Raw genomic sequence first — 121,252 nt, forward strand, 5'->3', positions numbered from 1 at the left:
TCTCCTACCACTTTTCTTCTTTGCCCTTTCACACCTCCCACCACCACCCCCCACACACAAAATATTTATACATATATATATAATTTATAAATTATAATTTATTACACATACACACACACAAACTCGTGTCTCCTTCCAGCTTCATTATTTCTTTTGAAACATTTAAGTCTACCCAGACTCAAAACTTGGGAGTTATCGGCTACTTTTCTTTCTGTTCACATAACACTCAGAAATTTTAGTTTGTTCTCATCCATTTGCCATTTCACTACTTGGAATAATAATAGTGTAATCTCTAACTTTAGAGATTTATTATATACCCACTATTTCAGATCTTTCATTTCATGCCAACCCCCAGGGGCCATTTTACTAGAAATATTTTTTGTATTGTATGCTTTCTGTGTAATAAAGAATCTGGCAAATATAACAAACTTTTCTGGGTGATTCGGGATCTTCATTATGCATAGTTATTCTAGTACTTTGCTATTGCTGTGTTGTAGTTAGTGTACAAATTGCACTCAAAGTTTGCTTTTCTTATGCTTTATTTCAAATATGCCAGTGTTTGGTGAACAAATCCTAGTTTACCTTACACTTGTCACGATCCCTTAGATTTCAATAACTATTTCCTCTCAGACTTAGTTAATCTTTTGAGATAGAAGCATCTAACCCATGCACAGGACTTCTGAGGTCCCTAGCACTCTATCCTAAGATGATACAGAGGATCTAGCACTTTGAACCCCAGAAATCCAGAGCAGCCTAAAACCTACCAATGCTCTAATTTAGACACACCCTGTGATGTGAAGGTCAATACCGCTTGGAATCAGACAGAGCTGAACTCCCTCTCAATAAGTTCTGAAGGAAGCAGAGCCTAGCTTTGGCAAAAAGCTCCAATTCAGGATCTAAAACTGGAAAGATGAGTAATAGAAGATAGCAACCACTATAAAGAATTATTATAGATTTCTAAATACAAAAAAAAAAAAATCCTGCCCAGAAAGAAGGAATAACTCTACAGCAGTTGCAAGCAGGGACTCAAAGGCAGGGAAAATAGATTTTTCTCCAAAGATAATTGAAAGAAATGAAACAAGAAAATTTTTCAATAAAATAAAGGATTAGAGGAAAGGATTGGAGAAAGAATAAGTAGCTTAGAACAGAAAATAGTAAACCCTATCCATGTCAGAGACTCCTGAAAATTAGGAAACAACTAAATAAAAATTAATGACTCAATGAGACAACAACCAAATCAAAATATTAGAGAGAAAGAAAAAAAGATATATCTACTATCAAAAAAACAACCTAGAAAACAGGTCAAGCAGAAATAATTTGAGAATTATCAGACTTCCTGAAAACCATGATTTTAAGAAACCTGGAGGACACTGTGTTTTGAGGACTCATTACTGAAAACTAGACAAAACTATTGAATCAAAAATCAAAGTGAAAATAGAAAGAATCCCAAGAATGTCATAACGAACCCAGAATTTCCAGGTCAAAGATAAACTACCGTAATCAGTCAAAAAGAAAGAATTCAAATACCGAGGAACTACAATGAAAATCACACAAAACATAGCAGCCCCTACTGTTAATGAGAGAAGATCTTGCCATACGGTATTTCAGAAAGTAATAAGCTTACAGCCAAAGAGTATCTTACTCTGCAAAGCCTGAATATAATCCTACAGGGGAAAGTGAATCTTAATTGAATAGAGAACTTGGAATCGGTTCTGCTCTGATGGTATACAAGAAGAAAAGAGGGCAATAGTAAGTATAGTATAGGAGAAAAAAGAGGGGAAACATTATTTATTACAACTGTGGTACACTAAAGTAAGAGTATACAAACATGAAGGGAGGTTTGGGGAGATCAAGCATTAGGTGAACCTCATTGTAAACTGAATTAAACAAAGGAGGGCTGAACATAGGTAGCCAAGCACAAGCACATGTACTCCTGCAAGCACACACACACACATACACAGAGTTAGATGTTTGAAATACATCAAATTCAACAGGGAAAGAGACCAGATAGGGTAGAGATTTGAAGAGAAATGATAATACAAAGATAGGAATGGTTGAAAGCAAAATAAACTTCACTTTCACAGAGACATTAAAGGGGGGAGAAACAATTTTTTTTAACTAGAAATTTAAAAGGATCCCTGTCAATTGGTCATCTGCTCAATGACTTTTGGTGTGTGAATATAAAGGTCAGCCAATTATATATACCTTTGTACCCTCTGTGATATTTGAGCCCTCCTCCCTGACACTGTCATCAGCCTGGGCAGGCCCTCAACTCACACCTAGACTACTGGCTCTTCTGCCTGCCACAAATATCTCTGCACACCAATGCATCCTCCATTCAGATACCCAAGTGATTTTCCTAAACTCCAATGGCTTATTATTACCTCCAAAATCAAATATAAAACCTCTAGCTTTCAGGGGCGGCTAGGTGGCGCAGTAAATAGAGCACCAGCCCTGGAGTTAGGAGGACCTGAGTTCAAATCCAGTCTCAGACACTTAACACAAAACTAGCCATGTGACCTTGGGCAAGTAACTTAACCCCAGTTGCCCTACCTTCCCCCCTCCAAAAAAAGCAAAAAGAAAAGAAAAAATAAGTCATGCAGTAAAACTAACAAATCAACCAACTGGGTATATGCAGTAGTTCACACCTATCCACCTCTTTGGGGTTCAGGTGAGAACAAAAAAGGCAGTGAACTACATTTTTTCCATCTTTTCTCCAGGGTCAAGCTTGATTATCAATCATTACATAGCATTCAGTTTCATTTTTGTGTAATTTACATTTATATTACTGTAGACATTTTGCGTACTTATTTTCCTAGTTCTCCTTACTCTTTTGGGGGGAGGGAGAGAGCAAGGCAATCGAGGGCTTAGTTCAGGGATGGGAAACCTCTGGTCTCAAGGCCCATTTTTTCTGTGAAGTTTGAATTCAGTCAAAGGGCTACACTTGAGGACCTAGAGGGCCACATGCAGCCTCAAGGCCCCTGGTTCCCCTGGCTTAGTTACATCAGCATAATTTATACAGTGGGGACTTACAAAGGGCAGTAGATTGAAAGGGAAGGTCTACATCTGGCCAAACTATATATTGGTCAGTCAGCACTAGGAATTTGCATACTAACCAAAGAGGAGAGTGGAGCAGGTGCTACCACTCCCACAGGCTACTGTGCTTATTCTGTTGGTAACAATTGGTCGGCAATTGGTGAAGTTGAGGAAAATGACTTCTTCTCCACAATGTCTTCTCCCCTCAGTGATGGCTGTAGGTGCTGACCTGGAAGCAAGTCTGGTGGTTTGGGGAACAGTGCTATTCCCGAGACTCTTGAGTTCAGGGTCCTGAGCTGTCTCCCATCAGGATCGGAGGAGGAAGATATAGTGATAATGATGGTAGTAATTTGACTTGCCTAGAACATCCTGACATCTGTCTCTCTTCCTCAGGGTATCTTGGTACTTCAGCTAAGCTGGCTTTCCTCCTTGCCCACTGGTTGTCAATTGGTGAGGGATTTGTTGGGTTTCATAATCACTTTTGTGACCAATTAATTAGCTTCTAGACTGTTTCTTTACATACCAGAGCCACTTCTCCCAGTACACCATACTGTTTTGGAGCTCTGAATCTTGCTAGGTAGGATGAAAAATATCTCAACTGTACTTCATTTTGTCAATTTTGTATTTTAGCAATGATTCAAACATCCAGGATGTTATAGAGGAATACTCAAGAATTAATGCTAATGCCTAAAATATTATTCTGAGCTAATAATGCTTTCTATTGACTGTTCTCTTATTCCTTAGGGACATTCCAGCTATATTACACACCTTGACTGGTCCCCAGACAACAAATATATAATGTCCAACTCAGGAGACTATGAGATATTGTACTGTAAGTATAAATGAAGATTTGTATTTCATGTGTGTGTATACGCATAGTATATGCATACATATACATGTTTATATATATGTATGCATATACACACACATATACACTATAAGGGATAAGATTTGTCTTCTAGGGATGGTAATTAACAGATCAAATGAAATTAGAATTATGAAGTAAATGTTTGCTGACCACCAAAAACTAACACATCCTATGCACCTTTGAACCAATAATACTATTCTGAGCATTTATGGCTTTAACATTTCCTTCTGGGGCTAGAGAAGAGTATAATTGATGGAAGTTTGTATTTGAGTGGTGGGAATGAAGAGAAAGAAAATATCCTCAATAGGAAATAATATACAATTCTGTAAAAAATAATTAAAAGTAAATATTTCCTGTACTTTCTTTGCTTTTCTTTTGTTGTTTTAATGTTGAGTATATGAATTATAAATGCAAGTATAAATAGCAAATTTCAAAAAAGAGTTCCTATTTCTGAATTCAAAGGGGACATACCAAGTGGCTGCAAACTAATCCGGAATCGTTCTGACTGTAAAGACATTGACTGGACAACTTATACTTGTGTATTAGGCTTCCAAGTCTTTGGTAAGAAACATTTTACCTTATGTAATGAGACCTTTCAAAAAGAAAAAATATCACTTAGCTAAGTCTTATAGAATGAAAAATATGCATGAGTATATTTACACTGTCAGTATTAATGCTAGAAGTTAGTAGTTGAAATTCATGGAAATTAGATGAGATGGATTTAAAAGAATGGTGTATTTGTTCCCTGTATATTGTTGTACAATGTTCTCCCCAGTAAATGTGAAAGGAAAAAGATAATTTAAGAGGTGATACTGTCCACAGAGTATACTTGGACAAGAAGAAAAAATAAATGAGGAAGTTGGGAACCTAGTAGCAGATATAATGTAAGATTTAGATTATCCAAATACTTATTGAACCACTTTCCCTCAAAAACACAGAAATTAATTTTTGACCCTATGATGATAATTTCATCCTTCAAAAGATAAATGTTGAATATTCTCATACCTGGTAATACACTACATATTCCAGTGATTCTGAACCATGTAGGTTATCTAAACCCCATTCCTTTTCCCCTACCACCGAATGACTTATTCCCATTCCCCTCAACTCTTCCACCCCAAATTTCCAACCAGACCTCAACCCTTCCACTGTGCCCTCTGGAATGTTTGTTCCATAGGCAACAAACTTTCTTCCATCCTGAATCTTTTCCTCTCCCACTCCTTCCATCTTCTAGCCATCATTGAAATTTGACTTCCTCTCACCTCCACCTGTCTCTGCAACAGCCCATTCTCCCTGGCCACCCTTTTGAGTACTGGCTGCATCTTTATTCATTCCCCTCAGTTCACTGTTGAAATGGGAGAGTTGGAATATACCTTGCTCCCCATTGCCACTTCCAGGTTCCCCCGCTGTCTCCATTGATCAGAAAGAAACCTCAACTCTGTACACACCATGACCTCCAAACCTTGACCCCTTCAGTTCTCTCCCTGGCTCTAGACTGTTAACCTTTTTTTTTAATTGTTAACTCATTGGGTACCAGAATCAAGATCCAAAATGACTTATAGGCTAGAACATTGGACAAAATCTAGGATAATGAAATTTTAAAAGGTTTTATGTCTCAGACTGGAGATCAAAAAATAGATTTAACAAATATAAGATGGGGGAATTATAGATGTATTTGTTTGCTTGGTGTCCTCCATATTTCTTCCCCCTGGGTTTTTGTGACCTTCTAGCTCTCATCATTCCTACCTATCAGACTAGTTTTTCTCAATCTCTTTTTCTGGATCATTATTCATGTGCCATTTCCTAAGCAAGTGTACCCAAGAACAAAGTCTTCTTTCTTGGTGATCTTGTCAGGTAGATAGATTCATTCATCGTCTCTTAATCTAGATGATTCCCAGTTCTATACATTCAACCCAATTGTTTTCTGTGAGTTTTAGTCTCATATCTCCAGCTGCCCATTGGATGTCTCCAGCTGGATGCCCTGTAGTCAGCTTGAAGTCAACATGTCCAAAATAGAACTCAGCATCTTCCCCCTTAACTCAATTTCTTTTCTAGACTTTTCTATTTCTGTGGTGGGAACCTTCATTCTTCAGTCACTCACTTTTGCAAATCCAACATCATCCTTAACTTTTCCCTTTCCTCGTCTCCCATATCTAATTGGTTGCCAAGTCTTGTTGATTCTTCCATTACAACATTTTTCATATCCATCCTTTTTCTCTCTACTCAGCCACAATCCTAGTTCAGATTCTCATTACTTCTCAAATGAACTATGCAACAAACTCCAAACTTCCAGTTTCTCCAATCCATCTTCCATGCAGCTGCCAGAATTATCTTCCTACAGCACAAGAACCCTATTGCTTCTAGAATGAAACACATAAAGCCCTTCACACCCTCTACATTTTGACCAAACTGACTTGTTTCCCAAACTCAACATTCTTTCTCCTGCCTCTAGCCAAGTCTTTGCACAGACTGTCCCCCACATATAAAATGCCCTCTCTCATCTCTGCTTCTTAGAATCCTTGACTTCCTTGATTGTTCAACCTTTCTAATCCCCTTAGTTATTTTCTCTTCCTCCTCAATCATGTATGTACGTTTCTGTTTAGAGATTGTTAGACATAAGCATACATATATGAGTAGAATGTAAGTTCTCTGAGAGCAGGAACAAATTTTCCTTTTTTTCTTGGTATCTTCAGAACCTAGCTCAGTCCTTGCACTTAATACTGTAAACACCTCCTAAATGATCCGGAAAAAAATTCTTGGGAATCTTAATGGATTACAAGTTCATTATGATTCATCCATGTGATGTGGCAGCCATTGAAGCTGAATGCAATTTTAGGTTACATTACTAGGGAATCAATGGTTCTTCTGTACTTTGCCCTGGCCTGACTACATCTTGAGTATTATGTTCAGTTCTGAGCATCACATTTTAGGAAAGACATTGATAAACAAGTGTTCAGGGTGACCAGGATGGTTAATAGCATCAAAATCACTTCATATCATTCAGTGAGTCAACATATATTTATTAGGTCTTTACTATGTGCCAGGAGCTAAGGTTGTTTGACCTAGAGAAGGCCAGTTTGGGAAGGTTGTAAATACTAATCTTGAGGTAATAGAAGGACAATTTTGTTGAGAAGAGATTATACTTGTTCTTGGTTCTAGAGGGCAAAAAACAAGGAGTAGTGAGTAAAAGTTGCAGAGAGACAGATTTTGGCTTAATATGAGGAAAATTTCCAGAAACAACACTTCCAGTTACTCTTTAGAAATGGAATGAGTTCCCAGAAGCTGTAGTAGGTACCTCCTCTAATATTAGAGTTCCGTAAACAGAGACTACTTGTTCATTGTATTTTTGCAAGCATCATTGTTCAGGTATGGATTATAAAGCAGGCATCTGACGTCCCTCCCAATGTGACACTGCAGTTCTGATTTTATTAAACAATGAACAGTGTTCATTTCCTAAGCTTCTCTAGTCCTTTCTTGTCTCTTCCAATGTGCTTATGACATTTGACCCCCATGACTCCCTCCATACTGGAGGTATCCTTTGATACCTCCAGTATCAAATATAAATTCTCTGGTTTATCATTATTATACATCATTCATTTTCATTGTATCAAACAGTGTGGTGCCACAGAATTAATAAATGAAACAGCTAGGTGGTATAGTGAGTGTATTTTGGCCACCAGATGACACTGCCCTTTGACACTGCCCTGTGTGAGCTACATCAGAATGCAAAGCTTTTCCCCAAGGCTGCAGTCTCCTTCCCTGCTCACCAGATGGCGCCCCACCACGCTTTAATAACCTGATTCACTCACCCTTGGAAGTATGAGAGAATGGGCATTTGTTAAGCCCTGATTATGTGCCAGGCACTGGCCTAAGTATCTGGAATACAAGTGGAATTATATTCTAATGAAGGAGGAACACCTACCTACCCGGATAAGGACCAGGTGAGGGCTGTTTTGTTCAGTTAGGTCCCAAGGGTGATACATGGAATGATAAGGCAGTCTTTCCAGAATAGTCATGCTGATTGGATTAAAATTCCCAGAGCTAGTCAGTCATTCAGTAAACATTTATTAACATCAGCTGTGTACCAAGCACTGCTTAAGCTCTGGGGATACAAGTACAGAAAAGGAAAACATTCTCTGACCTTAGGGAGCTTACAATCTAATGGGAGAAAGCACCATCCAACAGGAAGCTAAACAATGTTGGGGAGAAGTAGCAGCACAGCCCCCCTCAAATGGAATTCTAGATGATGCTCTCCACTCCACCATCCAGCTGGAGGAGCCTCAGGGCAGAAGGTACTGGCAAGATACCAGAGCCAATGTGCTCTTGCAGGATGAAGAATTTTCATGGGCATGCCGGAGAAATCCAAACAAGGGCAGCCACAAAGGATGCCAAAGTGCTAGGAGTGGAAAGGACAGGGAGAAGTAATTGTTCAGTGACCTGGTGTGAAGATGGCCAGGGAGCAGCAAGGTAGATAGATGTGGGTCAGGCTAGATGTGGTGAACTCTCACCAGTGAGAATACCAGGGCTAGAGAGCCAGCCAAGCTGAAAGTGGAAGATAGAGTTCAGGAGCCCAAAAAACAGAAATCCTCTCATTTCTACTCTGAGCCCCAATTTCCTGCATTTGGAATTTCCCTGTATTCACAGATTACTTCTCTCATTTGCTTTTTTTCCTTAATGGCCAGATGATTTATTGAAGCAGCAGAGTAACTATTAAATGCAAACAAACTATAAAGAGCTTTCAAACAACAAACTTAGGTTTTCTGCAGGAGGATTGACTCCGCTTTCCCCATATCTCCTCCCAGCCCAGAGAAGATAAAGAAAATGCAAAGGAGGGTATCAAGTTTTGTTCCCTCAGCAACCAGTCTGAGGAAAAAGATGGGAGGGCTAAAATACTGGCATTGGCTTCAGCTGTGGTGCCTGGCACAGCCAGTGCAGAATCTGATGTGATCAGCTCTGGGCAGCCCTCCACACTTCTCTAGCTTTTTATTCATTCTATTCTGCTCCATAGTAAAGCTGGTGGGCCATTACTTCTTTCTAGGTACTCAGAGAGAAAACCCAAAATGTATTTCTTTTTTCATAAAACCTGCAAATCTTGCACTGAGAAATCTCTTGCAAGGAATTAAAAATCAAAAGATGTTGAGAATATTTTTGCACTTAAATCCTACCTTTTTCATGGCCTCACTGATCTGTTAATCATTTCAACTGTCAGCTTCCTAGAGGCATTAGAAATGCCTGTTCCAAAGTCATAGAACACAACAGCTGAACTTAAGAAAATTTTGAGTGGGAGGAACTGATAGAGCTGATACTTTATTTAAGAAATTTGAGGTGTTCTCTTTAACCTTTAACCAGTACTTCACAGAAATTAAAGATTTAAAAGCAATTTGTTAGCACCATCTACTGGTTACTGTTTATGATTTTACTTGTAGTTTTCTCAACTTTGATGACAACCAAATTTAGGATCATGGGATGTCGAACAAGAAGAGACTTTAGAGATCCTTTAATGGTTTCATTGCCTTCCCTTTCCATCATATCTTATGAACCTTTGTTCTATTGTGAACAAACCATCTTTCATATTAGATTTCTGCCTCTTATTCTCTTTACTTGCAGTAAAGATTTAGCCTGACATGGAAAAACAAGCATATTATTGCATTGTTGGTGAAGGCAAGAATTGACCCAGCCAATCTGGAAACAAATTTATAACTATGACCCAAAAGTCATACCCTTTGACCCAGAGATAGCACTACTAATAGCCAATACTTCAGAAAGATCAGCAAAAGAAGAAATGGATCCATAGCTACAAAATATAGCCCTCTTTTTTTGTTATACCTAAGAATTAGGAACTGAGGAGTGTCTGGCAATTTGGGAATGGCTGAACAAATTACATTGTTTGAATGTAATGGTATATTATTGGGAAATAAGAAAAGAAAGAGAAGGTTGCAGAGAAACCTGGGAATACTTGTTATGAACTGGTACAGAGTAAAGCAGTTAGAAGAAGGAGAATAATTTAGACAGTGACATCAACACTGTAAAGGCAAACAACTCTAAAAGACTCTTAAGAACTCTGAATCAGTTTGATGATGATCTCAGAAGACCTGCAATCAAGCAAGCTTCTCATCTCTCAGAAGGGGTGGATTCAAGATGCAAAATAACATGGCTGGTGGATGACCATGTTTTTGCTTGATTATACATTTTTGTTACAAAGGCTTTGTTTTTCTTTTCTTTCTTTTTTTTTCATTCGGGGAGAAGGAGAAGGAAAGGGGAATTGGGGGATAGGGAAGTCAAAAGAAAACAAGAAAGAAAAGAGGGTCAATAAAGTATTTTTTGAGAACAGAAGGGCAAAAAGAATCACAGAACAGACCAGATTTGAAAGTTACACATTGAATTTATTATATGTGTTAAGAGAAAAGCAAATACTACGTAATAGACACTTGCATTTTCATTTTTTAAAATCCTCTTTTTCACTTGCAAAGATGACAAAATGAGAACTAGGGATAAGATTGGGAGGGGCTGGAGAGCCACATTGGTGGAGCCATGAATCATTGCATTTTGGAAAGCAGTTTGGAATGCAAACAAAGTGACTAAAATGCTCCCATACACTTTGTCCCAGAGAGTCCTAAAAGTCCCCATGTGTACTGTGATATTTATCACTGCACTTTTTGTGACATCAGAGAATTGGAAACAGAATAGATGCCCCTCAGTTGTGGAGTGGCTAAACGTGAATAGAATGGAATATTACTGTTGTATAAAAATGTGTGAATGTGACTAACACAAACATGGGAGAATCTGTATGAACTAAGGTAGAGTGAAGAAAAACATATACACATTAACCACAACAATGTAAACAGAACAACCACAAAAATCAAAAGTGTTGCAAATTTTAAAAATGAACACGGCTCTGAAGAAGATATTGAGACAACATTTACCTCTCTACAGGGGAAGGAGGTCCACAAGTGTACATGGCACATAGTTTCAGACTTTTTATTGATCAGTTGTGCTAATTTCCCTTTTTTTTTTCCTTTAAAAAATGTTATTTGTTTTTATGGGATGTCTCTCTGGAAGGGAGAAATACTGAGGAAAATTATGGTAATGTTAAAAACAAAAGACATCAATAAAAACTTATTTTGTGGTCCTATATGTGTCTGTCTGTCTATTTAGTCTTTGTTAGGTTCAGATTTTTCAAATAGATTTTAATAGATAACTTGGCATCATAGATTAAGATCAAAAAGATCTAGATTGAAGTCTCCTCAGGTGCACAGTGGTTGTATAGACAAGTCATAACCTCTCAACTTGCAGAACATTTATTGATCTTCATTGGTAGAAGGCATTTTTCTCTCTAGAATTCTCTATACCAGTGAAATCATAGGTTCAGATCCTCTTCCCCCCCAGAAAAAAAAATAGAATAGTCCATGCCCTCAAGTTTATATCCTACCCTTATATCACCCTATCCAGATACTAGCAGGTCATTCTTCTTTCTTGAGGATTTCAATACCTGTTGCTCAGTCTCCTTTATCCTATACCCTACCTTTCTGCTTTGGTGCTTCAGTTTACATATTGCTATGCCCTCAAATTTCCTTCTCAATTCATCAACTTCCTTACTCTCTGCAACTTCATTCCACCTCTGCCACACCCAGGATTTTCCAACCCTTGATCTCATCACCCAGCACACATGTACACACAAAAAAAAAAATACACATGATCTACATCTACAGTCAATAAGTGAAATTCCTATCTGACTATACAAAACATGTTTTCCTTCCATTTTTCTCTGTGCCTCATATTTCCTAACCATATTTTTTGTCCTTCAACTAGCTATTCCATACCTTCCTGCTTCTCCAGGCTCTCATTACTCCCACTCCTTTTCCTCTGTCTTGACCCTGTAGCTGACTGGTTTACCTTTACAACTGACCTTTCTCTTTGAATCCCTTATACTCTTACCTTACCTCAGCTCATTTATTTTTAAAAATTATTTTAAAATGTTAATACTTTTTTTAAAAAAATTTTAAACCACTGTTGGATTATTTTCATAATCTACCTATTCCTGTTTTTGTGTTAACACACCTAGAGGATGTCACTTTATCATCCTGCAAATTTATGCTATGTAATGACCTCTGTGGTGCCTTGAAGCTCTAGGACTGTGATTCTGTGATACTGACAGGGCCATCACTTATGCAAATTAATATTTTGGTCTCCCGTAAGTGACTTATCAAATTCCCTATGGTATCTGTTCTAAACTGTCTGTACCACACCACCCCCTCCATACTCCCTATCCCCAATTCTAAACCTCAAGTCTCTGAGGTATCAAAACCCATTCTTTCATATGTTCCATTCTGATGAAAAAGTGTCCTTTCTCCCTTAAAAACCCAATACTTCTATTGTCCCCTTCTATCTCCTTTGGGAGCTTATCTAGTCATTTAGTCATTCCCTCTCTGTCCCTATTGTTTAGTCTCCTGTATCCTTCCCTCTCTGTTTTTCCCCTACCCATCTTCCTAACTTTCCTGTTTCTTCAAGAGCACCTCCATTCTTCAGGTTACCCAGATTTATAACCTAGAAGTTAGCCTTAAACCCCTCTCTTCTCTCACTACCACCCCACATCTTATCAGCTCCCAGGGCTTCAACTATGTATTTCAATGACTCCCAGAACTGTATACACATTCAGCCCCTACAGTTGCCTACCAGACAAATAGGTCCTTAGAAATCCCACACTTAGCATCTTTGCCCGTCTACCTAATTTCCCTGTTTTTTCAAGTACCACCTTTCTTAAAGTCAGTTATTCTTAACCCCTCGTTATCACTACCAGCCCATATCTAATCATCTGCTGTTTTGCCAGTTCTACCTCCACAATACCTTTATCTGCTCACATGATCACCACCCTGATTCAGGCCCTTATTGTCATTATTGAAACAACTTCCTAAATCATCTCCTTACGTCTGACCTGTCTGATTTATTTTTTTCACATTGCTGTCAAATTAATAATACTAAAATGGTGTTCCCCTGTTCAAAAAGCTTAAGTGATTCCCTATTGGTTCAAAGACAAAGTACGGTTCTCCTCTCTTTGGCCTTTGACAGTCTGGTTCCAGTTTACCATTCTAGGCTGATGACTTATTGCTCCTTTCATACATTCTGTATCCTAGCTATACCGGCCTATTTGATGTTCCTGCTTCACAACAGTCTCTTCTGTGTATACTTTTGCACAAGTCAATCCTCGTGCCTAGTAATCCTCTCACTTCTCTCCTTCACCTTTTAGGAACTTTAGGTCCCCTCATGACTTACTCAAGTTCTACCTTCTAAATAAGAAAAGACCTTTCCTGATTCTCCCAGTTAATTCTTCTCCAACCCTGAAATTACTTAGTATTTATTTTATGTAGATTTCCTTTTTTCTTGTGTATATATGTTGTTTTTCCTTTGAGAATATAAATTTCTTGAGAGCAGGGATTGTTTTCATTTTTCTCTTTATATCACTGTCACATAGCACAATACCTATAGTACTATGGCAGATAATTAGTGAATGTATATTGTCCTGAATTAAGGGACTTGTCCAAAGTCACATGATTAACAAGTGGCAGAACTGTGATTTTTGAACCCTCTATCTTCTAGCTCCAGACTCAGTCAGGCAGACTGGCTGGCTGACTCATCCCTTGTGCGCCGCTGCCACCACCCCCCAAAAAAAATTAGTATTATTTTATCATCCTTTTTATGTAATTTAATATTTGGCTGCCAACCCATATTCTTCAGAAATTTTCTTATCAGCTAGGTATTCAGACTTAATCATTTGTTAAATTCTCATTTTATATTCAAAGCCAAAATAAAAAATACGTTATATCTATATGATCCTTCACTAAAACCCCAGTATGTAATTGTGGCAGGAGTCACCTTGAGTTCTCTAATTCTATGCCAGTGAGCCTAAGTTCAAGCAGATCCTTATAAAGCTGGAAAGATTTAGAGCCCTGTTGGCTGAGGACCAGCTTAGATACATTTAGAATTCATTCTGTTGGCTCCAGCATGGTAAATTTTAGCCACAAAATTCCCAAAAACCTTACCTAGGTTGTAAAGCGCTACAGCTCATATCAATGAACGAGTAATTGCACAACTGTCACAAAATCTTGAAGCCTTAAAGCATACCACAAAATAATACAGTATATTATTCACACTAACATTTCCATATGCATTTTTCCATGTTGTAAGGAGTCTGGCCAGAAGGATCGGATGGAACAGATATCAATGCTCTAGTGAGATCCCATAACCGAAAAGTGATAGCAGTCGCTGATGACTTTTGCAAGGTCCATCTTTTTCAGTATCCCTGTTCCAAGCCAAAGGTAAGTTCAATTTCTGTGTAAGCAGGTCTTAAAGGAGGCAACTTGGCCACTTGTTTGAGTACATTTCTGTATGTTTTACATGATTGAACGTGTAAAACCTTTGTCAGATTGCCATCTTGGAGAGGGAAGAGAGGAGGGAGGAAGGGAAAAAATTTTGGAACTTGGAATCGTATAAAAAGTGAACGTTTGGGGCAGCCAGGTAGCACAGCGAGTAAGAGCACTGGCTCCAGTGTTGAGAAGACCTGGAGATCAAATCCCGGGCTCAGACACTTAGCACCCACCCAGAAACACCTGATCGTGTAATCTTGAGCAAGTTACTTAACCCCAATTGCTTAGGGGCGGCCAGGTGGCTCAGTGAGTAAGAGCACTGGCTCCAGTGTCGGGATGACCTGGATCAAATCCGGGCTCAGATACTCAGCACCACACCCAGAAATAACTGGCCGTGTAACCTTGAGCAAGTTACTTAACTCCAATTGCTTTAAAAAAAAAAAGTGAACGTTGAAAATTGTCTTTATATGTAGTTGGAAAAAATAAAGTTTTACTTGCTTTTTTTTTTGAAGAGTACATTTTTAGTGATAGGAAGGCCACTTACATTCTACTAGGATACTGAAAGAGACACCAGCTTTACCTGGGTCTTCCTCTGGACAACCACAAAAGGATGCCCCTTGTTCCTTCTTCCTTCCTCACCTTCTTGCTGCCTAAAAAAAAAGGGCATCCTCAGAGAGTAGGCAGCAAAAGAAACAGCTAGGACTTCCTTTTTTTAGGTGTTGGCAGAAGCCTCTTAATAATCAGGAGGTTTTTGTAGGTTTTTTGGTTTGGCTTGATTTATTTTGGTGATTTTAAGCTTCTCAGATTTCTTAAGAATATAGTAATTAGAAATTTTTTAAAGATAAAGAGTCAATCATGTTTTGTCATCTATAATCATAAGTATTACTGCCCTAGGGAGTTTATAATCTGTTATTCAGATAAGACAGTCCCTTGGGCATGTTTTTTCCCTTTTGAGACTGAAATAATGGACATTACCATCCTTTCCTCCAACTTTTCTCCCATCCTGCCCAGTTATTAGAAAAGAGATTTTATGTCTCACCAGCTTTATTTCTCTCCGATCTGATGAGTGGTGATTGTGATGGGAGTTATCATTTTACATAAGCTAGATTTCTTCCTGTAGTTAATCATTGTTACAGTAAGCAGACATATAAAAACTGGTTTAATTTTTCTATCTGTCTTATTTATTTCAAATAGGCACCAAGTCACAAGTACAGTGGCCACAGCAGCCATGTTACTAATGTCAGCTTCACTCATAATGACAACCACTTAATTTCAACTGGTGGAAAAGACATGAGTATCATTCAGTGGAGAGTTGTGGAGAAGTTATCTTTGCCTCAGAATGAAACTCTAGTAGATAATGCTATAACCAAAGCACCCATTTCTACCAATGAGAATGTCCTACTACCAAATACTCCCACCCCACCTCCTTCCTCCCAGCCCTTCAGTGATGCTGCTGAAAATGAAAGAATGAGTGATTCTTCAACACCCCTTGAGAATGATGTAGAACAGGCCGAGGAACGGAGTGAGGGGCAGAGTGAAGGCAGTGGTGAATACCTGGGGGAGCCTAGTTATGAAGAGCCTTCCAATGAGACCAGGGAAGAGCAGAGTGAATCACCTGTTCCTGAGGACCAGCAGAATTCACCAGTTTCCTAACACTTATGCTTCAGATGATTTCTTTTTCCATCTGATGTATGTTTTGCAACAAGGAGAGAATTGAGCTAACAGGAAGGGGATATGTGGAGAATTACATCACTCCAGATGTTGGTTTCCATGTGGTCTGCTTTCTTCAGTAGTCTTACCTTTTATCTCCCGAACGGAGCTGACCTTCAGCTTGGTGTTTGTTGAAAACTGGCCAAAGTTAGCAGTAGGAAAAGACTGAAACATTCATTGTTTCAGAGATTGTTATGTGTGGAAGTGGCACAATGTAAATACTGGGGGGAAAATGGCAATTATGATGATCTGAAATAAATCACCTTTTTATCTGAAAGTGTTTTCTGCAGGAACTTCCAGAAAAAAACAAAAGCACTGTTAAATATATCCATAAATATACAATGTGCTGTTGTTTCAAGTGTAGCAAGAAAAGAACAGAAAGTGAGCTCTTCATTGAGCTGTCCTTTCCTCCAACCCCATCCCATTATGTGGAAGAAAAAGGGGACTAAAAAATTGGGGGCGATTACAGTAATGCCATGTGCAAGTAACACTGCCTTCTTGATTAACAAATATGCAATTTTTCTTGTACTACCAATAGATTCCAGATATATTTGCATTCTCTTTTTTTCTAAGGAAAGTTATAGCAAGGAATAGATATGTCATTCCCTGCACCTATCTGCTTAAATGTAAAATATTGCCTACATAATTGAAGGCCTACATCTACATAATGATCAGATTCAGTGGTTATCAAAAACAACGGATTCTTCTCTTGACCTAAATAGTTTTCCAGAGTATCCAGCGTTTATATGAATAGGAAGGACTTTATACCTACCTATAAAACTAAACTTTGGTAGTTCTCTAGCTCAACTCAGCTAGGGAAAGATATGCAGTAAATTTTAAATTATGAAATTGGTGCTTGGGATTCTTTTTTTTTTTTTTTTACAATTATAACTTCTTAGAGTGAAACTAAGCATCAGTAAATTGTAAATTCTTCTTATGGCCTTATTAACAGTCGTGATTTTGGTGTAGGACAGATTTTCAGATTTGCCATAAATGGCGATTTCCTCTGTTCAGAGATGTGATAAGCTTCTTGGCCATTTGTGGCATATCATGGCATTTATTGTTATGCATTTGAAAATTTGTTGTTGTTTTTTTTAAGTTTTGTCATACACCTATGTTGTCCCTACATATGTTTCCTACTTTTAAAAAATTTACTGACAAGTATTCATTTCTTACGTATTTGTTTATACTTTGATTATATAAAATCTTTGTTATTGTTTTTTACTTGCTGCATCGTTCAGATATTTTTCAGTAGGATCATGTTTAAAAACTTTGGATGAGTTAAGAAGTCTTAAATGTTCAAGCGTTTACGTGATTGTGCCATTCCAAAGTGCATCAAAACTGTCATTCCCTTCTAGTATCTTCTCAGGAGTAATGCTGCAGATCAGGTATCTAGTCATCATTTGGTAATATAAAAACTCCAGTGGCCTCCAAAAGGACATTTACAACATACATGCACACATGAACACATCTACATGTGCTGTATGTGACTGTGTGTGAGTGTGAACACAGGCACTTATTCTGTGTATCTGCATAGATCTCTATATATGTAGGTAAACACATTGAAATACTCTGTATCAACAGATATACATATGTTTATGTGTGTATATGTGTATCTCCTTTTGTTTACATCTGTTCAAAAAACCTCAAAGTAGTTCTCTTCAAAAGAAGAGATAGAGAGTCCAAGCAACCCATATGTTTTCTAATATGTTCTGTACATAGTTATCAGAGAGCACCAGTATTGGACTCAGACGTTTGCCAATTAGTAATGATGATTAAAAACTATCAGGTCAGCATGTGATATAATTCCCTACAAGGAATATACTGTAAGATGAGTGAGTAGTGCTAAAAAGGAAAAGCATATCATAAAGCTTGTGGGGTGCAGAACTCTCGTGGTAAACAGGGAGATTCATTTGGAAGCATCTGTCACCTTGTGGGGTTGCCATGTATGATGAAAATTATAATTGTGATATTCTGGTGTGGTAGTTAAGAAAACACTACTAATAAGCAGAAAACCTTACAACTTTCAATTGCTGGCAACTACTGTTTAATGGATAATGAAATCTGTGATAATGGATGAAAATGGGTGGGATTATGAAACTGTAGATGTTTTTTTAGAAAACTTGTGAATGAAATCTGAATCAGAGTGTTTCATGTGAAGATGTTTGAGCCATTTCTATCATGCATTCCTGTCTCATGGCAGAAATTTTTGAAGATAAATAAAATAATCAAAATAATGTGTTGCCTTTGACTACCTAAGGATGTTAACAAATATTAATTTAGTTAGAAATTGTTGTGCCAAGTAAATTTTAAGCAGCTAACCTCCGCTGCTGCTGCAGCAGCTAAGAACAGTGGCATGTTGCAGAGGAAAAAAGTCAACAAGCATTTATTAAGTACTAAATAGCTAGACACTGCACTAAACACTTGCAGATATCAAGAAAAGCCCTTGCCAAAAAAAAAAATGTACACACAAAATCAAGTTCTCATGGGTGGAGGAGATAACATGAGTAATTGTGCATCCAAGATACATATGTGTATATACAGCATAAATGGAAGGTGATTTCCAAAAAGTCACTGACAGTGGGAAGAATCAGGGAAGGCCCCTTGCAGAACCTGAAATTTGACCTTAGCCTTGATTCAGTCTAGGGAAGCCAGGACATAGGGGTGAGGGAGAAGAGCATTACAGGCATTAATGAAAAGGCAGTGAATTAGATAGAGTCTCACATACAAGAAAGCAGGCGGCTGGATCAGAGTCCATTGAGGAAAGTAAAATAGGAAAACACAAGAAAGGTGGACAGGACTAAATTGTGAAGGGCCTCCTTCAAAACCAAACAGCTGTTTACATTCTAGGACTAATAGGGAGCCCCAGAAGTTTACTGAGTAGAGGAGTGACATGATCAGACCTTCACTTTAGAAAAATTACGTTGGCAGTCAGAGGACCAACTAGATCGACAGGAGATTTGAGGCAAAAAGACCAATTACAAGGCTACTGCAATATCCAGACTTTAGGGCCAGAGACTTACTGGAGAGGAGACTTAAATAAGATACGATATGAAGATTGAAATGATAAGACTTGGCAGCGGATTGGATGTGGTGGGTGAGACAGGAGTCAAAGACAAGACGAAGGTTGCAATCCTGGGTGACAGAATGATGGTGCCCTCGACAGTCATCATAAAGTGGGGAGGAGGCTGTAGTTTTAGTGCAAAGATAAATTGTCTTTGACACATTGAGTTTGAGATGCCTATGGGACATCCATTTTAAGATATCTGAAAAGCTATTGATTCAAGCCTGAAACTCAGGAGAGAGACTAGGGCTGGATAGATACAGGAATTACTAGCAGAGAGAGGTTACTTCTACCTGTGAGAACTGATGAGATCACCAAGTGAGAGATTATACAGGGAGAAGAGAAGAGAACCAAGGACAGACTTTTAATGGACACCACTATTAGTGGGCATACCCTGAATATCCAGCAAAGGAGAGATTACACAGGAACACCAAAGAGAGCAGTGTCACTAATGAATTCAAGTCCCTCCCCTCTTTTCTTTTAACCTGGTCAACTACTAAAAGGCCAGGGCCATGAATCCATACAAAGATACTTGTATACTAGTTTACTGAACTGCTATTACATAATACAATTGTGGTTTAGGTTTGTATCCTCTGTTGAGGAAAACAATCTGATCGCATCAGATGGCAATTGTGCACATTAGCCGCCAAAGCACTGGGCAGTTTTCACTCCATGAACCCTGTGTCCATCAGGTATAAAAAACCTTCCCACTTGCCATTCTAGGACAAGTGCTCTGCCCAAGTTCACACCTTCATGAAGCCCCTTCCTCCACCAATCCATAGAAAACCTGAGCCTGGTTGCTGGAGAGCCCCGACATCAGCTGCAAGGGCTTTGTTCTTCCCATTCCAGAGCATGATCACTTGGGCCAGATAATGCATTTTCCCAGGAAGCCATCCACCAAAGGAGGTGAATATGGAGAATTGCAGGTGGTGATGAATGAACAGCTCAGTGGGATTAAGAGAAATCTGCTCAGATTTTGGCTCGTGACAGTTTAATTTCACCACCAATTTAACTGATGGAACGAAACTAAGTGCCATAAGACAATGACTGCACTGGAAGAATTTAACTTGTTTTTAATAGAAAGCTACAGAAATGCCATAGACCTCATCTCTTCCCAAATTGGTCTTGACTAACTAGTGTAGCTGAGCCAGCAACCTTCTAACTCCCATAACCATGACATTTGATCTACTGTTTCTGTATCTTGTACAAGTTTTCCCTCATGCCTAGATTTCTACTCTTCTCGCCTTCACCTTGCGGACCCCCTAGTTCTGTTCACCTGCCATTGCCTTAAAAAGCCGCTTCCTGATTCCCCTAGTTGATAACATCTCCACCCCCATTATTGTATATTCGTTTATGTCCAATACTTTGCACTAACCCTGATATATTCTCCTAGTATAGCAGTTCTCATATTTTTTGGTGTTAGGACCCCTTTATACTAAAAAATCATTGAGAATCACACATACACACACACCCAGGGTTTTTTGTGTGGTATTTCTATCAATATTTACCATATTAGAAATAAAAATGTCTTGGTATTATGAAAAGGGTTTGATTTCATAGAAATCCCCTGGAAAGGAACTCTTGCGGTCCTTGGACCTGGTCCTTTGAGAACTCTGCTACCCTAGTAGAAAGCAAGCTTCTTTTCTTTTTTTTTTTTTTTTTGGAGGGCAATTGGGGCTAAGTGACTTGCCCAAAGTCACACAGCTAATAAGTGTGTCAAGTGTCTGAGGCCAGATTTGAACTCAGGTCCTCCTGACTCCAGGGCTGGTACTCTATTCACTGTATCACCTAGCCACTCAGGAAGCAAGCTTCTTAAGGGAAGGAGACCCTTGTGTTTGTGTTCAGAGTGTTTAGAAAAGTACCTGGTGACATGTGGTGGTAGGTGCTTAATAAATATTTGCATGGTTATTTCTCTCCCTTCAGAGTGTCCTAACAATGCTAATAGTTGGCAGGCTAGAAACCAAGAGCCCAGGGTTCTCTTCTTGGTAACTGTGAGTGCATGCTTTTACTGGTTTTCTGGGCCTCAATTTTATGAAGTATCCAAATTCACACCACTTCATTCAACTCAATTCAATTCGAAATGCTTAAATGTCTGCTATTCATGTGCAAGGCACTTGATAAGCTGGAGGTACAAAGATTAAATAATGGCCTGGTCCCTGCCCTCAAGGATCTTATATTCTTTTGAGTAATAGGAATCCCACTACTCAAACAGTGGAACTGAAAATCTATTCTTTATTGAGAAGGTGAAATGGAGAGTTTTTATTTTTCCTTAGCTATCATATATTACTAGGGCAGCTGGGTGATGCCATAGTGCAGAGTGCTGGGCCTGGAGTCAGGAAAATTCATCTTCCTGAGTTCGAATCTGGTATTAGACACTAGTTGTGTGACCCTGGACAAGTCACTTAAGCCTGCTTGCCTCAGTTTCCTTATCTGTAAAATGCGTTGGAGAAGGAAATGGCAAGCCACTCCAGTATCTTTGCCAAGAAAAACCCAAATGGGGTATTCATTGGGGGGAGGAGCCAAGATGGCAGAGTAGAAGCACGACCTGCCCGCAGCTCTGGCTTCCACCCTCCCCAATCCATGTAAAAAGGGGACTCTAAACAAACTTCGGAGCTGCAGAACCCACAAAATGACACAGAGAAGCTAACCTTCTGCTGAGGACAGCCCGGAAGGCCGGCAGGAATTGGCCAGAGCAGCTCTCTGGGAGCCGAGCCCAGCCCCACACCAAGGCTTTAGCCCCAGGGCGGGCCTGACCAGCTGCGCCAGAGGGACTCCAGATCAGCAGCAGCTGCTGCTGTTTCCAGAATTATCAACACATAGACACAAAGAACAAAGTGAGAGGTCAGCACAGTCTGGACTTTGGGACCAGTAAGTGGGAGTGTGTGGCTTTTACCCCCAGGGCTAAAAGCCTGCGGAGACGCTGGCACAGCCTGCCAGCACCACTTGGCGGCTTCAGCTCCTGGCCTGCAGAGTGTAGGGGGACCAAGCACCAGTCTGAGGGGTAATCACTCTTGCTTTAACCTGCTTGGATCTGGATTGCAGTCTAGGGTGGAGGTCCTGGGGTGTGTGTCCAGCATGCCAGAGCGGAGACCTCAGAGAGGGAACCAATCTAATACCTCCGACAGCTGAGAAAACCCCAGCGTTTGGGACAAAATCTCCCCTGTCTGGTGGCAGAGTCCTACTGTGGCAAAAGGCCCAAAAGTCAAGTAATTGAGTGGCAAAATGAGCAGGCAAAGGAAACAAAGCAGACAGAAGATTCCAACAATACACTGCTATTTTGGGGACAAAAAGGAGCAAAGCATGGAACAGGAGGAAAGCAGTGAAGTCAGAACTCCTGCACCAAAAGCTTCAAAGGAAAATACAAGCTAGTTACAGGCCATAGAAGACCTTAAGAAGCAGATAAGAGAAGTGGAGGAAAAATTGGGAAGAGAAATGAGAACAATGCAAGAAAATTATGAAATGAGAGTCAACAGCCTGACTGAGGAAAATAATACCTTAAAAAACAGACTGACTCAAATGGCAAAGGAGGCCCAAAAAGGCAATGAAGAAAAGAATGCCTTAAAAAGCCAAATTTGCCAGATGGAAAAAGAATCTCAAAAGCTCAATGAGGAGAATCATTGCTTCAGAATTAGATTGGAGCAAATAGAAGCTAATGACTTTATGAGAAATCAAGATGCTGTTAAACAGATCCAAACAAATGAAAGAATAGAAGGCAATGTGAAATATCTCATGGGAAAAACCACTGACTTGGAAAATTGATCCAGGAGAGATAATTTAAAAATTATTGGACTGCCTGAAAGCCATGACCAAAGTAAGAACCTAGAAATCATCCTCCAGGAAGTTCTCAAAGAAAACTGCCCTGATGTTTTAGTACCAGAAGGCAAAATAGAGGTTGAAAGAATCCACCAATCACCTCCTGAAAAAGATCCCTAAAAAAAAACTCCTAGGAATATTATAGCCAGGTTCCAGAATTCCCAGATTAAGGAGAGAATATTACAAGCAGCCAGGAAGAAACAATTTGAATATTGTGGAAACACAATCAGGATAACCCAGGATCTGGCAGCTTCTACACTGAGGGATCGAAGGGCCTGGAATGTGATATTCCAGAGGTCAAGGGAGCTGGGATTAAAACCAAGAATCACCTACCCAGCAAAACTGAGTATCATGTTTCAGGGGAAAATATGGTCATTCAGTGGAATAGAGGACTTTCAAGCATTCTTACTGAAAAAACCAGAGTTGAATAGAAAATTTGACATTCAGATACAAGAAGCAAGAAAAGCATGAGAAGGTAAACAGGGAAAAGGAATCATAAGGAACTTGGGCATATGAATACATATGTGAATGTGTGTATGTATATATGTTTACAGGTATACATAGATAGAGGGCACAGGACCAATTTAACAGGAAGGAATAATACTTAAAAGGTGAAATGAAGAGGTGAGAGGAATATAATGAGAGGAGATGGGGAGAGACAGAATGGGGTAAACTATCTCATACAGAAGAGGCAAGGGAAAATGGTTACAATGGAGGGCAAGAATAGGAAGGCAAAAGGGAATGGGTCAACCTTATTCCCATTGAATTTGGCTTGAGGAGGGAGTGAAATACACACTAAATAGGATATCTCACCCTCCAGCAGAGTAGGGGGAAAGGGGATGATGGAAGGCAGGGTAGGCTGGGGGGGAGGGAAGTTGGAAGCACCCACTTTTGAAAATAGACGGGATCAAAGTAGAAAATAGAACAAGTGGGAGGTGGGATAGGAGGGAGGGAAATACAGTTAGTCTTTTACAATATATCTACTATGTGATTGTTTTGCATTAGCTGCACCTGTACAGCCTATTCTGAACTGCATATCTTCCCAGTAAGGGTGGGTGACAAGGAAGGAAGGGAATGAATCTGGAATTGAAAGTTTTAAAATCAATTATTCAAATATATGTGTGTGTGTGTATATATATATTTATATAGATACATATACTATTATTAATACCATCTTACATGTAATTGGGAAATAAGATATACAGGCACTGAGGCATAGAGATCCACTGGAAAGGTAGAAAGGGGTATGGGAGAAAATATGGGAGAGAGCAGATTGGAGGTGGGGATATCCTGTGGGACTGCTATTTTGAGGCGGTGGGTAGGGGAAAAATGGGGAGAAAATTTGTAACTCAAAATCTGGTAGAAACAAATGATTTAAATCAGAAGTTAATAAAGCATTAAAAAAAAAAAAACCCAAATGGGGTCATGAAGTCAGACATGACTGGACATCACCAAGTGTTGTTTCGCCAATGTTCCCTACTTTCCCCACTTGTACACTGTAATGAAGAGGACAACATTGCTTTTATTGCTCTTATCTTCCAATGAATCAGCATGTGCGTCACATCTGCCCATACATAGTGACTTACAAAGAATGAAAGAAATTATGCACATGACATTATCTGAATAAGTTTAAGACGCATTCATGAATTCATGGATAATAAGACGAAAAGAGGTTATGAAAAAAAGGCAAAGCACTCAGGACCAGTGGTCTTTCCACTGTACCACAGCAATAGTTTGTGGCTCTGTGGGATTCTCCTTCCCCAGGAGTGCCTTGGCTGTACGATGGAGTAATTAGAGACAACACTACAGAATGGACTTTACACTTCAGGCATCTTTGTTGGGGGGGAAAGGCCTGGCCTGAGGTATTAACTCCAGGCACACCTGCGTTCTTCACCAATACAACTTAGGAGTATTAGAGAGATGCAGATGAAGTGCTAGGAGATCCAAGGCAGGAAAGGTCACTGCCAGCTGGGGGAAGCAGGAAAGTCTTTATGTAGTTAGTGATCTTTCAGTGAGTTTTGAAAAACAGATAGGAATTCAAGAAGTTGAGATAAGGACAGTATGCCAGACTGAGAATACCCCACATTCAACTTCCAACAAGAAACTGCTTCTAGCAACTGTCTAAAGCAAGGGTTCTTTTTTTCTTTTTAAAATTTCATTTTTTTTAATTAATCTGTTCCTTCCACTACTTGCCACTCCCACTGAACAATTTTTTTTTAATTGGAAAACAAAATCCTCACTACCTAGCTGAAATTGGTTCCTACATTTGCCATATCCAAAAAATGTATATCTCTTTCTGCATTTTAGGGTCAGAAGGTAAGTGATGTATTTCATCTTCATCCTTTTGAATTCATGGTTTATCATTGCACTAATCAGAGTTCTAATGTCTTTCAAAGCTATTTTTTTTCAATAGTGTTGTTATATACATTGTAAATTGTTCGCCTGGTTCTGCTAGTTCCACCATCACTTCATCAAAATCTTCCCAGTTTCCTGATTTTGGACTTTTCATCATTTCTTTCGACACAATACTATTCCATTATATTCATATATTACAATTTGTTTAACCATTCTCCAATAGGAAGACACACCCTCCCTTAGTTTCAAAAACAACTGCTATAAATATTTTTGTATGTATAAATTCTTTTCCTCTTTCTTTGATTTCTTTGGAAATATGGGCCTAGAACTGGTAAAGCTGGCTCAAATGTTATTCACATTTTAGTAACTTTCTGGGAGCCAAGATGGAGGAGAAAAAAGAGAACCTCCATGACTCCGGCTCCCACCACCTCCAATGCATGTAAAATATGACACTAAACAAATTTTACAGCTACAGAACCCTCAAAGTGACAGAGAGAAACAAATCTCCTGCTGAAGGCAGCCTGGCAGGCCCACAGGAAGGGTCAATCACAATGAGCTGGGAGCCAAGCACAGTCCTGTGTGCTTGAGCCGCCCTGAGCCTGGGTGGCCCCAACCAGCAGCACAGACTGGCCAGAGCAGCCTTCAGGAGAGTGAATCACCAGCAGCTGTGGCGGTTTTCAGACTTCTTAACTTATAAACGCCAAAAAGAAAGTAAAAGGTCAGTTGGGAACTCTGTTGGAACAAGGGGGGATGGAAGAGTACAGTCTGGCCCCTGCCCCTGGGGTGAGAAGTGGCAGTGGCTGTGGCTGCTGCCGCTTAGCTGCTTCCAGAGCTCCTGGCCTGCAGATTGTAGGGGGACCAAATGACCATTCAGAGGGTAATTGCTCTTGCTTTAACCTGCTTGGATCTAGATCACAGTCTTAGGCGGTGGTCCTGGGGTATGTGACCATGGGCGAGAGCTTGTGGGGACTGCAGAGAGGACACCCTTCTAATAGCTCCAGCAGCTATGAAAACCCCAACGATTTGGGATATATCTGTCCAATCTGGACAGCAGACAGCTACCTGGAAGCAGAGTTCTACTGTGGCAAAGAGCTCAAAAGTCAAGTAATTGACTGGCAACATGAGCAAGCAGAGAAAGCACAAACAGACCATAGAACCCTTTTTTGGGGGCCAAAAGGATCAAGGCATAGAGTGGGAGGAAGACAGTGAAGTCAGAACTGCTGTATCAAAACCCTCCAAGAAAAATATGAATTGGTTACAGGCCATGGAGGAGCTCAAGAAGGATTTTGAAAATCAAGTAAGAGAAGTAGAGGAAAAATTGGGAAGAGAAATGAGGATGGTGCAAGAAAATCATGAAAAGCAAGTCAATAGCCTGCTGAAGGAGACCCCAAAAAATACTGAGGAAAATTACACCCTAAAAATTAGACTAATTCAAAATGGCAAAAGACATCCAAAAAGCCAGTGAGAAGAATACCTTAAAAAGTCGTATTGCCCAGATGGAAAAGGAATTTCAAAAACTCACTGAAGAGAATAATTCCTTCGAAATTAGACTGGAGCAAATGGAAGCTCATGACTTTATGAGAAATCAAGATACTATAAAACAGATCCAAACAAATGAAAAAAATAGAAGGAAATGTGAAATATCTCATTGGAAAAACCACTGACCTGGAAAATAGATCCAGGAGAGATCATTTAAAAATTATTGGACTACCTGAAAGCCATGATCAAAAAAAGAGCCTAGACAACATCTTTCAAGAAATTATCAAGCAAAATTGCTCTGACATTCTAGAACAGAAGGGTAACTTTCTAGGTATAAAAGCAAATTGCTTTCCAGACCAGCTTGACGAATTCACTGCTCTTTCCTATAGACCTTCCAATATTTGTCATTGTCCTTTTGGTCATCCTTATCAGTTTAATAGGTATGAAGTGTAACCTCAAAGCTGTTTTAATTTACATTTCTTTATTTATTAGTGATTTTATGCATATAACATATATTGCTCTGTATTTATTCATGCAATTGTTGACAGTTTGGATTTCTTCATTTGAAAATTGCCTATTCATAGCCATTTATCTATTAGTGGATGGCTTACACATCTTAGGGTTTTTAACAAAGGGTCTGTGAAGTTTTTTTTTTAATTTTTGATAATTTTATCTCAATAAAATTGGTTTCCTTTGCAATCCTATGGATTTTGTTTTATGCATTTAAAAACATTATCCTAGAGGCAGCTAGGTGGCACAGTGAATAGAGCACCAGACCTATAGTCAGGAGGACCTGAATTCAAATTTGACCTCAGACACTTGACACACTTACTAGCTGTGTGACCTTGGGCAAGTCACTTAACCCCGATTGCCCTGCCTTCCCCCCTCAAAAACAAACAAACAAAAAAACATTATCCTGAGAAGGGATCAAAGACTTCACCAAACTGTTTTCAAAGAGGTTAAGACATAAAAAATGGTTAAGAACATCTGGTCTAAAGCCTCCTAGTTTCTGCCTCAGCTCAAGTGTTCCCTGTCCCTGAGTTAAGATGCAGAAAGTATAGACAGTTGCTTCTTAACTCTCTAGTTCATTATCTGGTGCTTTTGTGAGGAGTCTATAGAGATGAGATTACAGAAGCAAATCCTTCCTCTTCCCTCCATAGCATAGGGCTCCTGATTAAGAGGCAGAATCAATTTGTGCTGCCAGCTGTTTGCTGCTAATGGATAATTGAACATTTCACCAGCAGAATCTTTTTCACTCAGATTCAATAGGCTTCCAAATTTCCATTTAGAAGATGTACTCCTTTTGATCTGGGGCAAGATTCCCCTCAGTGCCAGGGCTGCTGCTGATCACTGTGTTCCCTAGTCTGAACTTATCAGTGACCCCCAAGAGTATCCAGAAGATGTGGAGGGTGACAACAGCAGCCTGAGTGGAAGCTGCTAAGGAGAACTTATTAACAGCTTGCAGTTTCATTGGGAGGAAAACTGCAAAATTGTTCAGGGAATTTCCCAGCTCCAGCTAACTAAGACACAAAGCCACATTCTCCCCATTGACAGAGAGGATTTGGAGCCACCCACATTTTACAGAGAAGTCCAACAGGGAGGCTAAGTGATTTTCCCACTGTCACTCATCCAATAAGTGGCACTAGAAGGATTTGAACCCTGAGCCTCAGACTTGAAAGGCAGTATATCTTTTACAAAGGAATATTTACTGCAGAAGGCATGATCACAAACATACAAATTTACTTCCCCAAGGAAGCACAATTCCCCTGCCCCTTTGTACCACATCAGTCTATGGAAGGGGAAGGAGATCAGATTTATAATTTAGCTCAGTCTCTGGGAGGGGAAAGGGCTAGATTTATAGTTTAGCTCAATTCCCTTGGAGCAAAATGCTAGCTCCAAATCCCAAACCCCCTGGAGCTCCAGCAACCCTAGCTTCTCTGAGCTTTTATGGCAAGGTAATCTGGCTGGTTGCACCAGCCCACCTGCAGTCCTGGCTCCACAGTCCCATGAGGATCACCTCCAGCAGCTGAACACAAGGACAAATAACACACACAAAACCTGCCAGGGTCATTTCTAGGAGCTGGGGGCAAAAGAGAAGCGAGCAGCTAGTCTTCTCACCATCTCAGCTCCTGGCATCCATGCTGGGTACACTACATTGGAGCTGCAGAGAAGGAACATCTTGGAGGCACTACTTTTAAAGACGCACACTGCCCATCCCCACTGGAGGAGACCAGCAGGATCTACGTTAGGCAAACTAGGCTGACTTAAAAGTCAGATTACATTCTACAAATACTGTCCTCTAGTCTGTCAGTCAAAAAGTATTTACTATATGCCAGGCATCGTGCTAAGTGCTGGGGATACAAAGAAAGGCAGAAACAGTTCCTGCCCTCAAGGATCTTACAATTCACGGGGAAAACACGTAAACAACTAGATATGCAAAACATATATACCGGTAGTCTCCAGAGGAACCAAGGAAGGACTCCTACCAAAGGAGGGCTTTGAGTAGAGTCTAGAAGGCGAGTCAGCCAGACTAAGAGATAGGAGCAAGGGAGAAAACGTTCAGGCAAACAAAGGCATGTAGGTGTTATATTCAAGGAAGCCCTAGGAAATCAGTGCAGCTGGACCATACAGCGTGTGGAAGAGAGTAAAGTGTAAGAAGCCTGGAAAGGTAGGAAGGGGCCAGTTTGTGTGGGTTTTAAAAGCGAACCAGAGAACTTGATGGTGATCCTGCAGATAATAGGGAGCCACTGGAATTTACTGAGAAGAGTAACATGGGTCAGACCTGTGTATCGCTTTGGCAGGTACAAGGAGGATGGATTGGAGTGGGGAGAAAGACTTGAGTAAAGGACACCAACCACAAGGCTACGTTCCAGCAACCATTTAGACAAGGAGTGAGGAGGGCCTTTGTGTGAGTGGAGACAAAATAGTTGGAAGAGTTGTCATAAAGATAGAAATGACAAAATTTGACAATGGTTTGGATGTGTGGGGTAAGTGCAAATAAGGCGTCAAGAATGACAGAAAGGTAGCTATGAGGATGGTCATACTTCAACAATTTTAGGCACATTAGGAGGAGGGGAGTGTTTGGAGGAAAGCTATTGAGTTCTGTTTTGGATATGTTGAGTTTTAGATGCCTACAGGACATCCAATTCAGGATCTCCAAATGACCATTAGTGATATGGGATTGGAACTCACAAAAGAGGGCTGGACACATAGATCAGGGAAATCATCAGTATAAAGATGATAAGTGAACCCAAGGGAGCTGATGAAGTCACCAAGTGAGACAGTATAGAGCAAAAAGACAAAGGGAATCATGACAGAGCCTTGAAGGATATCCATGGTTATTGGTTGTTGCATGGATTAAAAAAACCAAAACAGCAGAGGAAACTGAGAAGCATCAGACAGGAGAACCAGGAGAGAGCACTCTCATGAAAACCTAGAGGTAATAGTATCCAGAAGTAGTTTTTACACTGATCAACGTCAAATGTTGCAGGAAGGTCAAGAAAGAGCAGGGCCAAGGTACCTTCAGACTAGGCAATTAAGAGATCACTGGTAACTTGTTCAATAGATCAGTTGTGTCCAACTCTTTGTGACCCAGTGGACCAAATAGTGAGGGGGGCAGAGTCAAGATGGAGGAGTAGAAACAGGACTTCCTCCAGGCTCCAGCTTCCACCTCCCCCAATTCATGTAAAAGGTGATTCTGAACAAACTTTGGAGCTACAGAACCCACAAAATGATACAGAGAAGCTAACCTCCTGCTGAAGACAGCCCAGCAGGCCAGCAGCAAGTGGCCAGCACAGTGCTCTGGGAGCCAAGCCCAGCCCCACAGGAACCTGAGGTTTTAGCCCCAGGGCGACCTGACCAGCTGCTGGCTGGAGGGACTTCAGATCACCAGCAGCTGTGGTGGTTTCCAGAATTTTCAACCCATAGATGCCAAAGAAAAAGTGAGAGGTCAGTGCAGTGTGGACTTTGGGATCCAGTAGTTTGGGAGTGCAGTCCGGTCTTTATCCCCTGTAAGGAGAAGCCTCTGAGGCACCACGGCCATGCAGCCACAGCTACATAGCAGCCTCAGCTCCTGGCCTGCAGATTGTAGGGGGACCAAGTGACCAGTATGAGGGGTAATTGCTCTTGCTTTAACCGGCTTAAATCTGGATTGTGGTCTAGGGTGGAGGTCCTGGGGTATGCAACCAGCTTGCCAGAGTGTGTAGAGGGCTCAGAGAGGGCACTTAGCTAATACCTTCGGCAGCTGAGAAAACCCCAATGACTGGGACGAAGCTGCCCAGTCTGGTAGCAGAGTCCTACTGTGGCAAAAAGCCCAAAAATCAAGTAATTGAATGGCAACATGAGCAAACAAGGGAAGCAAAGCAAGCAGAGTGACCCAACTTTACACTCCTATTTTGGGGACAAAAAAGGATTAAAGCATAGCAGAGGAGGAAGAAAACCAAGTCAGAACTCCTGCACCAAAAGCTTCCAAGAAAAATACGAGCTGGTTACAGGCCATAGAGGACCTTAAGAAGGATTTTGAAAAGCAAATAAGAGAAGTAGAGGAAAAAATTGGGAAGAAAAATGAGAACGATGCAAGGAAATTATGAAATGAGAGTCAACAACCTGACTGAAGAAAATAACACCTTAAAAAAAAGACTAACTCAAATGGCAAAAGAGCCTCAAAAAGGCAATGAGGAGAATAATGCCTTAAAAAGCCAAATTTGCCAGATGGAAAAAGAATCTGAAAAGCTCACTGAAGAGAATAATTCCTTCAGAATTAGATTGGAGCAAATGGAAGCTAGTGACTTTATGAGAAATCAAGATACTATTAAACAGATACAAACAAATGAAAAAAAAAATAGAAGGCAATGTGACATTGGGAAAACCACTGACCTGGAAAACAGATCGAGGAGAAATAATTTAAAAATTATTGGACTACCTGAAAGCCATGATCAGAAAAAGAACCTAGAAATCATCCTTCAAGAAATTCTCAAGGAAAATTGTCCTGATGTTTTAGAACCAGAGGGCAAATTAAAGGTTGAAAGACTCTACCAATCACCTCCTAAAAAAGATCACAAAAAGAAAACTCCTAGGAATATTATAGCCAGGTTCTGAAATTCCCAGATCAAGGAGAAAATATTACAAGCAGCCAGGAAGAAATAATTTCAATATTGTGGAAACAGGATAACACAGGATCTGGTAGCTTCTACACTGAGGGATCGAAGGGCCTGGAATATGATATTCTGGAGATCAAAGGAGCTGGGATTAAAACCAAGAATCACCTACCCAGCAAAACTGAGTATCATGTTTCAGGGGAAAATATGATCATTCAGTGGAACAGAGGACTTTCAAGCATTCTTGATGAAAAAACCAGAGTTGAATAGAAAATTTGACATTCAGATACAAGAAGCAAGAGAAGCATGAGAAGGTAAACAGGGAAAAGAAATCATAAGAAACTTATCAAAGTTGAACTACTAACATCCCTACGTGGGAAAACAATAATTGTAACTTATGAAACTTTTCTCAGTATGAGAATAGTTGAAGGGAATAGAAATATATGTCTATATAGGAGGGTATATGAGCGTATGAATACATATGTGAATGTGTGAACAAGTGGGAGGTGGGTTAGGAGGGAGGGAAATATAGTCAGTCTTTTACAATATATCCACTATTGAAATGTTTTGCATAGCTACACATGTACAACCTATATTGAATTGCTTATGTTCCCAGTAAGGGTGGGTGACAAGGAAGGAAGGGAATGAATCTGGAATTCAAAGTTTTAAAATCAAATGTTTGTATATATATATACACTATTTGAAAATTATTTTACATGTAACTGGGAAATAAGATATACAGGCACTGGGGCATAGAGATCCACTGTGCCCTACTGGTAAGTTGGATGGAGTATGGAAGAAGATATGGGAGAGAGCAGATTGGAGGAGGGGATATCCAGTGGGATCGCTATTTTGGGGTGGTGAGTAGGGGAAAAATAGGGAGAAAATTTGTGACTCAAAATATTGTAGAAATGAATGATGTAAACTAGAAGTGAATAAAGCATTTGGGAAAAAAAAAAAGATAATGAGTAGTTTGCCATTTCCTTCTCCAGTGAATCCTTTTGTTAGGCAATCAGAAATAAATTGACTTGCCCAGGGTCACAGAGCTAGAGAGTGTCTAAAGCTGGATTTGAACTCAGGTCTTCCTGACTCCAGGTCCAGTGCTCTATCTACTGAACCACTAGATGCCTCATTGATAACTTTGGAGAGGGTGATTTTTATTGAATGTTGAGGTCAGAAACAAACTACGGAAGGTTTAGAAGCCAGTGAGAGGAAAGGAAGAAGAGGCATTATATCAACTGCTTTCCTGAGATTTTCTTTCTAAGAAGGGACAGCCATGAAGAGATAGCAAGTAGGGATGATAGGATCAAGTGGACATTGTCTAAGGGTGGGGGAGCCTCGGTGGGGTTGTAGGCATCAGGGTAGCAGCCTGTACATAGGGAGAGATTGAAGATCAAAGAGAGGGTGAGGATGACAGGAGGGCCAAATCTGTTAGAGAAAAGGAAAGGATGAAATCGATAGTGCATGTAGATGGGTTGGCCTTGGCAAGAAGGGCCACCTCTGCATACATGGGGTGAAGGAAGAAATGAGAAGAGGAAGAAGGTAGACAAAGGAGCTCTTGGTGAATGACATTAATTTTTTTTTTCAGTAAAATACAGGACAAGGTCCTCAACTGAGAGGGTCAAGGAAGGGGATTTCTTGGGAGTTTTTAGGAGAGACAAGAAAGTTTCGAATAGCCTCCCTGTGGAATGGAATATAAATAGAATAAGAATTAAGATTAAGAATAAGCAGAATTATTGCTCTGGGGCAGTGAGGGCTCAGTTGAGATTAGATAATAAAAATAAATGTTGAACTCAAACAGCTCTGTTCAGCAGCCCATGTATAAGAATGAAGAGGATGGTGAGGATATCTCCCATTGTTGGATTTTGTCAAGGCAGAATGGATAAGAGAAGGGGGCAAAGGATTTGAAAAAAGATGATAATATGGAGTCGAATTGTTTCACTGAGGGGTTGAAAAAGGGAAAGGAGAACAGTGTTGCCACTGCAGAGGAGATGGCCTGAGAAAGAACTAAGGCCTGGAGGCAATGGAGGTCATGATGAGGAGGAAGAACAGGGTTAAAGATGAGTGGGCAATGATGGAATGGTAAAAGATTATGATCAGATAAAGGATCTGAGGAATTCATAAACACGGAATTGGAACACTTGTGGTGACGCAAGATCAAGCCAATAACCCCATGTGTTAACAGAGGGAGTAAAGGAATAGGTCATGAGAACTGGGTAAATTAAGGAACTAGGAAGTTAAAGTATTTGAGAAAGCATGTGTGTGTGTGTGTGTGTGTGTGTGTGTGTGTGTGCGCGCGCGTGCACGTGGGGGAGGGCGGGGCGGGGGGGTGGAGAGATGAAGTCAGGAAGTATGAGGGCAAGACTTCAGCTACAGAGAAAGACTGTAAGCCAGTCACTGAACTCCCTGAGAAAGGAAGTGAAACGTTCTGGGAGTCAACAGATAACTGGAATATGTAGAGGGTCCAGTGGTAATGGTACAACTTTGGGGTGAAGGAGAGAACTGCCTTTTAGGCAAGAGGAAAGTGGAAAGGCAATGGCCTGAGGCCTTGAGCACCACGTCCATGGATTGGCATGGGAGTGGTTCTCCAAGAGGTGCTTGAAGGCCTGACTTCTCCTTTGCTGTGAGTTAAAGGAGCTTAAGGCCATGATCTCTGCCTCTCCCTGCAATTACAGCAATCAGAAATGTTTGCCCTCCAAAATTCATCAAAGGGGGATGAGTAAGATTGTAAAGGTAGGAAAGTCTACAGATGGCTCCCTTAATAAAGCTATGATTAGTAGCTGGTAAAGCAGGAATGGTTTCCATGGAAACCCCTTATGTTAGATAGAAAGAGATGCTTGTTGTACAATTAAATTATAGTAGTTAATTACATTTCTTATTAAACATTATTAACCGTAAACAGGGATTTGTATAAGAGCTTCTCTTTTCCCTGCTCTTCAGACAATGGGGATCAGTCAGACCAACGAGAGTCTAAGACTGAGGACAAGTGACATGGAGTTCATTCAATCAACACACTATTTACTAAATGTCTCTTATGTACAACACACTATGCTAGGTGCTAGGAATACAGCGACAGAAACACAAGTCCCTACCCTTAAGAAATTTATATTGGGATGGGGGGGAAGGGTATGACATATGCAAATAAGGATAATACTAGGTAGGGTTTGAGGGGGACAAAGGAGAGGTACAAAGTGCTATAGAAAAAAATCCTAAAGAAAGGACACATTCACCTGGGGAGGATGGGAAAAGGCTTAGGGAGGAAGCCTGAGCTGAATCTTCTTGAAGAAACCTAAGTGTTCCCAGGTGCAACACTACTAGCCCTATACCCCAAAGAGATGAGAGAAAGAGGGCTGCATGGGCCCCGTAGCAACTCTTCTCATGGTGGCAAAGATTTGGAAGCCAAGGGGGTGAGGGGCAATGGCAGAATGGCTGGATGAGGTATGCTATAAGAATATAACCGAGTGCTATTTTTACTGCAAAACATAAAGAAAAAGATGGTTTGAAAGAAACCTGGGAAGACTTGTATGAACTGCTGCAGTCAAGTGAGCAGAACCAGAACAATTTATAAAATAATGACGACATCATAAAGACAAACAGCTCTGAAAGACTGAAGGAAGGAAGCAAGCATTTATTAAGTGCCTACTGTGTGCATCAGGCACTGGGCTAAGTGCTTTCATAATAATAACAGCAATCATTTATGTGGTCCTTACTATGTGTCAGACGCTAGCTAAATGTTTTACAATTATCTCATTTGATTCTCACAAAAACCCTGGGAGGTAGGTGCTGCTATTAGCCCCATTTTACAGATGAGGAAACTGAGACAAACAGGGGTTGTGACTTGGCCAGGGTCATACAGCTAGTAAGTGTCTGAGGTCAAATTTGAACTCAGATCTTCCTGCATACAGGCCTTAGCACTCTATCTTCTAGCTGCCTTAAGAATCCTGAGTGAAGGGGGCAGCTAGGTGACCCAGTGAATAAAGCAACGGCCCTGGAGTCAGGAGGACCTGAGTTCAAATCAGGGCTCAGACACTTAACACACACACACACACACACACACACACACACACAAAACTTAGCCATGTGACCTTGGGCAAGTCACTTAACCCCAGTTACCCTCCAAAAAAAAAGGCAAAGGAATCCTGAGTGAATGAACTGAAGCAATCTGATCAATGCAATGATGAACCACAATTCTAGGAGATCCATGAGGCATGCTTCCTACCTCCTGACAGAGACATGATGGACTCAGGGTGCAGACTGAGACATAAATTTTTGAACATCACCAATGTAGGAATCTGTTTTCCTTCAATATTCATATTAGTTACAAGAGTTCTGTTTTTCTTTTTCATTTCTTCAATGGGGGAAGAAGAGGTGGTAAGTGGGAGAAAAAAATGGATTTTTGTTCATTAAAAAAATAGCTAAAAAAAGAAACACTTCTTTCATAACATGACTAATGTGGAGATGTTTTACATGATTGCACATGTATAACATATCGGACTGCTTGCCATCTTGGAGAGAGGGGAGGGGAAGAAGGGAGGGAGAAAAGTTTGATACTCAAAATCTTTCAAAAAATAGATGGTGAAAATTGTCTTTACATGTAATTGGAAAAAAACAAATACTATTAAAAAAGAAACAAAAGTATTCTGAAAGGATTAACTCTAGATCACCTTCACCAGAGGCTTTCTCTGGTCCTTTTTGCAGTTGCTGTAGTCATTAGAAGTCATGTATCTCTGCTGATGAGGTGCCCTACAAATTTAATGTCATCTAACCTCAATCATGGAGAAGGTAATAGCATCTTTGCCAAGAAATGGGGTCACAGTCAGACCTGACACTACTGAAAATTACCTCAACCTCAAGTCTCAGTTTCCCAGATATCTTTTTTTTATTCTTCCCTAACCAACTTTCTGTCTCAGTACCAAACCTCTGCTCCATCCCCTAGAACACTCCCCCAAACTTCCCTCTGTCCCTTCCTTGCACCCTAACCTCCCCATTCCTCATATCCCCTGAGCTCTGTTCTCCATTCTGCTTCAACCACGCACTGAAGTGGTCATGCCTTAGACATCCTGCACCCCCAACCAAATGAGTTTGGCCTAGCTCTGGCAACTGGGCTTTCTGGGAAGGCAGAAGAAGTGAAGGAGAGAGCAGGTGCATCAACATGAACAACAATAGGGACTTACCAAAGTGTCCATGGTAAGAAAGTGAGATTTCAGGGTCTGTTAGAAAACTGGAAACATCCCAACATACCCTGCACCTCCCCAGCCCCTCCCTCCGTGAGAGCAAGAGTGTGACCTTTGGGGGAAGGTTGCTTCTCCTTTAAGGAGAGTCAAGATTCTAAGGCTCAGATGAGGTCTAGGTTACCTTGATCCTCAAAGTTAAGCCAAGATGGGGCTCTGGGATAGAAGGGACAACAGAGTTGAATGGACAAGAAGGTATGGATGGGTCTGTCTGTGCTGCTGGAGGTATTATCCACATGGATGTGTGACCACAGAATCATTAAGAACAGGCCGAATGCTTCCAAGTGGGAGCATGTCAATCAATGTTCCTAAGCAAAGGTTAGGACAAAAAGGGGGTCATATGCCCTTAAAACTTAGATTGTAACCAGCCCTCGACCCAAAAGGAACCAGTTGGTGACACCAGCCTCACTTGGTCACTGCTCCTTCTACTCTGTGGAATCCCTGCTGCCACAAAGCCCTTTTAGACATCTCTAAGGAGTTTCTGATTTCCCATCTGCTCTGGTCAGCACTAGCGCTTGGACTAGGTGAGGTGCTGGATTAAGGGCTTCTCTTCCTTCCAAAGACTATCCTATACCCAGAGCTCACAGAAACCAGGGCCCTTGTATCCACTCAAAGAGGAACACACACCCCTCTCTCCTAGAAGAGCTCCACGCTGCCCTGATGTTGATAGAGGTCACTGTCACTGACTGTAATAACAACCCACATTCAGGATACACCAACGGTTACAAAGCACTGGGCTCCCAATACTTCCATAAAATAGGCATTACAGTTCTAATCATCCTCATTTTGTAAATTAAGAAAGCCAGGCCTAGATGGAGAGAGGTAAGGGACTTGCCCAAATAGTAGGGGACATAGCCAGGAATCAAGCCCAAGTCTTTTCAGGACACACTGTGCCTCCAAACTTAGAGGGAACCTAGATTGCATCCCAGTTCTGCTATCCTCCCCCAAAAGGTCACACTATAACTTGCCGGTGTTGCCAGCTCACCCCCTCCATTCTTCAGTTCATACCCTAGAGCAGGGGTGGGGAACCTGTGGCCTCCAAGTCACAGGTTTCCCACTCCCCCTAAAGGCACATAAAGCAGAAAGAAAAAAACCAACCTGACTTTGCACTATGGCTGCAATATGTCCTGACTAAAACCCCTCTTGCAATTCCAGTCCCTTTTTGTTCTTTAAAACCCTCAATGGATGGGCAATGGTTTGGATGGGGTAGGGGGGAGGTATACAAAAGATTCATGCCCAGAGCATAAAATATAGCTTCTCCACATGACTGATTCTTAAAGAGAATGTAATGATGGGGCAGGGGGAGTGCACACACAGAGTATAAAAACAGGACTTCCCCATGACTCAGTTTTAATTAGCACGACAACCAGTTGAAAGCAATTTGACTTCCTATGAAAGGTTAATGAAATTCATGTTTTGGAGACACTGAATATAATACAAACTTTGCCAGAAAATACAAATCTAACCTTTATTCTCTTTAATTATTTGGCCAGAATGATTTTCTAGGAGCAGATTAAATAAGCCTCTGAGTGACTCTAATTAAACACTAGTGAACTCTGATGCTGACATCAGCTCACTGAGCTGCAATTTCATTTTCAAATTAATCCACTGCATAATGTGAAGTTTCCTTATCTTGGCCACATGGCAGGCAGACCAGGGACATCAAAAGGCAAGGGTCCAAAGGAGCTTGTTGCCTGCCTGACACTCACCTACCCTGGAATACTTCCCTGCCTCCCCATCCCATGGGCTAGCTGGGTTTTCACCAAAGTCCCTGGGGTCAAACCCCAAACTCTCAAAGAGCAAATGTATGGTTGTTGACCTCTTGATCCAGTAGGGGAAGACATTTTCTTGGTTCCTTTTCCCATAGTGCTCAGCTCAGAGGCTTGCTCCCTTAGGGATTGACAGAACCAAAGCACATTGGTACATAGACTTACAGCCATAACACTTTAGCTGGTGGTGTTTCCACTCAACCATACTCAACCTTTTCACCTCTTTTCTCAGCTTAGTTTAGTGGTCAGGGAAGAGGATATCCTCTCTGCTGTGTCCCTTCTGGAGCTCCCAGGTGGCTTCAGCAAGTGACAGTAGTCAAGGTTAATTAGTTATATGGTGCTCTGTATTCTTTAGCTGCTGATCATTTCTTTAATCATTGCAGATACCATTTCTAAAAACACTTTTTCCTCAAGTATCTACCCATCGAAAACTAACTCCCCTCCTCTGCTACCTGACACCCAAATTTCAAAATGTCCAAGCTCAATTCTAATTTTCCTGGTTTTGTTTATAGCCAAGTTCAGATTTTAATTAGATGATTCTATCTTCCTGGTTACCAAGACAACAGGCTTCTGCCTTGGCTTTTCCCTACCCTTGCTCCCAACCTCCTTGGACACACTTCTCTCATGCCCTCACCTCCCCAGCAACATCTCTGTGGAATCCTTCAGCCTCAGTCACACTTGCTGTGGGAGCACATCAACAATGGAAACTTCAATCAAAACACGACAGTCAGTAAAGCCAATTTTGGGACCAGGAGGCAGGAATTCTGTTGAACAGACTCAGGAACCTGGACTGTACCTATAGGGCTGAGGTACAACAAACCTCAGTGTCAATAAGGTGAAACAGATAAACATGGCGCCAGGGGGTGGGGGAGCTGGGTTGGAGTCCAAATTGGGGATGGTGTCCCTGGACCTCTGAAACCTGCCTGTTTTAGACCTTCACCAAACAAGAGAGTTTCCATGAGCTCTTTATCGAGAAGGCCCGTTTCCCCAGGCATTGTCCACAGATAGTCAGAAGCTGCAGAACATACAAGTGTTGGCCAGACTGGCATCCTTAGATTCCCTCTTTCTTTTTACTCATTTTTAAAACGAATACATTCCTGCTGGAGCTCCCTTGGAGACAAAATGCTGGTATACCAAGTGAGCAACATGTGAGGTCTCAGTTCATTCCCAGCACGTCCAGCTGGGCTCTCTAACCACGTGCTCATCTCTGAGCCATCATGAAATTCAATATTCTTAAGATTCAGGGCTATCTATGCATATGCATGCCGCTGAGTGTGGGAGAGTGCAAATGATTCTTCACCTCTTAAGGGGGCCCTTCTCCACACTCCTAATTTCTCTAATTCACGCTCTGAAAAACAAGGGTCAGGTGGTGCTAGTGCACTGTTCTCCAGTCTTCTCTCCTTGAGCCTTTGGGGCTTCCCAAGCTGCCTATGTTGTAGGGGGTACCAAAAGTAAGTCTCTCAGTCACATGCAAACATCATGTCATTACCTACTGAGTGCTCAGCTCTTCATGGCTCTGTGGAAAGCTGATAAACAATGAACAGATTTAAGGGAAAATTAAATTCCAGCAAGATAACCATGGAAAATTCCAAGTTTCTGAGTTGGATGATCATAGTAGAACTATACCTAGTGAAGAAAAAACCATAAAACCAAAGGACACATAGTCTTGGAGCTGGAATGGGTATTTTAATTTATTCAACCCTCCTCATTTTGGTGCAACTGGGGTCCAATGTCTTTCAGGAATGTTTGGCCTTGCTAACGTCCAGAAGGGTATTACAGAAAAAGACATACTATCCTCCCCTTATAAAAGGCTGGTGGTGCAGCTGCACCTGAAACTTTCTGTGCAGTTCTGCTCACCAATATTAAGACAGACATGGTACAGATCTAGAGATGCACAACTAAAACAATCAAAGGGGGTGGGAGGAAGGTTGATGGCGGTGCAGTTTGCTGCTTTGAGAGAACAAACTAAAAACCAGGATCTCTCAGCTTGGAAAGACTGATCACTGATTGGTTGACCAGACATTCTCAACATAATGATGCAGCTTCAGAGATTTCAGTGTCAATAACAAAAATACTTCAAATCTGCTAGTTATCAACCTAGGGTATCCTTTAAGCAAACAGGGATAATGACAGGGAATAAAATCAAAGGCATCAAAGAAAGTTTGGACAAATTTATGAGGAATAAGTTGTAAAAGAAAGTGGGACATACAAAATACTCCAAATTTGAGATCAAGGAGGAGAACCATAGTAAGTAAACCAGGGCTCCTGCTGGTCAGAGACTACAAGTCCTAGTTTCTATATAGGCAAGTGGTGATGTCTTTAAGATATTCCATCTTTTTTTTTGAGGGGGGAAGGTAGGGCAATTGGGTTAAGTGACTTGCCCAAGGTCACATGGCTAGGTTTTCGTGTGTGTGTGTGTGTGTGTGTGTGTGTGTGTGTGTGTGTGTTTGAGGCCTCCTGACTCCATGGCCAGTGCTCTGAATTCACTGTGCCACCTAGCTGCCCCCTAAGATATATCATTTTGATGTAATAAAAAGCCCCACCATAAAGCCAAAAGTTACCTCTGCATTTTGACAGGGAATAAAAGCCAAGTTGAAAATAAATAGAAAAACTATTTGAAAACTATAGAAGAATGAAGATTGATAAATAGGTGATAACTATTCTGTATGAAAGGAACCTATTATCATGTTATGAAAAAAAGAGCTGTGCTAAAGCTCCCTACAAATTTATTATATTTTATCCTTAAAAGAGAGGAGGCTTTCAGTTTTTTACTTTTGACCGTAAGGATGTATAGGCCACAACCAAAGGCTCACATGTTTAGAGGGAACAAGATTTCTACTCCTTTAAACAAATGTGATAATCAAATAGAATTCTCCCCAAATGTAACAGAGAAGAAAAAAAATTACTATCAAATAGAATTCTCCCCAAATGTTACAGAGAAGGAAAAAAAATTTACTATCTAATGAACCATGAATTACAGCAGCATTTCCTTAAGGGGCAAAGGCTATTGTCTTACAAAAGGACCTTATGATAATTAACTATTGTGTTAGGTCTATCCTCAACTCTGAGGAAGGTGTTGTAGTTAAATATTCAAATAAAAAGCAATGCAGTAATCAAACCATGTCTGTTACAAAATTACATACTGAAGAGGTCATTTAATTAAAAATAAAAACAACCTGAAACCTCTCATTCCCATATTTATTCCACAAGCAAAAATAAATTATACCTTAAAGCTATAGCATTTAACAAGAGTAAAGAAGAAGCACTGGCAGGGATGTACTGTACAACAGTCCGGTCCAAAGTGCAAAACTTTTATTAAGAGTTGTTCTGTTCCCATGGTGGAATAAATATTGAATCTTCATCTCTGGAATATTTAAAGAGGTCAGAGATCAGGCATAAAACCCTTTTGAAACTACAGGACAAAGTTATGGGTATATGGATAGTTAACAGAAAATAATTTCTATTAACACCATGCTGCAAGATGGAAAAATTCCCAATTAACAACTAATTAATTCCCAGTGAAATTTATGGTGTCAAAAAGAACAGATTTTTTGGCACCAGGAGTTCAAGGACTTCCTGTCACTGGTGCAGCTTCAACAAATCCTCCTTTAGCCAACATATCTGGATACAGAAAGGCTTCCCCCACCTTCAGTGTGTCTCTCTCTGTCTGTCTGTCTGTCTCTCTCTCAGCCTCTGATAGGCCAACCCAGAAATCCCTGGTGGCCTCATCACAGTGATGAGCCGGCCTGCCAACCTCTGGAGAAATAAGGGAGCCCAAATGAAAAGGGCATCATAACCTTTGCTTAAATAATAACTAACTCTTCAATATGTTTTGATAATCTACTTATTTTCAGAAACAAAACAACAAGAATTGTTCCTTATTGATAAGTCTTCTAATTCTCTCTGAAAAACATAAACTTACAAAGGTCAGAAAATTCACTGGCAATCCGGAAAATAGACAACTCAAAGGGTTTTATGCCAAAACTCTTATTAATGAATCAATTAGTCTTATGAACCCCATCCTATTTATTTCTGGGTTGTGAAGCCATGTAGAGAGCTATCAGGCAGTAGATGGTCCCTCCCAGTGTCAAAGCCATGGTGGTCCGATAGAGCATCTGATCAGGTAGACCATGTTTCAAGTGGACAGGTAAACCATCAGATTTCTTGGAAGGAAAAAAAAATAGCATGTGTTAATATATGCAAGTACCAAACAACAAGAAGACATATCCAAGTCAAGAGATTCTAAAGCTAATCCACCTGGCGTGATTAATGGAGAAAAAACAAAACTAATTCCTCTGAACATAAAATACTAGACATTTTCATGTAAATATGGGTAGTTTCCAAATCTGCAATCACTCTAAATTTGAGCGTATGCATATCCTTTATGTCACAGGTTTCTTATTTCTGAAGTACTTATCCAAGACTTAGTTTAATGAGAAGTACACTAAAGAACAAAGGATCTATATAAATCAGAATCTTGGCAAAACAAAATACTGTTTGCTTAATATATAATCCTGATCTGAAGAGGACCAAAATCTGAATCCAACAGGCCAATTAAGCGTGAATGAGTTCAGGTCCATTTTGTGCTCAATTGCCCTTTTTCCGTTAAGCTTTTAAACCCCCTTATATTAAGGGAAAATCTACAAAAGCAGCTTTAGTTCATTATATTCCACCCTCTCCAAGATGCTCCCCTTCTGCCTTCAATTCATCAAAATACCCTCTCAGGCCTTGTTCACCAAGTAAAAAAGGATGAGATAGGTGGTGCCTCATTTTAAACAAAATCATTCTGAGTCATAGGAACAGTACTAGATTTGGAGTCTGGAAGCCTGGGCTTCAAGGTTGAACGTACAACCTTGGGCAATTTCGCTCGTGTCTCTGGGCCTCAGTTTCCTTATTCATCAAATGAGAGCCAGGCAAGGTGATTTCTAAAGTCTCTTTCAGCTCAAGATCAGGGCATCCATGCGTCAAGCACAGAGGTCAAGCAATCAACAGGCAGTTCCCATGAGCCAGGCGCTGAACTAAGCATTGGAGAGCCCCCATTCTAATGAAGGAGGAAATATGTACATAAACAGGTACATACAAAGGATACATGGAATAGGTAAAATGTAACCTGAGAGGGGCAGGCACGAGCCTGGGGGACAGGAAGGTCAACCCTGATTGAGAGACATAGAAGTCAGGAGGGAGAGCATGCCAGGCATTAAAGACAGTCAGTACAAAGGCATGGGCAGGGAAGACAGAGCATCATCCAGAAGGAATAGCAAGTAAGCCAGTAATGCTGGACCACAGAGTTCATGGAAAGGAGAAATGTGTAAGTAACTAGAAAGACAGGAAGAGATCAAATTGTCGAGAGCTTTAAATCCTACAAGAGTATAAATCTGATGCTAGAGAAGCCCCTGAGGGGTAACAGGGATACACTCAAGTTTACTGAATGTGGGAAGAAAGTGAGGGAGTAACATGGGCAGACCTACACTTTGGGAAACTCACTCTGGTAGGAGGATGGACTGGGGAAGGGAGAGACTTGAGGTACATAGAACAATTAAAATACTCTTGTGACAGTACAAAGGACAAGCTATAAGGGTGGGGAATGGGATGGTAGCTGTGTGGGTAGAGAGGAAACATACAAGAAATGTGGAGAAAGACTGACTAGATGTGATAATGACTGCATATGTGAGCTGAGGGACAGTCAGCAGTAAGATGGTGGTACTCTTAGTAGCAAGAGGTTTGGGTGTAATAAATATTTTTCCAATTAACAAGGGACACTGTGCAAAGTGTCCCTTTTTGTCTTAGCAGTAAGCTTTTAATTATGCATATAAATGATCCACACCTTGGATTGGATTGGAGTATCTGATTTCCAATCTGACTTCCTTCTGTCTTTCAGCAAATTTCAGAGGACCTAGATCTTAAAAATGGACTTTAGAGATTATCTAATCCAATCCCCTTACTTTTACACATGAAGAAACCAAGGCCCAAATGACTGGTCCAAAACCACAGGGATCACAAACAGCAGCATCTGGCTAAAGGGCTTCTCATTATACACCACAATGAACTTCACCCCCCCCACCCCCAAAGGTGAAGGAGGGAGGAGGACTGAATTTCAATAGCCAATTAAAAAAAAAATTATGACATGGAACCACTGGCAATTTTTTTAAAGTCAAACAGAAATGTCTTTTGAATTATTTCCCTCCACTAATGTGGACAAATCAAGCACTGATTGTTTATCCAACTAAAAACTTCTGATCCCATGAAAACCAGCTATAACATGAATCCCTTCACTTTTACCAGAAAGTGAGAATAAGGCCCGTAGATTAAAAAAAAAAATTGGTTTTAAGGAATATGAGGCAATTTATATTGTTAGAAACTCATGTATGGGGATGGAGGTGGCATGAGAACTAAAGCAGACAAATTAAGACTGTGGGAAGAAAACCTCTATTTAAAAGGTCACAAAAAACTGAGTATTTCACAGGCTTCTTTTCCTATTCTCACCTGAAAAAATTTCTGCAGCTCAGGAACTTTGTTTTTCCCAGCATAATCATATGGAGCTGGTTCTGAGGCAAATTTCGTTGGTGTGGCAAATATGATAGGTGGTGATTCTGAAGATGCCACAGGCTTTAAACCCTGTAAGGAAGGAAAATATAAATGTCTAGTTGAAAGTATGGGTAAACATTTAAATGAATCTTCTAAGAATCTCTGCTCTCAGGAATGGTGTTGGCACATGAACTCCGTCAAACCTTTTCCCTCATGCTCCTATCACCAAGAGTGTTGTCTGGTCTTCAAAAACTCTCACAAAGCAGTTCTGCCCATTCTCTCAGGACAAACACTGGCCTCAACACTCTCCTTCCAAAGGAAGAGGACTAATTCTAAAATTTCATTACTGTAAAGAATTCCCAGAGTGGAATCCCTCTTAACTTATTCTCACAGAGTTATTTGAAGCACTAAATAGGCCATTTAGCTAGCAGGTTTTGAAGGCCAAACTTGAACCAAGGTCTTCCTGACTCTAAGGACAGCCTTCCAACCACTATCCCCTGCTGCCATTTCTGAACACTTTTCCTTAAGAAAAAAAATCTAGGTTCACCAGAAAAATTAAAAATTAGGACTTTCATGGGAACTGGAGCAAGGCATTCTAAGGAACTGATTGTGAATAAAAACAGGATAGAATTTGAGTGAATTGTATTTGACTGGAAAAGGAATGGGAAATAAACACAGGATGAGACTGCTGAGGACCTTACATGGCAGGCCAAGGTTTTGAGGCTGGGGAATGATGGTCAGAGCTTAACATGAGGAAGATTAATCATTGTTTAGGATGGGTTGGAGGGGAGGGCAGCAGGCAGCTTAGCAGAGAGATGTAATGAGGGCCTTTGGATAGGGTCATCTGGCCACTTCTGAAGGTAAGAATTAGGTTAACTCACATCTCTTAAGGACATAATTAAACACTTTTTTGAATGATGTCTGACTAGAGATTAAGCCTGGGAATCAAGAGATGCCAGCTTGAATCCTAGTTCTGCAACTTTCTAGTTATGTGACCATGGGCAAGTCCCTTCATTTTTGTGAGCTCCATCCATAAACTGGGGATAATATGTCATCTACTTAGTGGAGTATGATGATGTGAGATGTGATAATGTATCTAAAACCCTTCCTAATGCTCAAACACTATATAATGGTGAATCAGTAGGCAGGAATAACAGTGGTGCTATAAACAGACCCTGACTGCCTTAGATGAGCCTGGCCATCTCAGGCACTGAAAGCACTTGCAGCTGTGCTTCTTAGCCTGCTCTCAGAGCAGCTGCCTCGTAGGGTGAAGAGCACTGAGGCTCTGCAGTCACAAGACCCGGCTCCAATCTGTCCTGAATCCTAGTACCCGTGCAACCTTGGGCAAGTCACTTAGGCTCCCTGGGCCTCGGCATCCTCCTCTGTAAAAAGAGGGGCTGAACCAGATGGCTTCTGAAGACCTTCCAGATCTAAATCTACAATCCTAGGATCAGAAGTTAATGTGCTATAGGAGTTAAGGCAGAGAGGCAAATGTCCTGATTTTCAAGAAAGTAAATTATGACAACTATGGGCAGATGAATTTAATGTTGAGTCCAGGCAAATTTCTAGAACAGAATATGAAACAGATGGATTTTAGTTTTCAGAAAAAAGAAGTGATCACTGAGATCCAGCATGATTCATTAAGGACAAGTCATGTCAGACAGGCCTCATTACATTTTCTTGACAAAGTTATTTGAGTTTGTGAAGCAATCATCAGAGGCAGCACATATCTGAATTTTTAGCAAAGCATTCAATAGTGTTTCATCATATCCTTAAGAGATGGGAGTTGCTTAACTTTTGCCTTCGGAAGTGGCTGAATGACCCTATCCAAAGGCTCTCATTACATCTCTCTACTAAGCTGCCTGCTGCCCTCCCCTCCAACCCATCCTAAACAATGCCAGATTAATCCTTCTCATGTCAAGCTCTCACCATCATTCCCCAGCCTCAAAAACCTTGGCCTACCACGTAAGAGCTCCCACATTCTCGTCCTGTATTTATCTCTCATTTCTTTTCAAATCTCTTATCCTAGCCTCTCTAGTCAAAAGCAAGTCATTCAAATTCTCTCCTGTGTCTTATTTTTTTCCTTTTTGGAGGGGGGAAAGCAGAGTAATTGGGGTTAAGTGACTTGCCCAAGGTCACACAGTCAAGTGTGTCAAGTGTCTGAGGCCGAATTTGAACTCTGGTCCTTCTGACTCCAGGGTCGGTGCTCTATTCACTGAGCCACCTTGCTGCCCCTCTATCCTGTGTCTTTACTGTCAGTTCCTTAGGCATGGAATGCCCTGCTCCTGTCTCCATGAAAGTCCTAAGTCAAGTTTCTTTCAGAAGTCTAAACACTCATTAAGTGTTTACTGTTGGCAAGATGCTGTGCTAGAAAGCTCTGGGATGAAAAATACAGACTCTGACGTCAGGGAGTTCACAATAAACTTGGAAGTTTAAGACATGTACACAAATAAGCAAAATCCAAGGGAAGCTGTGATAAGTGCCAAGAAGAAGTATTGACTAAGTGGTATTAAAAAAAATATGAAGAGGGGTCTTCTATAAAGAATAAACTATAAAGTTTCAGGGGAGAAGTTAAGGGGAAGTTATTGAAGATGCATTGGATAAGGAATCTCCTGAGCTAAGCTCTGAAGGAAAAGTACTTCAACAGGAAGAAATGTGAAAGGTGTATATTCTGGGAATGGCAAACGGCCTATGCAAATGCATGGAGGTGGGGAACAATCAGTAATTCATTCTGAATGGAAGAACAAGTGTGTGAATGCTAAATAAAATGAATAAGACTAGACTAGTAAAGACAGAGCAACTAGGTGGCACAGTGGACAGAGTGCTGGGCCTGGAGTCAGAAGATTCATCTTCCCCAGTTCAAAACTGGCCTCAGACACTCACTAGCTGTGTGACCCTGGCCAAGCCACTAAACCCCATTTAGTGAGTTTTAGATTTAATTCTGGAGCTAACAGGGAATTTACTCCATGGAAGGGAGGGACGACAGTCAGACCTAGACTTCAGGAAATGGCTTTGGCCTCTGAGTGGAGGATGAACTGAGGGGAAAAGACCTGAAGGGGGAATACCAACCAGAGGCAATTTTAACAGTTGAGGCCTGAGATGATAAGGGCCTGCACCAATTCAATTCAGTCGACATTTACTGGGGGTAACTAGGTGACTCAGGAGATAGAATGCCAGGCCTGGAGTCAGAAAGACTCATCTTTGTGTATTTAAGATCTGATCTTACACACTCACGAGCTATGGCACCTGGGCAAGTTACTTCATCCTGTCTACCTCAGTTTTCTCATCTGTAAAATGAGCTGGAGAAGGAAATAGCAAACCACTCTAGCATCTTTGCCAAGAAAATCACAAATGGGGTCATAAAGAGTCAGATATGACTGAAAAACAACTGAACAACAACAAAGACTAAACAGGTATGTTGGAACCAGACAAGCAAAGGAGTTTTTATTTTATTCTCTAAATAGGGAGCCACTGAAGGTTTGGAGGGAGTACCATGGCCTTATGAAAGTTCATCTGACAGTTGTGGAAAGGATGAATTGAAAACAGGAGACAGGGAGACCAGTTAGGAAGCTTCTACAATGGGTAAGAGATAAGGAGGGCCAAAACTACATCACTACAAGTGGAAAAGGGAAGGAATGAAAAGATGCTAAGGTATTAGAGAGGTAAAATCAATAGGATTTGGAAGTAAGAGGAATGTTTTTTTAAAGTTCTGAGCTTTTAAACTCAGTGTTTGTAGGGATGGAAGTATTATCAACATATATAGGAAAGGAGAAAGAGGAGCAAAGGTTTTGTTTTAAGAGGAGATGGGAGAACATTAAATTTGAGGGGACAGTGAAACATTAAGATGGAGATATAAAATAGGCAGACAGAAATGCAGGGCTGCCCTTCAGAGGCTAAAAGAGAGTTACAGATCTGGAGTCATCCGCAACAAACAAAATGAGACATCCAAGAGAAAATGTAGAGAGAAGGACTCAAGGATGGGAAAAAGAAGAACCAATGAAGGATCAAATCTATACTCGTTGCCTCTACTTCCTCTTCTCTCAAACATTTCTCAAATCTTTCAAATCTGCCTTCCTACATCATTACTCAGCTGAAATTGCTCTCTCGAGTTATCAATGAATTCTTAATCACTAAATCTAAAGGTCTTTTCTCAGTCCTCATTCTTCTTCATTCTAAGTCCTCTTTTCTTCTGCCTCTACATTCTCTTAGCAGCCTATCAAGATCCCATTAACTATTATCTCTATGCAGATGACTTATATGTGCATGATATCTATATCCATCCAACCAGTCTCTCCCCAGAACTTCAGTCCCACACCCGCAACTGCCTATTAGACATTGCAAAAACGATGTCCCAGACACACTGTAAACTCAACATGTCCAAAACTGAACCCAATCTTTCCCCCAAACCTTTTCCTCTTTCTAACTTCTTTATTTCTGTCAAATAGAGGCTTTCCTGCCAGTCTGTGTTTGTGATATCAGTGTCATCCTGGACTCCTCATTCTCCCTCACCCCATATATCCAACCAGCTGCCAACTAATGCTGTTTCTACATTCACAACACCTCTCTCATCTGATCCCTCTTCTCTATGCAAAGAGCAACCTAGCAAATTTAGGCCTTTATCATCTTTCACCTGGATTATTCCTACAGCCACCTAATTGGTCCCCCTGCGTCAATTCTCTCACCGTGCCAGTCTCGCCTATGTGCTGCTTCCAAAGTCATTCTCCTTAAGTGTAGATCTGATCATTTAACTTTTTCTATTCAATCAACTCTGGCGGCTTCCTATTGCCTCTAGAATAAAATATAAACATAAATTCCTCTATTTAGCTTTGAAAGCCCTATACAATCTCATCCTAATCTCTTGCCAGCCTCATTGGACATAACACACACACACACACACACACACACACACACACACACACACATATCCTCTTTCTCTCTCTGCAATCTAACCAAAGTGGCCTTTGTTCTGGCCCTCAGACCTAACATGTTATGTCTCCTGTCTCCCTGCTTTTGCCCATCTCCCATGCCTAGAATGACCTCTCTCCTTACCTCCACCTCAGAGATACTTTCTTCCTTTAAGATGCAACTGAAGCACAATCTTCTGTATGAAGCCTTTCCTAATCTCAACTCCTACTGCTCTCCCTCTCCCAAATTACCTTATACTCAAGTATGTATTCATTCCTATTTATTCACTTTATACTTGTACAAGCCTTTTGCATACAGTTTATTTTATCTCCGTGCTTGTATCCACAGTATCTGGCACAGGACCTGGCACATACCGTGTTTCCCCGATAATAAGACCTATCCCAAAAATAAGCCCTCCCCTTACTGTGTAAGATTCCTCTAAAATAAGCCCTCCCCCGAAAATAAGCCCTATTGAGATTGCTACTGTAGTGAAGGTGATCCCCTGCACTACCCGCTACATTCCGGTACCCCCTGTATGCCCCCCCCCCCCCCCTCCCGTGAAACGCACGCCGCACTCCGAGCTGCATCCAATCAGAGCTGCAGCAGTGAGCGCATCATCCTGTTCTTCCCCAGTGATTTGCTTATTGAATAAAGGTACATTTTTTTGTTCACATTTACCTGTTTATTAAAATTGCTGTCAATGTTCATTAAAATAAGCCCTCCCCTGAAAATAAGCCCTCTGGTGTTTTTCTGTCCAAAAAATATAATAAGACAGTGTCTTATTATCGGGGAAACACGGTAATAGAGGGCTTAATAAAATACTTGTTGATTCACCGATTGCTAAATCAGAACAGGTAAACAGGTAAGAAGAAAACTAAGACCATCACTAAAGTCAAGACATGAGAAAATATTAGGAAGTCAAGGACAGTTCTGAATGCTAACTAAAGACAAGAAAAATGGGAACTGAGAAAAGGCCACTGGATAGGTAAATTGGTAAATGTAGACTATTTCTAGAAATTTAACAATGAAAGGCAAGAAAGACAGTTTGAGAGAGGATGGCAGGGTCAAGGGAAGGCTTCTGTTTTTTATTTAAGACTAAAAGAGAGCTGAATATGTATATAGGCAGAGAAAAGAGTCAGTAGAGACTGAAAATGAGAGAATGTTATAAATATAAATTTTTTTTAAAATAAAATAAATATAAATAGAGCAAGATCCCAGGAGAAAGAAAAAGATAGGATCTTGAACACAAGTAGAGAGATAGTGGTTGCTAAGAAGATACACTGACATCATTGAAAAGCAGATACATGAAGACTGAGGTTTTGAAGTATGGAGAACAAGTCAGGACAGATGGTTTTAATTTCAGTAAAACAGGAGCCACAGACTTCTGAAGTCAAGGACTTGGAGGAAAAGGTTTTGAACTGCTATTGTAGATAACAGGATGGCAGTCTAAGAGATTGCAGTCAAGACCACCAAGTTCAGGTCAGACAACATGAATTTGTAATGAGCTCCTGATTTACAGGCCTACTTGCATAAAAAGTTTGATTCTGAAGGTGCCCTTGTCTCCGAAAATAATAATGAGCCATGGATGCTGGGCTGAGTTGGGATTTTCTGTGGTAGGAGATAAGAAGTCCCATGATCAGACGCCTGCAGCTATCCAAGATACAGCAGAGCAGTCAGGTTTTTGTTGTTGTTGTTTTAGCAGGTCTTCATCTTTTGAGTTTTGTGAGCCCTTTAGCGGCAGTGTGATTAAGTGTCTGGACCCCTTCTCAAAAGCATGTTTTTTTTTTTAAAGCAATCAGGGTTAAGTAACTTGCTCAAGGTTACACGGCCAGTTATTTCTGGGTGTGGTGCTGAGTATCTGAGCTCAGATTTGATCCAGGTCATCCCAACTCTGGAGCCAGTGCTCTTACTCACTGAGCCACCTGGCTGCCCCTAAGCAATTGGGGTTAAGTAACTTGCTCAAGGTTACACGGCCAGGTGTTTCTGGGTGGGTGCTAAGTGTCTGAGCCCGGGATTTGATCTCCAGGTCTTCTCAACACTGGAGCCGGTGCTCTTACTCGCTGTGCTACCTGGCCGCCCCTAAAAGCATGTTTTTAAATGCATGAAATACAAAATGCATAGGATTACAAAAGGAGCCAAGAATATTGAAAGAGTTATTAAAACATTTCAAAATATGATTTATATTATTATATTAATAAATTTATTAAAATATTTTTAAAATTAATTTTTTAAAAAAATATCCCAGTATAAAATCCCTGGATTAAAGGTAGGAGAAGTTGAAGGAGAGGGAAAATCAAACAAGAAACTGCTGCACTAGTAGAGAGAAGAGGCAATGGCCCCCTGGACTTCCCAGTCAGCAGTGGGAAAAGGAGACCCTGGGCAGTAAAATGGACAGGACCTGATAAAATGGGGGGAGTAGAGAGAGGAAAGAATCAAAGACAACAGCAAAGTTTCCAGCATAGGCACCTGGGTAAATGTTAAAACCAGTAAACTGGCAACTGATTAAGGAAACTGAAAAATGGAGTGTTAGGAACTAATTCTGTTTTTAGAATTTATAGAGAATTATATGAATTTATAGGTCTTCTTTCCTCTCTATAAATTTACTGCTGACATAGTGAAAATTAAGAGAAATAGAGTATATACTTTTAAAAAGCATGCTAAGAAGACCTTAGGTAAACTGAGAGATTATCACCTAAGGTAATCATGTTTTAGATGTTAATGTTCACTGAATTAAAAATGCTTCCTCCAAAATACACCTACCTTCCCAACACTACCTCCCCTCAATACCCCCTAACAGTTTACTTAACATGTTGGACATCTCAAAATCTTTCTAGGTCATTCCCAGTTTTCTTCTCTGCTTGGGTGTCTGATGAAGAGAACTCCAGGCCAATCCTTCCACTTGGGATTTTGATCATGTCTCCTCTGCCTGTCTCCCTTCTTTGCCCCACCGGAGCATTCTCTTTCTCATTTTCAGTCTCTCCTTATCCATTAGCTCTATCCCTGTCAACTACAAACATCTCCCCCTACCCAAGTCTTTATCCTGCATCTCTTCTCCTTTCATAGCCAAACTTCTAGAAAGGACTGCCTGCACTAAAAAGCTTCTTTTCCTAATCACTCAATCCCTCACACCCAACTTTGCCCATTCCACTCAATGGAAACTGCTCTTCAAGATTCCCAATGATCTCTTAACTATTAAACCTTTGGCCTTTTCTCAGGCCCCTTTTTTTGACCTCTCTGAAGCAAGGGGCACTGTCCAACTCCCCTCTCTGGCTGTCTCTAGGCTGGTTTTACCAGTCTCACCGCTCCTCAGGCTCCCTTGCTGGATCCATGTCTCTTTCCCTAAGTAAAATTCCATAAGAACCCTACTGGAGGCCTTCTTTTCTCTCTATAATCTTTCTATAATTAGTTCTCATAGAGCTAATTATCATTCCAAATCTATTACAGCCAGCCCTTCTCTTGTTCCTGAACTGAAGTCCCCTATAGACAACTGCCTGCTAGATATGTCTATGTGGATGTCACTTGGCACCTCAAACTCAACTTGTTCAAAATGGAACTTTATATCCTCCCAGCAAACTCATCTCTCCTCTAAATTTCCCCATTATAAAATTGTTTGCCTTCTCAAGGCGGGGAGGGGATGGAGAACAGAGAATTTAGAACTCAAAGAAATGAATGTTAACAACTGTTATTACATGTAACTGGAAAAAATATTTTAAAATCTTCACTTGGAAAAAGATAAATTTCTCTATTTCTGATGAAGGCCTCACCATTCTTTCAGTCCCCCAGGTTTCCAGCCTCAAACTGAGGCCTGACTTCTTCCTCTCCCTCAATCAACACATCCACACAGTTGCCAAGTGCGCCTCCACATCTCTCATATCCACCTTCTCTCCATTCACACAGCCACCACCCTCGCCCTTCACCTCTATTCCAACAGCCTCCAAACTGGTCTCCTTGTTTCCAGTCTCTCCTTTCCAAGCCATCCTCCACACAGCTGCCAAATACCCCTACAATACAGGCCTGACCATGTCAACTCTCTACTCAAAAATCTGCTGTGGCTCCTGTTGCCTTTATCACCAAGTACTTTTCCAACTGACCTGGAAGAATGTTGTCAAGAGGAAGGGAATTAAGGACTTGTAGCTAAAAAATATAATTTAGGCTCTTTTGAAAAAGTAGGGAACTGAATGATCTGAGGGAAGGAGCAGGTGCTTATAGAGCACATGAGAAATCACACATTAAAAGTCAAAGGAAGAAAAGAATAGTGGTGGTTGGTGTCTACCTGCTGAGAACTACTGAGGCATCTCCTGACCAACAGAAAGGGCTGCTGTCATCCCGGTGAATATATCTAAGACCTGTCTAAACAGTTAACTACTCCCCATTTCTGACAATTCATGTGGGCATAAAGAATGTTGCCAGAAGGAACCTAGTGGGCACAGGTGGTGTTTTCACCACTGATGACTGAAGGCAAAAGATGCAGAAAAGAAAAGCACATTTGGGAAGTGAACAGCCGATTAGGAAGATGGTGTCTGGGAACAGGATTTCTATTTCTGGAACATGACTTAAAATATGAGAATGACAGCCTAGGGATGAAGGACACCTAATAACTGGTTAAAATGGATCTATCTACTGCCTTGCAAATCTAATCAAAAAGACTTTAAAGTGAAATACCAACAGCAATAATCAAGTTGGCATTTACATAGTGCTTTAAGATTTGCTAAGTACTGTATATACATTGTCACTTGAGTTTCACAACAACCCTCTGAAGAAGCATGACTATTATCTCCATTTTACAGATGAGAAAATCGAGACTCAGGAAGATTAAGTGACTTACTCAAGGTGGTGCAACTAAAAAATCTTTAAGAAAGGATTTAAAACCAGGTCTTTCAGACTCCAACAAAAGTGATTAAAAATCTGTCTGCCTGTTCCTGTGTGTGTTTCTCTCTCTCTCTCTCTCTCTCTCTCTCTCTGTGTATATATCCACCAACCCAGATACCAGAGTAAACAATCTTAATGAGGAAAAATGGAGCTAGAAGAAAAGACCAGTGTGGATTTACACTGTACTCAGCAAGCAATTTAGATTTTTTTAAAAGAAATGTGCAGAAAATGGAAACAAGGGCAGATAACCCCAGCATGTATCAAAAAATGTGTTATGGTCCTCTAGAATAGTATCAAGAATGTAAAACCTCAAAATGAGCTGAGGCTGGAGATGGAAAGCTAAAATCAAAAGAAAGCTATATGGGAAAAAAAAGCACAATTTAAGACATCCTCTCCTTCCCAGGCAGTGTATGGAGAGAAGACTGATGACAACGCAGAGCTGTTCAATTCCTACTTTGTTTTGTTGGAGAACTTGCACTGGAAAGGAAAGAATACACCTGACAAGGAGGACACAAAAGAGAAGAAGACAGTAAGACAGTGTCTGGCTGGCTAACTTTGAAGAGTTCCAGTAACCTAGTGTAGATAAATGAGAAGTGATCTGATCCATGAAAGGTCATGGAGGATAGGAAGGATAATGCAAAACTAACTAAGGGCAAATGTTATTCAGTTTAAAAAAAAAATTAAATGGAGCCTACAAACTATAGGCCAGTAAGCTTTATTTCAACCCACAAAAAAAAATTCTAGAACGGATTATCCAGGCTACATTAGCAAACGCCTAGGGAAGAAAGGGGGAATCACAGAGCTAGGACCTTCATCAAGAACAGGGAGTGCAAACCCAACCTCATTCCTTCTTTTTTAACAGTTACTAAACATTAGATCAAATTTTAGCAAAGCATTTGATAACTCTCATGAAAAAGATGGAAAGATGTGGGCAAGATGATTGTATAGTTCAGTGGATTCAACTGGCCCAAATTGGACTAACTACTGGATGAAAAGGATTGAATGGCAACTGGACAGAAGTCTCCAGTGCAGTGCCCCAGGGGTATGTGTATGGTACTGAGCTGTTGAACATTTTTATTAATGACCTGGATAAAGACAAACATGGCAAGCTTATAAATCAGAAAAGGATCTAACTGGAAGAAATAGCTAACATACTAGATGCCAGGATCCAAAAATATCTTGACAGGTCAAAACTTGACTAGGTCACTGGGTTATATCTAGGAAGACAGAATTTAAGAGACATATATAAAGTGTTATAATTGGGTTAAAAAAATAAACTTCCCAAGCACAAGATGGGGGAGGCATGATTAATGAGCAGTTTGTCTCTAAACAATCTGATGGTTTCAGTGGACCACAAGCCTCATGAGTCAACAGTGCCACATGGCAGCCAAGAAAGCCAAGTTAGTAAACATTAAAAGAGGAATCTGGGGGGTGCCTGGATCTGTGATTTCACTTATATAAGAGAATCCTCTACCATCTACTTACAGTTTTGGATAGCTGTTAAGGCTATTAGGGAGCTATCTAGGGATTAAACAATTTTTCTAGGGCCACAAAGACAGTATGCATCAGAAGCAGGACATGCACCCAGGTTGTCTCCATTCTGAAGCCAGGTCTCTCTGTCCACTAGGCCAGACTCTCTAGACATTGCTTCCAGAAATAAGAATATAGGACTCAAAAGGCTGCTGTGTGGAAGAGGGATCAGACTTGTTCTCCTTGACCCCAACAGATAGAATTAGGAGCAATGGGTGAAGTCACAAATAAGTAGATTTAGGCTTTATTTAAGAAAAAAACCTAACCACCACTGTCCCAAACTAGAAGACTTCAGAACATAGTAAGTCCCCACTTACTCTGGGTTTAAAAAAAAAAAAAAAGCCTAGATGACCCCACAGAGGGTAGGTCACAGGAAGGAACATTTTAAGGGTTTATGGTTACTCTGGAGCATTCGGATTCTGAGAATTGGCCTGCTGGCTGTTCTCACATCTATTTCCTGTTTCTCTGCTTGGAATCCACTCTGTGATTGGGGGGGGAGGGTTGCTTTTCTTTGTGTCTCTACCCCTTAGCATAGTGTCTCCCACATAGTAAATTCTTAATAAATGCTTGCCAACTGACTCCCCCTTCACCTCAGCTTCTTCATCAGTCAGTCAATAACATTTATTTTTGGAGGGGGGAAGGCGGGGCAATTGGGGTTGTGACTTGCCCAGGTTCACACAGCTAGTAAGTGTCTGAGGTCACATTTGAACCCAGGTCCTCCTGACTCCAGGGCAGGTGCTCTATTCACTGTGCCACCTAGCCGCCCCAATAACATTTATTAAGTGCCTACTATATACCAAATAAATGTGTCAGGGATATAAGTGAAAAGATACTTCTTGAGTGTAAGGAGTTCACAGTCTGATGGGGAAGACAACAAACAAATATAAACAAGCCTTATACAAGATAAATAGGAAACAATTGAAACAGGTAAGGCACTAGAACTAGGAAGTACTGGTTAAGACTTCTTATAGATAGTAGAATTTTAACTAGGACTTAAACCTGAAGCCAGGGAAGCCAGGAAACAGATAGGAAAAGAGAGAATTCCAAATATGGGGGAACAGCCAGTGAAAATGCCTGAAGTCTACAAGGAATAGTAATGAGGCCAGCGTCAATGTACAAAGTACCTAGGGAAGTACAAGGGGGATAAGACGAAAAAAGGATTGAGGGAGGCTGATTATGAAGGGCTCTGAACAACAGAGAATTTGATAATTGATCCTGGAGAGGTTTACTGAATAGGGTGGAGGTGTGTGACCTGATCAGAACTGTGCTTTAGGAAAAATCACTTTGACAGCTAAATGGAGAGGCTTGGGGCAGGGAGACAAACCAGCAAGTTATTGCAATAGTCCAGACAAGTTACAAGGGCCCATACCAATATGGTAACAATATTAGAGGAAAGAAAGGAGCCTAGTGAAGAAATGTCCTAAAAACTTGGCAAAAGATTAGATAAGGGGGGTAAGAGAGAATGATGAACTCAGGATGGCACCTAAGTTGCCAGCCTGGGTGACTGAGAGAAAGGCAGCGCCCCTGACAGTAAAAGGGAAGTTAAGAAAGGGGGAGGGTTTGGATGAAAAAATAACAAGTACATTTAGAGACAGGTTGAGTCTAGCCGTCCAAGTGATATCCAGTTGGAGATGTCCAACAGGCAACTATAGCTTTGAGACTGCAGTTTAGCAGAGGTTAGGGCTAGATAAACAGGTCTGAGAATAGCACTGAGATAGTTTGAATCTATGGGAGCTGATGGGATCACCAAATGATACAGTGTATAGCGAGAGAACAAGGGTCAAGACAGAGCCCTGTTTTGGAATATCTGGTATTCTTTCTTCTGATCCCTCCAACTGCTGTACCTCCTTATTTGTTTGCTTACATACTGTAGCCCCCATCAGAATGTAAACCCCACGAGGTCAAGAGCTATTTATTTAGCCTCGCACTGTGCATTCTCCGGGCTTCAAGTCCCCACTAAAATCTCACATTCTGCAAGAAGCCTTTCCCGCTCTCCCTTCATCGTAAGTTTTCCCTCCACGAGGTGCCCGCACGATCCTCTATCTCATGGGTTCAGAGTTGTTTGCAGGTTGTTTCTCCCAACATACTTTAAGTTCCTTGAGGGCAGGGGCTGTCTATGGCCTTTTTGCATCCCCCAACGTCTCTCACAGTCTAGCACACAGTAGGCTCTTAATAAATGCTTACTGACTTCGATTCCATTCAACATCTATTTGCCAACTCCCCGGGCAGTGGAAGAGGATGGTGGAGCGGCGTCAAGGAAGGAAAAGGAATTAGCGCCTAAGCCTTGGCAAGGTCAAGTTCACAAGGCCAGGCGGCCCCAGGGGTCACTTTTGCTCTTAGGAGAAGGCGAGGGAGGTCACTTTGGGCTCCAGGACCCGGGAGGTTGGGGGTGAGGAAGCCGGCAAGGCGGAAGGGGACGCCGCCGGTCAGAGGACACAAGGCGGCTGAAGCTCCGCCAAGGGCAGCCATCCCTGGGCCACCACCCGCTCTCCCCTCCTCGGGCTGGCGCGTTCGCTCTCGTACCTGCGGGCTGTAGGCGGTCGAGGCCCAGGACCCAGCCAGCTTCTGGGTGAAGCCGCTGAACTTGTAGTACATGTCGCCCCTCAAACCGACCTCCTGAAGCCGGTATCCTCGCAGCGACGGAACCATGGAAAGACCCGAGGGGGCAGGCATTCGCCAAAGGACCCCGCGCTTCAGGACCCGGCTCAGAGGGCTGTGGTTGCCTCCAGCGAATGCCTGATTAGAATGAAATACCGAAATGAACAGAGCCCGGCCAATCCGGAAACGGGAGTCAGGAGTTCCTAAGACAGCTCTTAGAGAAGGCTCAGAGACCCGGAAGTGAAGACGTGGAGTGTCCTGGGAGGTCGGGGCACGTACTGCACATGAATACCCTACGGCTCCCTTACTGTGGTTTAGCGTGTGTTCTCAGCCTACCTGGATACTTGTGGCTGGGCTAGGCCCGCCGGTAAAGCCTTTGGCCAGGAGGGAGCGTTCCCCTCCACAACCTTGCCCACTTCGAGGGGGCGCAAGTTCATGCCCATCTCCCTTAAGCTCCGAGGACCCTCATGCCACGAAGGCCTTGAGAACAGGAACGAGCAGCGAACTAATGGGAAAAGCATTTATTGAGCGCTTACTATGTGCCAAGAACTGAGCTAAGCGTTCTGCTTAGAAAACAAGACCGTCTCTGCCCCCAAGGAGCCCACGTTTGGTAGGAAGTTCAGTTGCCAAGTTGCGCCCTGTTCAGTCTGCCTGGGCAGTATCTGTCATCTTTTCTGTTTTCACTTCTACTTCTTTAGTATTAATGTCAGTGAAGTGTTCGTTCCTGGAGGGCTTGGACTTTTAAACTGGACCGTCCCACCTATGGGACCGTAGTGGGGAAAACCTGATTGCAATGTTTGAACTTGGGCTTGAGGCCAGACTCGCTTATTGCTTGAACATTCCTTGCGTTCGTGTAGAGATTATGCGCTCTGTTTGAAAGCACCTGCCCGTTACAGGAGCCAGTGGCCCTATCCTCCTGGCTCCCGTGTTCCCGAGCTCTGGCATTTAATAATAACATTATTAATAACAATAATGACATTTAACCTAGGGCTTTAGGGAGTTATTTTAACGCTCTCCTCAGCCAGACGACTTAATACATTTTCTAAAACGTTCTCCAGATTAGGGTCTGTTCTCATTCAACAACGCCTTCCAAATAATAGTCACTGAAGTGCTTAGACTAGTTCAGGGGAGGGGAACCTGCGGCCTTCTAGGTTCTTGGGTGGGGCCTTTTGACTGAGCCCAGGTTTTACAGAACAAATCCTTTTATTAAGGGGACCTGTTCTGTGAAATTTGGATACTGGAGGCAGCACTTGAGGACCTAGAGAGTCACACGTGGCCTCAAGGCAGAAGGTTCCTGTTGCATACAGATATTTAGTAAATGTTAAATAAATGAGAAATAAGACCTCAAAACAAAAAAGATTCCTTTGGCCTAATTCTTCCCCATGTTGAGGGAAGTGGCCCAGGACTGAAGGAAACCAGGAATAAGAAGCATACCCTATGACAGCCTATAAAAAGTTTAAATTTTATTCGTTCAGCTAGCTTTCACTAAGTGCATGCTTGCTTGCTAAGTGGTTCAGTGGATAAAGTGCTGGGCCTGAAGTAAGAAAGACTCTTAATTCAAATTTTACCTCAGATGTTTACTAACTGTGTGAGCCTGAGTGAGTCATTTAACCCTGTTTGCCTCAGTTTCCTCATCTGTAAACTGGGCTGGAGAAGGAAATGGCAAACCACTCCATTATCTCTGCCAAGAAGACCCCAAAAAGGGGAAGAAGAGTCAGACAACTGAAATGACTAAACAGCAGAAAGGTGAAGATGTGGGAGAAAATAAAAATCTCCCCCAAACAGTCCCTAACACTTGGAGTTTATTTTCAAGGCTCTCATTTCCTTTGGATAACTGTCCAAATTAGAATTACAAATTTACCATCATTGTTGGTGGCTTTACATTTCTAGAGATCTAATACTTAGTTGTCTTTGTAAATTTCGGTTAATTTATTTTTATTCTGAAAATATCCAAAAACTGGATGTTTTCTCCAGTCCCCACTAAACTCAAAAAATCACCAAAAGGAAATAAGTTTCAGAGGTAGAACACAAGACTAGAAATCAAGAAGCTCAATAAGATAACTACTTTATGAATTAACAGTAGAGAATACTTATTCAGAACTCTTTTAACTCATCACCCCTTTCCCACCAGCTTGTACTTTGGGACCTACTTAGAAATTAGTAATTTAGTAATTAAATTTATATTAATTAATTAATATATTAAATTAAATAATAAATAAATAAATAAAATTAGTAAATAAAATTTTAAAAAAATTAGAAAATAGTCTCTGCCAGCACATACTACCCCTGACCTTACCCCAACATCTTTTTGCAACAATCTACAGACCTCAATTCTTGCCAGTCATATGGCAAGAAAAGAGCTATAGAGTGGTGTTTTTTCCCTTCTACCTAGGAGTAGTTTAAACTACCACAGTTTGGGGAACCTGCCCAGAATACACTCCACCCTTCACCAAACCTGCATAATATGGCAGACTAGACTCATGGCAGCCAGAGAACTAAAGAATGGGATAGGGTTGGTGGGAGAGGAGGAACTGGGGCAGGAATCCAGTGTGTGGGGGCTTCCCAGGGCCTGAAGGAAAGAGAATTAGACTCTGACTGGTTCCATTCTGTTCTCAGAAGCTGCTGGGGCAGTAGGCCAGTGAAATGAGAAATTCTAGAAGGGCAGGAGAATAAGACAGCTTTGAGATCTGGGCCCAAGGGTAAATCCACCATCAAAGGGGAGTCAGAAAGTGATTGGCCTGGGAATATAAGGAAAAAAGCCTAAAACCACCAAAGGTATTAAGAACAAGAAAATTCAGTCAAAAACCTAGAGCTTAGGCAGATAAATCAACAGGGAAGGTGCTAAAATTAGAAAGGAAGATAAATAGCAAGGCCTTTGCAAAAAGGTTTGCAAAAGTAAATATTACAAGAAAAAGAATATTAAATATTCCTATTTTCTTTCTTACGGCTAAACTTTTTAAGAAGACCAGTTGCCTCCATTTCTTTTCATTGCAAAGTCTGACTTCTGACTTCATTATTCAACTGAAATTTTTTCCTCCAAAGTTAGCATAATCTCTTAAATACCAAATCTAATTGCCTTATCACAATCACAATTCAGTAAAGTTGGGCTGCTCCCTATCACCTCTGGTATCAAATATCAGAACTTCTTGGTGTTCAAACCTGCCCCCCTCCTACCTTTCCGTTATTCTTAATACCTTACTTGCATACCTTGTGCTCCTATGAGTGACCTCCTTGGTGTTCCTCAACTGGGCATTTTGACCAGTTATCCCCCATTCCTGAAATGTTATCCCTTCTTATCTCCCTCCCCCCCTTGACTTCTTTCAAGTACTAGCTAAAATCCCACTTTCTACAAGAAGCGTTTCCTGATTCCTAATCCCTTCCAAGACACTTATCAATTGGGAAATGGCTGCTCAAGTTGTGGCATATGATTCTGATAGATCACTATTGTGTTATGAGAAATGATGAGAAAGTGGTTTCACTAAAACACATAGCAAAACCTATATGAACTGATGCAAAGTGCTGTGAGAAGAACCAGATCATTGTGCACAGTAACAACAATGTTGTAATGATCAACTGTGAAAGACTTTGCAACTCTGATCAATAGAGTGGCTCAAGATAGTTCCAAAGGATGTATGATTTAAAAAATGCTCTCCACCTCCAGAGAGAACTTAGGAATTCTGAATGTAGACTGAAGTACAATTTTCTTGTTTTATTTTTATAAGGCTAATATGGAAATATTTGCATTATTTCACATGTATAATTGATATATTGTTTTCCTTCTCAGTGGGGGGGGAGGGATATGGGAGGGAGAGAATCTAGAACTCAAAATTTAAAAAGAAAAGTATATTTAAAATATCCTTTAAAAAATCCCAGGGGCGGCTAGGTGGCGCAGTGAGTAAGAGCACCGGCCCCAGAGTCGGGAGGACCCGAGTTTGGTTCCGGCCTCAGACACTTAACACCCACCCAAAAAATAACTAGCCGTGTAACCTTGGGCAAGTTACTTAACCCCAATTGCCCTCCAGAAGGCAAAAAAAAAAAAAAAATCCCAATACCTTCCCTTTGTTGATTATCTCCAATTCTGTATATTTCCCATTTATACAGTTGTTTACATGTTGTTTCCCCAATTAGAATGTGAGCTACTTGAGAGTAGAAACTGTCTTTTCCCCTTCTTTTTATCTGCAGAGTTTAGCATGATGCCTGGCATATAGTATGTGCTTATAAGTACTTGTAGAGTAACTAACTGACTGACCTGATGAAACACAAAACCCTGTGGGTTCCCAAGAGTATCTGAAATCACAGAAGGATGTGCCAAAGTAATTCAAAAGAAAATCTAGGATTGTGTGAGGTTAGACTGAAAAATTGGCACCATTTATGACCTGCATATAAGAAATAATTGGCAAAACAGAAAAAAAGTGAATCCCCAGTGGCAAGTCTCTCCAAATAAACAAAGGAGAGACCAGTAGATTGGAACTACAAGCACACTGAAGGGAAGGACAATCTAGAAGAGAAGCAGAAAGATCCTGAATGAACTCTCATCAAGAAATGGGAATGAAAACTTGAATAAATATAAGGCTGTGATATCTTTGATAAATCTTAAGTTGGAAGGGGTCTAAATTATTTAGCCCAAACCTCTTTCTCTGTAAAATATTGTCCGACAAGCAAATATTAAGTATCCTCAACATTCCTGGACAGAAATAGGACAGTATTGGGTCATTTACTTTAGGAACATGGAGTTTGCCTAGCAGCGTTAGGTGTTTTCTCAAAGTTATTTATATCTGACTTTTAGATCCTAAATGACATAAAATAAGAATTCTGCAAATGTTACAACATCTGGGGGAAAATTGTCAGCCTCAGAGAGTGGGTTGGAATGTCACATGGAATGACTAGCTGATCATGCAAAGGTTTTGTCTCGTTTCTCAAAGTATAGTGTGTGTTGCCTAATACTCTTATCAGTGTATCATTCTCAGCCCTGAAGACAAAGTTTTTCTTACTGTGTCGATCACTTGTGTTATTTCCCAGATCATAGTTTGAAGTTCAACAACTCACTCTAAAATAGAGAGTTGACAGTTATCCAGAGATTCAGGCAACTTTAGATGACACTTACTTCTGGGCAATTCCAACCCCAAATCAGGCTTGCTGATTGCTATGTGAATGCCATATACTGCCAATTTTGCTCAGGCCACTTTGTGCCAATTTGTATAACAATGACTTTGTATTTTAAGTTTTAAGTCAGCTTTAAATTGTGTGGAATTTAGGAAGTAACAGTTTTCAAAGATTTGTCAGAATTTCAAAATGTCAATTTTTCCAACTGTGTTGGCTTTTTAAAGTTGCCCATATCTGTCATTATATATTGTAGAATATAAAGGAAAAAATGAAGTGTTTATTAAGCATTTACTGTGTATAACACACTGGGAATACAGATAGAAAAGTAACAGGCTTTCAAGGAACAAGACCCCATTGTGGCCCAGGTGAATAAGCGAGTGTCTACACAGTGCCCAGTGCTCATTGCTGTACTAAGGGAGCCTTTACATACTAGCTGACTTTGTTGTCTTGAGTTATGAGCAAGAAATATGAGTGGTGGGCATATCAGCCATTGAAAGCATTCTATAAGTGGTCCCAGGTATCCCTAAGTTCCATTTTCACCATCCAGATTAATATCTTTCTCTTAGGAATGAAAGGATCACCATTACTTTTCTGCTCCAAGGTCCTCACACTAAAGATTCCAAGATGATATGGAAAAAGTAGACCAAACAAGCCAGTTACGGAGGGGGCAGGGCCAGAATGTGTATGCACATATAGTAGGAGTGGTATCTACCCTAAAAGTGGGTTATGGTGCAAAAGAATTAGGTGTACTGTGCAGTATTACCATACCTATGAAAAGCATTAAGAAAAAGCCAATGGGGCGGCTAGGTGGTGCAGTGAATAGAGCACCGGCCCTGGAGTCAGGAGGACCTGAGTTCACTTAACACACACACACACACACACACACACAAAACTAGCTGTGTGACCTTGGGCAAGCCACTTAACCCCAATTGCCCTCCAAAAAGAAAAAACCAAGAAACTTGCCCTTAAAATACTGCAAAGTAGAAGCTAAAAACTGAACCATATATGATACAGTTCACAAAATGGTGCTATTTGCAGTTAGATTGGTAGGCATTTTTTCACATGTGACTTTTATATGTATTTATATACATACAGCAGAGTAAGAGTGCTTACAAAACAAATTATTTCAGCTGCCTTAGAGAGTATATGAGATTCGAGGCTTTATCTTGAAATATGAAATATAGGTTGTAGTGCTACTTGAGAGTAATTAAACCATTATCGAATCTATGTTTTCCTAACACACTTTAGGTGTTGAGTCGCTCTTCTCACTGATAGGAAATAGCAGCTTGATCTGCAGTTATTGAGACAGCTTTATTGTAGTACAGTATGAACATACTGACATCAGCTCATTACTCTGACCTTTTCTTTGTTGAATGTCAACACAGTTTGTGAGCCAGCTTCCGTTTTGCCAGTCCTTCCATCATTTGTAAAACAAAATAATATCTGTAAAGCTTATGGATTTAACTCAATTTTAGTACATCACATTTCAGCTAGAGATTATAAAGGGTTTGTGAAATTATTTAAACTCACTTAAAACACTTAACATTCAAGAAAAGTTATTAAAATTAGAACAAGCTGCAAAGTGTTTTATATTCGGTGTATTAAATGCAGAACGTGCAGACTAACTGAAAGAAATCATTCAACAATTAAGAACATCAGCAAAATATGCTGGGTGAAGTGAGATAACATGTTTAAGACTAGTTTTTATTCATGATGGCACATGTCTGTGTCATGCTTTAAGGTTTACAAAACACTTATTATCCCGTGACATAGGTTATAGGTAGTCAGGAGTGTCCCCATTTTACAGACTGCATTTGTCGTAGCTCAAAGCCTATTTAGTTTGACCCATATCTGAATTGGAGTAAGCGCAGCAAGACTCCTTAGATCCAACCCCTCTGAGTGCACTTTCAATGATTACAAACTTCCTCTGGCAGCCATTCTTCTTTTGGACAACTTTAATTCCTACAATCATAATCTCAAACTGGAATGGAACATAGAAGCCATTGAGTCCAACTCAGTTTGCAGATGAGGAAATAGGCACAGAGAAGTCAAGTGACTTCCCCTGCATCAAGCAGATAGTGTCTGAATCTGAATTTGAACCCAGGTCTTGCTGACTCCAAATCCATTGCCTTGTTCATGATTAAATTGTAAGGGGAGAAACAGATTCAAAGGAGTTCAGTTCAACTCCATATTAAGTGCTTACATGTCCTATACTTTGGTAGGCAGTAGAAATACGGATATAAAAATGAAAGTTCTTATTTTAAATTTTTGTATTAATTTTGAACTTAAAAACAAAAGGACAAAAAAGTCCACATACAGAACAGCACAAAAAGAATTCAATGTGAAACCATGAATCTCCATTTCACACTTTATTTTTTTTAATTATGTAAAAAATAGTACCCATCATTTTAAAAAGCACCCTGCTTTTCAGTGCTTCCTTCTGAGTTTCCTTTTTTCTCTTCTGTGTACTTTTTTTTCTACTCTGTATTAGAGAAGGCCACCATTAGACACAGGGGTGTGTGTGTGTGTAAAACCGTACTGTATATACTTCTGTTATCAGTTCTTTCTCTGGAACTGGAAAACATCCTTCCTTCATGGGTTTTTTGTAGTTGACTTGAGTATAATTTTCAAAATTACTTCGTCGTTCACAGTTATTCTTAGAACAATGTTACAGTTACTATAGACAATGTTCTCTTAGTTCTGATCACTTTACTTTTCATTATTTCATTTAAGTCTTTTATTGTTTTTCTAAAATCAATCAGTTTCTCATTTCTTATAGCACAGTAGTATTCTAAAAACTATTCTTTCACTCAAGAAAATTATGTTTGATGGGGACCCAACATGTATACATATTATTTAGTGCTATTCAGGTTTACTGGGATAATTTGGAAAGAAGAGGTAATCCACCACTCCTTTTCACATTTCTGACAGAAGCAAATACCTCTCTAACTAAATGATTTGTTTATGGTAAATAACTGCCTATGATAGGAAAGGAGAAAGAGCAAACACATCCAAGTGAGACTTGTTGAAGAATAATCTTTATAACTGACCAGGTCTCAGAAGCCCTGAAGACAAGGTATGTTGTGAGTTTTCAAATTTGCATCAGATCACATGAGGGGCAATAGCACCAAAGAGAGCTGCCCACGTCCCTTTTTTACATAAGAACACCCTGTTTCTGGCATGTCAATAGTGTGTCACCAGCCATCCCCACTTCCTGAGAGTTCTAGGGTAGGGACAGGGAAACAAAGGTTAATCTCTTATCTCCTGGCTCATTCTGTACTCTGATCTTTGTGATTTGGTTGAAAAAAAGGGGGGGGGGGCAAGAAAGTTGACTTCCCTGATGTCTGACTGCAGATTTATTGTGCTTATTTTCAGAGATCACAGCTTGTTCTCATGGCCTTGGCTTAACTGTGCAAAACTTCTCCACAATCCAAGGTTTTGGTCTCTGCACAGGTGGTCATCAATTCATAAAGGAACATCATGGCAAAACATATAATAAATCTGCATTTTATTCATGGCTTGTATTTACAATTTAACTCAATTCTCCTGGGCAGTTGGCTGATTGTAAAGCATTCTCTAAGTGGAGTAAACAGGCTAATATTCTTCAGTCTTTTGTTTAATAATTCATATATTGGGGGTAATTTCTGTGAGATGGGCCAGTGGGTAATTACTGATTTGGACAGATGAGAGATGATGTTCCAGCCTATGGAAAGTCAGAAGCAGGAGATGGAGGCTTAGTTTGACTGGAACACAGGATGTGAACGATGTGAATATGTAATAAGGCTGAAAGGGGAGGCTAGAGCCAGGTTTAAAAGACTGTCAGTGCCAAACAGGAAGTTTTCCTTTGATCACTGAGGCAGCAGTGATCCATTGGAGTTTCCTGAGAGTGATGTGATCAGATCTGAGCTTTGGGATATCAGTTTGGCAGCTGTGTGGAGAAGGGGTTTAAGAGGACAAAGAGAAGGGTTAGCTTTGATGAGGAGAAAGTTCAGCCCTCTTCTTAATGGGAGGCAGTGAGAGCCAGAGGGAGAAGATTGTAAAGACTTGTGAAAAGTTTTGGAATAGCTCCTGTGACTAAGTGACAAAGAGTCAGTCAGGAAACTTAAATGGATTGTCGTGTATTAGTGAGGGCCTAAGTAAGGTAAAGTAACATGAATTTTCAATAAACCTAGCAAGTATGGTTTCATTATTCTCCCCAGGAATGGCCAGCAATATATGAGTAAATATGGGAAAAGTAGATGGTGGAGGTAACCCAGGATTGGAGTTTGGTAAGGGATTCAAAGGTATATGGTTGAATTGGGAAAATACAGGGTCAAGTTGGAGTCTAGAACAAGGATGGTAGAGTGGGTGAACATAGAGGGGTAGATCATAGTGAGAATGAAAATAGGTTTGGGAGGAGTAAAGCAAGAGAGATGGAATGATGGGAGCATGTGGTCATAAAAGAGGATTTCAGAGTTGTACATCAGGGAGGTCAAACACTTATGGGTGATGAACATATCAAATGATGACCATTCCTGTGTATATAGCTCAAGTGTTATGGTAATGGATTTCAGAGCAGTTTAAGAGACAAATGAACTGGGAGGCCAGAGTATTCTGGAGGACATCACCATCTATAATATATTGAAGTCCCTGAATGTAAGAGCAGGGATTGGGGTGGAGAGTGAGGTTGCAAATTGGCCACAGGTGGTCCACCCCAACATATGGGACACTGTGACATAAGAGATGAGATGTCAGTCAAACATGCCAGATTGACTTCATTATTGCTTATGAAAAACTCAGGCCTCACTGGCTCCCCTGTTGCTCCAGGATGTGGGCTGCTGGAGGCAGTCCTGCATAAGAGAGGCAGCATGTGAGAGGCTGACTTCCTTACTGTCCTAGTAGAGGATAGGAATGATACCACAGCCATTTCATACATCAGTTGGGAGGAGTGATCAGAGCCCTGAAGTGGGGACACCAAGTCAACCCCGCCCCATCCTGTCATGGCTTCTCTGATTATAACCTTCCCCTCTGTGTTACTACCAACAGCATGTCCCCATGAAGTCAAGTTTTCCATTGCATGATGTTAAAACATGCCTGTAATAAAAGTATATCGCTCCAAATTAATGACTGATCTAATTCTTCCATGAAGTGCTCATTAGGTCCTAGCATTCTACTAGAACAGGTTTATAGCATCCTGATTTAGAGTTTACTTAATAAAGGAATGTGTTCATATCGTAATTCAAACTGAAGGTAGTGCTTTACTGTTCAAAAGTGTTTTATTTTTTCCAAAAGCATTTTCTTCACAACCTTGTAGAGTAGGGAATGTAAGTACTACAAAGGAGACTAAGTCTCAGAGAGGTCTGTTACTAACCAAAGGTCACCCAGCTAGTATTTGGTGAAGCCTGGATTAAAACCCAGATCTCTGATTCTAGAATCTAAGATTCTCTTCACTACAACAAACTATCTAGAAGCTTCTTTGCACATGACTATGTGAAATGTTATATAAATTTAGAGAAACCAACCCAGAAACACAGTCCATGAAGGGTGATGAAATAAAGAACCAAGACAAATACTCATAAACACAGTTGTACTGACATTCTGGGAAAAGATGTACCAAAAAACTTACAAGAGCTCTTGTTAACGATGGTACAGATTATGGAAGCTCCTTCCTGGTATAGGAGAGTGAGGAGAACTGTCTTCATTTCCATTTGGTCCTAGAAGCCTTCATGGAGTCTCAGAAGATTATCTGGAATAGGAAAACGGAATGAAAAGAAAGGCAGTGGGGACAGATCAAGGAGGAAGGAAGATGACACAGCCTGAGACTTTGCTGAAGAACTCTGAGGCTACATAGGAGGTTGGTTTCAGGTTTAGAACCAAAGGACAAGTAGTACTGACTCCCTTTCCTTTGTAGATTTGGGATTGGGAGTGTGAAGGGTTAATGACTGGTGACCAAAGAGAGAAGGAGCTTCTTCAGGGCTAGTATTGTCTTTGTTATTTCACATGACAGACACTTAAAAGTGTTTGTTGGATCAAAATTTCTTGTTGCATGTATTAGTTCACATTGCTGATTAGGGGCAAGTGGATGGGAATGGCCAGATGTCTCAACTCTACCTGTTCCCCTCTCAGGATGTCCTGCTGCATCCTTATAAGTCATAAATATATCACATCTAAGAAATTTGTAGAAATGTCCAACCATGATTCAGAAGCACTGATAATAAAGCATGCTATCAAGCTCCTGATGGATAATGAACTCAGACTACAGAATGTGTTATGTGTGTGTGTGTGTGTATGCATATATATATGCATATATATATGTAGGTAAGTATATATTTACCATGGCTAAGGTGGGAATTTGTTTTTCTTGACTATGCATATTTATTTCAAGGAGTTAATTTTTTCCCCCTTTCGACAGGGGGATGTGGAAGGGAATGAAAATAGTTGAAAAATTAAATTTTAAAAAGGAAAAGGTACATAACTGGAATCAGCAGCCTATGGTAGATGATTTTACCTTGTCACTCACTGGCAGGGTTGACGAAATAGGGAAATTTGTTTTCAGTGCTCTCCCACCTCCACCGTTGGGGCCCTTTTTTTCTCTCCTGGGAGAACCTCCACCACCTCCCTCCTATATTTTCCGGAGAGCCATGGTGTGAAGGAATGAGGAGCCACCACAGGGCTGATAGGAATAGGGCAGCATGACAGAAGTAGTAATTAGCATTTAGGATCAATTATCTAAATGTGGCACACACAAGATGAAATGGGAAGAAGAGAAACATTGCATGGAATGAGATCACCAGCATAGACATGGGGATTGACTGTAACTGTTCAAGTCCCAGAAATAGGTGAGTGTGGAGACAGGCAATACAGTAAGTGGAAAGGGTTATAGTCTGATTGAGATGATTTTAATTAGATCCCTATCTTGCTCTATTCAGTATTAATTACTTCAGTATGTTTTCTAGGAGTAATGATTAAGTGAGTCAAGGGATGGCCCCTTGGAAGACCCTCAGGGTGCTCTTCCAAAGAGAAACAGTTACTGTTGACATTCTCTCTAAGCCATCAGGGCCCAAAATACAGCCATTAAATGGAACTTGGGCAGGCACCTATTGTGGTCTAATATGTGAGCTTCAGAGTGAACTGGGTGTAAGGTTTTGTGAAAGAAGGAAGGAAGGAAGGAAAGAAAGAAAGAAAGGAAGAAAGAAAGAAATCAGTAAAGCCAGTAAACTCCAAGTTACATGGGCAGCTTGTGACTATCAAAATGTACCTTCCTTTGGGGAAGAAAAGGAGAGGGAGAGGACAAGCTGCGTTACCCAGCTGTCTCGCTCGGTCCCCATTCAGGCAGCTCGGTCTACTCAACAGGTTGTGTTTGTCCTTTTTTGAAGAGGACCATGGCATCAGGGAAGTGATGCCATGACTTTGGCCTATTCACTGAATGGGCACTACCTCACTCTAAATGAGTACCTGAAAAGGCCTTAGTCTAAAAGGGCCAGGGTCCCCCATTGCATCCTGGGTCATCTCCAGTCATCCTGAAGAATATTTGGTCACTGGATCTGGATGGCTCTGGATAAGAAAGTGAGGCTGGTGACCTTGCACAGCCCTCTTTCACTCAAATCCAAGTCAACTGCAAGTCATGTCATCACTTCCCTGATGCCAAAGTCTTCTTCAAAAACAAAGAACAACGATTGTTAGCATTACTAGTGATATACTCATCTTGTAATATACAATTAGTCATTTTAGTCAACTAACATGAGTATAGGAATTACATACATTAATACATATTTTATATATCTCAGACATAGGAACAATTATAGAAGATTAGATATATTCTATTTTATATCAGGTCCAATACTTTAGTTACAAAATTCACTTGCCTAACAACAAGAATGCTGCTGGCTAGACCTAGAGTGGGTAAGATGTTTTGACAAGATATGGAAAGTCCCCTGATCTATTTTTGTGCCTCCTGACCATCATCTCTTGCCCACCACAAGGAGGGAACCGTCTTAGGACCACTTAGCGAAGGTGACCATTGCCTTGCTCATCCTGTGACCACCCATGCTGATGCATCATTTCTGGACCTCCTAGAGGGTCAAAATCAAGGTCTATCATCCAGTGAAACTGTATTTTACTTTGCCTCTTCTGAATGTCTGGGAATCAGGCTCTATAAAAGTAAGGCACTGGGAAAAGGGGGCATCACAGATTGTAACAAAGATCTGAGGTCCTATTCACTGAAGGGGCCTGGTCCCTTTAATAAATGGTTAATGGTCTGAAGCCCTGCCTTAGTGGTTTTTCTCGTAGATTGGATACTTTTGGACCCCGAAATCTGATAAATGAATAAGTGGAAGGTTCATCTCACTTGAAGAGAAGGAAAGAGCACATATGACTTGCTTAAATTTAAACCACACAGGGAGTCTGCTCGATGTCAGGGATACAGCCAGTAACTCAAAGTCCAAATCAGAATATCAGGACTGAAGCCATTTTTGCCACTGGAGCAGCACAAATTACACTCAGGGAATAGCAACACTAAACATGCCCTTAAATGAACTTTTCAAGGAGGCCGTAGGAGAGCAGGATTGTGTTTCTGGCAGTAATGACAACCTAATATAAGTGAAAGCTTTCTACCACTTCTCAACACATTCCCAGGTGGAATGAGACCTGAAACCTCAGGGGGTTCCTTCCTTCTTGAACAGGTTTATGTGAATGCACAATCATGTGCAGTCAGTGTCACTGAGGAAGGGCATCTGCCCATCTGGGTTGGCAATACTGCTACAAGCAGCTGCTACCAGTACCTTATCAAAGAGAGATACAGGTGTCCAGGAGCATGCAAGTGTTAGTACCCAGGGAAGAGAGGGAGGGGAGAGTTTAGTGGTTGGGGTGTGTGTACGGATCATGTGATCTAACAATGACACCATCCCTCAAGCACCAGTGGCCTCCACACACTGTTGCTGACAGCACACAACCATGTGACTGTTGGAGGTGGGGAGAAGTGCAAAATGGAGAGCTAGACCTCACCTGGGAAATGGGGTGTTTCTACTGCTTAGAAGACTATAGGTGCTTTCACAGTCTTCTAAATTCAGGGGCACAAGGTGTCCAGCTGCATGCCCTTGTTAGAGCTCTGATCAAGAGGCTGGTTCTGAAGCTTCGCCCATTCCATACGCAGGAAAACACTGCCCTTCACTGAGTCCCAAATGATTCAATAGCCAACAAGCTAAATAACCTAGAGCAAGTTTTCTTCATAAGTTCAGTTCTCCAACTGCAGAATGAAAAAAAAAAAAGATGCATCTATATGTATGTGTAACCTTTGCAATTCTTATCATTCCAAACTGCAAGATGGGTAGTCGTTTTCACTCTAGCAAACAGAATATGCCTTGATAATCTGATATTTGAAATTAATGAATCCTTGCATTTGTTTCTGTTATAACTAAGGTAAATGCAAAAATCAAATTAAGGTGGGTTGGGTTTTTTTTCTCCCTAAGCAAGAGCGACTGCTTTGTGAACATACATAGCATTATTTCAGCACAGATGTCAGTAACTCAAACCCTGTAAATCTGCCCAAGCTGCTCTGTTCTTGAATCATTAAGAGCAGCTGAGTGGGTGGAGAGAGAACATGAAATTGCTGTGTGCGCTTATGTTTTGTTTATGGAGTAATCATTTCTAGACGTGTTTTCTCTTTTTGTGACGAATTTTTTCTGTGTTTGCCTTTTACCACCATTTTTTAAAAAGGCACACATTACCTCAGAAATCTTCTGAACACGTTTAAAAGCTAAATAACCCCAAACCAAATTATCTGTTTAGTCAAAATAAGTTATTTAGCTTCGTGACTAAAGTAGGAAGCAACTGTATTTAAGGATTGTGTATTGTTGACTGGCGAAAAACCTAAAAATTTCCAGAATCCATAAACAACTTTCTCTCTGCCTTCAGCACCTATTAAGTTCTGGGCAAGACGTGAAAAGAGTTTTTCCAATGTGAATTCTCAGTGGCTCTGACATCACATTAAAATGATTCTAATACAGGGATTCTTTCCTATTCAAGGATCTGTGCATTTTTTTCCAACATTTTGATAACTATATTTCAATATAATTGGTTTCTTTTGTGATCCTATATATTTTAGGCATTTAAAAAAATTTCTGAGAAAGGTTTCTTCAGACTGCCATAAGGATCTGTGACACCAAAAAGGTTAAGAACCCCTGATCTGGGGGAGAAGCCACTTCACCTCTCTAGCACCCAAGGGTTCTTTGGTTTCCAGGCAGTGCCAGACCCCTAACTAACCTGCCAACCTTTCCCACTGGCCACCAGCGGTCAATCTTGCTGCTGATTTTCAGTAACAAGAAGGACTTTTCCTTTAGGAATCTGCCTGTCCACTGGGTGGGTCAGCCCTGAGAATCCTCTTTCTCATTGCATTTAGCCAAGATGCTGTTCCCTGGCATGTGCCCTCAGCAACATTTGCTGTGGTACATCCCAGTGATGCCTTGCATTTCCTGGCACCCAGCTCAGTGCTGGAAGCAGAGAATGGAATGGTGGGATCAGGTGTTTAAAAGGACAGAGTGATTGCATCAAATCTTCTCTCAGATTTTAAAAATCACTCTGCTTGTTGTTTATTTTAATTGCTCTTTAGAACCAATCTAATAACACATGCAATGGTAATTCCCATACTGTTTACTCTCATTCCAGAAAAATTATTTCTGAAACAGTGGAGAATTATTCCTTTTCAGAAGATTAATGAGATTGGATTTATGTAAGCCTTTCATTCAGAAGACAGTTTTATAGCCTTTCCAACAATACAGACAAGTGCTAATGCTTCCCCCTTTCTGATTACCTTCCATCTACTCTGTGCATATCTTGTATGTACTTATTTATTTACATGTTATCTCTCCCATCAGACTGTCCACTTCTTCAGGACTGAAACTGTGATTTCTTCTTTTTGTATTTCCCGGGGCTTAGCATAGTGTCTGGAAAATACTAAGTGCCTAATAAATGTTTGTTGACTGACCAACCGATGTAACTCATAACCCTCAAGGAAGGAAGCAGGGTAGGATTAGGATAGACCAGTCAGGGAGCTAATACTATCAACAGAAGGCTTAGGGACCCCTAAGGCCTGCTAGTCTGAAAATGATTACAGGACTAACCATCCTCCTGTGCTGTGTGAATCTTGTGAAAAATGAATGCTAGCGGTATGTTCTGATCCTAATAACAGCAACATAAGTCACACTACCAGCTAAATTTCCTTCTGGGCCTGGGACTTCCTATAGAGGAAAGCCGGCCTGCTTAGCCAAATAAGCCAAGAGGCTGATGGGGTTACAGACATGTGACTGCTAGCTTTTCAAGGAAGCAGCAATTCTGTTTATAAGGAATAACAATTGATTTCAGGTGCCTTGTAAAAGTGTCATTTATTCTACAAGCTGGGGGGGGGGGGAGTGAGCAGCACCATGGGAGCCTAAGCTAAATGAGGCAGAAGGAATGACTTTGTACATAGTGTATCTTCAGATCAACAAGAACGACTAAAGACCTATTGGACCTATTTTTATGTTGAATGCAAATATTGTTGTAATTGAATGACTTTCCATTAATTTCCACATATGCAGGTAGTTGTAATTTAGCTAGACAATGGTGGTAAGCCAGCATTCCTTTTAACATGCTGTCACTGGGAAGAATAAATCTCTTGTTGGGTGTCAGTTAGAAGCTGTGAATCCTCAGTAACTGCTCTCCTGGACATTAGACCTGGTTCAGGTAACACCAATATTGTCGTGTTAGGATGAAGGGGGCTTCAGAAAAAGGAGTCTGATTCAGTCAGAGGGTCTGCTCCTTGGTACTCACCAGAGCCTTCAAAGTAGATGTTACCATACTAGGGAAAAGCTGGAGCCATGGGCCCAAATGGCAATGTGGCTGGCTAAAAACTTGTGCACCATCCTTTGAAACTAAGAGGCTTTGTGGGTCTTCTTTGTATACCAGGGATAAGGACTCCTTTGTTCTGTTAAGGTCTACATAAACTTAAAAGGTATATTGAATTAGCTTTTTAAAAATATTAAATAATCTATTTGCTTTTAAAATTAAGAACAGGGTACTTAAAATGTTCAAATCCTACAAATAATCATATTCTTTCAAACTGCTGAAAGGGATACATCAATGATTAATACATAGTCTCCCCCTGAAGATCATTACAGTCTAGTAGGAAGAAACAAGATAAATACATGATAAAATGTAGTATGTTAGTGAGGAAGACACAGACCCCAAAAAGCGCTATGAGAATCCACAAAAGGAAGAGAATACTTGTGGTTGTCAGATCAGGGAAGCATATAGGAAAGAGGTGACATTTGATCTAGGCCTTAAAGGTAGATTAGACTGGATGACATGAATGTGTCTTGGGGTGGGGGAGAGAAAGCTCACAATTGGGGGTGGGTGGGAAGGGGGACCCTCAGGAGCAAAATTGCAAAATAGAAGAACACTGAGGAGGTTTGGAAAACTCAAGGGTTGTGATTTAGGAAATAGCACGTCAGTGGGGAATGTTTATAAGTCATCAAAAGTCATTTAGCACCTACTATGTGGCAGGAGTATTATGAGAAAAGCCTGGAAAGGTAATTTGGAGATAATTAAGGAAGTCAGAGGGGCAGGAGAAAGAAGGTCCTGATTGGGCTTGGCAGGGAGGGAGGAAGGGAGAAAGAAAAGAAAAGAAAAGCAAAAGAGATCCAATTGTCTTCTTGAGAGGCCAAAAACTTTCTAATTTCTTTACTAACACTGCTCTTGGTTGTGGGGTCACGTTTCGATCTCAATCCCAAACCTCTCTATTTATAAAAAAGCATCTCTAGAATTTACTAAGTATTTTAATTCCTAACTACATGTAGGATCTATAAAAAACTCCTGGTATCCTCTTTTTCTCATTTTTTCTCATTTTTATTATTTCTCATTTTTATTAGAATTCTATTTCTTATTACTGTTGTATGCCTGATTCATATTGTATACCTACTCCTTTGGGGAGACCCTAGACATAAGCCACAAATTAAAGAAGGCAACAAACATTTATAAATATATAAACAAACACTTTATAAATATTATCTTTTATAAATAAAATAATTGATCCTTACAACAACCTTGGCAAGCAGGTGCTAGTATCTCCATTTTGCAATTGAGGAAACTGAGGCAAACAGAGGGTAAGTGAATTGTCTAGTCACACAGCTAGTAAGTGTCTGAGATGGGATTTGAACTTGTCTTCCTTATTCTAGGTCCAGCCCTTTCCTCTGAGGCACCTGGGTGCAGATGTCTAACCAGCCAAAGAGAGAGAGAAGGGAACCTAACCCCATACATTACATGTCACATTACCCCAGGATTAAGCCTGGCCCAGAACAGGTGGGCACTACAGTGAGAATGATGGGGGTCAATGTCCCATCTCCTTAGGCTAAGGACTGGTTCTAAATTTGAGATAAGCTTCTTATGGTTGTTCATCCTTGAAGAGCCCCAGAGACGGCACTGAATGTGACTTGGATCTGAATGAGGCAAAGTCATCAGCTCTGATCTCTCCTCCAGAGTCGTCTGCTGTCCAGTAGCAAGGCAAAGGTCAAGATGACCAGCTAGGATCCAGATTTACAGTCAGTCATCTTAGCATTTCTAAAGTAAGGTCTTTCCCAGGTCTATTTGTCTGAAGCCACACCCATTCAATGACTAAGGGCTAGCTAAGAACTCTGACAAAAGGGTGGCCCAATTGACCATCCCAAAGATATCAACCTGACCCTCAGAGTTTGGGACCAGAACAGAAAACAATTGCTATTTATACTCATTCTAAGCTATCAAAACCTAAATAATGAGCCACAGAGGCATCTACTGGGTCTATCATTGGCTATTCAGTGAAAGCCAGAATGATTTGGATAATTTTAATTTGGGATTAAGTATTAAGGCTATGACAGAGATCTGTACCCTAGCCCTGGCCCAGGAGAAATCCCAGAGAGAAAGGTAATCTCTGCTCCAGAGGAAATGCCAGCCCCCCCCCCCCCCGCCCCAAACTAGGTGGTATGATGAATAGAGTACTGGATTTGGCCCTGGAGGCCTAGGTTCAAATCCTTCCTCAGACACTAATTTGGCTGTGTGACCCTGGGCAGGTCACTTAACCAATGTCTCAGTTTCCTCATCTGTAAAATGGAGATAAAAATTGTAACTACCTCCCAGAGTTGTTGTGAGGATCAAATGAGATAATATATGTAGAGTACTTTGCAAAACTTAAAGTTCTATAAATTCTAGCTATTATTATTAAAAAGTACAGTGACTGGGGCAGCTAGGTGGTGCAGTGAATAGAGCACTGACCCTGGAATCAGGAGGACCTGAGTTCAAATCCGGCCTCAGACACTTAACACAAAAACTAGCCATGTGACCTTGGGCAAGTCACTTAACCCCAATTGCCCTCCAAAAAGCAAAAAGAAAAAGAAAAAAATACAGTGGCTGCCTAGGACACCTGGGTTATCCTTTGAAGTATGCTGCAGAAGCACCTTCTTCCCTACAGAGGAGAGAGCTGGCCAGAAGAGATGAGGGAGGAATCTCAGCAGAGGGGTCCTAGCAGCAGCCAAGTTGAATGCAGGTACATTAAGTGGTGCCATGTTGGCTGCTAGTGGTACTAGTCTTCTGGAGGGGGGAGGAAACAAAGGGTATTCTAAGATCTTTGGTATAAAAATGAACCAGGAAGGGAAAGACTAAGGACTTGGGCCAAACAACATGCTTTTCAGAAGTTGTTAACCAGAAACCCAAGAGTAAAAACCCTCAGACATCAGGATCCACTCTTTGCCTTTGGAAAGTATCAGAGTCCTATCACAACAAACTTGCCACAATATAGTGGGTACTAATGGAGTCAGGTGGTGTGTTCAAACTCATTTCAAGGAAAACAGGCCCTAGCAATGGCATGAGCTGGAGACAAATGAGTGTTGTGTTGAGAGCAGACCTGAACAAGCAATTCATTTGTGGCCACCTAAATGACACAGCCTTATTAATGAAATAGGGCAAACATTGTTTGGGGACATTTGCTGTGAAATGGACCAGGCATATAGGAAATCAACCTTGCACAAGCAAAAAACACAAACATAAGTGGAAAACCAGCTGCTAAAAAGTTTAAATCAAAGAAATATAGTTCCAAAAGTGTGACAGCCTTAAAGCCTATGTAATTAATCATTTCATATCTAAGGAACTGGGAATTTTTTCCCTCCTAATTAATTAGCCAGTAAGCTCATCTTTCAAGTACATTTTTCATGTCAAGCAGGCAGTATTCTAAGAAGGGAAGTGGGGGGCTGGTTTGCCAAAGAGGAAGAAAGCAAAGAAAATAGCTCCCAGATTGGCAAAATCATGCTGGGAAATGGGGCAATTTCTTGCCCAAGCGTCACTGAAAATGAACCAGAAAGAACAAAGCCATCTGTAACTGGCAAAAAAAAATGCCCCTGAAATAGAGTTCAAAGTCAAGGAGCCCAGAGAGCCCAGCTGCCTAATCCTCACTTGATGCTCAGAATCAAATACCAAAAAGCAAAAGGCACATATAGCCAATTCCTATCCAACACAAAAGACCAAGGAGCAATCTCAAGCTGGGTGTTCTACAGAAGTAACTGACAAGTCATTATTGAAAAATAAAATGAAAAAAATTTTATAATATTTTATGCATTGAAATTAATAAAGCTAAGTATATATAGTGGCAAAATGAGTTTAATTGTGTGATGTTTAATAAGGTTCCAAATAAATGACAATTTTTAAAAGAATAAATGCACAAATTAAGTTGTGTCATTATTTAGCACCCTGTGCAGACTTCAGAAAGAAAGATTTTTCTTTCAGTTGAAAAATCTGGATTTCGTTATGGAGGTGAAATAAAATATTCTTGGCAGCAAGAAGTCAGAAGTGTTAGCATGTGCCAAGCATGGAGCACAGTTAATGTTGGAAGCACCTGGTTTTCTAGACCAAGGTGACTGAAAGCAAGAGAGCCAAGCAGCCTCCATTTCAGGGAATGGCTTACCCTATACTTAACATTAACAGAGACGACTCCTGGTTCATAATTGGAGGCCTTGAGGGGCTGAGGAGGAGGGGAGAAGAGGCCAATAAGAAAAAAGGACTGCTTTTATGACTGAGATATTTCTAACTGCAGTAATTGTGATTAAAGGGCTGGATGGCTGATGGGCCAGAAGATCAGGAAAACAAAGGATGGCCCAAAGTTGGATATTTTTCACATTATTATGCTTGTTAGAGGAGAAAGTACAATGTACTATTCCGTGGACGTCTTAGACCCTATCCTCCAAACTGTAACTCTGATAATTGAGCCCAAGGAAACTTGTAGAAAAGAAAACCTTTAAATGATTTATCTAAGAAGTTTGGAGAGGGGATTTGTGTCCACCATACTACATTCTGAGCACCCTCCTAGGAGAATGGAAGGTCAGATCGCAGCCATGTGGCATTAGCATAATCCCTCTTTCACTAGGCACTCTTCCCTAATATTTCTCTCATCCTTTCCTTTCCATTCCCACTGCCTCCAATCTAGTCAAGATCTTCATCTTTTTAGACAAGGTGGTCTTAATCATTTTTGTGTTATGGATACATTTGGCAGTCTGGTGAAGCTTATGGACTCCTTGGGTCATCCTGCCTCCTGGAAGCTATATGTACAAGTGGATAGAACACTGATCTGCGAATCAGGAAGATTCATCTTCCTGAGTTCAAATCTGGCATTAGACACTTACTAGTTGTGTGACCCTGGACAAGTCACTTAGCCCTGTTTGCCTCAGTTCCTCATCCATAAAATGAGCTGGAGAAGGAAATGGCAAACTACTCCAGTACTTTTGCCAAGAAAACCCTTAGTGGGGTTGGAGGCAGCCAAATAACAACAACAAACAACATGAACTCCATCTTAGAATAATGGTTTTAAGCACATAAAATTCATTAAAGTTACAAAGGAAAGCAATTATATTGAAATCAAGATAAAACTTTTTTCTAATCCAAGTTCATGGACTGTCTTAGAGCTACCCATGAATCCTGTGTTAAGAACTCTTGCTCTAGGCCAATATTTTTCTTGTCCTGGCTCACTGATTTGTTTCCCTTATAATCCAATTATTCATACTCCAGGTAGAATAATTTTTCTGAAATGCTATTGTCCCAGTATTATTCCGCTGCTCAAAAATCCATAAAATCCCACCCCCACTCCCTGTATCCACTGCCCAGCCCATCATATCTAAAATCAGTCTAGCTTTCCAGGCCCTTCATTATCTAGTTCTACCCTATCAACTCAAAATTAAAGAAAGGAAGAAAGAAAGAGAAGGAAGGAAGGAAGGAAGGAAGGAAGGAAGGAAGGAAGGAAGGAAGGAAGGAAGGAAGGAAGGAAGGAAGGAAGGAAGGAAAGAGAGAGAGAGAAAGAGAGAAAGAAAGAGAGAGAAAGAAAGAAAGAAAGAAAGAAAGAAAGAAAGAAAGAAAGAAAGAAAGAAAGAAAGAAAGGAAGGAAGGAAGGAAGGAAGGAAGGAAGGAAGGAAGGAAGGAAGGAAGGAAGGAAGGAAGGAGGGAGGGAAGGAACTTAAAACTGATATTGTAGGGGTGGCCAGGTAGCACAGAGAGTAAGAGCACCGGCTCCAGTGTCGGAATGACCTGGAGATCGAATCCTGGGCTCAGACACTTAGCACCCACCCAGAAACACCTGGCCATGTAACCTTGAGCAAGTTACTTAACCCCGATTGCTTAAAAAAAAAAGCAAACTGATATTGTAAGGGCAGCAAGGTGGCACACTGGATAGAGTGCTGGTCCTTGAGTCAGGAAGACTCATCTTCCTTAGTTCAAATCTGGCTTCAGACACTTCCTAGCTGTGTGACCCTGGACAAGTCACTTAACCCTGTTTACCTCAGTATCCTCATCTGTAAAATGAGCTGGAGAAGGAAATGGCAAATCATTCCAGTATCTTTGCCAAGAAAACCCTAAATGGGGTCATGGAGAGTCACATCTGAAAATGACAAAACAACAACTATAAGGGAGGAAAGATTTGGTTTTCCCCTATCCCCTACCCCCAACAAGCTTAGTTAATGTACTTGCAGGATACAATCACGGACAATAAGGTGGTCTCTTTGCAAAATTTGAATATCTTTCTCTAATGGAATCAAAGGAAGTCTGGCTATTGGGCAAAAAATAGTGGGCCACAGGTCTGGGAGTTTTAAATAATTAAGCCTCTGAGACAATCCAACTGTAAAGCAATTCAAGAATTTGAACAGCTGTAGAGTATGATTGCTGCACCTATAACAAAAGACAGAAATAAGGGGAAGGGAGTTTCTCCTCTCCCCCATTCCCCCATCAGACATGGCAACTAAAATGGAAGCTACTTATCCAAAAGGATAGACCCCATTCAGTAGCTGGGGAGTCATTTCAAGAGAGTTTGAGACACATAGAAAGAGCGGAGATGAACATTCTCCAGAAAGATGCAGATACAGCAAGGAAATCACTTGAAGCAAGACAGCTTCAAGGAATATGAGCTCTGTTAGCAAAGAAGAAAACTCTCTATGGACTGAGGGAGAGGTAGCTCTGACTACTGAGAATTGAACTTAAGAGAGGAGCAAAGTCAGAGACTCCAGCTGAGTGACTCACCCTACAGATAAAGTTTACCCAAGGGGGTGCTTTGCGAGGAGGACAGATAGGACCTTGAGGCACTGCATATTCACAGGTGAGAGATGCCTTGACCATATGTGTTCGCTACACGTGTGTCTCACCATTGTACTTAAAATTTGTGCCCTCCCTTTCCACAGATTCTGTTTTTTTGTGGGACAGTTCACTTAGGTTTCTGTTTTGTAGCTACTTAGTATTCTATTTTAGTGAACGTCTTAACAAAGAACCCATTGTTTTTAGTGTCTGTTTGGGAGAAGCACACTGGTAGGGGCTTATAAACTGTAGCAGAAAGAATAGATACTCTCAGGGTACCCCCAAGAACCTAAGGTGGTAGCCACCCTATAGGGAATATAGTCAGCTTGAGTAAATCCAAGTTGGGGGAGTAACCCAGAGAGGTTAATACAATAACTTTTGTTTTTATTTACTTTGATTTCTAATGTATCTCCAAGTAAGCCATATACTGTAACAAAGAATTTAAAAAGGGGGGAAGGGACAGGGAAGTAGTTCATCAACCAGTCAACCAATGCATCAATTGCCTGACAGTATATGCAATATCTCACACTCATAGTCCTCCAGCTACACAAACAGAGGAGGGAAAGATGTGCATTTAAGTCTTTTGCATGTATACCCCCTACAAATGATGCTAGCTTTTAAATTTAAATATAAACATTTTCCTCACATAAAAAAACAAAAAAAATATGAAGAATTCATTCAGAAAAGTATGTAAAGACTTATATGAACTAATGCCAAAGGTCCCACAAAACAGTATATACAATGATTGCAATAATGTAAGTGGAAAGAACAGAAAAGAAGGGAAGTCATCTCCTCATAAAATTTAGACTTTTTCTTATATTAAAAATATCCCTTCTATGCCTATATTTTATGTGTTTTTAGCATAAATGAATTTTACATTTTATCAAAGTTTTTTCCTGCTTCTATTGATGTGACCATGTGGTTTGGGGTGGTTTTAATATACAATTAAGTATGTTCATTGTTTTCCTAATGTTCAGTCAATAAACCAGTAAGTATGTATTAACAATAATAATAGCTAGCATTTTTTGTAGTGGCTAAGAATTGGAAATTGAGGGGATACCCCTCAATGGGGAATGACTGAACAAATTATAGTATTTGATTGTAATAGAATATTGTTGTGCTATAAGAAATGATGAGCAGGATCATTTCAGAAAAACCTGGAAGATTTAGATGAATTGATGCAAAATGAAGTGAGCAGAACCAGAAGAACATTATATACAGTAACAGCAATACAATATAATGAACAACTGTGAATGATTTAGCTATTTTCAGCAATACAATGAATGACCCAAGACAATCCCAAAGGGCTCATGATGAAAAATGTTTTCATCTCCAGAAAAAGAACTGATGGCACCTGACTAAGATGGAAGCTTACTATTTTTTACTTTCTTTTTCTTTCTTTCTTTCTTTTGGTTCAAATTTTCTTCCATGAATGACTAATATAGGAATATGTTTTACCTGATTACACATGTATCACCAATATCAGAGTGCTTACTGTCTCAAGGAAGGGACAGAGAAGGAAGGATATAATTTGGAAATTAAAATTTTTTTAAAGTGAAATGTTAGAAATTGTTTATACAGATAATTGGGGAAAAAATAAAATAGTATTAAAAATAATAGCTAGCATTTACATAATGCTTTAAAGTTTGCAAAGTGTTTTATAAATATTATCTCATTTGAGCCTCACAACAACTCTAGGAGGTAAATGTTATTATTACCTCCATTTTATTGATAAGGAAATGGAGGCAAATAGTGGTTAGGTGACTTGCCCAAGGTCACTCAGCTAGTAAATGTCAGAAGCTGAAGTGCTCTATCTACTGCACAACCTTGCTGTATTATACTAGGTACTGGAGACACAAATATAATGACTGAAACAATTTCTACTTACATTCTTGAGGGAAATAATAAGTACATATATAGTCATATACAGAATAGATATAAAGAGAATAACTACAATATAAAGTATAAGGTGATTGGAGAAGGTGGTGCTTGGACTATATCTCAAAGAAGGAGAGGGAATCAGTGAAGTGGAAGGGAGAAGGAAGGTCATTCCAGCCATGGGGGGAAGCCAGAAAAGGAGGTTCTGAGGCAGGAGATGGTATAATGTATGCAAAGAACAGAAAGGCCAGGTTAGTAGGGTCAAAGAGGATGGGAGGGGGCATGTTGTACAATGAGGTTGGAAAGATACATTGGGCTGAGGTTACAAAGGGCTTTGAAAGCTAAACATTCATATTTTATTCCAGAAGCAACTGGAAGCCTCTGGAGTTGTCTAAGTAGAGGAAGCAATCACATGGTCACACCTGCACTTATGAAAAATTATTTTAGTAGCTTTTAGAGGATGGGCTGGAGTGATAAGAGACTTGGGGCAGGGAAATAATTAGGAAGAAGTTGCAATACTCTAGGGGAGAGGTAATGAAAGCCTGAGGAAGTCAGGGAGTAGCTATGTGACTAGAGAGGAGCCTGTGCAAAAGATGTTGTAAAGGTAGAAATGGCAAAATTTGACAGCTGTGAGCTGAGGGAGATGGAGAAATGGAGGCCAACTCCAAGGTTATGAGCCTGGAAGACTGGGAAAAGACAAAAACAGGGAATTTGGGGAGAGGGGAGAGTTTTGGGGGGGGAGAAACAATGAGTTCTGTTTTAGATATACTGTTTGAGATGTGTCCAGGACATCCAATTTGAAATGTCCAATGAGCAACTGGTGATGCTGGACTGAAGCTTAAGACCAAGACTGAATATGTAGATCCAGGAGTTGTTGCTATAGAGATGATAATTATTATTATTTTTTGGAGACAATTGGGGTTAAGTGACTTGTCCAGGGCCACACAGCTAGTAAGTGTCTGAGACTACATTTGAACCCAGGTCCTCCTGACTCCAGGGCCAGTGCTCTATCCACTGCTCCACCTAGCTGCCCCATAGAGATGATAATTAAAATCATAGAAGCTGATGCAGGAGGTAGAGGGAGGGAGGGGGAGAGAGAGAGAGAGAGAGAGAGAGAGAGAGAGAGAGAGAGAGAGAAATGAAAAGAAGCTAATTGAGAAACATTTACAATTTGGGAATATGGCTGATGAACCTGCAGAAGACACTTGAGAAGGGGCAGTTGAATAGGCCAAGCAGAAGAGAGTAGTGTCATGAAATCAAGAGAGAAGAAAGTGTGCAGTACAGGGTTATTGTCAACAATGTCAGCTGCTGCAGAGAATTCAAGAAGGATGAGGCCTAAAAAAGACCATCAGATTTGTCAGTTAAGAGATTACTGATAACTTTGAAGACAGTGGTTTCAGTTGAATAATCAGGTAGATCTGAAGCAGACTGAGAAGGGTTGAGAAACAAGGGGAAAGGCAGTGAAGACATCGAGTATAGACAGTTTTTTTTCTAGATGGATGGCTATAAAAGGGAGAAGAGATAGAGGCTGTTAGTTTGAGGGCAAGATAAAGTCTAAGGAAGGTTTTAAATGATAGTTCCGACTTGGGCATGATTGAAGGCAATAGGGATAATTTACTTTTTATATGATCTTAGGTTGATTGACTGCTTGTATTGTTATCATAATGATCTAAGTTCTAATTTCTTCTCTGGCACTTATTAGCTCTGTGGATTTAGGGAAGTCATTTAGCTTCTGCTTATCAGGTAAAGAGAGCTGGGATCTCTAAAATTACCGGGTTTGGGGCTCAAATGGACCCAGAGCTTAGGACTACCAGAATAACTGCTTGATTATATGATATTTTAATAGATGATGATAGATGATATTTTAAAAAACTAACCAGGGAGGGGGGAGGCATGGCTAGGTGGTGCAGTGAATACAGCATCGGCACTGGAGTCAGGAGGACCTGAGTTCAAATTTGGCCTTAGACACTTAACACAAAAAACTAGCCATGTGATCTTGGGCAAGTCGCTTAACACCAATCCCCCTACCTTCCCCCTCCAAAAAAAGCAAAAACAACAACAAAAGTAACCAGGGAGTCAATAACAGTTAAGGCATTTATACAATGTTGTACATATATGTAATGGCCAGCAAAGAACTACTTAGCACCTTGTTTCAGCTATTTAATTATTTAGTACCTTGTTTCAGTTCAAGTTTCTTTTAACCCTTGCCCATGAATATATCAAGTTTTTGTTAAGAAACTGAACTTGTGAACCCCCACAACTTGTGAACCCCTGTTGGTGATGCAACAGAAAGGGGCAGAACAGGGAGGAACTAATGACCATATATAAAGAGAAGCCCAAGCTGGGAGAGAGCAGAACTGAGAAGAGAGCACTTATGGTGGCAGAATTGAGAAGGGGAACTTTGTGGTGGCCAGGTACTCTGTTTGTCTCTTCTATTTGTGTTGATTTTTGTTTATGATACTTTGTACAGGAGCCCTGGGACCTTTCTAGAAGCCCTGAAAAAGGATTTTCTTGTTGTCTGTTTACAAAAGTCCTGGAGGGGAATTCAGAGGTCCTGGGACTGTACTGACAATTTGTGTTGAGTTCTCAGACCTTGTATATGGGTCTGTGTTGATTTCACAGGCAGATAGTGAATTGATGATGGTGCCAGCCATATGTATGAATTATTGTGGCTCTGTTAAGCTTTGTCTTCCCAGAAACAGAAACTGTGAAGGACTTGAGGTGGACTAGACACCTTGAGCTTCAATATGAATGGGAACTGGACAAGGAATTAGACAAGGAACTGAACGAGGAGCTGAGAGCTTCCTACCTATGAATCCAGGTGACAACTGGGTAGATTCAGGTAGGATCTGGGACCATGGAAGAAGAACCATGGAATTTGGAAGCCAGCCTCAAGTGAAGATGAAAAGACCTCTCCTTGGGTACTTGATGCTGACTGAGAAGATCATGATTTACTGTGGCCTAGGGGTGGAAAACTTTGACCTTTGTACTTTGTGTCCCTTAAGGAGGCTTGCTTCTTAAGGATGATTTGAGTTAAGGATGATTGGAAACTAATCTCCAATCAAGAAGAAAGAACACTTTTTGACTGAGAGATTAAGACAATATGACTTAGGGGTGGAGAAATTTGACATTTGTACGTTGTGTCCCTTAAGGAGGCTTAGTCCTTAAGGATGACTGAGTTAAGGACTTCCTGAATGATTGTACTTTGTGTCTCTTAAGGAGGATTGCTCCTTAAGGATGATTGAGTTAAGGACTTACTGAATGATATATTTTGTTTAAAACTATATGACCACTTTGGTGAAAACTATGTGGCTACTTTAATGATAAGTTGTTCTGTCATAACATAACATTGTGAATGTTGTACTTTGGTTTCTGACAATGTTTTGTCTCAGTTTATTACTGAATAAATAGAGTTCACTATACTGTATAATCAGAACCTTGAAGCTGTTCACAGCAGCAGTCCTCTGGAAAGCTGCTCGTGCTTGGCTTTACAACTTACTATCTTATTTCATCTTCACAAAATCAAAACATTATTATTTCCTTTTTATAAATGAAGAAATAGGCTCAAAAAAGCTGTGACCTACCAACGAGGATCACACTACTAATAAATAGCAAAGCCCAGATTCAAACCTAGATCTTTTGACTGTGTGTCAGTCTATGTTTTATCCATAAATGAAAAAACTTTTTGGTAGCCATACCTAAACATAATAGGCACTTAATAAATGCTTGTTGACTGACTTATAAAGCAAAGTTCATTTTTGTCATTTTGGGGGGGCAGGGGAAGAGGCAACAGGGTTAGTGATTTGTCCAAGGTCACACAGCTAGTAAGTGTCTGAGGTTGAATTTGAACTTGGGCCACTTAACTGTCCCCTTAAAGGGGATTTCTAATGGGAATAAGGAAGGGGTAAGGAGAGTACTGAGAAGTAACAATGATGGAAGAAAGAAAGAGGCATCAATAATAACATTCAGAGTTGGGTCCATAATGATTACAGAAATGTGAATTTAGAACTGAAAGGATCATTGAGTTCAAACGCCTCATTTTATAGATGAGGAAGTGGAGTTAAGTGACTTGTCCAGCCGTGGAATCCAATTTCCTCATTTTATAGATGAAGAAACTGAGGCTCAGAAAGGTTTGGCGATTTGTCCAGGGTCATACAGCCAGTAAATTTAGAAGGAAGATTCAAGTCTATGTCTTTTTGAGTCTACCTCCAGTGCTCATTCTCTCAAAGCCCACAGCACCTGGCATTCCTAGGTGGTCTCCCAACCACATGCTAACCAGGGACTACTCTGCCTTACCTCTATTTCAGACTAGATCAGATGAGTTCAGGATGGTATGGCCCAGACTAGAAGGAGGGGAGAACCAAAGGAATGGTGGGAAGATGGAGGAAAGAGATATAATCAGAAGCTAGGACACAAAAAGAGAGGACTAGAATGAAATGTAAAGAAGTAGGAAAAATGAGAGGATCTGCAGAAGTTCCTAAAATCTAGATCCATTCCTTCCCAACATGGTTGGGTGATCTGGGCTGCAGACAAAGAATTTCAAGTGAATTTAAAGCTTATAGGATGGGTAGGGCTAGATACATGAGCCATCCCTTCAATGGCCCACCCTATAGCTAGGCTTCATGAGAACTGCTGGTTTATCATTGAGGCTGTCAACTCAATTTTGGATGTGTAAGTAATAAATTAGAACTGTTTCCACATCTGGATCTGGCTCCAGTTACTGGCATTGTTTTTGCCATTCTCTCTTTAATTTATACTAGAGACACAGAGCTGAGGGTATAGTAACTATTGGGGCCATCAGAATCCATCATTAATAAGCAACTTTCTGAACTTCTAAAGGAAGGAAATCAAGGTAATTATAGATTTGTCTATTCAAGTTCATATGATGTTGATGAACTAGCTTTTTTAAGTCTTGGTTTTCTTTGCTAGTCCTTTAATTGCTTATTTTCAGACAGCTGCACTTCTTTCTATGTGCCTGTATTTACCAGTGTTCATTCAGAACATGACCAGGAACCCAGCAAATATAACTCACTGTGTGTCTCCCACCCCTTCTTGGAATAAAGAAGGCAATTTAAATGCATGACAGAGACATCCCCCACCCCTTCAGGGTGAGAAGCACAGGTCTATGCCCAGCATTTGGCACCTCCTATCTCCCAGGTGTTATATGCAGAGTATTATATACCTTACCATGGTGATACTCTTTTGGTGGAACCTTGTTCCTTCACACTTGGGTTGTTATCCAATTAACCCAGGGGCCTGAGTTTCCTAGATAAGAAAAGATAAAATGAAAAAATGCTAGCAAAAACACAGTAATTTTCTAGAAAAGAAAAATGTTTTGGTTGTTTAAGATTAAACAATATGTGTCCTAAAGTAGGTGATCATTGCTTACAGACCATAGCCATAAAGTTATTTTTCTTTAAAAGCAAAAATTTCTTTTAAAATGTGGGTTATTATTGTTATTGTTGTTGTTGTTAGGAATTACACTAAAAAAGCAACAACAATGCTTACGGGATCAAACAAATAAAAGCCTGTATGATCCACTTAAGCTCTTAGGTTGCTACAAAAATCCCTAAAACCATTAGTTGCAGAAAAGTTGCCAATTTACTTGACAGAGGAAGTATCTCTCTAGAAGCTCTCTATACCATTAAAATCACAGGCCAAAAAAAAAAGTTAAATCCCACCAGGAGTTTAAACCAAATCTTTAAAATAAAGAGTTATCAGTACTGAGATGAATTAAAGTATTGGAGCTATTCTGAAATAGAGCTGGTAATAAATAGGTGGGCAAGGTGAAACTGAAGAAGGCTGGGAAGGATTAGGCAATCACCACCCAAGAAGAAAAAATGGAATCAACATCTGGCTGCCAGCTGGTTAAGTGTTAGTGACCAAAAGAGTTTAGAAAACCTGTTACCTCTTTTGGTCTACAAACCTCAAGGAATATAATACCTCTATTAACAAACATTTAAGAACCTCAAAAATCTCTAGACCCTCAGAAGTAGGGTCTGAATCTTGGTGAGTTTTGATTCACTTTCAGAATTTATTTCCAGATCCTTGCCATAGATATTGGTCCCCATCACACCCTGAGCCAAACTGTATACCTTACCAACATGGCAGCAGCAAAGCAAGAAAGTAGCAGCTCAGATTTGGGGCACTCCAACAAGCTTGAACCAGCACAATTTATTTTACAAATAATTTGCATAATCTGAATTTGATTCCTCCTGTTGTGAATACCAAGTGCATTCAATTTAACTAGAAATAGATTAACCTTAAGAGAAAGGTTCATATCCTCTGACCCAGAACTGGGCATGTATTCTAAAGAAGTCAAAAGACAAAATAAAGAACAGTTCCATGTGTACTAAAATATTCATAGCAATACTTTTTGTGGTAGCAGAAACTAGAAACAAAATGAGTGCCCATTTATTGGAGAGTGCCTGAACAATTTGGGATATACGAATTTAATGGAGAAGTTCTTAATATTTTGAGGGGTCATGGACCCCTCTGTTAGTCTGGCAAAGACTATAAAATCCCTTCTCAAAATGATGTTTTTAAATGCATAAAATAAAATGCATAGGAATATAAAGAAAACCAATTCTCCTAAAATAATTTATTAAAATATATTTTAAAAGAGTTCACAGACTCCAAGTTAAGAACCCCTAAATTGGAATATTATTGTGCTATAAGGCACACAGCAGCTAGGTGACTCAGTGCATAGAGTGCTGGGCCTGGAGTCAGGAAGACCTAAGTTCAAATTTGACCTCAGACATTTACTAGCTATGGGACCCTGGGAAAGTTGTTTAACCACCATTTGCTTTAATCTACTGAGAAGGAAATAGTAAACCACTCCAATAACTTTGTCAAGAAAATCCCATGGATAGTATGATGAAGAGTCAGTCACAGCTGAATAAATGAACAACAAAAATGTAAGTCATACATACATCACAATAAAATGAAGAATTCAGAGAAGCATAGGAAGATTTTATGAATTGATGCTCAGTGAAGTAAGCAGAACCAGGGCAGCAATACACACAATGACCCTAATAAAGTTACTCAAAACCCCAAAAGGCCCCTTAACTCACAATAATCACACTGCCCAATACTGAACAAGGAGGTCAAATGACTCCAGATGTCTATTTTGGCAAAGACATACAGACAACTTATTTTTCTTTGTTGCAATAGAGGATCAATGGTGGGGAAAGGGAATATAGGAAGAGCGTGGAAAAATAAAACTCACAAAACCATTAAAAAAAAACTGTTTAAAAAGAAAAAGGAGATTACTTCTGCTAATCCTTATTAACCGTGGCATTATAGCAGCCACAATGGGCAGTCTTCCCATGTCATTTGGTAGGATAGCAGTAGTTGATAGAAGGCTCCAGCAAGATCACCACTTCCCTTGTGGCAAAGATATGGTTGGCTTTGCCCCAACTCTTCTTTTCACTAAGTGCTTTACTTCCTACACACCCAAGCTGAGAACAGCAAGACACCATTGGCCTGTGACAACTTTCTCAGCTTCTGACATTATCTCCTAATTCCAGCTCAAAATCCTATGATAATAATTATCTTCTCAGCAGCCCTAACTTGGCACCAATGCCCTCCTTTATGGAACATAATTGTAATATTGAATCTAATTGGGAAAGGGGGAAATTTGGTAATGTTTTGAGTTTCTTGGGACTTTTACAAATTTACTAAAGGATCTAAATAAACATACACAATATTTTTGAAACTTGAAGGGGAAAACCCCCTCACTTCAAATGCTAAGTGAGGGGGCTTTCCCCCTAAGTTTCAAAATTCAGAAAGCAATAGTGTATGTTTTCAAATCAGACAAACATGTTTATGTAACAGAGAAACTCTTCATCCTAGGCACAGCTTCCAAAGAATAGAGTCGTTTATTTAATGGCCTGAAACTGAGCCCAAAGTGCGTCAGACTTGTATTTATTTTATGACATGCTCCCTGGGCGACATGACACAGCCTTCAGAAAAGAATTCTTGAGACCAACTGATTTCTTCCAGCAGCCTTGAGGCACTCAGTGGCAATCCACAACATGCTTTCATAACCAGGAACAAGGCCAGTTTGACCTGGGAACCAAGTAATTGTAAAGATCCTTTTAAACAGGTCAGTAATAGTCTTTGTGCACTTCTCAAAGTTGAAAATAGAAAGAACTTGTACCCCGGAAAACCCTGAGGTTGTATTTCTCTTTCCATCCCCCAAGCCCTTTTTTGACATTGATATTTCATTTCCCCAAAGAGCAAGAAAGCAAAAGGAAGCCTATTCTTCTGACTGACCTAAAGGAGATGCCTTACCTTTTGCAGCTACATTTTCTCATCAACATGAGTCAAGTTGGTTAGAGTAGGATGCTGATGAGCCCCACCCCACCTGAACTTCCCTCAGTTCCATGAACCTCTAACCCTGGGTAGTTATATATGTGAGGCCAGATGAAGGACCACATTGGCAAAGTTCTGTAATCTCATAGATACAGGTATTTCCTCTAACAAGAAAGATCACAATTACTCCACTCCTACTCATCCCATGAGACTCCTGTGCATGTCCTCCATAAATCCACCCATAGGGAGTCCACCTGAGTAAAAGCACAGCTCAGAATGCCTTGCAGTAGGACAGCACACTTTCATAAGATCATGATATCAAGAACTAGAAGTCAAGCGATGCCAAGACAGAAAATATTTATCAAGCACGTTCTAGGTGCCAGGCACTGTGCTAGGCATTGAGGATACAAAAAACTGTCCTGGTTCTCAAGAAGTTCAGTCTAATGGGGGAGACAACATGCAAATAACTATGTATAAACAAGATTCATACAAGATAAATTGGGAGTAGTCTCAGAGGGAAGGCACTAAGATTAAAGAGGATTGAGAAAGGTTAAAGAGAATTTAGATTCTCTTTAATCTCAGCATCGAAACAGTGAATGTCAGAAGTCTAATATTATGCTTGAAAGTCAGGCTTAAAATTTTGACTCAATGGGTACTATAAATTCTCTAAAATCCTAAAGTATTTAAGCAGCAGGGGTTTTGTTTTGTTTTGTTTTGTTTTTAATTTCAGGACCTGAAAGGCAGCATGGTGTTTCTGCCTCTGGGTTGTCAGGGACTGGGAGTCTGGTCCTGACTTGATGATCATTGTTCTGTTGGATCATCTCCTGAAAAGCCACATAACTTGCTAATATTTTCTTCATTTTTGCAAACTTAATTCAAATGGGTAACATCCCAAGCCTCTGGCTCACTAATCATTAAGCCCCAGAGAGCCTCAAGAGAAAAACATCACTTAAATAAAAAGCATAATTACCAGATCTGCTGCTGAGTTTATGGAAGAAAATGTTGGAATTACAGTATACTTGTATTTCAAACAGAAATGCTCACTTTTTTCCAGAAATACAAGAGGCTGGTACTTCTTCAAAGCATTCCTTTTCTGTCTCCTGCCCACCCGCCTCCCCCCAGCTCCACATGGCGTTTGCCTTGCCAATTTCTGGGCTATGGAAGTTAACAAGACTGTTGTTTCTCCAGGAAGCCCACACTCATGGATTGTCAGTTGGGCTGGCAATTCTGGTTCAAGACTCTGATATTTCTTGTAAATAATTCGGGAACTAACACCTCCCCAGTACTATACTCACTTCCCTCCCTCCTCCATAACATCTTTTCAATTTCTTCTTTACTGTTGCTTCTACTCTGGCTTAACTTGCCCCATCTCTTTCTGCTCCTTGCATGCCCTTATGACAGAGCAGGGATATATAAGGGGGCTACTTGTGTAAGTCAACAGCTAGCTCACTTGGTGGAAGAGAATACAATTTAGTGTGAAGTGTACTAGGCCAGGAGTCAAGGTCCTGACCAGGATTCCAGTCCTGACAACTACAACCAGTTAAGAGATAACTACAGCCAGGTCAGTTCACGACGTACAGGGGACCAGATTATCTCCATAAGATCCCTTGTGGTACTAAGAGTCTTATTCTCTTATTGGATTTTGGGAGATACTCCCTAACTCAAATAAGTGAGAAACCATTTCCTGTTCAGTAAGAAACCTCTAGGTATAACTGAAGCAGTGATTCTCCAATTGTGGTCTGGGGACTCCTGTGGTTTGTTGTTCAGGCATTTCAGCTGTGTCTGAGTCTTCGTGACCTCATTTGGGGTTGTCTTGGCAAAGATACTGGAGTGGTTTGCCATTCCCTTCTCTAGCTCATTTTATAGATGAGGAAACTGAGGCAAACTGGGTTAAATTACTTGCCCAGGGTCATTCAGCTAGTCTGAAGCCAGATTTGAACTCGAGAAGATGATTCTTCCTGATTCCAGGCCGGGTATTCTATTTATCCACTGCATCACCTAACTATTTTCTAGTGAACCCTAGGGATCACCAATATCCTTTCAAAGGGTCTGTGGAATCAACACTATTTTCATAATAATATTAACATGTTTCTAATCTAATACAGTAAATATCATTAGGTATAACCCATAAAAATGGGGGATCCTCAATAATGTTTAAGACTGCAAAGGGGACAATTTCTGGGTCATGTGATAATATATAAAGCTCGACATTTTCTCTAATGCTCTTGACCTTTCAAACTTCTACTCAGACACTTAGCTATGTGAACCTGGGCAAATCTCTTAACTCTGTTTGCCTCAGTTTCCTTATCTATAAAATGAACTGGAGAAGGAAATGACAAATCACTCCAATGTATTTGCCAAGAAAATCCCCAATGGGTTCACAAAGAGTCTGACATGACTGAAAACAACTCAACAACAAAATCAAACATTATGCACCAAAGGTAAAGAAACTTCAGCTGTGTCCATGATTCAGGACAACTAGAATCCAAAAAAAAAAAGGTAAAACCAAACCAAACAAACAAGCAAAAAAACCCAACCTCATGAATTACTCTAGCTGAACTCACTTAGCACCCCTCCTCCAAACCTGGCACGGTAGCAAGGCTGCGCTAACTGACCCATATGCACTCAGAACAAAACCCAAGCCCACAATCTGATCTCTCTGCCCTCTTTCCAGGACCTCAGCAATTGGGCCAGGAGAGCTAGCCAGCGTACCTGTACAGTGCTCCAGTCTATGGAAGGTCACTGGGACCACCGAGGCAGCTCTGAGGTGGGCAGAATTCTGAGCTGCAAAAGATCTTTGCAGCAGAGCCAGGAACAGAGGGAAAGGGGCAGAACGCGTGACTGGGCTGGAAATAGAGCTCAACACCACATCCCACCCCCTCCTCCTCCTCTCAAACTACAAAAAACCAACCCCGTAGCACCGGCATGGCAGTTCTTCAAACTGAGGGACAGAAGGAACAGGACAGGACACTGGGACAGGGCTCAGTGTGTGTGCTGGAGGGTGAGGGGCTACGGAGTACTCCACTAAGCCAGAGGGAAAGTACTCAGCACCAGCTAGGGCCCGTCTTCATCCACCCAATAGTCAACTGGAACAGAGACTTAGGCCGTTGGTTGTATGTGAATTGCCCTGCATGGGAGGAGACCGAGATGCTTTGAAATTCAGGCCCCTAAGGAAAACACCTGAGCAAGTCAGAATCAGAAAATGAGTAATAAGGGGAAATAAAAGGGCAAAAAAAGAGACTGAAATTACCAAAGATCTCAGGAAGAAGAAAACTCAAAGACCTTGAACATAAACAGATAAATCAACAGGGGAATTATTAACAGCAGAAAGAAATATGGCCAGCATATCTAGTGAGTTCAGGCATGTATGAATAAATACTGCAAAACAAAGGAAAACAATCCAACACATACTGAGACAGAAGACTGTGGAATTTGAGGAGAACATGGAACTGTAATACATTGTTCCTAAGTAGTTCAAAAAAGAAATGAGAATTATCAAAGTAGGATTTATGGCCTGCACAGCAAAAATATTGAGCAGAAGAGGAAAAATTGGAGATGGCAAGTCTTATCAAAGGAACAAAAGAGAGAACAACAGAGTGGGAATCCAAATTGTGAAGTGAAGAGCAATCTGAAAGAAGAGAAGCAAAAAATCCAAATAGCATCAAAACAATAACATTTGTTTACTATGTAAGGAACACATACTGATCTTGAAGGTTACATAGGGATAATCTGAGCATCATAGGTCAGGGCAAAAAGCTTTAATGCTATAAGGCAGAAATAAATAATGGAAGAGAACTGCCTGTTTCTGAATGTAGGTAATGAAATACTAATGTAAAGAATTAATAGATCACCTCCAGAAAAAACAACAACAACAACAACAAACAACAACCAAGGCTGCAGACTCTCAGACACATAGTCATTAAACTTAACACTTCAATTCAGAAACAGGTCAGCTTGCAATCAGGAGAAGGACCTTCAGGTACAAAGGAAAACCAAGAAAAATTCACAATGAGCAATTTTTCCAACCCAGAGAAGTTTAAAGTTACAGAGAGGTCTATACACACTAGGGATGGAGGACCATCCATTAGCTCAGTACAGAAGCAGTAGCAGCAGGAGCATTCCAGCCTCCAAGGAAATAAAAAGAACAGAACAGCAGAGAAGGAATCACTGAGACAGGAGGAGATTCCTGGGAACTCCTGAGCTGGGTGCATGAATAAGTGCCATTTGACAGCTCTATAGCTCATTGCCCCGTGAGCCAGGTGATGGATCCAAAGCAAAGAAGAGTGGTCCTGAAGGAATGGGAGCCCACCTTAGCTGTGTGCTGAATAAGGAGCAAGATCCAGAAATGCAACCATGTGGCTCTTATCTCAGGGTCAGAGCAGCAGGGTCTTAGTTCTAGTTTATAGCCTAGTACTGAAGCCTGCTGTGGAATAATCAGGGCAGAATTCCCAGACCAAAAGAGAACCAGCAGTTCAGTTGCTCCAATCCTATAAAGTCTCCCAGCAAGCTAACCATGACTGAGTTCAGAGCAGTCTATTGAAATTCTCAACCACACACAAGTCAACAAACCCAAAACTGTGTCAGGAACTTGCAGAGCTCAGAATAGGAAGATAGTGAACAGATCTTTTCCTAGATCACCCCACTTTGGGAGCACTGCAAACTTGCAGGCCCCCAGAATGAGCTATGAAAGCAGCATCAGGATCATGATGGAAACTAAAGCCCACATATCCCTCACCAGAACTGAGCAGAACCCAACGTTGAAATAAAGTCCAAATTCAATTAGAAGACCAAAAGAATGAGTAAAATGTTTTTAAATCTGACTATAAAGATCTTTATGGTAACAAGAAAGCTCAAGATACAAACACAGATGAGAATAACTTGAAAACATGTATAAGCAAAGCCACAAAGAAAGATGCAGGTTGGACACAAGCCCAGTAAGAATTCTTAGAAAAGTTAAAGAATGAGCTAAAAAATAATTAAAAAAAACAAAACAAAACAAATGAGAGCTATGGAAGAAAGACATAAAAGGAGAATTAACATCTTTAAAAATTTGAAAAGAGAATTAACATATATGAAAAGAGAATTAATATCTGGTAAAAGAAATATAAACCTTGCTGAAGAAAATAGCTCATTGAAAATTAGAATAAATTTATACTAATGACTCCATGAGACACCAAGAAACAATAAAACAAAGTCAAAGACTAAAAGAAAAAGGAAATATGAAATATAGCATAGGAAAAACAACTGACCTACAAAACATATCAAGGAGAAATTATTTAAGAATAATTGGACTACCTGAAATCCATGAACAACAAGAATCTAGACATCATATTTCAAGAAATCTTTTTTTTTTTAAAGCAATCAGGTTTAAGTAACTTGCTCAAGGTTACATGGCCAGTTATTTCTGGGTGTGGTGCTAAGTGTCTGAGCCTGGATTCAATTCCCAGGTCATCCCAACACTGGGGCCAGTGCTCTTACTCGCTGTGCTACCTGGCCGCCCCTCAAGAAATCTTAAAAAAAAAAAACCTGCCCAGATATCTTAGAACCAGAGGTGAAAGTAGAAATTAAAATAATCCATCAGCTATCTGAAAATTACTCCAAAATGAAAACTCCCAGGAATATTATATCCAAAATCCAAACCTCCCAGGTCAAGAAAAAAACAATGCAATCATTCAGAAGGAAATAATTCAAATACTGCTGAGGCATGGTCAAGATAACACAAGATTTAGAAGCCACTACCTTAAAGAGAAGGAATACCTAGAACATGATATTCCAGAAGTCAAAGGATCTAGGCTTATAAGAATAACTACCCAGCAAAACAATATAATCCTAAAGGCGGGTGGGAATGTAACTGTAATGAAATAGAAGGCTTCTAAGCATTCCTGATGAAAAGATCAGAGCTGAGTAGAAAATATAGCATACAAACACAGGACTCAGAAACATGAGTGAGAAATCATAAGGGACCAAACAAAGTCCCTTATGTTTCTATTCTTACCTAGGGATGTGATACATGTAACTGACTCCTAAGAATTTTATCACCAGGAGTCATAGAGGGAATCTATTCAGACAGAAGACTTAGTGCAATTCTATTATATTTGTATCTCTAAAAAGAATGGAAAGGTAGAGAAGAAAAATGCACTGGGAGGGGGGAAAAGGAGAGGAAGAATGAGGAAAATTATTCCACATGAATGAAGTGCACAAGAAAGAGTTTACAATGGAAGGGGGAGTGGGCAATACTTGAACCTCATCTGAACTGATTCAAGGAGGAAAAAATACACATATACACACATAGTTAGGTACAGAAATTTATCTTACCCAGTATAGAAGTAGGAGGGAAGGGGGCTAAAGGAGAAAAGGGAAGGAATAAGAGAAAGTAAATTAAATAAGGCTGTTGTCAGAAGCAAAACAGTCTTTTAAAGAGGAAACAAGAAAAAAAGAGAAGGAAAAGTATAAGAGAATAGGATGGAGAGAAATATACATTTAACAATCATAACTGTGAATGCAAATGGTATTCATTCAATTTTAAAATGGAAGAGGATAGCAGAATGAATTAGAGAACAAAATCTAACAATATGCTATTTGCAAGAAACACTCTTGGAACAGAAAGATATACACAGAATTAAAATAATGGACTGGAGCAAAATCTGTCATGTTTCAACTGAAGTAAAAAACTAAAGACAGTGATAGCAATAAAGTTCTTAGACAAAGCAAAAATCAAAGTAGACCTAATTAAAAGAGATAAACAGGAAAACAATATTTTGCTAAAAACTAATGAATTAATATCTATACGAACATATATGAACCAAATGATACAGTATCTAAATTCTTAAAGGAAAATCTAAATGTATTATAGGAAGAAATAAACAGTTGAAACTACAATAATAGGGGACTTCAATTTATCCCTCTCAGATATAGCCAAATCCAACCATGAAATAAGCAATAAATTAAAAGGGATGAATAGAATTTTGAAAAGTTAGATCTGATAGACCTCTGGAGAATATTGAATGGAAATAGAAAAATGTATGCCTTTTTCTCAGCTGTACATGACACCCTAACAGAAAACCTCACAAAGAAACCAGAAAAGTAGACATATTAAATGCATCTTTTCTAACCACAAAGGGCCTTTGAAGCATAGATAAATAACTTCTTACTAAAGAATGAATGAGTTAAAGAACAAATCATAGAAACAATCAACAGTTTCATTAAATATAATGACAACAATGAGACAGAATACCAAAATTTGTAGGATGCAACCATAGCAGTACTTAGGGGAAACTTCATATCTCTAAACTCTTTCAACAATAAAAGAGACAAAGAGTAGATCAATGAAGTGAGCATACAACTTAAAAAAAACAACCCTAGAAAACCAAGTGTAAAACCCTCAATTAAACAACAAAATAGAAATCATGAAAGTCAAAAGAAGGATTAATAAAACTGAAAGTAAAAAACAACAGCAACAACATTGAAGTAATAAATAAAACAAGGATCTGTTTTTAAAAGATAGATAAGCCACTAGCTAATTTTATTTTTAAAAAGAAAGAAGAAAACCAAATTACCAGTAAAATGAAAAAGATTAATTGCCAAAAAATAAAAAAGATTATTTCTCAACCAATAACCAAAAAATAAAAGCAATCATTAAGGGCTGTTTCACCTAACTGTTGTCGTTGAGTTGTTTTCATTTGTTTCTGACTCTTTATGACCCCATTTGGGGTTTTCTTAGCAAAGATATGGGAGTGGCTTGCCATTTTCTTCTCCAGCTCATTTTACAGATGGGGAACAGAGGCAAAAACAGTTAAGTGACTTGCTCAGTCCCACAGCTACTGTGTTTCCCTGATAATAAGACCTATCCCGAAAATAAGCCCTCCCCTTACTGTGTAAGATTCCTCTAAAATAAGCCCTCCCCCGAAAATAAGCCCTATTGAGATTGCTACTGTAGTGAAGGTGATCCCCTGCGCTACATGCTACATTACGGTACCCTCTGTATGCACCGTCCCCCCCCCCCGTTGAAACGCACACCGCGCTCCGAGCTGCATCCAATCAGAGCTGCAGCAGTGAGCGCATCATCCTGTTCTTCCCCAGTGATTTGCTTGCTGGTTCCATTGAGAGCAGTGCCGTGGAGGAGAGCTGAGGCAGGACAACATAAGCCCTCCCCTGAAAATAAGCCCTCTGGTGTTTTTCTTTCCAAAATTTAATAAGACAGTGTCTTATTATCGGGGAAACACGGTATTAAGTCTGAGGTCAGATTTGAACTCATGTCTTCCTGACTCCAGGCCCCATGCTCTATCCACTCTGTCACCTAGATGCCCATTTTACCTAACAATATGCCAATAAAACTAACAGTCTAAGTGAAACAAGGAAATATTTACTTTTTTTTTTTCCCCGAGGAGGGAAGGCAGGGGAATTGAGATTAAGCGACTTGCCCAAGGTCACACAGCTAATAAGTGTTAAGTGTCTGAGGTTGGGTTTGAACTCAGCTCCTCCTGACTCCAGGGCCAGTGTTCTATTCACTGTGTCACCTAGCTGCCCCTGAATATTTACAAAAAATATGAATTTCCAAAATTAATAAATATCAATATAAAAAAGAATTCTTAAATAACTGTATTTCAAGGAAGGAAGGAAGGAAGGAAGGAAGGAAGGAAGGAAGGAAGGAAGGAAGGAAGGAAGGAAGGAAGGAAGGAAGGAAGGAAGGAAGGAAGGAAGGAAGGAAGGAAGGAAGGAAGGAAGGAAGGAAGGAAGGAAGGAAGGGACAAAGAAAGGAAGGAAGGAAGGAAGGAAGGAAGGAAGGAAGAGACAAAGGAAGGAAGGAAGGAAGGAAAGAAGAGAAAGGAAGGAAGGAAGGAAAGAAAGAAAAAGAAATTGAACAAGTCATAAATAAGTTCCCAAAGGAAAAAAAAACTCCAGTCAGATGGATTTACAGGCAAATTCTAACAAATATTTTGTTTCTTTGTTTTTTATTTTATTTTTTTCTACCAAATATTTAAAGAACAATTAAGTCCAGTACTACATACACTGTTTGAAAAAATAGGTATTGAAAGGATCCTACCAAATCCCTTCTATCACACAAATATAGTCTTTATACCTAAGTCTAGGGGAGTTTAACAGAGAATGTAAACTATAGGGCACTTTCCCTTTTGAATATTGATACAAAATTTTAAAATAAAATCCTAGCAAGAAGACTGCAGTAACATATTACAAAGATCATAACTATTACTAGGCTGGATTTATACCAAGAATGCAAGGCTGGTTCAATATTAGGAAAATTCTAAATGCAATTAACCATAGAAATAACAAAACCAACCAAAAAATCATATGATTATTTCAATAGATGCAGAAAAACTTTTGACAAAATACAACAGCCATTCCTGTTAAAAACCCTAGAAAGCATAAAAATAAATGAAGTCTTCCTTAAAATGAGAAGTAATATCTTTCTAAAACCAAGAGCAAGTCTACAAGTAACAAGTACAATGGAGATAAGTTAGAATCCTTTCCATTAAAATCAGGGGTGAAGCAAGGATATCCATAATTACCATTTCTATTCAATATTGTACTACAAATACTAGTTATAGTTATATTGCAAGAAAAATAAATTGAAAGACTAATCATAGAAAAAGAGGAAACAGAACAATCACTTTTGCAAATAATATGAAGTTTGTAAGCCTTGGGAATGTAGGAGTTGCTAATGGTCAAGTTTGTTCATGTGGAAAAATATATTTCTCAGTGGCTGGTTTTATCAGAATTCTCTGTATTGACAGGCAATCTCTCCAAGATGACAGAGGTTTCTTTTGAGATGATATCATTCTTGTCCATCTTGTTGTCACCAAAAAAGGAAAGTAAAGAGAAAACCACATAGTTCTGTTTCCTTGGTCAGGGGTTGTCTTATTTGGTAAGAATATGTTTCCCCAAAATTCATAGTAGTTAGGTTTATCCACCTCTTCCACACCTCCCACATTTGACAATGAGGTCTTTGAGAACAATGACTATTTTTTTCTTCTCTTCTTCTTCCATTTGTGAGGGATAATTTGCTGTGAAGTTTCCCCATTCTGAAAAATCAAATCTGGAGTTGGCTTTAGCATCCACTAGGCCTATGTTTAGAAGTCACCTGACCTTACAGGAATCTGGGACTTAGAGCAATGGAGACCCTGTCCAGTGCCACCTCAGCACCAGATAAGACAAATAATGACAAAACTGCCTTCCTGGCCTTGCATTAGATACCCACATGTTTCTGTGTCCTTTGTCTCCTAGATAGATTCCCGTGCTTAGGTTGTGGGCCAGCCTCCCCACCAATGAGAGTGAAGGCCAGTTGCAGGGTTGGGTTTCTGCATTAGAAAGTTATATAACCATGGGCTTGCTTCTACCTGTTGCTCTCTCCCTGACAGACACCATTTGAGCGACAGGGGGAGAGTCCTTTCTCATGAGAAAAAATAAAGACCTTATCTGATCTCAGACTCAGATTCTGCACTCTTTCATCTCACACCCTTCCTTCCTTCCTTCCTTCCTTCTTTCCTTTCCTTCCTTTCTCTTTCTTTCTCTCTTTCTCTTTTCCTTCCTTCCTTCCTTCCTTTGTTTTTGTATCCTTAATGCTTAGTATAGTGCCAGGCACATAGCAGACACCTAATAAATGCTTGTTGATTATTACCAGTATGACTAATTTCTGGGCTCCAGTTTCCTCATCTGTACAATGAGAGGACTAGACTAGATGGTCTCTTATATTCTTATCATCTCTACATCTAATATCCTATGACCTACAAAAGGTCCATACATATAAAGAGTCACCTTTGCCCTTCCAATCTGACTCCAACCTTCCTTTTCAAGCATACTACATACAGTCCAATCAAACTTCCTTTCTCACTGTTCCTTATATACAAGTATAATAGATTCTGAAAAGTGGAAATAGATTCTACTTCCCTCACAGACTGGAGGAGTAGCCAGGAACCTCATAATTTTGAATTTCTGCTCATGTCCTTGACCAAAGAAATATCTCATGGTTTGGGGATAGGAGTGAGACTTGGAAAGACTTGTTGAAAAAGAGTTTGGAACAAGAGAGAAGAAAGGAAAAGATGGTTTGTTTTTCCTTGCTCAATAAGTAGTGGTGACAGCAACAGCCATCCAGGACAAAAAACATAGCAGGGACCATTTTAATAGCATTTTAAGAGCAGCAGATGAGACAAGGCTTCCCCTCCCAGGACCACAGGGATAAGAAATGAAAACAATGGGGGTGACTAGAGAAGTATCATTACATCTCTTTATCATTGCAGCTGGCTTATTGGTTGATCACTAGCAAAAGCAGATGTGTTGCGGGCAGTATAAAGAGACTCAACTGTCTTTGTGCTCCTCCTCTTTGGTTTGGCTGACTGGCGCCTGTTTCTGAATTTGTTTCTTTAGTCAACCATAATTGGGTATTTCTACCGACCTAGTTTTATTTCTCCTAAACATCTGTGGTCAGCACAGACACCTATGTTTATTTCCTTCTGTCAATTTGTGAATGGTATGAGTATGTGGTGGGACAGTTCTGATAGTTGTAGCCATAATGAAGGAAATTGACTAGGATGTTTTCTTCCCAGCCCAGCCATGTTGTTAGGGAACCTCTAACTAGGGGCATGTTTTACTAGACATTTATCTGATATATTGTTACTACATTATAAATTCCCCAATACAGAACAAAGAGAAGTCAGTCCCTAAAACTAGAGCATAAATTTCATTGTTGACTCACTGGTGGCCTTGGGAATGAGGAGCCAGAAGAATAAGAATGCTGGTTTTGACTTTCAGTTTCCCTTTTCACTATGACCTCCTAAGTGTGCCATGCAGTGATTTCTAGTGTTATACATGGGACTCCATCTCCTGTCTCCATGCTTTTTGTACTGGATTTTCCCCCCTGCTTAGAATGTACTTCTTTTTCATCTTCACCCCTTGAAAGTTCATTTTCCTTAAAGTCTCAGCTTAAGCACTGTCTTCTACACAAAACTTTTCCTGATCCCTGGCAGCTAGTGCCCTCCCCCCAGATTACTTTGTGTCTGTCGTGTATATGTTTCTGTATGCACATATTGCCTCCCCAGCTAGGTTTTAAACACCTCAAGCAGAGACTTTCACTTTTGCCTTGATATCCTTAGCACCTCAGGGGCGGCCAGGTGGCTCAGCGAGTAAGAGTACCGGCTCCAGTGTTGGGACAACCTGGAGATCGAATCCCGGGCTCAGACACTCAGCACCACACCCAGAAATAACTGGCCGTGTAACCTTGAGCAAGTTACTTAACCCCAATTGCTTAAAAATAAAAAAAATAAAAAAATAAAAAAAAAGATATCCTTAGCACCTAGTAGAATCCCTTCCACTTAGTAGGCTTTATAAATGCTTGTTGATTAATTGATCTCACTAATTTATAACTCATTTAGATTAACTGGCAATCACTTTAAAACAAAATAAAACAAAATCCTCTGAGAGGATTGAAAGCTACCAGTTATTCATCCCTGGCCTTTTCAATAAAACCTAGCTAATTTCCAGGGATAGAGTGGAGTTTGAGGAAGGTGAAAGCTATTGAGGAGGAAGAATGAGAGTTTTGAAGCATGGAGGATGTTAAGAGTAAGGAAAGGGGGGAGATGTAAAACTCACGAATAAGGCAGCATAATACAAGCTAGCATTTATATGGTGCTTTAAGGTTTACAAAGAGCTTTACATATATTATTTCATTCAATTGCCACAATAATCCTGTGAGGTAGGTGTGATTATTATCCCCATTTTACAGTTGAAGAAACTGAAGCTGGGAGAATTAAGGGACTTGCCCAGGTGATTCAGTAAGTATCCGAGGAAGGATTTGAACTCATCTCCCTGACTCCAAGTTTGCCATTCTGTACCACCTAGTTGCCTTAGGACCAAGACGTTGGGAAAAGATGGCCAGAAAGGGAGATTGCTAAAAGCAAACCGTTTATTTGACAATTTTGCTTTGGTCAGCCCTATCTCAGAAAAGTAAGAGGAAACTCTTTTTCTTCCTCATCTTTCCCTCTATTTCCAGGATCAGAACTCAGACTACTTATTCCTCCTCCTCCTAGTTCAGCTCTCTCTTGTTTTCGTCAAATAGTCACCATTTTGAACACTATATATAGGAAAATAAGGCTGATTGGCTTAGCAGACAAAAGATTGAAAGGTACCTTACTCCAAAATTGGGGATTACCAGTAATAGGGTTAGTCAAAAGACCTTAATTCCTACTCCCTTAGTTGAACTGTTCTAGATGAACAACTTTGGGCCAACTGTTGAGCTTCTCTTACCTTCAGTTTCCTAATGTACAAAATGGGGTGTTACACTTGCCAATTCTTTGAATGAAAGGATGTTTGAAAAGCTGAGAGTTGTGGTTTGTCTTGCCACCCTTTAAAAGGGCTAAGAAAACCTGTAATTGAGATTATGTGCTTGGGAAAGATCATGTGTGTACACTAACTGATCCTTACATGTGAATGTTAGAAATTTTTGTAAGCAGTGGGATTGTAATTGGATTTTACTCCATATTTGGAAAATTTGACCTTTAACTCCTAAGCAGAACCAGCTTTTCAGACCTGTAGCTGATGGATTATGTTGTATTCTTTTTCTCATCTCCTATAATCATTAAATTACATATTCATATTTCCAAAGCTCCAGGCAAAAGCTTAAAGAAAAACCCTAGATCCATTAATGAATACTGAATGGCAAGCAGGAAGGAAATGATCTATTTCTAATAGTCATATGAGTGAAAGATTTAATTCACCTCTAATTGACCTCAGATAACCATTTTTTGGTTTGTTTTTTACTGCAGAACAAGTATGATACTCTAAATATCATCTCCTAGGATTTATCCTGATGCATTCCCTAAGATATTCACAAAGCAAAAGTAAATGCATAAAGCAAAAGTTATGAAACATATGTGTATATTCAAGTGCAAGAAAATATAAGCAGCAGAAAAAAAAAAGTCGAGGTTTTTTTTTATCATATGCCTATAAATAAAGAAGCTTTGGTCTAATGGATCACATTTCTCAAAATTCTCAGATTGGAAGATACATCATCTCAAAGTTGGAAATTATTTTGGAACTTGTCTAGTCCAACCTGTTTTCCAGCCTTGGAGCAACATGTTCTCTTATCTTCAAAGGTCTATTGGACATTGCCAACTGGATGTCCCATATGCATCAGAAGCTCAACATGTTCAAAACAACTTGTTATCTTTCCCTGAAACACACTCCCTCTTAAACAACTTTCCAGTTTCTATTGAGAACACCACCAGAATCACCTGGGTCATCCAGTTTTTCAGCCTCATATCTTCCCTCTCTCTCTCTCAACCACCCTATCTAATCAATTGCCAAGTATTATTGTTTCTATCTCCACATCACTTGTATCACTTACCTAGATCATTACAATAATCTCCTAATTGGTCTCTCTGATTACCCTTTTTCTTCTCCAATCTGTCTTCCCCATAGCTGCTATTTGATATTTTTGAAGTAAATCTGATCATGTCACTCCTCCAGTCAAGAAACTCCACAAGCTACTTATTGTCTCTTAATTAAAATGCTGACTTCTGTTTTTCATTCAATGCCCTTCAATCCGACCTCAGCACATATTGCCCTCCACATAACTCAGTCTTCCAAGCATTTGGTCTTTCCTAACAACATTGCTTTGACATAATCTATCTCTCATTCTTGAAAAGACTCTACTTCCTCAACAATCTCTAAGAATCTTGAGCATGCTTGAAGGCTCAGAGCCAAAGGGTCAACTTGTTATATGAATGTGATGGAATACTATTGTGTGGTAAGAAATAATCAAGGGGATAGCTTCAGAATAATCTGAAAAGATTTGTATGAACTTATGCAGAATGAAATAGGCAGAACCAGGATAATTATTTATATGATTAACAGAAATCAACTCTGAAAGACTTAGGAACTCTGATCAATACAATGACCAACCACAATTCCAGAGGGCTCATGATGAAACATGCTAAGTGATGGATTCAGAGTGAAGATAAAATAATATGTTTTACTACTGCATTGTTGGTGGAGTTGTCAACTAATCCACTATTCTACAGAGAAATTTGAAACTATGTGCAAAGGGCTATAAAACTCCATACTGTTTGATCCAGCAATGACACTATTAGGTCTATATCCCAAAGAGATCATATAAAAGGCAAAAGGACCCACATATACAAAAATATGTATAGCAACCCTTTTTGTGGTGGCTAAAAATTGAAAATTAGGGGACGTCCAACATGGGGTAGCTGAATAAGTTGTGCTGTATTAATGTAACAGAATAGTATTGTTCCATAAGAAATGAGTAGGCAGATTTCAGAAAAACCTAGAAAGGCTTACATGAACTAATGCTGAGTGAAGTGAGCAGAATCAAGAGAACATTGTACTCAGTAACAGCAACATTGTGTGAGGAACAACTTTGAAAGACTTAGCTTTTCTCACCAATGCAAGGATCCAAGACAACTCCAAAGGACTCATGATGGAAAATCCTATCCACATCCAGAGAAAGAACTATGGAATGTGAATGCAGATCAAAGCATACTATTTTCTCTTTTTCTGTTGCTTTTTTTTTCTTTCTTATGGCTTTTCCCTTTTGTTATGATTCTTCTTTCATAAAATTACTAATGTGGAAATATGTGTAATATAGTTATATATGTATAGCCTATATCAGATTGCAGGCCATCTTGAAGAGGGGAGGGAGAGAGAGGGGGGAAATTTCAAACTCAAAATCTTATAAAAGTGAATGTTGAAGATTAAAAATAAATAAATTTTTAAAAAATTTTTTCCATCTTTCTTCCCCCTCCTTTTTTTGGATATGACTAATGTGGCTATTTGTTTTGCATGACTACACATATTTGTAATGAGCTTTGTTTTTCTTGCCTTCTAAATGGATGGGGGAGGGGAAAGGAAGGAGAAAAGAAAGAATTTTGAATTGAAAATAAAATGACATTTAAGAAAATAAAGGGGCACATCCTACACCTGATTCCCCTGATGCCTCCAATTCTTAGGGCCAAACTCCTAACCCTAAAATATTTTGCATATATTTCACAATTATTTACCTGTTTTCCCTCAATGGGAATGTAAGCTCTTTGAGGGTAGAGACTGTTTAACCTTTGTCTTTGTATCATTTTTGTCTGTTTCATTTTTTTCTTTGCTGACCAAATTCCACTGCAATAACTTTTACATGGCTGAATACTTAAATATTGATATTAGTGACATTACTAAGTGTTTTAAAGTGACATTACATTTACTAAGAGTATGGAAGCTTATATGAGAGGTATTGATATAGCATCCAATGGATACCAGAGCTTAGGAATTTGTTGATTTTTTTTTTAACGTTGCTTTATTTACTGGGGACAACTAGATGGTTCAGTGGATAGAATACAGGGCCTTAAGTCAGGAAGACCTGAGTTCAAATCTTGCCTCTGACATTTACTAGCTATGTGACTCTGGGCAAATCACTTAACCTCTGTTTGCCTCAGTTCCTCTTCTGTAAAAATGATGAAATAATAGCACCTATCTTCCAGGATTGCTGTGAAGACCTAATAAGATAATATTTGTAATTCACTTAGCATAGTACCTGGTACAAAAAAGGTGCTATGTAAATTAGCTATTGTTATTATGACTTTTGAGTGGGTCTAGATGAGTTTACTTATTGTGATGTGAGTTTGAATAGCTTGTCTAGGATTCTTACGGACTACAGACACATGAATCCAAGATTTGCCAAATGCTCTCAAAGCCCTGCATAACCAATTCCAAGCGCTTAATCCCCATATAGGTGTCCCATATCTCACTGGGTAAATTTCTGAGTTTGTTCAAGTTCTTGACAAGCTAGTGCACTTATTCTACTGAGGAGTGAGTTTGGGTCTCCATGCAATGTCTCATGTGTTGCTGGTGTCCACTGGGGAAATTTTAGCTGCCCTATGTGTTTCAGAGACCCAGTGAAAATTTTTGGCTCTCACCGGTCCTGGAGTCAGGAGGACCTGAGTTCATATCCGGCCTCAGACACTTAACACAAAAAAACTAGCCATGTGATTGTGGGCAAGTCACTTAACCCCAATTGCCCTCCAAAAAAAGCAAAAAAAAAAAAAAGTTTGGCTCTCCAGTTGTAAGGTCCTTTGTATTTCCCATGGATTGGTGGAGAAATCTGGGATGCTTTAGGTTACTGCAAGAACTCAATGGAATTTTCATCCAGAACAGTTTGAGTCCAAATTCCCTTGTTCTGTGAAGTTTGGATTCAGTCAAAGGGTTGTACTTGAGGACCTAGAGGGCCAATTGTGGCCTCAAGGCTGCAGGTTCCCCACCCCTGGGGTAGACCTTTGTAAGCATCAAAATAGGAAGTGACCTAGGAGAATTTTGTAAAATATTTTCTGTTATTTATATTGTACAACCACATATTGGGGAGCAAGTCTAATATCCAAGACTACCAACTATGGCCCCCCTGGACTCTCATGAAAGATTATTAATTTTCAGAATTATCTAAGAACAGTGCCACATACCCTTTGCTGATACTTTTTAGGCAGAACACAAGGAAAAGATACTCAAAAGGATAATGCTCAAGTCCAAGAAAAGGAGTCTGCAAACTTTTTCTGGAAAGGACTATATAGCAAATATTTTTGTTTTTGCAGGGTAAGAGGGAAAATAAAGATATTATGCATATACTTACATAACAAGAGAGAAAACAAATTTCCACAAAATTTTTATTGGCAAAATTCACAATGTTATAATAATAAGTACAGTTTGTTTTTTTGTCGTAATACAGATCTACTAATGGGAAGAATAAAATTCTTTTTTGTGAAGATAACATTTTGCTTAATAGAGGTTCAAGAAAAGTGTTTCTTATCATCAATATCATTTGCAAATGTTCATCTATTAATGCTGATCTGTGATGAGATTTTACATATTTCATCTTTGAAAATGTCTTTTCACACAGATAGGTGCTGCCAAATGCTAACATAAATCCACAAACATGTTTTGAATTAAGCATATCTATTAATTGGAAGGCATTTGTAGAATTCTATTAGATTCTTCTCATGATATTTGCCTTTTAGCATATCATTACATTGCAGAAAAATCACTTCTAATTAAAGGTTAAGTGGGAGCTCCTCAATTACCCAGTTAAATGGATTTTGATATATGGACACTTATTTTGCACTTGAAGTCTGAAAGTCACTGTTGGAACTGCAGTCTGGGCTCAGACAATATATGCACTACAAATTTGTGTGGAAATGGAGATCTTGCTTCTTGTTTTAATTTTTAACACAGGAAATACATAAAGCAGCTTGACATTACTTTGTGACTCAAGCAATGCCATTTGTTAAATTGACTTTGCTACAGTGTGTTTTGCAAAACTAAGTACAGTTTTGCCTTGTAATTTTAGGTTGAATTCAGTAAGAAATATTATCAAGTCTGCACCAAGAGCTATTTTCCAAAGTTTTTCAGTGTTCAGTAAAAGTGATTGAGGGAGGTTCTTCTTATCCACAAAACTCTCAAGCACTGCCCTGAGATAAAAAAAAAATCAGCGTCTTTTTACCATCCTTTTGTTGTTTTGACAAGATGGGTATACACTGTAAGTAAAAAATAAAATAAAATAAAATGTTACATTATGGCAATACTCATTACATTAAAAAGGCCACTGAGTTATAACTGCATTACTATGATTTGTACTATGCTGAGCAGCAGTGTGAAACCATGAGAACACCACATATGTTCTCTGTCACAACTACTTGACTGCCATTGTAGAACAAAAGCAACCATAGTTTATCAGCAAGTACCCCAGCATGGCTGCCACCACAGGTTCTTGGATCTGCTTTGTTAAAGGAAAGCAACTCAAAATGGGTTAATAAGCTAACTTCAATCAGTCAGACATATATCGTTTACCTTGTTCAGGGGAAAAAGGTCAGCACCCCGAACTTCAAAGTATATAGGCAGAAGTATCTGTAGATAATTAGATCAAGTAGACAGCTTTCCAAACTGTCCAGCCATTACATCCATACCAAATCAATATCTGGGTTTTTCAAAGGGGGCGGGGGGCGGCTCTGGACAACGGCTTCCCAGAATCCAGATCAAATCACAGAACACTTCTCAAAGTGAGCCCCAAAACAAAGCTACACATCAGGGCTTATATAGCCTTCTCCTGGCTCAGAGAATGTAACAACCTTCTGGACCCACTGGCCAATCAAGAAGTATCTACTGAAAAACAAGCCTCCCACCCCAGGCTCCAGGTGCACTTTAGCCTAGGGGCAGGGAAGGTCTTTAAAATTTACATTCCCATTACACATAGACAAGACATAAACAAATGAACATGGCTATGTTCTGTTAAGACTTTATTTTAAAATGTGAAAAACCATTCTTAGCTCACAAGGCACACAGAAACAGGTGGTAGGCTGGATTTGACCTCTGGGCTAGTTAGCCAAGACCTGCACTAGAGATCCATCCAGAATTTTACAATAGACAAAAATCTGCCAAAATCCCTGCAATTGATTTGCTGGAGGAGTGGTGTATATGCAATAGGGAAAAGTTGGGCAGGATCAATTGATTTCCCCCTCCCCCCTCCCCTTGGCTTGGTTGCTAAAACCACAGAAAGGACAAATAACTGAGATAACAAGGTTTTAATGTGTTAAACAAAGTGAAAATATATGTCCCTGTTACTCCATTAGGAAGTATGAAGTAAGTTTCCCTTGATGGACTTAGAACACAGATTGTCATTGACTAATTGAAGATTGGTCACACCCTGGTGTCCTTGAAAAGGCTGACCTGCCTCCAGGATTAGGAGGCCAGCAGGCTGCCTCAGGTGAAATAGCATAGATCAGAAATGAGGCTGCTCAAAACTTCCATACTGATCAGCAATGGGGTCAGGTCTGTGAGTGGTGACTGCATTTCCAGCCAGATAGCGAGACCCAGTCCCAAAAAACAAAACAAAAAAACCCTAGCTTGCCAACTCTGAACACAATAGTCAAGAGAGCGTTCTGTAGTATTACCTCTGGCAGCAGAGAAGAGAGTCACCAGGAAGAAACCAACAAGTGAAAGGAAACTGCTGTCTGCCTTTCACCTTGGGCCTCTGAAAGAGAGTAGTTGGGGGAGGGATTTCTCTCCTATCTTCCTATAATCTTGCAACAGAACCATTTGCTCAGTAGAAGACACCCAGAGAATCAAAGTATAATCAATGGAAGCAGCACATTGTGGAAGTGACTCTGGAAAGCAAAGAGAACCAGCTACAGATGCAAGATAGAATTAGTACTGGCAGTCAGGATTTGAGCTGTGGTGATGAGTGGTCCCATTGAGCCACCTGCCCAGAAGCTATGCCTAGGGAGGAGAAGTGGGAGGAGGCCACGAGAAGAACATCAGAGCTCTGCAGTGCAGGAGGCACAAGTCTCCTTGGTCACACATATCCCCTATATGTGTGCCTCACTGCCCATGCACACTATGGATATGCTGACTCTTACCACTGATGTGCACCTCCTTTCCTTCTCTGTACAGGTGGGGCATAATGGGTATGGAACACTGCCCGTACTTTCAGACTCAGTGTGCTACGTGTTGCTGATGGATTTTTTCTCTTCTTCATTTTTTATTGTTTGTTACAAGAGATGGCTCTCTCAGGAGCACAGGAAGAGAGAGAGAGATTTGAAAATTAAGATGGCGTAGAAATAAGAGATTAATAAAAAAAAATTTCTTAACTTTTTTATTAGTGACTTTTAGAAATAATATTTTATTTTCCCCAATTATTTGTTAAAATAATTTTTTACATTGGCTGTTTTCTTTTTAAGTTTCAAGTTCCAAATTCTAGCCCTCCCTTCCTCCCTCCCCTTCCTCTTCCCTGAGATGGTAAACAATCTGATACCAGTTATACATGTGGAGTCATGTAAAACATTTCTTTAAAGGAAGGCCATATTTAGAAAAGATGGGGTAGAGTTCAAGGAAATTAGCACAATATCATCTGCAAATAGGAGACCTGGAGAAACTTGCTTTCTAAATAGAATCCCTCTTCATTATGGTTTCTGTACTGGAAAATACTTCATGGCAGTGGCAGACACTTTTGGTGAGCATGTCTCCCTATTTTATGCCTTGATAGATACTAATAGAGTCAACAAAAAAAGCAATCCTTAAAGTTACATCTTACAAGGATTTTTATCATATACACCAAGAGCACTTTGATGTGGGGAAGCCCTTAAAACAGTATTTGTTTATTGAATCGTATGCTTTTTTATAATCAACTAACAGTAAGTGGAGTGGGCACTGATATTCTTTGTTCAGGTTATATGAACATAAGGATTTAGTCCTCTGTGGAAAGAATATCATTTTTGAAAGCATACCTGTTCTCTTCTACCTTCCTCAGGGAGAAAAACACTCCATTCTGAAATGCCATAGAAGGACTGAGAAATCCAGGGGTGCTAACCTTCAGAGGAAGAGGTCAGCACAAAAACCCAGGAGGCCTAGGGAAAAAAACAAGCAGAGTAGACTACTTTACCCAAAAGTGTAGCAAGGGATGGTACCTGGCTCTGGCACAAAGCTCTAAAGAAAGCTGAAGGTAAGTAAACCAAAGAAGATACTAACCAGTATAAAAAATTATTGTGAATGGGATGGCTAGGTGACACAGTGAATAGAGCATTGGCCTTGGAGTCAGAAGGATCTGAGTTCAAATTTGACCTCAGACACTTGACACACTTACTAGCCGTATGACCTTGGCAAGTCACTTAACCTCAATTGCCCTAACTTCCCCCTACCCCCCCAAAAAATTATTGTGAATTAAGATGTTCTTAACCAAAAAAACCCACTTTAGATAGAGAAAGTAACTACATAACAACTGCAAGCAGAGACCCAAAGGAGAAAAAAAAGGATATATCATAAGGGATGAAAGTAAGAAATGAAAGACATAAAGATAAAAAATGAAATAAAAGCTTTAGAAGAATTTGGTAGAGAATAAATAGAACAGCAAATGATAAACCTCACCTTGCAAACTCAATTAAAACTAGGATAGACCAATTAGAAATCAATGACTCCATGAGACAGCAAAAAAATATTAGGATAAAATTTTTAATGAAATAAATAAAAGAAAATATAAACTAAAAAAACAGACTTGGAAAATAAGTGAAGAAAAAAAATTAAGAATCATTGCAGTTCTTAAAAACCAAGATTATTTTTTAAAAGCCTGAACATTATATTTCTGAAATATTAATTAACCTTTACTAAATTTAATTAATTAAAATTGCCCAGATCTATTATAACCAAAAGGCAAAATGAATATAGAATCCACCTATCACCTCCTGAAAGAAACTTAAAAGGAAACCATTCCAGGAATTTCATAGGCAAAATCCAGAGCTTTTATAGCAAAGAAAAAGTACTGCAAGTTTCCAGAAAGGAATTCAAGTACCAGGGAAGATAGTAAGGATCACACAAGACCTGACAACTTCTACCATAAATAGAAGAGATCTTGGAATAGGGCAAAATAGATTTACAACCAAGAATAACTTACCCTACAAAGCTAAGTATAATCCTTAAGAGGGAAAAATGAATATTTAATGGAACAGAAAATTTTCAAACATCTATGATGAAAGCACTAGAACTCAGTAGGAACTTTGCAATACAAACAGAAGGGTCCAAAGTAACCTAGAAAAGAGGTATATGTCTGCAATTGAATTAGTCTGCTGTAAGAAAGGACAAAAAAAGAAAAAAAAAGATGATTGCAGAGAATCCTTTGTAGCATAAACTACTGTAGAGAGAAGAAAAAAACTAGGAGAATAATTTATATGAGGACAATAACATTGAAAAGAAAAACAACTTTAAAAAACTCAAGAATTCTGATCAATGCAATGATCAGCCATGTCACAAAATAACTTATGATAAAGCATGTTACCAAGGGCAGCTAGGTGGCGCAGTGAATAGAGCACTGACCCTGGAGTCAGGAGGACCTGGGTTTGGATGCAGCCTCAGACACTTATCACACACACACAAAAAATAGCCATGTGACCTTGGGCAAGTCACTTAACCCCAATTGCCCTCCAAAAAAAGAAAAAAAAAAAGATAAAGCATGTTACCCATTTCCTGACAGAGATGCTGGACCCAACGCGCAGAAAAAGATTTTTTTTTTAACATAGACATTTTATGGATTAATTTTGTTTGAATGTGATTATCTGTTAAAAGGTTGGGGGTTTTTTCCCCTTCTAACTTTTAATTGGCTGGGAGTAGAGACAATAGTGATTTTTGAAAAAGGGACCATTGAAACATTTTTTTTAAATGCACAGACAAAAGGAAGGTTCAGAAGGAAGCACAGAAAAGCAGGACAGTTTTGAAAGTATTGTGTGAAATTTACATATACTCTTTATCCAGAGAAAGAACTGACAAAGTCTGAATGCAGATTGAAGCATACTTTTTCTTAATTTTCTTTATTTTTTATGGGCTTTTTTATCTGTGTTCTTTTTCATAATATGACTAACATGGAAATATGTTTCACATGACTGCATCTGTATAATATATAAAATTACTAGCCTTCTCAATGTTGGAGGGGGATGTGGGGGGCGGAAAGAGACTAAGGGAGAGAAAGAATTTGGAACTCAAAAATTTTTTAAAACAAATGTTAAAAAAAATTTACATGCCATTGGGCAAAAATACAATATTAAATTTTTTTTAATTCTAAAAAGAAATTTACATATACTTTTACAAAGGCAAAGCAATTGAAATGGAGGTTTCATTTTTAATTCTTTTGTGTTCTGATGAATATATGGAAATACTATTTTTTGTGTTTAAGTTCAGAATAAGAAATATTTTTCAAATAATAGAATTCCTACCTTTTAAAGACTAACTCAAACACTATCTCCTTTGTAAAGTCTTCTTTGTCCATTTGCCCCTACCTCCAGTTGGTAATGATTCTTTCCCACCTAGATATTATTCACAGCTTTGCAGGCATCTCGCTTACATACCTATTATATATTTAGTTTAATTGTCATTATTTTTGTATGTGTCTTATGGCCCTTCTTGACTTCAATCTCCATAATAATGAGTACCTTTTTATATATAAACTTTTTAAATCCCCTCCTGCTTAGCACAATGATCTCTATATGTAATAGAAACTTGATGAGAGTCACCAAATTGAACTGAGTTTGTAAACGTATATTTACCATACCTCTCAGATAGCCATTTGAAAAATTAATTAGTTATTTGGGCACTGCTCTATCTGGCAGTTCTTTAATCAACTTCTTACGGGCAAAAACTAGCTAAAATAATTTTCATTCTATTTTTCAGTCTTCTCTTAGCTAATTTGGATTATTTTTCCAGTCTGGATCCCTAGAGTCATAAAATAGGGACTCCTTTTTGCTTTTTTTCAGCACTTCAGTTTTTGCTTAGAATTTCCTCCAACCAGGGTCACATATTTCCCCCTAAGGCCTTAGGAAATTGTTACTGGTGAGGCCTATCAAATTTATCTGTAGTATCAACCTGAACTATTACCCTTCCTAGTAAGTTCAAATATTAATGTATTTTCAGGTGGGAAAACATGGACAAGAATGGTCCAGGATAAAAAGTACACAGAGGTGGCAATCATTATCAGTGTAGTCACCATACCCCATGAATTCAATAAAGAATCCATAGAGATTTCCAGAACAAATTTGTAGGAATTGGCTAGAATGCACTCTGTACCATTCATTTGTGAGTTGAGTTCCATCTTAAACTGGTGTAACACTGACTATATAACGGTCCATAAAGTCCTAGCTCATGGCTCATTCTATATTTACATTAAACACAGACCTTTGTTTGGGGTCAAAATCTTCTCTATGAAAGTCTGAGGAAACTTGAATTTTGGTTTAATAAGCAAACCTAGTTTCATAACAAACCAAGATTCTATAAACAAAGGATTTTGGGGGAAGCATAAACATAATAAGCTACCAATAAATAGACCTTATTGACAGTCACCAATGTATAGCAATGACTTACATACAGAGAGCAAACAGTTACTAAAAGACATAGTAGCTGATATTAAAGAAACCCTTCTGCAGTTTGAAATAGAAGACATTTTTTTCACAAAAAATCTCATATTAATTCTACAATGTCCTTGGAGCAAATAACACATCCAGCAGCAGGTGGTAGAGTACATTCTATACACTGTGCTCAGAAACCTGAACAGCTTATAATCCACTGATGACTTGTCCTTCTGGAAAGAAATTTGATTTGATTAAAATTTAATTTGATTAAAGAAATTCATGTGGATGATAAAGTCAAGAATACTAAATGAAGGAAAGAAATATCACTCTTTCTTCTTAAATCCCACAGTGATTACAGGAGGGACATCAGGATCTTTTGTGTTGTTAGAAGGTGTTATCGACTCTTGTGCTCACTACATGCTCCATAATAAAATTCTAAGGCCAAGGTCTTGAGCCCTATAGAAAGTGTTAGACCTTGGTCTATTCCACTGCCACAGATGTATCCTAGAGACAAAATTCCAAGGAGTCTTCAAAAATAAGAAAGTGTTGGTTGACCCAATAGAGGAATTCCCTATACCAATTATATCATATGTCTAGTTTCTAACCCATATTTCTGTTTTATAGTTGTGAAAACTGAGCATGATATATCTTCAGGACTTGCTAGTCATTAAGCTGATATGTGTCCAAGGCATAATTCAAAATCATTCCAAGTCCAATGTTCTATCTACTTTTGTTGTTCAGTTGTGTCTGATTCCTTGTGAACCCATTTGAGGTTGTCTTGGCAAAGATACTAAGGTGGATTGCCATTTCCTTTTCCAGCCCATTCTACAGATAAAGAATTGAGCCAAACAGGGTTAAGTGACTTGCCAGAGTCGCATAGCTAGTAAGTGTCTGAGGTCAGATTTGAACTCAAGAAGATAGGTCTTCCTGATTCGAGGGCTAGCACTCTATTATTCACTGTGCCACCTAGCTGCCCCTTCCTTAGTCTATACTCTATACCGTCTTAGTTCTTTCTCATTTCTCCTTCTTATACCTAACCATCAGGAACATCCCACTTGGTCTGACATTTTAGAATTCAAGAAACTATTTCACTGCAATGATCAGCAAATCACATCTACCCAATATGGCTATAGAATCCAGTCTTGTCAATTTAGGAGAAAACCTTTTGGATTTCTTTGATTTTACACTATTCTCTGTTGTGTTGCCTTTGTTTTTACCTCCAGACCAAGCTCAGTTCCTATGAAAAACAAGAACCAAGCTCCTTCTGTGCTTCAGATTTTTCATCTGCAGTGCGGCATAAATAATAGAGAACCAGACTTGGAAACCAAGAAGTCTTGGGTTCAAGTCCTTCCTCTCACAAATACTAGCTGTGAAATCATTTAGCCTTGCAGTGTTCCAGACCACTCTCTAGGCAGATAGGTGAGGACATTGGTAGGGGGAGGTTCCTCACTTGGGAGCTCCCTGTGCCAATTAAATCACAAGTCTAGTAGTATCACTATTTATAAAATAGCACTTTATGATTGGAGAAGCATTTGATATGTATTGTCTCAGATAGGTGCTATTACTCTTCTCACTTCACAGATGAGGAAACTGAGGCTCAAAAGAGTTACATGACTCGGTTGACCAGGGTCACATAGCTAAGCACTGCAGGCAGGATTTGAATCAGCACAGTATCCAGTATTTCAAGCTGTAACTCCTCATGATGATCTCTAAGACCCTTTGTGACTATAAAATTGTGTGGTTCTCTCTCACTGTCTACCTTCCTACTTTCTTTTCTTTTTCACAGGGCTCCCTTCCACCCTTATTGGAATGTAAACTCCCTGATGACAGGAACGTTGCATTCTGTTTCATTTTTGTAGCCCCGGTATGTAGATCAGTACCTCATAGACAGCAGGTGGTTAAAAATGTCTGTTGACTTAAATTGAATCACCTACTGCCTTATTTCCTACCAGTTTCTGACCAATTACAAGTAAAACTTAGAAAATCCTTAAACAAACATAGGAAATATACAAGAAAAACATGTAATCTAAGGGCAAAGGTACAAATCATATCCCCTAAGTCTGACTTATCACGTAACAAAAGTATGTGTAACCCACAGATGTCACTGTGCAGAGAAATATGAATGACTCATACTCATTTCTCACACCCTCCTCTCCAAGGAAAGGATCCTCCCAGACCAAGCCTGCCTCCACCTCCCACTGGGGCTGGATAGAAGCAAGACTTAGCCTTTTAGAACCACCTTTGTCTCTCTCTCTGTCTCTCTCTCTGTCTCTGTCTCTCTCTCGTGTGCACAAAGGGCCCTTGCCTAAGAGATAAGATCTTCTCCCCTATCCTTTGGTTCTCAGAACATTTTCTGTCTCCACAGTTACCAGAGAGAATTAACACCTTTTCATTTCACTCAAACCTCTCCATCTCATTGATTCCTCTCAGTCATCTTCACAGCATCATTATTCATTTTTTCCCCCAAGACTCTTGTCTTGTGCCTCCTCTTCTTTCACAGCTTTTTCATAAGTGTGCTAACTGGATATATTAAAAAATTCATTTTATCTAATCTCAAAGTAGGCCTTTTATTCCTCCCTAATTAGGTAGGTAGGTGGCACAATGTTGGAGTGTTGGACCTGAAGTCAGGAAGATACCCTTTCAGAATTCAAATCTGAACATAGACACATACTAGCTGTGTGACCCTGAGCAAGTCACTTCACAGTTTGCCTCAGTTTCCTCATCTGTAAAATGAACTGGAGAAGGAAATGGCAAACCACTCCAGTATCTTTGCCAAGAAAACCCCAAATGGGGTCACGAAGAGTCAGACATGACTGAAAATGAATGAATGACAACAACAAATTGATTCTTAGTCTTTTTCCCCACAGAAACTATTCTAAACCTTCTTTCCCTTCTTCAAGCCTCCCATATTTCCTCCTAACCCCTCTCTCAGTTAAGGAATTTTTATCTTACGTTACTAGTAAAATTGAAACTATTCGACAGAAGCTCCCTCTTTCCCCATTCTCTTTATCTCAAAACCCCTTAACATCATCTCCTATTCTCTCCTCTTTTCCCCCAGGTCAGAACCCTTCTCATTGCCAAGGCCCCTTCCTCTATATGTACATTTCATCCCATCCCTCCTGTTTCCTCCATCAGATTGCAACCTCAATCCTCCTCCTAATCTCTCAAATCTTCATCCTTCTCTACTGCTTTCCTATAAGTTCTAGTTCCTGTATCATTAATCAGTATTCAATATGTTTTTTTCTAGTGGTTCCATGTGGTAGGGGTATGTTCTAAC

General features: G+C 39.9%; 2 protein-coding genes and 2 long non-coding RNA genes across 9 annotated transcripts in view; 2 read left to right on the forward strand and 2 right to left on the reverse strand.

Annotated features, from left to right (window-relative positions):
* EML4 (EMAP like 4) overlaps nt 1-18,212 on the forward strand; it is a 175,395-nt gene extending 157,183 nt beyond the window's left edge. For all 6 annotated transcript variants that reach the window (XM_069071585.1, XM_069071584.1, XM_069071586.1 and 3 more), the window contains 4 exons: nt 3,781-3,868; nt 4,367-4,465; nt 14,087-14,217; nt 15,460-18,212. In XM_069071585.1, coding sequence (XP_068927686.1) covers nt 3,781-3,868; nt 4,367-4,465; nt 14,087-14,217; nt 15,460-15,918 — 777 coding nt within the window. In that variant the 3' untranslated portion in view covers nt 15,919-18,212. The remainder of the gene's footprint in view (nt 1-3,780; nt 3,869-4,366; nt 4,466-14,086; nt 14,218-15,459) is intronic.
* Nucleotides 18,213-41,966: 23,754 nt separating this feature from the next.
* Nucleotides 41,967-59,323, reverse strand: COX7A2L (cytochrome c oxidase subunit 7A2 like). The gene is made up of 3 exons (XM_069071587.1): nt 59,135-59,323; nt 45,266-45,397; nt 41,967-42,945 (listed from the first exon to the last, which is right to left on the reverse strand). Exons 1-3 carry the CDS (start codon nt 59,282-59,284, stop codon nt 42,805-42,807), a joined length of 423 nt encoding a protein of 140 aa, XP_068927688.1. The 5' UTR covers nt 59,285-59,323; the 3' UTR covers nt 41,967-42,804.
* A 101-nt stretch (nt 59,324-59,424) lies between these two features.
* Nucleotides 59,425-67,829, forward strand: LOC138148766 (uncharacterized). Its single transcript, XR_011165150.1, has 2 exons — nt 59,425-59,819; nt 67,688-67,829. It is a non-coding gene; the product is annotated as an uncharacterized lncRNA (long non-coding RNA).
* Nucleotides 67,830-69,315: 1,486 nt separating this feature from the next.
* Nucleotides 69,316-96,178, reverse strand: LOC138148767 (uncharacterized). The gene is made up of 6 exons (XR_011165151.1): nt 95,804-96,178; nt 89,963-90,040; nt 76,097-76,269; nt 73,295-73,535; nt 71,747-71,945; nt 69,316-70,037 (listed from the first exon to the last, which is right to left on the reverse strand). It is a non-coding gene; the product is annotated as an uncharacterized lncRNA (long non-coding RNA).
* Nucleotides 96,179-121,252: the final 25,074 nt, after the last annotated feature.

This window comes from Petaurus breviceps, unplaced genomic scaffold (genome assembly GCF_028583685.1).
Source record: "Petaurus breviceps papuanus isolate PSGF00001 unplaced genomic scaffold, PetGlider_PUasm1.0 90842, whole genome shotgun sequence".
NCBI classification, from domain to species: domain Eukaryota; kingdom Metazoa; phylum Chordata; class Mammalia; order Diprotodontia; family Petauridae; genus Petaurus; species Petaurus breviceps.

Coding starts and splice junctions, on each gene's coding strand:
- COX7A2L (XM_069071587.1), bottom strand. CDS start 59,284: ATGCCTGCCCCCTCGGGTCTTTCCATGGTTCCGTCGCTGCGAGGATAC. Junction 45,398..59,134: donor CGACCGCCTACAGCCCGCAG/GTACGAGAGCGA, acceptor CCTTCCTTACAG/GGTTTAAAGCCTGTGGCATC. Junction 42,946..45,265: donor AGCTGCAGAAATTTTTTCAG/GTGAGAATAGGA, acceptor TTTCCTTCCAAG/AAATCTGATGGTTTACCTGT.